The sequence below is a fragment of the Papio anubis genome, chromosome 10 (genome assembly GCF_008728515.1).
Source record: "Papio anubis isolate 15944 chromosome 10, Panubis1.0, whole genome shotgun sequence".
NCBI classification, from domain to species: Eukaryota; Metazoa; Chordata; class Mammalia; order Primates; family Cercopithecidae; genus Papio; species Papio anubis.
Window position 1 is genome coordinate 94325315 of NC_044985.1, and position 144179 is coordinate 94469493.

Below are 144179 nucleotides of genomic sequence, written 5' to 3' on the forward strand. Positions count from 1 at the left end.
CGTCCTTTAATATAACACAGCTCAACATAATTCTATGCTAAAACTTAACTGAACGTGCACAAGGAACTTGATCTTTCTTTCTTATTTTCCCCATTTTATTTTCCTGTTGCATTTGGGCAACTTTCATGGCACTAGTTATTTTATTAATTATTTGTATAAACTAGTATGAGCCTATTTTGTTTAGCTTTCTATCACCAAGAGCCGTGAAACACTTTGAAATCAAATAATGTTCATACGTGAATATATTAAGTAAGCGTGAAGATTTAAATAAAACTTTGTTCCTAAAAAAAATCCTTACCCCAACTCTAGCACTAATTCTGTGTGATTGAATTAGTCAATTCAATCATTTTATGTCATCTTTTCTGTTATGGGAAGCCCTAGGAATGAGTCTATTGCCTTTATTCCTTGGCCTGCTTTGCAAGGGTGTGAAAGAACAATGCTGCAGTACTTCCTGTTCTACATAGTCATGTGACTTAAGCTAGAGCATGTGCCAGCCAATGAGGTCCCTTGACGGCCTGGTTAAACATGAGACTGAACAATGAAGTGAATCACTTTTTATTCGTGTTGAAATATGAATGCTGAAGTTTTGAAAATTTTATATATAACATTTTAATAACTAAAAAAAAACTTGACTTAGGAATAGTGCTTATATTAAAATGAGTGTTTGTCATTTCATGAAGTTTTTACAAATTTAAGAGGCATAAGAGGGATATAATAGTCCACTTTGCTCTAGTTGTGTTTTACTTGATATTACTGATTGCTTTAGCTTTGAAACACAGAACAATGCTATAGTAAGAATGTAGTATACTACTATATTAACCCAAAACATATTGTATATTTGTGGAGAAAAGTTTCTAACATTCTTTTTATAAATAGTAAAAATGCTACTTGTAGGATGCTCTGATTTTTACTTTTTGTAAAAAGAACCTTGTCTTTTTACTCCAGCAGAAAATGGCAAGGGTTCAGCTTTATTTGGGAATCTAAAATCTCTTATGAGGCATATTAGGTATCACATGTGACACAAGTAAAATCCTATGACCCTCAGCATCTTGAAAGTTGCTGCTCTTTAGGATAAGGTTGTCCATGATGTCTATGTCATTCCATTCAGCTGCATAAGCAATTCCTTTGATGGATGGCTGGTTTTCTACAACCCCAGCATTATTTTAGCTGGAGAAGGTAGTATTTGATGTGTTGCAATTTGTGCTACATGCCCATGGAACATCTCTGGACATTACCTCAGGAGGAGGGGTTAAGAGAAGGAGGAGCTGTGGCTGAAGACATTTAATGGCAGAATGAATGGAAATTCAAAGATCGCTGTGCAGTCAGCCTTAAACACTGACTGTACCCCCTCCCAGATTTCTTTTACATTAACTAAAAAAAGTCTTATCACACAATCTCATAAAATATATGTAATTTCATTTAATTTTAGTCACAAATCATCTTCAAAATGACGAGGATTTTGACAGCTTGCAAAGTGGTGAGGACAGTGAAGACTGGTTTTGGCTTTACCAATGTGACAGCACACCAAAAATGGAAATTTTCAAGACCTGGCATCAGGCTTCTTTCTGTCAAGGTAATACCCATATTGATTGTTTCTGATAAAATAGTATGGGGTAGAGTTTAGCTGTGAAGCAAAGGTGTCCCTTACAAAGCAAATACAGTTTTGAATATAGCTCCGAAGTACTAATGTATTAATATTTCCTTTACTATGGAACCTACTGAGTTAGCAAATGCTAGTTTTTATCTTATCTGAGTAAAATGACAGTAATTTTTACCCAACATAAAGAATGATGACAATTCCTGTGAACATGTAAAATGTAAGTTCACTGCTTGGAAAAGAAACATCTATTCTTTCACAGATAGCTTTCTGTGCCTAGATACTATTGCTTACAGTTTGGATTTTAAAAAATGGGGCTGCTCATATGTGTGTGAGCCACATTATGGTATATAGTGTGTTAAGCTCTGTTCTGTAAAAAGGGCTTACTGAAAAGTTCTCTTTTGAAATATCATTAAAAAAATTTTAAATATAATTAGAAAATATGTGGTTTTGATATTTGCAGGTCATCATGTAGACACTGCTTCAGCTTTTTCCTTTTCCTTCTGGCTGTTTTTTTGGACAGGCCAAATTTATTATTTTCATTTTGTAGAGTAATACATGGAGGCAGATAGAAGCTGATAATTCTGTCCCTCCAGAGGTATCTATAATTGAGGGGGCAAGCCCAGGAAAGAAACATTAATTGCCCTTCTTCCTGCCCCCCAGCATTGAATTATGAAATTCCTGTAGGAACCTCTGCTCCTTCCTATAACTTTATGAAGACGTTCATTATCAGAGAAACCTGAAATTACTCCATAGGAACTTTGCCAATGAAAATAATCTTTAGTGACTATAAGTTTAAGCAATCATATTATCTTTAGATATATTGCTTCTTTAGTAGTAAAAGCTGTAAAATTTGAAATAGAAAAAACAAAAGAAAACCTCTGTTGATATGAAAATGGGATCTCATAGTTTGGAGTGTTGTGCTTATACTTTGTATGCTCATTGAGTTGACTAAGCTTCTATTGTTTCAGTTGCTCAAGTCAGGATTCAGTGGGGTTTTGGTTCTGACACCTGCAAGGCCAAGGAATACTCATAGATTCTTGTGGACACCAGGGATAGGAATGGGAAAGGAATGGGAGTAAAAGAAAAGGAAGAGAGATGGAGACAGGGAGAGGGGGAGGGGAGAAGTGTGAGGGATGGTGGGGGAGAGGGGAGGAGAGGGAGGGAGGGAGGGGGAGAGAGAGAGAGAGAGAGAGAGAGAGAGAGAGAGAGAGAGAGAAACAAGCTCAAGATCCCAGGAAAAAGGAGGAAATACATATAGTAGCCTTAGTGGTGTGTTAACAACGTCAGCCTTTAACATTGAGAAGATGCTAACAAGAGGGTAGGAAATTACCATTTTAAATTAACAAAACCAGAAAAGAAAATGTCTTTTATGTAGTTATATATTCAAATATATCCAAATTTACTCTTTTTAGATGGATATCATGTTTTAAAGAGAGTTGAAATCATTAGGATGTAGTTACATGTGGCCATAAAGGGCACTGAGAACAGTCACTAAAGGTTAGTGGCATTATGTCTAGTTATAGACATTTCCTTGAATTTAGTTTCATTATAGAAAAAGATGGGAAAGCCTAACTAACATCAAAGACATTGTAACTAGATGTAAACTATGAGAATTTATTGTTAGTAATACCTCAAGTGTACTCACGTATCAGCTCAGAGAAAATCAATAGTAATGAAAGTTATCCCGTATGATTATATGTGCCATCTAATACTTCAAAGTTAGGTGACTTGGAATATCTTCTTCTCACTCTATGAGAAGGTAGATATGTAGGTAAGGATAGGCGCATCTTCATCAGACACCAGAAACCGTGAAATTGAGTGAGTACTGACTTAAAATGGCGGAGATATGATTGAGATTAGAATCCAATTCTCCAAGATCACAATAAGTCCATACAACCACCACCACAATCACAACCACGACAAAATGGTCTAATTATGTGGATGGATTACTGTGAAAGCAGTTCTAGCTCGTGGTGACAGATCTGTTTCAAGGGTCTGTCACAGTGCACAGCTAAGAATGACAAATTTGTAGGAGGACTAAGCCATCATTTCATGGTGTAAAAGCCATTACTCACATTCAATCATTACTGGCCAGAGTTTTGGAGGAATGCCAAGCACAAAAAATAGAAGTTCTTGAACTTCACAATAGTGAATTAAAATTCCATAGAGCAGCCCAAGGGGACTTGTGTTATTATTCACTTATTTTAAATAGTCCTCTACCTACTTTTCTTCCTGCCTTCACTTTAAAAACTCAACTGTCTTAGAAAAATATAGCCAAATTTACTATTTTTAGATCGACATCATATTTTAAAGACAGTTAAAATCATTAGGATGTAGTTACATAATGGTCAGTGAAGGGCACTGAGAACAGTCACTTTAAAGGTTAGTAGCATTATGTCTAGTTATAGACGGTAAATGGATTGTGAAAGACACCCTGTGGTCACATCTATAATCATTGCCCTGTAAATTGGGTTGCTTTTTCGACGTATTTAGAGATCGCTTTTCCTCTCTCTTTGATGACAGACAGAGAGGGTGGGTTTGGCAACAGCAATGACGCACTTATAATTTTATGTGGCCCTTCCCTGGGTATTTGTCGGTGGCTAATATTTATAGAGTGCCTTGTCAATTGACACAGTTGCATTTTACTTACAGGAAAGAGGAAAGAATTTCAAGGTTCTCTGTATTTTAAAGAAAGTTGATATCAAGGGTGTAAATGATCAACAACCATAAAATTGTAAATACTAAGAAGTTTTAGAGACCATAATCTTTTTCCATTAGTATTGAAAAGGTTCAGCGCTCATTATTACAAGTTGCAACAGTATAGTGGGATATACCCTGGATGGGGCACTAAAAGATCTGGATTCTAACCCCTGTTATGCATTTCCTAATGCTCTGATCTTGGACAAGTCACATGTTCTCTGAACCTAAGTTTTGTCATCTGTATAGTGGAAATGATGACTGATTTACTCGAAAAAGTATGTGATTGTCACACATGAACAATTTTTTAAAATCTTTAAAGTTTTAAATTTAAATCATTAAACTGAATGTTTTTAAGCAAAAACTGGATGTTTTTAAGCAAAAACTGGATATTTAACAAAAATTCCATTCTATACAGTAGGAGGAGTTAGTGGAGGGTTATGTCAAAGAGTCCTTATGTTTTTCAAGTTGTTGCAATGACAAGGTATTTGATAAGAATTCTCAAATATTTATAATAATGATTTGTTCACCTTTGCCTTATATTAAACATCTCTAAGAAGATATTTCTTATAATAAATCAGACTCAAGGAAAATGAAGCAAATAATCTTTTTTTTTCAGTATGGCAAATTTAATTCCAAAAGGCAGAATAGACACCATAATAACCTATTTCATTCATTCATTCATTCATTCTTTTATTCATTCATTTATTCTTTAGTAAACATGAAACCTCTACCATGGGAGTATACAGGAAGAATGATAAATAGAAGTAAGTGGGAAGAGGATAGTCTCTGATTTCAAGAAACTTACAGACTTAAGAATTCTGAGTTCTCAAATCTGGGAAAGTCATCAAGACTAAATAGTTTTATTTTTACTTGTAAATGAATTTGGAAATCAAAGGTATTAAATTGTAAAGGTTAAGTTCCCTATGAATAGAAAAGTGTTCAATAAGTACTCCTTCTAACATTAATCCATTCATTTTTTAACAATGGTGACCTGTGTTATAATTAAGCTAGGAACCTAACAATCTAAGTGTCCTCTCTGATACTTCAGCTATGAATAAGCACTGGGAGTCATTATTTCTTTTGAAAGGCATTCATTTTGTAAGATTTTATATTCTGATTTTGACATAGAAGTATCTATTCAGTTCAGTCTTAAGGAGCTATTGTCATTTGATTAGAAATTGGCAACTATAAAAACTCCTACAATTAGAATCATTTACTTATATTGTAGTAGCTTTATAGATATTCACAGGAAATATAACTCATTATTATATTGGAGCTTCTGTACACATTAGATGTAAGAGTGGGGATAGGGTTATCACACACTTTTAAAAATAACTATTTTATTGGACTTTTACTACATATAGACACATTTTTAGGACTGGATTTCATCTATGGCAATCTACATTTTTGAAATATTAATTGGGTTCAGTCCCAAATAAGCTGTTGCAGAATTAGTTTGCCTGATGGACAACTTTACATATTTTTGGCGTGCAATATTTCTCTAATTGGGAGATGGCCTTTCTTTTGAATATTTTTATTTTCTCCATTTTTTATATCCCCAATTTTCTAAAATATAGATTCATTTATTTGTTACCAACAATGCCTCAAAATTATGTGCTTCTTGACATAAAACCCTTGAAAAAACTATAGGTTAAATGTCATAGACTAGGTTAAGTGAGTGAGATAGACACCTGAGATGCAAAATTTAAGGAGGCTGTCACTGTTAGTGTCATGGAGTGCCTCTTTGGGTGTTAGGCCCTAAGCACATCACTCAGTACCCCAGTCCCAGCTTTGGGTCAGAAGCTAAGCATTCTGGCTGTAGAACTGCCTAAGGGACTAGTACTAATCTTGACCTATGCTTTCCTCTCCCTCATTCCAATTTGCTCATGTCTAGCCAGACTTTCTGATGATCTAGAGGTGACATTAGGTCTTATTGCTATGGAAATGGAGACTATTCCTCTGCCTTTACATCTCTATTAGATTTTCTTCGTATTTCCAACTTGTTCCAAAAATTGAGGGGTGCTGTAGAAAGTTTTCAATATCTCTTATGCAATGGTCATGCTAGAATTTACTTTGAGCCTTCAGGAGGAGTTTGGTATGCTATACTGACTGCCCTTGATGTGACTCGTAGTTCCTGGGGCATTTGCAATGAACGGAGGCCCGAAGAAAGCTGCACGGGCCAAGGTCAAAGTTTGCGTTAGGCTCCTCAGCCCTAGGGATCTTTAGCTTCCATTTGATTTTCTTCATGTGATCTAAATGAGTTTAACTTATAAAAATATTTTCAAGGCTACTCTGTTTTCTTTTTATTTTTTTCAACTTGTTAAATGCTATACATTGATCTTTTAAATTTCACAGGGAGGTAATTGACTAATTTGAAGTTCTCGTAAATGAATCAGTAGGGTTGCTACATTACTAAAGAATTTTTCTAAGTTTCTTCTATAATGCAGAATGAAATATAAGACCATTTTAATTTATCACCATAGAGTAAAAATTAGCTTATGATATGTAGGTTCCTCCAGGATTCTGAACAACTTGCCACATAGCAGATGCTCAGTAAGGCATATTAATAACCCTACACTTTATGAACATACTTTGTAATGAAGTTTTTATAAGTGCTATATTTCATTTACAATGAGAAATCTTATTAGAATAAAATGATTCATGAATCTAAATATTTTGTTTATTAATGTTCAAACATAAAATACTCAAGTAAATTAACCTTGTGATTTTGTCCCCCTAATGTTGGCTTATGTTTAACCAAAGACCGATGACTTAATATTAACTTAGAATGCTTGTAAGATTATTAACTTAGAATGTGGTAAGACCTAATTGATTACTGATGTTACAGTGCTTCAAAATTTTGAAGTGTTAGGCCTTGTAACTGCAGAGAAGTCTCATGAAATATTTCAAAGACAAATTGTGCTGAAATTCTAAATTTCAAATATCCGTATCTTAATAGTATAACTCCAACAATAAAAAAATAAGATTTCATTTACTTGATTGTAACTTTTTACCATATTATCTACACAATAATTACCCGAAATAAATTCTGGCTTTAGGCTTTCTACTTTCCAGCGCTTAGTTCAGATTTATTTTTTAAGAGGATGAGTACTGAGGCATACTAATAGCTAAGAAACATCAGGTAAGCCAGAAGGCAAGTATGTTATATAGCTTTAGGCCTTGGTGAAAATGGAAAAAAAAAACATGTGGGGCCTCTACTTTTTCTGATGTGCAAATAATTTACGTAGATGAATGATTCAACAGCAATACAGCAATCCCAGAGTAAATTATTTTCATTTTTACTACTAGCTTAAGGGGATTATTGACTTTATAATGGTGTTTTTTTTTTTTTTTCCAAACCTTTTATGAAATCTGTTGCTGAATTAGCTTAAGGCTTTACATCCAGAACATTTTAGTGGTGGAGTCTCTTATCCAGGAGAAGAAACATTTCTGTTCTTCCTATTTTACAGACATGTAAGTGCTGCAGTTAAAACAAGGACACATGGTTGCCTGCTTTTGTACATAAAACAAAATAAACATTAGCAAATCTGGTTAGAATTTTAATTAGGCTTCAAACAACAGATGGGTCTTTTTAATTTGAAGTTTTGTTATTGTACTTATATATCTGATGCCATAGTTGTTGTTTAACCTGGCTTCAGAATGTTCTAAGTCATTTCTTCTGCTGTTATTTTATTGCTTACTCACGAGCTCATTTACATACTGAACGTTATCGCAATACAACACAAATTTAATTTTTCCTTTCCTTTCTTTTTTTGAGAATAGGTTGTTTAAATCAAAGAATAAGTAAGGATTCTTGCTTTATATGGCTGTCAACAATTCTACAAATAGGACATTTTAGGGCAATGCTGTTTATAGTTGACATATTTCTTCCACTTCAACCTAAATATTGTCATGTGTTTGTAACATAACATGCTGTTTTTCAGTTTCAATGTGTTTCTTTCTCTTATAGTCCTGTAAGTTCCACATATACAAAAACCTAATGCAATTTTAGGCTGCAAGAAAAGTCTCATTTTGACTTGTTTTCCGTCTTGATATAAAAGACCCAAAGAAAACTGGTTCAAAGTAAAGGATCGATATCCTTAGAGTTAGTTCAGAATGCTGATGGGTTGGAAACAATACATGAACAATGAGTAGATGATTTTTAATAGCATAATACTGAATGCAAAGGAAAACCTAACAATAATGATAAACACTAGGCTGCTTCAAAAACTTTTATAGATTAAATTATAAATTATGTTTGAGTTTTGGCTGTTACGTCCTAAGACTAAGCCCTCTAAATCAGTTTAGCATAGCACCAGGGACACATGTTCAAACCCTTTTCAAGGGGAATGTAGCTGTGTGACTCTCATTAATAGATGTTGCATTATTCCTATTCTGGAAAAGACTTTGAAACATCTACCCTTTTAAACTGAATCTCAAACTGAGAGTATTAAAGTGAGAAATTGGAGTCACTTCTTTGTGGTCCCATAAAGTTAATCAATCATCTTACTAAGAAAGGAAAATAGACCCATAAATGTAGGCTAACGGTGAATTTTAATTGTGAGGAAATTTAAAACCCCTAAAAGAGATGAGATGTTTAGAGAAATTTCAGATCTTGAAGTATTCTCTTTGGTAATATCATTAGAAAATTGAAATATTGTATGACAATGGTGAAACAATAATACCAACATCCACAGCAGATAAACAAACAAATAGCCATTGAGAGTTTATTGGAATTTCTACTTATATGTAACCCCCCCTCACAAAAATGTATTTTCATTAAAAATGACTTATAACTTGTGAAAGAATCCTCAGACTTTACAAATATTAAGAATTGCAGCATTAAATTTAGTTTAGAATGCTCATTGTAAAAGTAATTTAAGAATGGGGACCGGGCATGGTGGCTCACACCTGTAATTCCAGCACTTTGGGAAGCCAAAGCAGGCGGATCTCTTGAGGTCAGGTGTTTAAGACCAGCACAGCCAACATGGTGAAACCCCACCTCTACTACAAATACAAAATTAGCTGGGTGTGGTGGCACAAGTACCTGTAATCTCAGCTACTGGGGTGGCTGAAACAGGAGAATTGCTTGAACCTAGGAGGCAGAGGTTGCAGTGAGCCAAGATTGTGCCACTGCACTCCAGCTTGGGCGACAGAGAGATTTCATCTCAATAAATAAATAAAGAAATAAAAAATAAAAGTAATATAAGAATGGAGATCATATAGTTATTTTTGTAATTCAGTTTAATTTAGAAATAGGAGTACTAAATACAATTATAAAGTAAGATTAAACATGGAGCAATTACATATACACAGGAAAATTCAGTTTTAGTCCTAAATATTGTGTGTGAAAAAATCTACAGTGTTACGAATCTTCCTCCAATAAATTTGCAGACGAAAGAAACATTTAGTATTACTAGGCCGTAGAGACTAGTAATTTAATCTTTAATTTTTAAATTCATATGAAGTAACAAGAGAACACAATTTTTCACTACTTATTTTATAACCTGATTGACTCGCAGATTCACAATACCTGTAGGCTCCAGACTAAAAAATGCCAGACTGTTAGTGGAAACTAGCCTTAAGGCATTTTTCTTGATATCCATATTAGCTACAATCCCTGGCCTATTTCTTTGGGGTATGTTTACATGTTTTATGAATATAACTACATGGGTGGGAGAAGAAAAACATACAAACATAATTCCAAAAAGGTGGAGATAATGTTATTAACTGTAGCCACAATTTAAACATATTGGTTCAAAAATTTAAACATATTTGTGTGTTTTATGAGATTCAAACAAAATCTCATAAAAACGTAAGATTTTTAGAAAGTACAGAAAAATCTCTCTTTCTCTCTGTATGAATTTTATTTTAGGCAGTTGCATGCTAAACTTGTGCTTAGTTGTTCAAATTAAGTGAATGTTCACATGCGGCCTCCACTCTTGAACATCAGGTAACTTGGAAGTAACATTAACTTTGGCATAAAGACTTTGATCATTTGGTTTAAGTACCTAGCATGAGTTAGGTTCTCTGTAAACAAATGCTGAGATGATGTTTGGGGAGCATGCTGTCTAATAGGGATCAGCCTCTGTGAAGCTTCAGAAAGTAGAACTGGACAGAGAACTAAACTGTAATGCAGTTTTGATAAAGCCATGACCAACTGGATAGGAAGCTGTTGCCCACCAGACTTCCCTGGACGGGACCTGAGCCTTTATATCTGGGCCTGACTCGGTCACTGGCCATGGGGTATTCCAGGAAGGTCATGGGGCAATGCAGCCCTCTACAGCTGAGACAGACCCTGAACAATTTGACAGCAGGAGATGGTTTGCTGACCTCACTCCTCACAGCAGGGCAGCAAGTCTTTCCATTATTAATATGAATAATTATCTATGTTATCTAGAAATTGAATCCTCTATCACTGGGGAAAATGGAGGGGGGACGGAGAGGTAGATCTCCTTATTCATCACAGCATCTAGGGTTCTAACAATCTTCAAAGCTTGAGAACTCAAGGGCCTAGGATCAGTGCAAATTGTTCTCAAAACCTGCTGGTTCTCATCAGACTTTAATGACTCAAATAATTAATGACTTGACATTTCACTCTGACAATTTACAGATTTGTAGATAGGTAGTTCTTGGTTGACCTGGGCCTGTTGTGGCTTATCCATGGCAATTTTGAATTAAGGCTCTTATAATAAATTTAAATAGAATTCATGCTTAAATTTCTTTTCTTCTTTTTTCTTTTTGAGACAGAGTCTCACTCTATCACCCAGGCTGGAGTGCAGTGGCGGGATCTCGGCTCACTGCAAGCTCCGCCTCCCAGGTTCACACCATTCTCCTGCCTCAGCCTCCCGAGTAGCTGGGACTACAGGCGCCCACCACCATGCCTGGCTAATTTTTTTGGATTTTTTAGTAGAGACAGGGTTTCACCGTGTTAGCCAGGATGGTCTCCATCTCCTGACCTCGTGATCCACCCGTCTCAGACTCCCAAAGTGTTGGGATTACTGGCGTGAGTCACCGCGTCAGGCCGCTTAAATTTCTTTTTATCCTCACTTAAGAAATTGGAAAGCAGAAATAAAAGTAAGCTTAGAAAAAGAAAAAGAGGTTATAAGTCAGACTGGATTCAGAAACTGCTGCTCCTCCAATTGCTAGTAGAATGATCTTTACTTCTCTGAGGCTCAGTTAGCTCGTGTAAAATGGAGATTTCGATGTTACCTACATCTTTTTTATGTGTGTGTGAAGATTAGATAAGAAAACCCACTAATGGCTTTAAAGATAGTATTCAGTACATTCATGTTAACTATTATTAAGGATGTCATAGGGAATTGATCAGGATGGAGTTCTTGGTGACACAACATGCTTCCAAACCCTACTTTTTCAACATAGCTTCATAATTCTATTTGAAGTAAGATACATTTCCCAGAACAGTATAAATTTATTATTCAAATCCAAATTCTCAACTTATTTGTACAACTGCATATAGACTTTAATAAACATAGATAAGTATTTATGCAACCCAGTTTATGTCTTAATAGGTTATCAGTAAAGTAATGGCAGAAGGTAGAAATAGGATAGTGACAGGACAATCTACTTCTACCAGACATGCTTAAGAAATGTTAATGCTTTACTTTATCCAAATATCAGTATTACAGTTTTTATTAAGGGAGGCATTTTAACATTTGAACTCACACTAGAGAAAGCTTAAAGTATACATTATCTTTAGTTACTATTTCCAAAATTAATTATACCTACATTTATTGAATGCCAAAGATGTACCAGGATTATACATAGACCTCAACAACAAAAACAATAAAAATATAATAGATTTGGTATTTTTAATAGAGGGAGAAAATGGGATAATTATTAGTTATAACATAGTTGGGGAGTTGGTATAGAAATGTAATGTTGTCAGCGTGAAACAACATCAGTGAATTAAAACAAATTTATTGCTGACATACAGTAAAATTTGGCAAGCATTTTAGATGAAAAGTAAAGGAAGAAAAAGAGAATGCTTGGGTTATATATACTTAATGCAGCTTTATTCTTTTCCCTAGTGATGGAAGATTAGATTTCTACGTAACATAGATAATTAATATTAATGATAGAAACAATTCATGAGGAAACCTAAAGAATGACGTTTAGAAATCACCTTTTAGGGTCTTCTTCTGAAGACATTACTTATATGACACCTGACTGGTAGATGAAAGCCTAAGGGTACCATTTGGGCAGTAATTGCCACCCAGCCTTAACTCATTCCTTACTTTCATCATCTATCTTTTAGCATGATCTATACCTGTGTGAAATATTTGTCTTTGCTTTCAAGAGGAGAAGATGAAAATTGGTAAAATAACCAGAAGTCAGTGAGCATCAAAGAATTATTTTGAAAACACCATAGTGTCAGCACTGTCACATGCTAATGTCACATAATGAAGTACGTTTCTATGCATTCACCAACTGTGTAGTGAGAATATTACTGTGTAGACAACAGTGGGGTATTTCAGTGGGGATACAACATGGAATTAGGCATTGTGCTTTCTAGATGCAACACTGAGAAGTTAGAATCTAGTATGGTAGAAAAATACCTTTAGCAATTAAAAGGTAACACACAACAGTATACACCAAATGCAGTCAGTGGAAGCACAAGAAAATCGGTGATTAATTCTGACTTAGTACATACCATGGGTACTAGGAAGCATTGCCAGGATATAAAAAGGCAACAAGGAAGACATTTATGCACAAAGGACTGACAAAGAGAGGTAGGGAATCTAAGGTATTCCATATAGAGAGGGGGCCAGATGAAAGGACTTTGAATGTGAATTGAGGAATTTGGGGATTAGTGTCATCCAATTAATGTTTAAGAAAACCTTGACTATACTTCATAGGATGGATAGAAGCAGGGAGAGATTGGAGGCAGCCAGAACAATTAGGAGGCAATAGTAGGTGATGATGGGATTTTTGTCTTGGGTGGTCATGCAATTTCATATAGTGTGAAGTTAATTCTAAAAGCAAATAGGTGACTATTTATTAGTTATAGCCATTATCATTATTAGATACTATGTGATGAGGTAGAACTATTTTTAATTGGAGTATTATTTAAGTAACTAGCCTGTAGGACCAGGTGTGACTTGACAGTTGTAACTCCAAGATATACTGGGAAAATATGACAGAGAGAGATTGAGACTCCAAGAAACTTAATGTTTCAGGTTTTAAAATATTTGTAAGACTAACTACTGCTAGAAAAAACATTGCATTAGATATCTACATTTTAGATAACAATCCCACCAATAATAAGAAAAGTGAATTAAGAATTTGAAACATGGTTAAAATAAAAAATTCTATGCAGTGTAAGATGAAAAAATAAGTGTTTAATATTTTCAGCATTGAAAGAAATAATCAGGACGATGGGTGTGGGTAGGAGAGCATATGCTTGTATATTTTTTCTATTATAACTTTTCCTCTCTTATCAAAGTCGTTATTTAATCATTTAGAAATATTCTGCTAAATAGTCAGTAGATTATCTGACTAAAATAATTTCACTAAAGTGTGAACAAAGCTTAGTTACTTGTCTACTCTGTGCTGGCCACCGATATAGGCTGGAGGTGCAATAGTGAATGAAGCAGACCCAATACTCTGCCCACATGAGGTTCACTTTCTAATGTGATGAAATAGATAATAAATAAATCACTAGATGGTATGTTAAAAGGTAATGAGTGCTATGAAGAAAGAGCAGACCAAGGAGAAAGAGGGCTGGGGAACATATTGTAATTTTAAATGAGGGCGTCAAGGTAGACCTCTCCGAGAAAATGACATCTAAGCCAAGAGGAAGGAATCTTTAAATTTTGGATTTTAAATTCAAAATTTGGCAAGCTTTTGTATTGAAATTTTTATTTTTATTGCTTAAAACATCAGTGGAAAAGAAAGGGCAAATTCTTGTGTTAAAGCTTAATCTCTCAAGGGAAAAATATTTATCTTTGCATTTCCATGTGTTTTAGTGATGCCTCAGTGATATCCTTACTGAAGTTTTCTCTGTTTTGTAATCCATTCCCTTATCTAGCCTTTTACTAAACGAGAAGACTGGAGACATTCATCCATTTATCTACAGAGCCTAGCAAGGTGCTTGACACCTGGTAGGAGTTCACTGTCTGAGACTTGAATGTCTAAATGCTCTTATTGGCATATACATTTTTATTAAACACATAGGGATCATGTCATGATAAGGTCTTTTATTTTATAGAACTCACATTTATATAATCCTTTGGTTACTTTTCCTGACATTCTACAAGAATATACACTTCTTTTCATTAAGATTTCCTTTGTATTTCCCCTTTTCAAAGTGTGAACTGCTCTGGCAGTAGGCACTTAAATTATAATTTAATGTTATAATCTAATTCCTCGCCTGCAGACCTCTGTCAACTAGGACTGAGAATACTAAAATATCTTATGATGGTAACAAGGTGATTTCTTTTATACTCCTTGGAATGAAATAGCATTTGGGGAACTGTTAGTTAGAAGAAAGGATTCCAAATAATAGCTCTTTGTTCAGAGTTCGTCCATCAATTCATAGATAAGTCAACTGGCACTCATCATTTTAAATTCATCAGGGGCCAGTGTAGTTAAGAGGAATATAAAGAGTACTTTAGCAATAAACAGAGGCCTTGTTACAATATAATGTGTAGTAGGAAAGAGGATTGGAAGATCTATAAAAACTGCCCAAAGAACCAAAAATATAATTAAAGCAACAAAAAGACATATTGAACACAATCTCAGGGACTATTTCAGGCAATAGCAAATGTCTCTTCAAATATAGAGACGGAAAGTAAAATAGAAAACTAGTTTCATGAAGGGAGTGAGAAAAATCCCAAACAGAATTATAGGAATAGGCTCACAAGTGTTGATTTTCTTATGTTATTTTTTACCTTTCTTTAAAATGATTAGAAAGTGTCTAACCCAGATATCGCATAATTTGAAATTCTCAGATGAGAATAGAGACAAGCAAAATAAAAATATAAACCAAGGTAATATCTTAAGCAAGCATAGTTCAGAGTAGCATAGATAAACTGATACACAGAAAACAAGTGAAATTTACAATTTATGCCCAAATTTTGCCAACTAAATACAGTTGTTTTAGGTTCTATCAAAGTTACATCTTATCTAAAATTTTTTTCTTTTTCTTTTCGTTTTGTAAAAGCATGTAGGTTTACACATGATTTCCTTAAGAACTAAAAAACAGTATTTCCAGTAGAAAATATATTTCGATGGTAAATTTTCATTACTTAGACCAAGGGTTTCACCTAATAAAACACATCAGAGTTACCTGGGGAGTTTTCCTAACAAACACACTTCTACTCAGACCCATTAGCAGAGATATTTGAATAGCTTATAATAATATTTGGAAATACACCGAATACTATCACTCTTACTTTCTAAAATCTTCAACTTCTGTCTTGAATTATAATTAGACAAAAATTGGCAAATTAAAACAAAATTTAGAATCAGAATAGCATGTTATCAGAAGTGACATGTAAGTTGATTTCCTGGGTACAGAAGCAGAATTCAGACTTCTGTATAAGATCATCTCTTCTGTAGAAGTCTGGTCATCACTCATAGTAAATAAATAAATAATTGTGGTTTCCTTTGTGCTGAGTAATTCTAAAATGTTTTTAAATTTAATAAAGACAAACTCCAACTATTTAAAGTGTCAAGCTTGAGATTTCAAACACTGGGTCGAAGGAGATAGATAAAACTTTAACTCAAAGATAATTTGATAAGTCAAGTAAAGGACAAGATATTTTTGGTTAATGTTGCCCAGGAACACACATATATGCTCACTCACACATATACAAACATACATAAAATGTGCAGTACAGTACATTGTTCAATCTTTCTCAGAAATACAAACTTGAAATTCACATATTGTACCTCTGATTTAAAAAAGAAACTAATAAAATTATCTGTTGAGAGGAACATCTTAAACATATCCCATCAATTTATGTTAATGGAAAACATTAACATAGTTTTGTGTGTAAATGTAAGTTAATATGTATACACACTCACACATAAACAAGATGTTGGAACATAAGTATATTGGTTTAAAGGTAATCAAGACATTATTTTACATTGCAGAACACAATCATTCTAATAACAAGAGACTTGGGTGCTTCGGATCTAAAAGAGGCATCTTATTTCTACAGAGAGAATTATTATAGAAAAATAACGGGCTTTCTTCATTTTAACATTTGAAAAGTTTAGTGCATGTTATAAAGCAAAAGGAGCATAGAAACAAAGGTCTAGAAATCATTTATGGAGTTCCTGCTGCCTACTAAAGTGTGTGTGTGTGTGTGTGTGTTTGTATGTATGTATGTGTATGTGTATGTGTAATGGGAGTGGAGGTGGGGTGGCAAGATTTAAAAGGATTAGGCACTTTGGCCTCAGTCCTAAAACTGTGAGGGAAGTAAAATGAAGAATTAGTATTATTTATTTATTTATTTTTGTCTTCGATGATTACACTTAAACCTTCCAGAAAGAATAGCCCAATGATCTTCCTTACTTCAGGAAATTCGACTCATGGCCAGACTTCTTTTCTCTATGTCCCTGTCCATCCCCTTGACTGCTGATTACTTTGAAGCAAATCTCAGATATCATACTATTTTATCCTTGAATATTACAGTGTATATCTTTTAAAGGCAATGACTAAAAATATAACTGCAATCCTAAGATCAATCTTAAAAAATTACACTTCATATAATCAAATATCAATTTATGATTCTAATTTCCTCAATTATTTCAGATATGTTTTTCTTTATAGTTTAATTTTTAAAAATCACATTCTAATTAGCTTGTCCTATAGAGTTTCTTAGGGAGTCTGTATTTTGTCTCCCAAGGTGTAGTTGAAAACATTTCTTTCTCCCCTGAATTTTATGGAAATTGAGAGTTAGATTTAAATGGTTTCAACAACAGAATTTAGGGTATTTATAAGGAGTAAATGATGTCTGCTTCTTAGATGTTTTTCCAGTTGTTCCTCTTCTTAGCTAAGAATTTGGTAGACCCTGGCTCAAAGATTATTATGGCAAAGTTATCCAATTCTGAACGCCATAGTATAGAGAAGGAAGTAGACATGGATATAATTAACTCTAATAAAAAGCAAAATACAATATACTTCTAGAATGTTCCACAGTGCTTGGTTTTGTGTCAGTATTAAGAGAGTGATAAAGTTTCAGTTTCTTCATGAACATAATTCTGGCATGTAGAGGGCAACCCTTAGGACAACTCCATCAAACACAAGAGCTCTGCAGAACACAATTTGATAGATAATCTTGAAGATTCCTTCTGGCTCTAAATCTCAGAGTGATGCTGAGCTGTATGGTACAATTCACAATGTTTTTGCAAACTCATGAACTTTCCTTAAAGCTGTTCTTGAGCAAAGCTAGAGAATGATAAAGGGGAAAAGATAGACATATAACATTTCAGCTAAAGTGAAGTATTTCTGGCTTGTCAACAACTCTACAAGTAAACTTAGAATAGACAATGTATCTGCATGCTTCAGTTCCTCTTCCAAGAAAACAAAACAAAACATCTGCCAGTTACAGGAGCCATATATCTGAAGAAAAGTGACAAGCAATAGGAAAGCAACTGGAAATCTGGGCATTGTGGTTTCATTAAATATACTATGCCTTTATTTAATATATCTGTGTATTTTACCTTTGGAATATTTTTGTGTGTTTTGTATTGTGTATTCTGCTAAGATTCATGCAACTGTTTCTTCAGGCACAGACAGCACACATTGTCCTGGAAGATGGAACTAAGATGAAAGGTTACTCCTTTGGCCATCCATCCTCTGTTGCTGGTGAAGTGGTTTTTAATACTGGCCTGGGAGGGTGAGTAATGCTTCTTTTCCAAGGCTTTATTCTTCCTCTATGTAGAGAAATAACCAGATGATCTCACTCGTGGTGGCAAGTTGAAATCACTGCATCATAATTAGACTTCATATTGTCCTGAAGTTGCACCGTGCCTTGTGCATAGCCTACTGCAGCCGTCCTTGAAAGAAAGTTAGACATGAACTTCCTGCTACTGTAAATGAAAGACAACATGGGCATGCTGGTGGTCCCCTGGATAAAGAGAACAAAATGAATTCTAGAAACTTAGATTGTGAGGACACAGGTTATGTGAGATTACCAAATGGTTTATCTAAGGGGAGGTATGGGTCTAATTAAGGTGAAAATTGGAGCAAGGAAAAGAATGGATAGTACATTCTAGTGTCATTTCATTAGGAAAGAATCAATTTTGCACATCTAATATGAAATACTATAAGGAGATAAGAAAGTCCTTGGGTATTTTATGTAATTTTGCACTCTAGTAAGAAAGTTGAAATAACAGATACATTTATTATCTTTAATCAATGAGAGAGCAGCTGTGTAGATCTAATATTTTCAGTAATTATCAACTATTACCTGCCTTAGTATTTAAGACCTGCTAACATGTACAGCAATGAAAATGAGAGTTGCTACAGAAATTAAGTGACTGGTTTTACCTAGTTAATAAATGTTTGTTCACCTGGGAATCAGGAGGCTAAAGTTCTAGTCTCAGTTCTAAGGATAACTATATAATATTGGGAACATCACTTAAGCTTTTTGAGTTCTAGTTTCTTCATATAAAAAGTGGGGGGCTGGATTAGACACTAATTTAAACTGGGGATTTAAACATGTCTTAAAAACATGACTAGATTGATTGAAGGGGTTTCCAATAGAGATTCAATCCAACTAGTATTCTATGAAATATTTGATAAATTCTTTAGAGAAATTTCAGTTAGCCTCATAAAGACAAGGGGGCATTAGGTTCACCGATACTAATTGACCAAACTTCCATTATATTATTAATTTATATTCTTTCTTAAAGTCTTGCCTCCCTGTGTGAAATGAAGAATATTAGGTGGGTTTTTAAATAGTTCCACTGGTGAGAACATTAAATTACAGTGTATTGAAACCTGTTTGCAAAGTTTTGCTTCACCAGGCAATTATTTAAGCTTTTCGACAGCACTAATTACTAGCTGTGTTAATATACCTGCCAACAAACAACTGTTTAATATAGATCAGAATGATGGAGGGCACTAGAGTTTTCTTCTCTGTGATAGATTACAGGTAATAAATCTTGTCACATCACACAAGTCAAACAGGAGCTGATGGATTAATTTGCTCCCAACATTGTAGTTCTCTAAAACAAAGTGTATTTATTCATTTACTGAAGAGTATTGTAAGCATATGTTTAAAGGGAATGGTCAGTTCTTTTATGGAAAGAAAGAAGAAAGAGAAGTAAAATCAAATTAATTAAAGTTCTTTTGATGTAGGAAAAGGCATTCATTTATAAGATTAGTCCATAGACCCTATTTTTCCATTGAGACATGCTGCTTTCATTCATTACGTGCCTCACTCAGTAAGGTGGTTGATAATTAAAGGGGTTATTTTGTTTTTCATCTTCAAGCAATGCATTTATATTGTGGGCAGATCTTGGTTAAAAAATTATCAGTTCCTGACAGATAAGAGACAGCTGAGAAATTAACTGATGGAAGCTGTGGATAAACACCACAGCCCTCGAGTCACCTTAGGGATTGCAGAGCTGGAAGAGTAAGTATGTTGTTGACAAAGTTAGTTCTGGTAGGCGCTAGTCTGGATGGTGTTAGAGAATTTATGTTGACTACTGCCTGTGTTAAACTTCATTGCTTTCAAAATCATTGATTCTGTCCCCCTGAGCACCTAAATTCACTTTCAGTTGTAATCCACAAAAAAGATTTGGCTTAACTCATTTTGCAGAAAGTGAACATGGAAGAGAGCAGAAAAAAAAACCCCTGAATTGCAATGTATTCCAGTGCATAGAAAAAGTGTAGATAGCTCCTGGCATTTATGGGAATAGTGTTTCTTCTTCTTAAGAATAAGAAATGTGTGTGTGTGTGCATATATACACATATGATATGTATATGCACACACATACACACACATGATATATTTGTATTTTTCCTCTCACTCAAACTTTAAAATATAGCCCTCCTGCATTCCTCCCTAATTACATATCAGCATCTTTTAACTTAGAAGTCAGAAAGGCCTCAAGTCAGGTCTGTCAGATGAATTTTTTTTCTTAGCAGATAATAACTCCCAAACTTATATGCTTCTTTCTAAAATTAAAATATTTTAAAAATCAACTTTATTGAGTTATTCTTTCATATAAATTAACTTACTTATTTTAAATATTCATTGAATTTTAATAATCATATATACTCATGCAACCACCACTAACACAATCAGGATACTATTCAGTATCCTAAAAAATATCAAGAAAAGCTTTTCAATTTTTTGATGGTTACTATCTTGGTGAAACTGGCAGCCCTCAACAGTAAATATCAGTTTGTGCTCAATGATATCTGGTAGGCCAGGGAAGTCTTTAGAGTATCTGCAAACTTTAAATAGAGCAGCAATATTTTAAAAATTAAGATGCTAGAAAGGGATTTTTAAAGGAATTTAAAAATATAAAGAAATTGAGGGGATAAAACTTATATGAAAATATACCTTGGTATTCATGAGTTGGTTTTTTTTAATATCAATTATATCATGGTATAAATTTTTATATTCTGTCGTAAAATTTTCCTAGGTTTGCTAAAATCTAGAGACATTCTTGTTGGATTCTTCTCATTTTCAAGGGTTACATAATTCAGAGCATGTATGCAGATTATAGCTTTGTAGTTACATACATTACTTGTTGATACTTTTTTGGCATGTTTACCCAGGTACCCAGAAGCTATTACTGACCCTGCCTACAAGGGACAGATTCTCACAATGGCCAACCCTATTATTGGGAATGGTGGAGCTCCTGATACTACTGCTCTGGATGAACTGGGACTTAGCAAATATTTGGAGTCTAATGGAATCAAGGTAGTACCAATGATGGTCATTTAAAAAGTCTCAATTTGAGGGAGTATAGTTAACTTATTCTTAAGAATTAGGATGGCCAAAGTTTCTTCCTCAATATGGTAGTACAAATCATTAAGCTCAAGTATTCAATCTTATTCCTAGGTATATGAGAATAATCTTTAACTTGACAGTATTTTGAGTTTCATTTCTTAGGGCACTTTGAATTTTAATGCATTGGATGAAACTTGGCTTAACTTGAAAAAAAATGTTGCTATAAGTTCAAATAACAACTGTGCTATAAAATAATTGGGGAAGAATCACCTTTTAAAAGGAGTTTAGTAATCAATTCTGTATCAATTATTTGCTTTTTAAGCTTAATCTCTAGGGGATGATTTAAAGATAGCTTTTATGCCAGTCTAAAAGTAAACATATTAAGATTTCCTAAACAAGGTAACTTTGAATACCATCTTAGGAATATATATCATATGAGCAATTCAAAAATTTATATTCCAAATTCAATCCTATTTTTTCACCATTCCATTTTTGAATGACTTCAACTGATCATTTAACTTAGTTTTCACTATTTCTCACAATTTCCCATCAATTTTTTTCTCTCCCTTAAATGTAAATTAAAAATGATTTTGTTCATCATGTGCATTAAACCAGTAATTGTTAATTAAATTCTTGATTTTTTTTGCCATGCATGTGAGAAGGGGGACCTAGTTTAGCCTCAGGATTTACCAAGCCAGGTAAGCCTGCTCCCTCTCATAATGGTGAATGCAACAATTACGTATTTTAAAAAAAGGGCTTTTTTTTTTTTTTTGCCCCTTCTTGTTTTCAAAAATCCTAAGTCTCATGTCAGTGGATATCATAAAACTTAAAAACAAATGCAAATTGACTCACAAGAGTTAGATAATAATTTGTGATAACCTCTTTAAAATGACTGCCTGTCTTTCTAGGTTGCAGGTTTGCTGGTGCTGGATTATAGTAAAGACTACAACCATTGGCTGGCTGCCAAGAGTTTAGGGCAATGGCTACAGGAAGAAAAGGTGAGAAATGTAATAGGGCATCCATCATCACCTAAGGAAGATTGAGAAGGTGCCTGTAGATTCAGAAGTGACAAGCAGACAGAGGAAGATCATGTAGTTTGGGATCTTTGCATTTCAGAGAGGGATTCCTTCTCTTACTATATAAAGGCTGAAATGTCTGGATTCCTCCTGAAGTGCTGATGAGCACGTATTTTCAGTTTATCCACTAGGTGGCACTCATACATGCTTGGTAGCATTTCACATTTGGGAGAAAGGGGGTAAGATAAAATTTCAGCATTTTCTCTTTTTAGCAATTGAGTCTTTACTCTCCTTCACCGTTTTATCTAGAATGTAGTTATGGAACTTGCTTCATGGGTTCTAGTGTTCTAGTACCAGCTCTACTGTTAACTGGTTGTGTAACTTTGTGCAGGTCACATAATCATTCTATGCAATACTTGTGTCATCTCTAATTCTTTTTTTTTTTTTTTTTTTTTTTTTTTTTTTTTTTTGAGGCCCGGGTCTGGCTCCTGTCATGAGCTGGAGTGCAGTGGCCGGATCTCAGCTCACTGCAAGCTCCGCCTCCCGGGTTCCACACCATTCTCCTGCCTCAGCCTCTGGTAGCTGGGACTACAGGCGCCCGCCACCTGTGACTGGTTTTGAGTATTTTTTTAGTGAGGCGGGGTTCCCGTGTTAGCCAGGATAGTCTCGATCTCCTGACCATTGATCCAGCCGATCCTGGCCTCTAAAAATACTGGGATTACAGGCTTGAGCCACCGCACCCGGCCAATGTCATAAGCAGATTACCATCAAGTTTCGTTGGGCTTCAACATTATGACATGTAATTATATATAATTTCATTTGAAGTATTAATAATATCAGAAAAGGGTTATAAAACTTTATCTTACACTTTTAGTTTAAATATTAATTTCTATTTTTTTTTTTTTTTTTGAGGCGGTCTTTCACTCTTGTTGCCCAGGCTGGTGTGCAATGGGGCAATCTCAGCTCACTGCAACCTCTGCCTCCTGGGTTCAAGTGATTCACCTGCTTCAGCTCCCCCAGCAGCTGGGAGTACAGGAGCCTGCCACCATGCCTGGCTAATTTTTTGTATTTCTAGTAGAGAGGGGGTTTCACCATGTCGGCCAGGCTGGTCTCGAACTCCTGACCTCAGGTGATCCACCGCCTCGGCCTCCCAAAGTGCGGGGATTACAGGCGTGAGCCACTGCGCCCAGCCGTAAATATTAATTTCTAATGAAATAACAGCATTTGCCTTGTTTGGATGTTAGAAGTATACTTCATCTCCAGTTTTGCTGTAGCTGCTTTTTGTTCAACTGCTGGGCCTGATATTGACAGAATTTTATTCTAAGAAAGTGCTGCCTCTCCAATGAGTGTCTATCTATGGGGTCTAAACATTGCTTCTTTCTGACAAATAAAAAAAAATCTCGATCCTGGCTTTTTAGATCTCATTCTTTCTAAATTTTAAAAGGGAGAAGAAGGCATCCATATCATATCCTGGGCCATCGTCATTTTCTTCTCAACTATTATCTGAATTTATCTTCCTTATACAGGCAGCTAATTTCTGTAATCGTCATTTGGGAGACACACTTTTCTCCCCCCAGCCCCCACAACCCAAGGTTTCCTTTTCCTTTTTTGTTATTTGACCCTTGTTCTCATAGCTTTTCCATGTCAGAACTAATAGTTTTAGTGTAAGTCTAACCAATGGCTTGTAAGTTTGTTTTTTAAATGTGCTTTGGATCTTCTTCCATGATCACCGACATGTAGAGTAGAAAAGAATCCAAAATAATAACCAGTTCAACTCCTTCAATTTACAGGTGAGAACAAATACATTGCTTAAACATTTCTCAGATAATTAGTGGAAGAAAAAAAAACCTAAAACATGTTTTCATTTTTCTAACTTCTTTAAAAATTGTTGTTTTAATAAAAAGCCTCCAGGGGAATAGAGCCTGTTTTCTTGATTCCTAACTCATTACTCTTTTTTTATACTACATGTGTCTCTATCCAACCTAGTCAAAGAAACAAAACAAATGGTGGTCTTACGTGATGGACTAATAGGATGATCATGTTTTAGAACAACATGACTACTCAACATGGTCCTTCAGAAAAATGTGTTGAGGGCCTACTCTGTGCCAGGAACATTTGGTTCAAAACATAGATTTGCATATTATTGCTTATGAAGTTCACCAGTGTGATTTAACTTACTTAACATCCTGGGTTAAAAGCAACTGAAGTGTAGCAGAAGATTGATGTTCAGAATTTCTCATTTTTTACTCTGAGAAAGAACCTGGGTATTAAGAGTCCTATGCCTAACTGTAGCAACAATTTACCGTGTTCTGACAACACAGTCACCCTGGGTCAGAGAAAAGAAAGAGTGGAGAAATTATTTACTGCCCAAAAGATAGATGAGGCCAAGTTTGTAACTTGGAAACAATATGCTGGATTTAATTTCCTCCAATTTCACTGTCACTACAATTTTTTTCTTATAGGTTCCTGCAATTTATGGAGTGGACACAAGAATGCTGACTAAAATAATTCGGGATAAGGTATAATCATCATCTTTAGCCAAATCTATGTTTCTGTGTGTGTGTGTGTGTGTGTGTGTGTATGTATGTATGTATGTTTCCCTCAATGCCTAAGGGATCCATTAATATGTAAAGGAGTGAATCTGGCCAGCTTCTGCTATTTGGGTCTCTGTTATTTTGCTTTACTATTTTCAGTGTAATTTTCAAGACTGAATATTTGATTGGTATGTTTTTAACTAAATGGACTTGATATTCATTCACCTGGCAGTTTATTGAGTATCCACTATGTGTTTATTATACCAACAAGTCAAGGCATTTATAATTCAGCTCATGTGATAGAACTTTAGTGAAACAAGTGGAAAAGGTAACAAATTGCATGACAACGTTGCCTGAAATGAAAACCTACATGCTGAAAAATACACTCCAGGAAGTGTACAGCATTGTTACTATTATTTGTTTCGTCCTTGTGAAAGAGTTATCTGTTAAATTAATGCATTATCTTTCGTGAATGTGCCAAATAAGCCCTGCATGCGTTACTTCAATTATATAGTCTTTGTTGAGATCATATCAATGACCAAGGTGATAAAAGGGAAGGTTATCTTTTGCTTTCATGTCTGATTGCTACAACATCTGACCCCTTCTCTGAGAATATCTCATCACCATCTGCTTGTTGAGTTTATTATTATTTTACTTGAAATTTCCACATTCCAAATCAGAAAGAAACATTACTTCACTAATGTTAACTAAATTCCCCAAATGCAACTAAAGTTTTCTTGCTAAATATAATTACATAAAAATAAAAAGATAAATGATACAATTTGAAACTACGCATGTGGGCTGAGTGCAGTGGCTCACGCCTGTAATCCCAGCACTTTGGGAGGCTGAGGCAAACGGATCACTTGAGGTCAGGAGTTCGAGACCAGCCTGACCAACATGGTGAAACCCATCTCTACTAAATATACAAAAATTAGCCAGGTATAGTGGCACATACCTGTAATCCCAGCTACTCAGGAGGCTGAGGCAGAAGGATCACTTGAACCCAGGAGGCAGAGGTTGCAAGGAGCTGAGATCATGCCACTGCACTCCAACCCGGGCAACAAGAGCCTGTCTCAAAAAAAAAAAAAAAAAAAAAGTACATATGGGAAAAGGAATCTTCAAAAAAATCTTTTGTAGATTTCTTGTTAGGATACAGGCTCTCTGTAAACAGAAGGAAAAACAGCTTTGAAAATAAAAAACATGTCCAAATACCCATGACGAGAAGGAAGACAGCGAGCGTTTACGCCATCATTCTATCCCACCTCTGATTTTATTCACTCTACCATGATTTTCCTGAGAATAGGTGTTAGTGAAATTATATATCCCAGGGAGATTCTTGTGTTCTCTCAGCCTAATGATGTGTGTGAGCAGTAAACAATGACGAGACTATAAAGGTGGGAAAGGAATACAGTTGAAAAAATCAATTCAGATGGCAGAATTGGTAGGTTGAATAAAATATAGTCAGGCCTAATGATTCAGGAAAACTTTACAAGACCATACTTGTCTTTCACGTGATATGTTAGGTTAAAATGAGCCCTCCTTTTATCATAGGCAGTTAGGTTTTCAAAATTGGCTGAATAGATTGGCACAGACAAAATAGTATTGCCTCATAATTGTTTATCAGTGATGGTGGTTCGTATTAAAATGTATATTATGGCTTTCACTTCTATTAATCTTAGTTTGAAAAATAAGATCGTATTTCATTCAGAATGTTTTAAGAAAAGGGGAAGGATAACTGAAAACCAAATTTCAAAATTAGGGATCCATAAATATAGACAAGAGATTATGTGACTTGGATTCTAAAAGTAAATACAGGCCACCATGAAATTTAGTAATTTACTATGGAAGTGAAAGGTGTTTTTGAGGTAATGTTCCCAGACTTAGAGGCAGCACTCTGAATTTAATAATAGCACTGAAATAACCATCATGCTTGCATGACACATAGGTACTTTCTACTCTCACTTACCCCCAAGTGACTTCTCCCCCAAGAAATACATTTAAAAGGGAAATGAAGGCTTCCTTCTATTTCCTTCAATGCAATAATTTCGTCAGAGAAGGGCAAATCAATTAATTATTTTGAATTTTTACCCCTCAATAAAATCTTGACTACTAAATATAGCATATCATTTTTCTAAAAGCAGACTTACTAACAAATAAGTAAATCTCAAGATATAGCTGAAAAAAAGATGACATTGTCATGTTCAAGCTAGCAAGAGTAGTTTGCGAAAACTTTACAAAGGGTTGAACATTCTTTAAATTCAAGCCCTTGGGAACACTTGGACATGAACATGTCTAAAATAGTGAATATTTTCGTTGCAAATTCTAGAAGTTTATGACTTATGTTGCATTTCCTCTTTGTGAATTAATATTACTATCACAATAAATGAATTCTCATTCTTTTTATTTTTTTGGTATTTTTAGATTCCTTATTGTCTCAATAGATTTTTTTTGTCCACTTCTCTCATGAAATGTCTTTAGGTCATAGACACCGAGGAGTGTAAGTTTACTAAATATCCCAATTTGCATCAGCCCAGAGCCTGGAGACCTGAATTCTGATGCCTTTTGACTTTGCCTACATCAGGCAATGGTGTCAGCCCTAGAAGAACTAATTATATTTCCAAGAGTATTTCCCAAAATGCATGTGCAAATTACTTAATCTTTTCAGTTTGAGAAGACGAAGATCTTCCACTGATGATTATGAGTAGTTATAAAGACATCTAAATCTTGGAGCAGCTGTTTAAAGTCCCTTTGAGTTTATCTTGTCAACACCTTCATCGTTGCTTCCTTTTAACTAAATTTTTTAATTTGATAGGGTACCATGCTTGGGAAGATTGAATTTGAAGGTCAGCCTGTGGATTTTGTGGATCCAAATAAACAGAATTTGATTGCTGAGGTTTCAACCAAGGTGAGGGGCTTTCCTTTATATTTTTAAGTTTTATTTGATCCTGTTTAGACCTTTCTTGAAATATCAAAATCTTCATTTAGGCAGAATTTATCTTCCAGAAGCACCAGTGTTGAGGGAAAAAAGGGATCTCATAGTGGCTAAAATACACGTTACAAAATCAGTGCATTTAAAGCTGGTAAGTTTTATTTACAGGCTTACATGGGAAACTTCATGCCCCGATTTAGAGGATTTTTACTATTATTTTAGTGTTCCCTCCACCCTTTCTGATTCTTCAGCTTAGGATTTTAACAATGTCAAATAAAGGGAGCACTGAATTGCCAAAGATAGGTACAGTGATGATGAGGAGTCAGAGCTAGTAACCTGCCAGAGAGCCAAGAGAATTTTACAGAAGTCAGGTACAGTAATCAGAGTCTGGGGCATTTTGTGCAGGAAAAATATTTATTCATACACTAAAGATTTATTGTGTTATAGCTTTGTTTCAAAATTAATGTTCATAATGATGACCGAGTCACCCTAAAGTGAAATTCCTTTAGTATACATTTATAAAAAGGTACAGAATACATTTTAGAAAGAAGTTCATTGGTTTTGATCGAAACCAATGTTTCGAATGTAGGTGTGAGTGAGTTTCTTGAGCTGCAGTCTCTGTCCTTGGGGAACATAGAGCCTTGTGGAACAAGCAAGCAAGTAAATCACCATGTGCAGAATCCTGTGATAAATGCTGTCCTTGGAGTGTGCATAGCATGCTGCAAGGGCATGCATGGGGCAGCATTGAAACGGGATAGGTGGATCAGAGAAGGCTCTGTGGAAGAGTGAGCCTCGTTCCGAGACACAAAGAGCAGATAGTAACAGTTGGGTCGATGGAGAAGCAGAAGAACTTTGTTTCAGGCAGAAGGAATGGTTTGCCAAGAGGCATAGAGTACAGAATAACATAGTATGTTTGAAGAGTTACGCACAGTTTGGGATGGCTGAACAAACGGGTTCACACCTATTGGTTTACACACTTGGGCAAGGATGAGTGGAGATGGACTGAATAAAGCTAGGTCTAGAAGGTTTCATATCATTGGCTAATCAGCACTTCCAGAAACTATTGCCAACTCATTCAGTGTCATTTTGAAGCAAAGTAAAACTGAATAAAAGAGCAAGCAACTAGAAGGTTATTGTAACTTATTGGAACAAAACTCATGAGACCCTGAACCGAGCAGTAATAGCAAGAACAGATATAGCAACCTAGGCGGCTTATACAAATGGGAGAAGGAGGCACTGAATGTGGCCAGGTAAAAGATCATCCTATTTTCTCCCCTAAGGATTTCAACTAGTTTGGTTGAGCATAGTGATTATGTCATTCGATATCTGAGATGTTTATGGGATACTGCTATGACTTTTTTTTTAAAGAAAAGTTTTTGATCCACTTTGAAACTTAAAGGAAGAATTGCTACCTTCTGTTTTTACTACATACAATGGGAGATAAAAATAGAGCTTCTCTTTCCAAGGACTATGTATTTGGTTACCACGGGGCTTTACATGTGGAGAATTTAGCCCTGTGGAAGCCTGTGTGGCATCATTGTTATTGGCTGGTTCTACCTTGGGGTTTATTTATACCATAGCAGAGATGGCTGCAAACTTCTGTTCCATCACCAGTGTGGCAATGGAGTCTCTCAGAGAAACTCTACTTTATCCAAGTAGAAAGTGAGTGTTATTTCAACAAAGGCAATTGAAATTCTTTGACAGGAAGGAATAGAAAAAGTACATGTGGACACAAAGTTTGATTTTAAATAGGTTTATTCACTACAACATTTTATTCCTAGATATAGCAAACATACACTTTTTTGCCTATGATATTTCATAATCATCATGGTCTATTCAATGTGGTAGCTCTGGTCTTTGACGAAAATAATAACAACCAAGTTTTTTTGAACACTCAGTTAATTTTCGTAAAAACTCCATGTCATAGATGAAGAAATAAGCTTAGCAAGTAAGTCTATATAAAATCAAATGTAACTTGCCCAAATTTAGCATCAATTTGAATTCAAGTGACTCCAGAGTCTCTGTGGCTAACCTCATGCTATTTTTCTTTGCATTTTGATGGGGGTTTGATGGAAAAGCCTTAAAAAGCTCAATTTCTAGATTTCTGCTGCATGAATTCAAGAAACCTCTTCAAGACTCCCTGTGAACCTATTTTCTATTTGGCCTGCATCTTACAAGGTCTGAATATGTTTGCTTCTCTACCTACGAACCTTTTCTCATGCTTTCTTCTTCCCCTTCTTGTCTGAAGAAGTCAGTTTCAAGAGTCAGCTCATTGTTCCTGTGTGAAGCTTCCATGACTCAGCTAACCTTTGGATTCCATGTCATTTAATAAATAGCTTCAGTATAACCAGGATCATATTGAATTTAACTCTCTGGAAAGATTGTCTCTCTCACTTGTCTTGGTTGGCTTTTTGAGAGGAGAGGCCATGGTTTACTTACTTGAATCCCCAGCACTGCCCATAGTACCTTTCACATAGTACCTGGTCAACAAATAGTGAATAGATAAAGGAATATACAAAGCCAGTAAATGGTAGTTAGAGTTGGTGGTAAAGAAATTGCACATTCTTATTTTCCTTCAAATCCTTTAATCAGTGTTTCTTATGGTTCTATGATCTCCATTATTCATATAATAAAATTATCATTATTAATAACTATGTCTTATTAATAAAAAATAGGCATGATCTGTTGAGTACTTATTATCTGCTAGGTTTCTTCTAAATGCTTTACACTGATTAACTTATTCCATCTTCAGAGCAATTATATGAGATGGATATTATTAGGAACTCATTTACTGATGAAGAAACTGGGGTGTAGAGAGATTAAATACCTTCCTCAGTGTGAATGGCCACAGGATTTATATGTAGGAAGCCTTGGTCTAGTGTCTACCTTTCAGAAAACATCATCTCATACTGCCTTTCAACATACTACAAATAATGGTTATACTACTAACAGTTATACTATTAGTAACCATCATTATACTACCATGTAATCATATTCAAATAAGTTTACATTGTTTCACTCCTACCTTTTACATATGCAGAGTAAGGATTCGATAATTTTAAATCAGAAATGGTAAAATATGTGAATATGTGAATATGCTGGAAACAGACTCTTCTTGTATGGGTATCCTACCCCCTCCTGTGACCAAACTTTGTCACGGAGGGTCTTTAGAAAGGATGTTCCCATGCCCTTCCTGACACCTGTTCATCTGGGAAAATATTCATGCTGTGATATAGCACCAATCAGAAGGAGTATAGAGAACATTTCGTAAGGAAGAGTTCCAGTGTGAGAGTTTTTAAAGGCTTTAAAAAAAAAGTTATTCAAAGAGTCAAATAGTCTGATCAGTAACATGTAAGACTCAGAGGAAACACACATTGATATTATCTGGTATTCAGGCTCCTGTCACATGAAAATGAGAGACAAGGGTTTGGGGTTCCTATAAATTAGTACTGAGTCGTGATGTCCATGTCGGGCAGGGATGTGCATTCAAAACGTGTTGTTAAAGAAAATGAATTTTAAGTTAGATATGTAATTACTTATATGTATGGAATTTGATCATGGTGTTTGCAATATTCACTTCTGATTTTTAACTTTAAAATTGGTCCTATTCATATGACTTCCCTTTGTTTTACATATTTCCCTGTGAAATGATTTAGTTTGAAACAGCATGATAGAGGGTGATGATAGATGATAGAATGTTAGAATTGAGAACTGCCTTGGTGGTTTAGTCTACCATTTCCTAAATTGGAAAACAGTGGTGTGGAGCAGTTCATCTGAAAAAATTCTGTGGTCAAGGAAGGTTGAAAAATGCTGCATAATATATTCCTCTCTTGTAAGTCCAAACACAAATCCATATATGCAAGTATTCATGAGGTCTTGTGTAAATTCTGTTATTCTAATGGATAGTATTTAATGTATTTGTGTAGAGACCAGCAAAAATGAGCATATCTGTGTTTTTATCTATGTCAAATCAAGGGAGATGCTGCAATGGTGAAAGCTGGCTCTGTTGTTTCTTAATGCCAGTGCAATTAAATAATGTTACTATAGCTATGATAAAATGTGCATTTGTATCAGGAGATTACATATATTTTGTGAGTTTTGTTTGGCTACATGCCTTGGAAATGTTGATAACTTCATTCATTGTCTTGTAATTACAATTTTCTGTAGCTACAACTAGATGGTAATATTACTTTATTTTACAGCAGAAGCCTAAGGTTAAGAATAGATCTAAACTTTTTCAAATTATTTGGTGAGAAAGAATACCTGTGGCATTCAATTCAGCAATAACTCCCCCAGATCATGAAAGGATGGGGGTATGTTTTTTCCTTCAGAATAGTCAGTGGGAGGAAAAAAACACATATAGTTTATATATTTTTTCCTCAACTACAGTCTAAGGATTATAATTTCACATTCTATCTAGACTTAATGGAGAGGTAGATATTTCAGTCAAAATAAACTGTTCTTTCCAATATTCAGTTTGCACTTTTCATCTGAAATTTTTCACAAATGATGAAATCATCCTAAATTCACAGTGTGCTAGCTAACAACTCTCAAAGCAGGAACCAGTGTGTGTGCCCAGCCTTCTAGGCTTTCTCTCTATTTCTATTATTTCTCCTTTTATGACTTTGGGGAGCTGCTTCTTGGGTTAATGCCTGTGAAAATAGATCTGCCTCCCAGCCGTGCTTTAGACATAGATAATGATTATGATATGCTCTGGGGTCTTTTCATGAAATCTACCATTTAAATGCAAACAATTGCACAGCAACCTAAAGGAACTGGTGGTCTATACCTGCCTAGCAATTCCTGTGACTCTCATACTGATTTTATCCGTTAGGCCCCACTGAAGAAGCCTAATGTACAGTAATTCAGCTTTACCCCATTCAATCTTTAGTGCAAGTTGAGGATCAAGTGGTATTTAAAGCACAATGTATCTATTGCCGCATCTGTCTAGTGCTGAATCAGGCAATAATACTTAAAAATTTCATTGCTAGTAGTTGTTAATGAGGCAAAACATGGGAAAGATGGTTAACTATGGACGCAACCAGTTTCTTAGAGATCATTGTTACTACTGTAATCAACAGTTTATATAAAACAGTAGTGTCTTTTTTTCCTCATAAAAAAGATACAGTCTGTGGCACTTGCTGTGCCTTTCTTACAAATTGTTTGTTAACTGCCAGTCACTCCCTAGTAGTTAACAGTCAATCTGTTACCAATCTAAGTGCAAAGCATTGTCAGATGTGTTTATGGTTTTGGTCTGTTGCCCATAGCTGGGACTTCCCTCTCATTCTCTGGTTTTTAAAATGGCAGGATGTCAAGGTGTACGGCAAAGGAAACCCCACAAAAGTGGTAGCTGTAGACTGTGGGATTAAAAACAATGTAATCCGCCTGCTAGTAAAGGTAAGTAATTTGTTCATCTCAAAGGTGAGGGTTTGCCATATTGACCATTAGTGTTCAGCCAATTTCCTCTGTCACAGAGGAACTTAGGCATTCTTTCAGAATGTCAGGGGTCTACACTCTTCTTGTTGCTTTTGATTTACAAAATAACAGATTTATCCCTGTTCAAATTAAAGATATAGACTGCTATGGTTTTTCTTAAAAAAAAAAAAAAAAAAACCTCAAGGGCCACTAAAACGTGGAAGAAAATGATGACTTTTCTTGTCATTAATTGACTGACAGTCTAAGATGCATCATGTTCACTTTCTTTGTGGTATAGAGATGACCAAAAAGCTAGAGCCTGTCTGATAGCATCTTCTTTGGGCCTACATTTATTATGCACCACATGTTTGTAGGAATCATGCCCTGACACAGTGTGAACTGTCACAGTGCTTTTATATCAACTGTTAGACAACCAGTTAAAATTAAATCTTAACAATTCTCAAGGAGAACTTAACCATCATAATAATGTTTCTTAAACAAAGTTTGGTTAGGATTTTTCCTTCTCCTCACTCCTGTCTCAGTCTGTCTCTATCTACACATCTCCCCTCCATACACACACATACACACACACACACACATTTGCATAACACCAAATTAGCATGCATATTGGGAGATTCTTCATTGTACCTCCTTATTAGAAAATATCAGCAATATTCAAATCATGATTTCAAATTCTTTTCAATTTTATTAACAAACATTTGCATGGATAGCATGCATGGTAGCAGATGCTGTGGATGACCTTAGACAGGTCACTCTAAGGTCACTCTAAGACCTTAGACAGGTCACTCTAAGAGTGAAATGGTATCTCACTCTCAAGTTACCATTTTAATTCATGTTGCCCATCTTCCAATTTCTAATATCTATATCTCTTTGCCTGATGGCTGGAGCCTACTGGCAGGCAGTAAATGGCATAGAATTAATGATCTCTGGAGTAGCCCCCAACCAAAACTCAGAAAGAGCCAGTGTTTAACTACCGTGGCTCCTTTGTCCCATGGATAGACAGTCTCTAAGGTAACTATTCCACATGGGCTCTCAGAGTGCCCTAGTGGGCTTAAACTTCACTTATCCCTAGTGGTAACTGCTTGCTAATGCATACTTTATTGGGGTGTTTCATGATGTCACTTCCTCTCTGATTAGAAGGAAGTACCTTCCAAATAAGCTTTTATTCTCTCAAATCCTTGTTTCGGGAAATGCTTCATGGGAAACCCTCAAAGACACCTTCCTATGTGCTTTTATATTAAAACAAATTTCTAATTTTCCATTCGAATATAAATTTTACAGATAATGAGAAAACCCTAGGAAAGAAGGCTGGTTAAAATTTGATAAGACAAAAAGGCAAGACTGAAAAAGTTCTGATGTGGGCCAACTTAACATTTTCAGAAAATGGATTTGTACTTTTTTGCAATTGGTAGTGTGAAGGTAACCTACTCTCCTGTCAGTCCAATCATGGCATTTATAGGCACTGAAACTTCTCTTGAGTGCAGGACAATGCATTATCTATTTTTTCAGGATCAAAACTTTTAATGGTGATTGTTTTCCCTTTTTTCCTTTCTTTCTTTCTTTCTTTTTTTTTTTTTTCCGAGACAGGGTCTCACTTTGTTGTCCAGCCTAGAGTGCAATGGTGTGATCTTGGCTCGCTGGGACCTGTGACTCCTGGGCTCAGGTGATCCTTCCATCTCAGTTTTCTGGGTAGCTGGGACCATACCTGGCTAATTTTTGTTTTATCTTTTTTGGTAGAGATAGGGTTTTTGCCCTGCTTCCCAGGCTAGTCTCGACCTCCTGGGCTCAAGCAATTCCCTCATACCTTGAGCTTCCCTATGTGCTAGGATCACCAGCATGAGCCACCAAGCCCGGCCCCAAAGAAATTTTTGTACAGCATTGTTTGAAATGTTTACAAATTTTTCCTTCTCTTTAAGGAATGGTTAGTCAAGAGAAAGTCTAACAAAATTATACTTTGGCAAAGAAACATGTTATTAAATTCGTCATTCTTGTGTCTCTTTTCCAGCGAGGAGCTGAAGTGCACTTAGTTCCTTGGAATCACGATTTCACCAAGATGGAGTATGATGGGATTTTGATCGCAGGAGGACCGGGGAACCCAGCTCTTGCAGAACCACTAATTCAGAATGTCAGAAAGGTGCAGTGAACCTGGAATTAATGTGTATCTGTGTGGGTGGTGGGGGCTTCCGCTCTGTACCCTGAAAGGGCTGTGATACATTTTATTTATTTAGGCATTTTTCAATGCTGGTATTTGTGACTTCTGAGGCAGTGTCAGTAGAGGCATTCTATAGGGGAACCAATGAGGAGAGAATATCAGAGAAAATAGGGTTTTTCTTCAGGCAAAGTAACTTTGGGATCATGTCCTTGAGTTAAAAGAACTGGAGTCCAATGGCCAAATGTATTTTGCCCTACAGTTGTGAACTGGCAACTCATGGTTCCTCATCATGACCTTGGGACCCATAAGACCTGCAGGTCTCTAAAGAAATATTAAATCAGATTTAGTTTAGTCTGAATGTAAAGTACATCTTATTGAATTCTAATGCTACAAGTTTGTCAATCATGTCCTTTTTAATATTCCCCTTTAATTCAGTTACTATTCTCTTTACCTTCTTAAGAAAAAAGGATACCTTGTTTTTATTCATTCAGAAGCAACATTTTTTGGAACTGTACTAATTGGTTAATACAAATTCTCCCTGATTTAGATTTTGGAGAGTGATCGCAAGGAGCCATTGTTTGGAATAAGTACAGGAAACTTAATAACAGGATTGGCTGCTGGTGCCAAAACCTACAAGATGTCCATGGCCAACAGGTGAGGTAGTTTCACTTTTGCTTATAGTAAACCAGTTCTGACATACTAACTAAGTACAAAGAACTTAGAAAACTTACCTGCCATTTCTTTAGAGTACATAAATAGCCATACCTTACGTGGTTGACAGTTGACTACCTGATACCACTTTTATTGCATTTTTGGAAAGCAGGCTTCTCTAATGATAACCTTGCTATAATTTAAAGTTATTTTCCTTCCCTTGGCATAAATTGAGGTTATAATACTCAATCAAATGATACTTCAAGGGAAATTGTTCTGATTTTAAGCCTGATTTCAGAACATTGTAACATTTTCAGAAGGTAAGTGTGACTTTAGAACCGAGAAATCTTTAGATCCTCTCCGTTTCTCATTTTTTTTTTGCCTCAAACAATATTAATTTATTAAACATCAGGCTTTTCCCCACGGTCCACCCTCTACATAAAGTACAATTCAGGTCTAAGCAGTCCTCTATTTGTTATCACCCAATAACTCTCTGGCTTTAAAATTATTGTAGTTCTCTTAAAATAAGTCACTCGTATTTCTTAGTTTCTGTTAAGCTGGTGAACAACCCTTTTTGTTATGAGCGCAATGTCCCCTTTTCTAAAACTGATTATAGAATTTAATAGACCTGTGTATTTAACACTCAACAAAGCTTCCTGAATTGATTTTTGTTGGGAAAATTATTGGGATTAACAATCTGTGACTTTTCTCACAGACTGATTTTCACTAAGCAATTGAAATTTTAAATTTTAATAGGCTTTACTTTTTCACTACTTTATAAGGAATACGTTTATATTATCCTCTTCACTTTTCCTTTTCCCTATTGTTTTTCTCCTTTTCTTTCCAGAGGGCAGAATCAGCCTGTTCTGAATATCACAAACAGACAGGCTTTCATTACTGCTCAGAATCATGGCTATGCCTTGGACAACGCCCTCCCTGCTGGCTGGAAACCACTTTTTGTGAATGTCAACGATCAAACAAATGAGGTAAATGATGTCAATAAACCTGTTCAGTTGGTGATGAGAAATGCAGGGTTTTTAAAAATAATTGATACATAAGCATAGTATATATTTATGAGATACATGTGATATTTTGATACATGCATATCATATGTAATCAAATCAGACTAGGATGACCATCACCTCAAACATTTTTTTAATTTAGTTGTACTGAGGACATTTAAAATCTTCTCTTCTAGCTGTTTTGAAATGTGCAATAAATTATTCACTCAGAATATTCACCCAGAATTTTTAAGTACACTGTGATGCAAATACCTTTCTACTGTTTGTTGGTGATTTGGTTGAGTGTTGAAAAACAGTTATAGGTTTTCTCCCATAGCCCTCTGTGTTTTAAAAAGTCATTTCTCTCTCTTATTCTCTCATCAGTTGACTTGTTAAGATTCACTATTTGAGTCATTAATCAACAACTATCTTATACGTTCAATGTTAGTGGGCTGTTGATCCAAATCTGTTTGAGCCCAGTCTAGGTGGGTCTCTGGGACTTACTTGGGACTGGTGTAGTCTTTAAGAAGACCCTTGGAAAAGTAATTTAGGACCTGGGGATAAGATGAGGACTTGGGTTTATTCTGAATAGAACCCAGAAGGGTCCCAAAGGCTATAGACCAAATTTGTTATTTATTTATTTTAAAGGAAAATACTTTCAGTTGAGTCTTCATTGACCCATTTTCCATACTTATCAAAATGGTCAGATATGTAAGTCCTTAAGATATCAGGCCATGTTACTTAATAGTACTGTTAGTTACAAAAATTTTATTAAGTATCTAACTCAGTTTTTAAATTTGAGCTTTATTGTCCCCTGAATAATACATAGCCACACTTGACGTTCACTATTACAGAAGGAATTTCTTCCCATTTCTTATTTCTTTAGGGGATTATGCATGAGAGCAAACCCTTCTTCGCTGTGCAGTTCCACCCAGAGGTCACCCCAGGGCCAACAGACACTGAGGTATGTTAGAAAGATGAGGCCTATTATGTATGTAAAAAAAAAAAATGTGGAAATTCAAAAAAACCAAAATAATCACCCCAGATGATCTTGAGCAGAACATTCTCAAGAAGAGTGCTTTGGTAACACACATTTTGTATTAAAATCTCCCCATGAATGTCACAGAGGAAATTTTTATCTTTTTTAAAATTTAAAGTGGGAAAGCCCTTAAGAAACCCGAAGCGATGCTATTTTTATTTAAACCCATTATCATTCTAATATATTTAGTTCTGAAATTTACAATTGTTGTACTATGCAAATGAATTCCCTATTGCTCTCTCTCGGTCTCATGACTGAAATGAAATTTTAATCCCCCATCTGTGACTTCACCAAAATCCCTATGGCAACTGGTTGTTTAGCCACTAAGGGAGAATAAACAGCAGCAGGAGAAGGAGGGGAAGGGGTGTGCAGGGGAGAGAGGGCATGCATGCACATACATAGATAATTCAGACAGCTTCAGAAAAGAACCACAAAGAATGCTTAGAGGAGTTTTGTATTTAATCTAAATATTTTCACTTTTTTTGTGTGAGCTCTTAGTTCATTTTTCAAGCACATCTTTCCAAATAAATTCTTCGGGTGACTTCCAGAAAAATCTGAAGTCTATTATGACTTCCCCACACCCAGGGACCTCCAGTAGCAAATCTTCATTGTCAGAACTCTCAGAAATGACTTCTAGGTAAAATGGGGAAGAGAATAAGAGCTTTCTTTCTGCAAGCTCTGCTCTACTCTCTCATGTCTGAATTGCCTTTTTAGATATCTGTATTTTGTTCTTGTTTTAATATTATTAGGAAATACTGATTCTTAATAGCCAAAATCAGTATTATATTACCAACCCATGATGAAACTCATAAATCAAATTTAGTTATGCATATCATCTAACACATGCTAAGTAGTTTTTTAATTTAAAATTTAAATTAGCATATATTAGTACTTTGGATTAGGAACATTGCAATTAAGATATGTAATAATATCCGCTATCACATAATTCTTCTTTTTTGTCTTTCCAATAATTGCAAAATGAATATTCTTTGCTGTAATTTGTCATATCTAGTGAAACAACAGAAGTAAATCCTTTGGCAAAGTTTAAGAATAATCTCAGAAATTGTTTCTTAGAGCTGATGGAAATTTAAATTTAAATTAGTATTTCTAATTTTCTATATCTTAAGTGATATAGCTTCAATTGTTATATCCACCTAGAATTTGATTTAGAAGAAGCAAATGATATACAAGTTGCCGTAAACTTAGCATTCTCAGAAGGCATCTGATATGTTTATTGCTTGTTGGAAACTTCTTTTTTATAACACTGGAGGTGAACAGAAGTGTTTATTCGATTAAATTCTTATACTAGTAAGATATGTAGCTATTGACAAAAAAGCAAAAAAATACATATGCTATACTAAAAATTATTTGTTGCTTATCTGAAACTCAAATTTAACTGGGCATCTTGTGTTTTATCTGGTGAACTTAAGAATTTTGAAGCTTCTAACTAGTTAGTTATATTTTCTTCTAGTACCTGTTTGATTCCTTTTTCTCACTGATGAAGAAAGGAAAAGGTACCACCATTACGTCAGTCTTACCAAAGCCAGCACTAGTTGCATCTCGAGTTGAGGTCAGTATGTGGGCTTGTCTTTGGTTTATGAATTTTGGATTGTCCCTATCATGTGATGATTTTTAAAAATTGAATGATATAAGGTACACTAGTGTTTAATAAAAGATGACTGAAAGATTGTAATAGTCTGTCATTTTGTAACTAATTATTTGGTTTCTTCTTGATGATGTTTTGTGGAACTTTCATGGTTTAAGTTAAAATAATGTCTTTTCTAAAGTTTACTTCTTCCAGAGTAGTTGTAATAACATAACAAAGAATAGAGTTTAGTTTAGAATTTATTTCCCATTATCCACAAAGCCATAGCTCTATGTAAACATGAGATACATTTCAGACTACAGAAGCATTATAGATGATAGAGTTCTTTTTGTTTCAACCAGAATACCTGTTATTCAAGGATTAACACTTGAATCCTTAAGTTGAATATGTATATTAGTGTGATAAGGTTTTTACCCATTTCCTTTGTAAACTGTACACTTACATCATTATTTAAAATTTAGAAGGATGTATGTGTATTTGAAAAAATACCACACATAGATGTATTTATATATATGTACATATTTTTGGATATTTATATATGTTTAATAAAATGTAAACCTCTTCCAAAAATTTTTTACTTAAGTGAAAAACCTTAATAAACTTTGGAAATCACATTGAAATTAGAGATGTTTTAAATTATTAGTCTTTTTCCCTATCTATTACAAATGTTTCATAACATTAGACCTTAAATGACCACATAAACTCAGACAATGTGGTTTGTCTTCTCCACTCTTGAAAATGCCTTATTTTCCCCATTTTAGCAGTAATAACAATGTCATTTTCTTATTGCTTATAGGTTTCCAAAGTCCTTATCCTAGGATCAGGAGGTCTGTCCATTGGTCAGGCTGGAGAATTTGATTACTCAGGATCTCAAGCTGTAAAAGCCATGAAGGTGAGAGAATATGATCTTCGTTAGAATTAATATGCTTCCTTTAATGAGTCTAATTAGTATTTTGTAATTTAGATTTATGACACTACCTCTTTTCAAAGTTGCTGTAATTGTTTTCCTTAACTGTGCCTTTATAAATCTTGTATTAAAGAAGCTTGATCACGAGCAAGAATTTCAACTTTCTCAAATGTGCACATCTGTAAATTGAGGTTAGATTAATCTCCAAAGTTATTTAGGTTACTGCCTACTTATAGTGAAAATATATATAAAGCCACATTTATTGATGCTGTTTATTTCTTTTGAGGCAGTGAGCTTTTCAAATATACTTGTCTTTTATGTGAAAGAGAAATTTTGGACATCTTTGTTGCTTTAATATCCTTCAAGTGCTCTACAGGATGCTGTGGGCATCTCTGTGGTTGAAATGGGAAACACTGGTTGGAGGAGCAAGGGCAACAGTACATTTTGTTCAGGTTTTAGAAATTATTATCTGTCACTAGGGGACACAGTTCTCCCATCAGTGCCTGGGAAATGGGATGATACAGCAACACTTTCAAGTAGAAAAGAGGATTTGATATACAGGTGTGGAAGGACATCCTCCCTGTTTCTTTAAATCCTCTGGAGATCTCCCAACACTTACTGTAGTAAAATAAAACTTCAGAAAAATTCTATTGTATATTTAAGGTATTTCTCTTGAGGAGTTCAGTTGGTAACCCTCATCGTGCTAATCAGGCCATTCAGAGGCAATGTGAGCTCTTGGTGACATTGCCTCAGGCTTTGCAGTGTGAAGCCATTCACCAGAGACCAGGCTAGTAGAGGGCAGCATAGAATGGCAGCAGAAGACTGGGACAGCAAACATGGGACAAACAGTTGGCCAAAGGTTTTCTTTTTGTTAATATTCTATAGTCAAAGATTTTCACCTGATGGGTGTCTGTTGAAGGGGTAGAACACAGTCTCAATGACTTTACTCTTTTTCTCATTTGTTTTCTTTTTTTTTTTTAATACTCTCCTCCATTCATGTACATGCACACTCACATATTTTTTGGAATACATTTTCAAAATGATGTTTCACTTCTTTGTATTATGCTTTAATTTCTCATTAGATAATTGGAGACTGTCCAGTGGTTTAGATTAGTTAGAACACAATCTAAGTGTATTCAGAGTTTAGAATACATTTAACTAGTATACAGTTTTTATTCTATTTGGGAGTTTTACAAATAATTAGAATTTTTATAGTTTGTATTTTAATGTGTTTTACATCAACTGGGTAAAGTTATACATTTTTAACTAAAGAACAGGAATTATTAGATCATATTGTGATCACTTAGAAAGTTAATAACTAGAGATGAATTTTTAAACTAAAAATATTATAATTGGCGCATATATAGTAACAAGAATTAGAAAAATAAAACAAAATGATTTAAAATTAAGATGGCTTGAAATAAGTTTTAAAATAAATGAACACTCATGTGTATGTATAGGATCTTTTCCTGTATAATTTGACTTATAAAAAAATCACCATATTCATTGTATAGCACATTCAGAAAAATACTTAAATATACTAACATTTGTCACTTTTCTTTAGTAGTGAGGCTTTCTATAACTTCTGTTGCTGACGTGTTGTCAGTTGGGACTCAATTATTAAAATTCATCCCATATTATAAAAGCATTTGCTTATCTGTTTGTATCTTCCTGACATTTTATTAATAATATTACTCTTAAAATCTTGAGAGATGACTCATATTGAGGAAAGAACATAGGATTTGAATCATAACACTTGAATTAGAGCCCTAATATTGCCACTTATTAGCTATATGACCTTTAGCAAGCCATTTAACCTTACTGAATCTCAGTTTCTTCATCCAAAAGGTTGAAATCTCTTTCATAGTCTTGGTATAAAAATCAAATACATTACTAGAAGTACATTACAAGCATTAAGTTACTATTTGAATTTAAAGCAGCATAAAATATATTTAATGTTTTATTCAGATCCTCCCCAAAGATATGTAGGGTTTTCAATAATAATTTCTATACCTTTATCTGAATATGTTGTTGACATTTAAGGAGAACTTAAAATTGATCTGCTAATGTATGAAATGATTAGAACCATCTGGCTGTATTGTATAATAATTATTTTGCTAAGTGTCACCCTCATACTGGTTTATAATGCAATTATCCTTAGTAAGCTACAAAAATAAGTATTTTGAAGGTCTCTCCTGATGTAAGGAATAAGATCGAGCTATGAATACCTTCATATAGATATATGCATACATACACACACACAGACACACACACAGACACACACACATGCATGCATGCACATACATAGTTTTATTTCTTTTGCCATATGGTTTTTAAAATATAATATGTACAAACAGTTGTATAATGTTCTTTGTTAAAGCACTACAGCAAGCATGAAAATCTGGAAAATAAATGGAAACCAGCAGAAGGCTCTCAGTGCGTCCAGCAAGAAGGGAGCACATTATTCTGCATTTTAAATGTACATTCAATGTTCTTCTTAGACAAATAAATAGAAGGGGGAGCAGCTTTATTTAACTTTTATTTTAGGTTTGGGGGTAACATGTGAAGGTGAAATAAGATCCTTTTTGAATAAGCAAATATTGAGGGAATTCATTACCACCAGGCTTGCCTTACAAAAGATCTTGAAAGGAACACTAAGTATAGAAAGGAAAGACCGCTACCAGCTGATACAAAAAGGCACTTAGACACACAGACCAGTGTCACTATAAAGCAACCACACAAACAAACCAACATAATAACCAGCTAATAGCACAATGGCAGGATCAAATCCACATATCAATACTAACCTTGAATATAAACTGGCTAAATGCCCCCACTTAAAAGGAATGGAGTGGCAAGCTGGATATAGAAGCAAAACCCAATGGTATGCTGTCTTCAAGATACCCATCTCACATGTAGTGACACCCCTATGCTCAAAATAAAGGGATAGAGGAAAATCTACCAAGCAAATGGAAAACAGAAAAAAAAACAAAAAACAAAAAAAAACAAAACAAGGGATACAATCCTAATTTCAGAAAAAACAGATTTCAAATGAACAAAGATTTAAAAAAAGACAAAGAAGGGCATTACATAATGGTAATGGGTTCAATTCAAGAAGATCTATCTATCCTAAATATATTTGCACCCAACACAGGAGTACCCAGTTTCATAAAGCAAGTTCTTAGAGACCTGCAAAGAGACTCAGACTCCCACACATTAATAGTGGGAGACATCAACACTCCACTGTATTAGACAGAACATTGAGGCAGAAATTTAACAAAGATATTCAGGACCTAAATTTGACATTGGACCAAATGGATCTGATAGACCTTTGTAAGAACTCTCCACCCCAAAACAGAATATACATTCTTCTCATCACCACATGACACATACTCTAAATTGTAAGCAGCTTTCATATTGCCTCTAGTTCTATTTTACATTTACTAATTTAAAATTTTTGGAATATGTTATTCTTTTAAGGTTGATTGAACTACAGAGTTCAGTAATATTTGTGGATCTCTAGACAAATTGTATAGAAATGGTCTCCAGCTTTGCCAACAGTGGCAAAGATCACCTCGTGGTGATCTTCATGAGGCAGTCAATTCTTTTGTATAGTTTCATTTTCAAGAATGTCTTCATTTCTTTCACCAAATGGTTGTCTTCCTTTAACTTCTATTTACATGTCGTATTATGGATCTCTACAGCCCACAGATAACCTAAAAGCTTAGTTACCCCATGTTTCTTTATTTAAGTGTTGCCATTCTCTTCTTTAGAACATATATTCATGTACTGGATTCTTTTGCTTCTTTCAGGAAGAAAATGTCAAAACTGTTCTGATGAACCCAAACATTGCATCAGTCCAGACCAATGAGGTGGGCTTAAAGCAAGCTGATACTGTTTACTTTCTTCCCATCACCCCTCAGTTTGTCACAGAGGTCATCAAGGCAGAACGGCCAGATGGGTTAATTCTGGGCATGGGTGGCCAAACAGCTCTGAACTGTGGTGAGTTCTTATCAGCTTAATTGCAGAGTTTTGACATATGCACTGCTGTGTAACATATTTTATTTGAACTCATCTAACAATTGTGCTTTGTGTGTTCATAAAACCTTTCCTCTAATGTGTGAGGAAGCAGTTAGCAAACAGCCACTTAAAATAGTCATATGATGAATATTACTAGTTAATTTCACGAAATAGCTGAGAGACAAAGAAACCTTTCACTTTAATGCTCCAGAGTAGCCAGTAGGTTTCTTAACTTTCTCTACTCTATCCCAGGATATTGTTTTTCTCTGTTGCTATTGAGGTGTTGAGAACTATTATGAATGAAAAATGAGAATTAACGTTAGTTAAGTGCTCTTAGGTATCAGCCCTGTAGCATTTGCCTCTCAAACATGTTTTCATAATAACATAGATCAGTCTTTCTACTATTACTACATACATCTTCTGAGTCTACTGCTTTGTTCTCTTTAAAATTCTTCAGATACCATCTCACACCAGTTAGAATGCGATCATTAAAAAGTCAGGAAACAACAGGTGCTGGAGAGGATGTGGAGAAATAGGAACACTTTTACACTGTTGGTGGGACTGTAAACTAGTTCAACCATTGTGGAAGACAGTGTGGCGATTCCTCAAGGATCTAGAACTAGAAATACCATTTGACCCAGCCATCCCATTACTGGGTATATACCCAAAGGATTATAAATCATGCTGCTATAAAGACACATGCACACGTATGTTTACTGCGGCACTATTCACAATAGCAAAGACTTGGAACCAACCCAGATGTCCATCAATGACAGACTGGATTAAGAAAATGTGGCACATATACACCATGGAATACTATGCAGCCATAAAAAAGGATGAGTCCACATCCTTTGTAAGGACATGTATGCAGCTGGAAACCATCATTCTCAGCAAACTATCGCGAGAACAGGAAACCAAACACTGCATGTTCTCACTCATAGGTGGGAATTGATCAATGAGAATACTTGGACATGGGAAGGGGAACATCACACACTGGGGCCTGTTGTGGGGTGGGGGGACGGGGGAAGGATAGCATTATGAGATATACCTAATGTGAATGACGAGTTAATGGGTGCAGCACACCAACATGGCACATGTATACATATGTAACGAACCTGCACGTTGTGCACATGCACCCTAGAACATAAAGTATAATAATCAAAAAAATTCTTCAAATCTTTGGAACTAGATCATGAATAAGAATCTCTTTAGCTAGTTTGGGTAAGCAATTGGTTATATAATTTGTATGTCAAAAAAAAAAAAAAAAGATAGGCAAAATTAGATAGCTAGATAGTGAAAACACAAACCATTTTGATGATAATTTTTTAACCCAGGTAGGTACTCATATATTTAGGATTTTTTAAATTATAGAATCTCATTATAGAACTGGACTTTAGGAGGAAAGGGAATATATTGAAATCTTAAGACTCAGTATAATATTATGACATTTATTAATAAGGATATAAATGATTTTCAGAAGATGGTAATATAAGTAATAGTAGCATCAGTAACATATTTTGTCAGACTATCTTCAGAATTTTTATTTCAATTTTTTTCCCTAAGTGCAATTCTATTGTAGACAGTGGTAACTTCTTGGATTTTAAGATTAAAAAAAAAAAAATAGTTGTATAGTTGTATTCAGTTGTCTGCTAAAAAAGGCATAAAATTTCGAGATTTTAAAAACTAATCCTATTTGGTTCTTGTTTAGGAGTGGAACTATTCAAGAGAGGTGTGCTCAAGGAATACGGTGTGAAAGTCCTGGGAACTTCAGTTGAGTCCATTATGGCCACGGAGGACAGGCAGCTGTTTTCAGATAAACTAAATGAGATCAATGAAAAGATTGCTCCAAGTTTTGCAGTGGAATCGGTAAGGATTCTTTGCTTTGGAGAAACGAGGGCATTATTTGTCTTGGGTTGTAGGGAGAATGATTTTTCATGCCTAATAATAATAGTTAAGATGATTATAGTTGTATGCATTTTCTTCTAGAAAAGTGTTAATAGTTTAGAAATATTGCATATTAATTACAGCACTCAATGCTGAAATGATAGGTATTAACATTTTACTTTATGAAAAGAAAAACCTAAGTCCAGAGATGAAGTGGTTTATCAAGGCTTGAAGTGCCAATGAATCTCCGATCTCCTGAACCGAAACTCAGAACCATATCAACTTGCAATACCAAAGCAAGTTTTACCTTGTTTCTGGGATCAGTCACACATTTTGCATGTGTGAATGCCCTGCAAATGGGAAATTGGCTTTAAATTTTTTTTGAAATAAAATAAACATTTTAGAATAAAATAGATCCAGTCAGTAAAATGACTGGAAAACCTGTAGTTTCGATATTTAAGAAAGATAGATTTACTTTTCTATTATTTATTTCCATTGCCTCTTATGCCTATCAATAAGCTATTACCAATTATCAGGAAAAAGAATCAACTCACTTTATATCTGTTTTTGCCCCTGACTTTATTTTTGACTTCAGGCTTATAGTTGGTGAAGTGAGGGTGCTAAGGGCAGTGTTAAATGCAACTTCTCCATGGTAGAAACAGGCACGCCCTTAGGAATAAAGCAGGTACTGCTGGGACAACTAAAAATGGGCTCTGTATGTTTCAGAAAACAATGCTACCAAGTATCTTTTGTGTTACAAACTTGTCAATCAAATAATCCCAGGATAACTCTGCTGCACAATTTGGGAAGCTCTTGCCATACATTTATTCTTTCATTGCCAGATTTAATTATGTCCTTGCTTCCCCAGGATAAGAAACAGGCATATGGGAAAGGTGTAATTACATTCCCATTGGTAGTGTAATAATATTCCATGACAGAAAAATATAGCCACCATATGTTGTATTCTGTAAGTTAAAAAAAGAATTCCAAGCTTCTGGGACTATTCTCAGACTGAGCCTGAAAATGAAAAATCTCTTTATACACAGTGTTCCTAATGGTTTATTGCGGTAACATCAAGTTAGCTTCAGCAGCAGAGAACCTGGTTTCATTAAGACAGAGACTTTTAAGCTACATGTAAAAATCCAACCATTCAATATGACTCCCATTCTCAAATGAATGATGATTATTTCTGCTTTGACCATGGTTCTGTTTCAATAGGACAGGACAAAATTTACCACAAAAGTATATTTCTTAAAAGCTATATATATATATATATGTATGTGTGTGTGTATATGTGTGTGTGTGTGTATATATATATCTCCTCTCTTCTAGAATTTTACTTAACATTTGAATAACAGCATTTGCTTTTTTTTTTTTTTTTTTTTTTTGAGACGGAGTCTTGCTCTGTCACCCAGGCTGGAGTGCAGTGGCCGGATCTCAGCTCACTGCAAGCTCCGCCTCCCAGGTTTACGCCATTCTCCTGTCTCAGCCTCCCGAGTAGCTGGGACTACAGGCGCCCGCCACCTCGCCCGGCTAGTTTTTTTTGTATTTTTTAGTAGAGACGGGGTTTCACCGTGCTAGCCAGGATGGTCTCGATCTCCTGACCTCGTGATCCGCCCATCTCGGCCTCCCAAAGTGCTGGGATTACAGGCTTGAGCCACCGCGCCCGGCCTAGCATTTGCTTTTCATAATGTGAGGGAATAATAGAACATTTCCATACTCACTCTCCCCAGATAAGTTGGTTTACCAGATTGCCAGACTCCCTTGGTGTGGTCTATTCTGCCAGTGTGCTCAGTTTTTAAAATGTTGAGTCCTTGTTCTTGTTGACAGATTGAGGACGCACTGAAGGCAGCAGACACCATTGGCTACCCAGTGATGATCCGTTCCGCCTATGCGCTGGGTGGGTTAGGCTCAGGCATCTGTCCTAACAGAGAGACTTTGATGGACCTCAGCACAAAGGTGTGTATTTTTGTAGACAATATTCTTACCAACCAAAAAAACTGACTTGATATATCTTTTCAACTAGAGAGAGTTATGTAGATGAGAAATTACATTTTCTTTACTTATTAAATCATGATCATGTTCTCCAAAAGTGTCTTCCAAAAGATGATACTTTTTTTTTTTTTGAGACGGAGTCTCGCTCTGTCTCCCAGGCTGGAGTGCAGTGGCACGATCTCGGCTCACTGCAAGCTCCGCCTCCCGGGTTCATGCCATTCTCCTCCCTCAGCCTCCCAAGTAGCTGGCACTACAGGCGCCCGCCACCACACCTGGCTATTTTTTTGTATTGTTAGTAGAGATAGTAGAGATGGGGTTTCACCGTTTTAGCCAGGATGGTCTCGATCTTCTGACCTCGTGAACTGCCTGCCTCGATCTCCCAACGTGCTGGGATTACAGGCATGAGCCACCGCACCCGGCCAAGATGACACTTTTGAGAGAGTAGTGCAGTGCAACTGTTCATGCCAGGATGCAATGATAAACCACATGGTTCCAGGTAAACCAGTGGTCACTTCACCTCAAATTCCACCTTTATAGTACAATCTATCGACTTCAGTAAGATGAACTTAATTCAACTCCTTCTTCCTTTGTTTCACAATCTACTCCCAAATATTTAAAATGCTAAAATATGTTTTAGTGGTTAAGGAAAAATAGGACATACTGTCTCATTTTTAATTTTTTTTTGAAATAATGTGGCTGGCATGGATGATATCCAGAAAGTGAAACAAAGCCCATTGAGTAGTTTGACTTTACTCAAAATTAAGGTGTCTAAAATATACATGGTATAAACCTCTCAGTACAGTAAATGACTGAACTCCACCAACTGCCATATATTCATAAAAACATGAGAGATTTGAGGGTTTATAATTTATTTTCTTTTTCTTTTTTTTTTTTTGAGACGGAGTCTCGCTCTGTCGCCCAGGCTGGAGTGCAGTGGCCGGATCTCGCCTCACTGCAAGCTCCGCCTCCCGAGTTTACGCCATTCTCTTGCCTCAGCCTCCCGAGTAGCTGGGACTACAGGCACCTGCCACCTCGCCCGGCTAGTTTTTTGTATTTTTTAGTAGAGACGGGTTTCACCATGTTAGCCAGGATAGTCTCGATCTCCTGACCTTGTGATCCTCCCGTCTCGGCCTCCCAAAGTGCTGGGATTACAGGCTTGAGCCACCGCGCCCGGCTATGATTTATTTTCTATCACAATCACTTTAACATATTAGGAACTACTTCTTTTTTTGCATATTAGAGGAAAACCCTTGAGAAAAGTAAGATATGCTACAAAAAGTAAATTAGAGACTAACACAGAAAAATATGCTCCAGGAAAACAGAGACTTTCATCTATACTCTATTTCCACAAAACAGAACAGTGCGTGGAAATACCAGGAGCTCAATAATACCTTTGAAGAATGAGTACATGTGCAGCCAAGAAACCTGTGTAACCTACATGGCAGTCATAGAAGTGAATTTGACAGAATTACTGTGAGGGCTATTTTGGGGATTATTTAGGAAATAGCTCAAGGACAGCTTATTGCTTTATCTTTACTTACTTTTTGAACTGAAGTGAAATGAGACCCTTGAATTGTTGACATAGAATTTTGAAAACAGGTAAGTACAATTCAGCATATTTAAATAACTACAATGGCCGACTTACATATAAATAACTTGGGTTTCATTTTTCTAAAGTCGTGAAAATTACAAAAAGGGAAACATACCTAACATAAATGTTTCTTTTTTCCATCCTGGACATATGAATCACGTATTTAAAGCAAAAACATGCTTTTGAGGATGAAAAGCTTATTTCCTCTAGCATGTTAGATGCTCCAAATATTTTCAGTATTAACAACTTCATAACTGCCAATAGTGGCAATGCATACTTTTTCTCTATTATTTTTTTTTACTCTATAAAAAAACCAATCTGAATACTGAACTTTTCATGTAAGAAAGTTTATAATGAAGAGAATTTTGGAATGAGATAGTTTTCAAGTATTTACGTTGTGCTCAAATAATCAATAGTCCTTTAAATGGTTTTTCTTGTTGAAAAAAAACCCTCACTCTTCCCTTGAGAATAATTAGTTGTATCATTATGTCCTAAACAATCCCCTTATTCTCTTGAGGTTATAGTTAGCACCATTAAAAGCTGCATTAACTTACCCAGGTCCCTAAGTTAACTTTTTGTATAAAATCAAAGACTTTAAAACATAAAAATAAAAACAAGCTGAGAAAACAGGTGAAGATAATTTCAATTTTCCCTGTATCTAAATACCCGTTTCACTTCTTTATAATGCAAAATACTTTTCCAAATTTATACCCTTTGTTTCCTAGATTTCTTCTTTTAGCAGGCAACCGGAATGACAAATTAATCATTATTAAACTGTTAACATTGGCTACTGATTTTTCTAACCACTTTGACAACCTCATCGTGGGCAGCTGTGGGGACAAATGTGTCACATTTTCAGTTGCACGTGCTGGAGCCTGTAGTGATGACTGAAGTTAAAAAAATCATATTAAGGCACATTACAGAAAAACTTACATTGTTATTATTTTAATGCCTATTAATAATTTCAAAAAATTCAAACAACTTTCCCTTTCACTGCCATTCCACATCAAATATATTATAAGACAATGAGACATTTCTCTCCTGGATTATCAGCCACTGCATGTCCTAAGGTCAGAGATTACCACTTTCCTATTTTGGGTTCAGTATTCTACCCATTGTGGGTGTGCCATAAATATGAAACGATAATTATGCTAATTCATGTATGCTAATTCATATCTGTCTAATCAGGCATACATGATATATGACTCAGAGTATTTAAGCATTTAGGCAGTGATTAACCATAATAATAGTCCCATATGATTCTTCTAATTCTCAAGTTTTACATGCCATCTTGGCTAACTGTTTACAACCATCATCATCTCCTTTCTCCTCCTCATCAACAGCAACTAACTTTTATTGTGTGTGTCACTGCACAAAGCACCCTCAGCTATTTTAGAGAGAGCCAGAGTCTTTAGACTTATTTTTCCATATTTATTCACACTTATCACATTTTCTGGTTTCACAGAAGCCTAGCTGCTGAAATAATTTCATTTCCCTCTGCCTGATTGCTCAATTATTTTCTCTTTTTCCTAAATTAGTTTGATTTAATGTCATATCAGCACTTTGAATGGCAAGCCTCAATAATGTAAATCAAGCATATTCACTGCAGGATGCTATTCCTAGTACCTCACTGATTTTCTGACACATTGTGCCTTCTGTGCAGGAGAGAATGGAGATGGGGTTTGAGAGTTCAGTGCTGACCAGGATTTATGCCAGGATATTTTGCCAAAGATCCTTGTTGAAGCCAGAGATTTTTCTTACTCTCTGATATCTTTTGTCACTAATTTCTAGGCCTTTGCTATGACCAACCAAATTCTGGTGGAGAAGTCAGTGACAGGTTGGAAAGAAATAGAATATGAAGTGGTTCGAGATGCTGATGACAACTGTGTCACTGTCTGTAACATGGAAAATGTTGACGCCATGGGTGTTCACACAGGTAGGCAAAGCATATTCAAGAACTATAGCAATGCTTTCAGCTCATTTTAGCAATGTCTTTGATGGCCATGGCAGTCTTTAGAAAGTTGTTGTCTTTAAATTACTATTTCTAGTAGACAGACTAGTGATAACATTTTGGACAAGTATAGTATTTTACAGTATTGAAAATATTCTCACATTTAATTTGATCTTTACACAAACCCTGTGAAGTAAGGAAGATATTATTATACTGATTTAATTGAGGAAAAGCCAAAGCAATATGGTAGAAATAAGATCCATAAAACCTGATGTTGAAAAATAAGAAGGGAAGTTGAGAAGGTTTAAAGCAGACTGAGATGTTAGTCACCCAGTAAATGAGAAAATAGGCACAATAATAGAAATAAGTTTTTCAGGGAAGTACGCTAGTTAGATAAGAGGGCAAAGATGATAACTTAGGATTCAAAAGTGCTAAATTTGAGGTGTGAGCAGAACTGTCAAAAAAGGGAGTTGAGAATGTGGAGATGGAATTTAAGAAATAAAATAGAAATAAAGAAATTGATACAAAGACATTGGAAACTGTTGGCATAAAGGGGATAATTGAAGTCATAGGCATAGACAAAGTATTCAAGGGCATAGGTATAGAAAGAGGAGAGAATAGGGTTGAACTTTGAACTCTGGGAAACATTTAGATTTGTAGGGCAGGGGAAAGAGGAAGTATTACTGTTGAAGATAGAAGGGGAGAATAAAGAGTTAAGAGGAAAATCAGGGTAGAACTGTAACAACTAAGCCAATGCAAGAACTATTTTATCAAAGAGCTTTGTTTTTGGCAGTTTCAAATGCTATGCAAGACCAAGGCTGATTAACTAATTTGGCTCTTTTGGATGTCCAAGAGAACAATTTCATTGCAAAGTCAGTTCTGGGAGCTCTGTTGAAAGGAATTATATGGTATCGAGTGGTAAGCAGAATTGGCAAACTTTCAAGAAGCTCATTTATGTAAAGAATGAGAGAGAAGCTTTGTATGGTCCTCTGACAACGTTGGGAGAAGACTTCTGGAGGCAATGAAGATCTGACCGTGTTTGAAGGCAGAAGGGATGGAGACTAAGATTGCAGATATAAGGGGCTATGATGAGAGAAGTGAGGATGGAAAGGGATGAGATACAGAAAGCCAACTGATGAGCCAGTCTGAGTGATAATATTCTATGAAAGGAAGAACTTGAGAAATAATTTGAGACGAACAGCAGGGAAGTTGAAGTCATTCTAGTAAGTAGATGATTGAAGCCTTGATAGCTACTTATTAGATAGATGAACTTGGGAAAAGTTAGAGAGGTTTCTAAAAGTACTGTATCAGAATAACACGGGGAAACAGGAATTGGGGGAATACTTGATTTCACATATATATCCCAACAAAACCTCAGACTGTTCTGTGTCTTACATCATGCAAGTAGAGGTTAAGTCGCTGAAGTTGGCTGTTTCAATATGCCACCAAGTAATGAGTGATTCTTGGATATACAGGTGACTCAGTTGTTGTGGCTCCTGCCCAGACACTCTCCAATGCTGAGTTTCAGATGTTGAGACGCACTTCAATCAATGTTGTTCGCCACTTGGGCATTGTGGGTGAATGCAACATTCAGTTTGCCCTTCATCCTACCTCAATGGAATACTGCATCATTGAAGTGAATGCCAGACTGTCCCGAAGCTCTGCTCTGGCCTCAAAAGCCACTGGGTAAGACCAGAATAATTCACCATGAGTTTTCAGATTCTTTGCAGACAGAAATGAAAAATTGACAGATAGTGGAAGACTGTGCTGCATTTACAAACTATGTTCCCCTTTTCTGTATGTTAGCTCCAAATCATTTATAGGACCCTGAGGACATGATTATTAATGAGCTTGTTGCCAGATTGAGGTAAATGATACTGCTAGCTGGCTTTGTTTGCTAGCTAATCATAAATGAATCAAAATCTAGGTGGCCAAAGCAAGCTGTGAAAAATCTGCTTCTTAATTGCACTTTGCAGATGTTGTTAAAAGTGCAGATTAATCCTTAATTTTAGTTTTCAACTGTTTTCTTCAGGTATATAGCCCTATAGCAAATAGTTGACAGAAAATATAGTTCACTTGATTCAAGCATGCAATACACATTACTTTTATTTTATCAAAACTCCACAAGACTGAACAGTGTGGAATTTTTTCACAAGTAAATGTTACAACCAAACAAATCTGCTGTCTATGTAACAGCCACTAGCAGGCATGATTGGAGGGAAAGTTAATCAAAACCTTTTGTTTCTAATAATATATTTAGCATCTTACACTTAAATTATGGCATTTAAATGAACAAAATATTTACTTCTTTAGATTTTTTTACGTAGTTCCACAGCACTGCATGGAGTGGCGAAAGGCATGTTGCCCTCTGTGTAGCAGTCACAATTCTGCATTCTCATTTGGTTCTTCTATTGACCACGTGATTTGGGGCACATCACTCATTGTCTTTATCACTTTCCTCATTTGTTAGATGGAAGTTGTACTAAAGAACTCATTTTTAATTCTATAGTTCTATGAATTTTTTTTTCAAACAAAATAACCCAAACTGACATTCTGGATAAAGACAGCCAAGTTCTCAAAGTGTTAGTTTTGTAAGGAGTCCAAAGTTCAAAGGCTACGATTGAGGTAAATGATATAGCTAGCTGGCTTTGTTTGCTGGCTAATCACAAACGAATCAAAATCTAGGTGGACAAAGCAGGCTGTGAAAAATCTGCTTCTTAATTACACTTTGCAGATGTTGTTAAAAGTGCAGATTAATCCTTAATTTTAGTCTTCAACTGTTTTCTGATTGAGGTAAATGATATTGCTATCATTTATAATTTGGAGACAGAGCAAGGACCCAAACTTGAAATGCCTGCTCCCTTGTACTAGCTAACTCACTGTCTTCTTAGGTACAGATATGTATATATTTTCTCAAAAAATATTTTGCAGATTCTCATCTTAGTGGAGGTTAAACACAAATGGAGGTTAAACTTTATTTATCAACAAAGCTATTGATTTTAGGTTGAAGAGGTGAAGGTTGAGATTTGTAGCAATGCATGTAGAGTAAATTCTCCTGTGACCTGTGCTTCTATACTTTGTATCATGACTCCTATTTTTCCGCAAGTGGCTACTAAATATTGATGCAGAACAGAGAGTCAAGTGTCTTATACCCTGAAGTAGAATAATACCAGAAATTTTAAGAAAGACCAATTTATGTTTTGTTCTGTTTTCAATAATTGCTCAAATAAAAAAAAATTGTCTTCTTTTCATAGCTACCCATTGGCATTCATTGCTGCAAAGATTGCCCTAGGAATCCCACTTCCAGAAATTAAGAACGTTGTATCTGGGAAGACATCGGCCTGCTTTGAACCTAGCCTGGATTACATGGTCACCAAGATTCCCCGCTGGGATCTTGACCGTTTTCATGGAACATCTAGCCGAATTGGTAGCTCTATGAAAAGTGTAGGAGAGGTGAGTCCTTGGTTTATTAATCTATTTTCTTCTTGTTCTCAGTTATTTTGTCAAATTTGTGACACCATTGACAGTGTTAAAGTTGCCTGGATACTGTCAACACATGGACAGTGTTAAAGGTGCAATTGACAGTGTTAAAGTTGCCTGAATATTAGCATACTAATATGCCAACAGTCTTTATTTGACTGTTAACGTATTACATATGTTACATGGCCATTTTGCTGGATTTGAAGGCCTTCCTGTTCAAAAGGTGAGACCATATGTCTGGGTATATAATATAGATACATATATGAAAACACATTCATATATATATAACTGAGTTGTAATATATTTTGTAAACAAATCCAGAAAGTAATATAGAATATAATATATTAAAAAAGACCACTGAACTGAGTTTAAGAATTCAACTTTAGTCCATTCATGCAAACTGTGGCTTTAACTTCCTGAGACCTCATTTTCCACATCTATAAAAGAATAGGCTGGACTAGATCATCTCTCAGGGTCCTTCTAGCTCTAAAATTCTAAATTGATATGAGCATAGTGGATTATTAAGCCCCATTTAATTATACTAAAAAGTTCTAAGCTTTTAACATCTTTAGAAGATTTTTTAGAATGTGCTGTGTTATACTATTTGAAATTGAAGTTAGCCTTTGATTATTGCATCTTCAAAGATGCAGTATTCTTCTGTGTGGGAGGAAAGAAAGGAATTCATATCTTTGTGAGATTCACTCCCTTGCCTCCTTCCACCAAGTCCTAATCATTTTATGCATCCAGAAGGTTTGGGATAGTGGAGAAAACGTGAACCTCGGAACCAGCTGGACTTGGATATTACTCTTGGCATTGCCACTTATTAGCTACAGACTCTCAGGCAAGACACTGAGTTTCAGGATCCATACCTACAAAATAGAAATAATAATACCTACCTTGCAGGATTCTTATAATACCCCCCTTAATAAATGTAATCCATCATTATTGTTATTATTAAATTAGTATTCATAAATGTTGCATAGGGGTAGAGGTTTTAAGTGCGGAAGTATGAACAAATCTCAGTCTTTCTCTATCATTTGTCTATCTACTATTTATCTTAGTTTATCTGTATCTCATCTCTGTTTCTGTTGTGGCCAGTGTGGGAGCTTTTAGTCTATGTATCTAAGCTGGTTAGAGTACAGAGTAAAAGGCTTATGACATATTGTTCCATATTGTTCTTTATTTGTCCCATAACACAGATGATAGGCTAAACCCAGGCCAGCCATTTCAGAAATGCATGTCACTAATCACAGAAAATATAGATTAAATCTGTCACCAATACAGGGAAAAAGAAAAAGAAATGTTTTACTGGTCAATCATATTCACACATGAAAGGCAGAATTATTACATTTTGTCTTCCTTAATTTGTAAGATACTAATGAAAGATTTTAAAATAATTTTGTTGTCAAACAAAAAATAAAAGGTCAGGTGGAGTTTTGTTGTCTAACACCTTACATTTAGTTCAAAAAGTGAGCAAACATTTCCTGAATTCTTACTACATGCAAGACACTGAGGATAAAGAAAGAATAGATTATAGGTAATTGAGATACATTGTCTGCAATTGGTAAATTCAGAATATCTAAACTAACACAAATATATGATGAATTATTAATCTCTGGTAAATATTAAAAGATAGTATTTATATATAGGTGCTATGAGAATATAGTAGAATAGGGTTGAGGAAGCCCATTACAGTCATTCCACTGAAAAATGTGAAATAGTCACTGAAGGAAGGTGCATTTTAATAGTTTAGGGCAAATGTGGTGGGAGGATGACTTGAGCCCAGGGGGTCCAGCCTATAGTGAGCTCTATGGTGCCACTACACTCCAGCCTGGGTAACAGAGTGAGAACCTGTTTCAAAAAGCAAAAATATATATAGAGAGTATTGAAAAGCACAATTTTTGAGCAAACATTTATAGTTATATATTCCTTTATTATATAAGTATCTTTTTTTAATGGATCCCATGTATCATTATATAGAGTTGCTTAAGAATAATAAAAATATATGGAGAGTTACTTATAGAACTAATTTCAGCCAAATTTTAAATATGTAATACCTCAAATTTTCTTAAATATACCCAAAATATTTCCTTAATTTTACAGAACCATAAAATGTCTGATTTCTGGCAGTCTTTTCCATGCCCAGGCTAGACAATCTATAAACATATTGTCTAACTCTTCAAGATACCACTATGACTTGCAAATTGCATATCTGAATTGCGTTAACAGGTTGTTTATTCCTGCTCTTGTGAATTTTCCCTTATTTCTAATTAAATTTGGAACAGTGTGAAAAGGTTATCTGTTTGGCTTTAGTGATCACTGAATATGTATCTTGTCACATAATTGACATGAAGATTTCCTAAACTGACATTAGTGGTAATGTGAGTCTATTTGAGGAATCACAAAAGTTTACCGAAGATAGCATTATGACTGCTATTATTTTAAATTGGAGACCAAAAATGCATAGCATCTATTATTCTATGAAAAGATTCAAAGACAATATTTATCCAGTGAAAATAACTGGGTAGGTTGCAAGATCAATTTAAGTTTAGTTCTGACATGCAACTTGTCCAAACTAAATCACCACATAATTTTTCTAATTGATTAGTGTAAGATGAGCTGTAAAGATTGCGGAAAGACACATTGAATTTGTCATAGGAAGTTTAGTCTCCTCCTATGTTCAAAATCATAATCATCAGTATTTGTTATGACTCTCAAGGTTCTATTAATATTAATGCTTAGCTATAAGGAAAGCCAACCTGTCTTGAATACTGACTGATACTCATTTACAAATAGTTCTGTTTTTGTGTTAATATATTTCTGGTTTCTCTTTATTTGCCTTCCATTCTAAAGAACATTTGCATAAAGCAAGATCTTACTAAGAAAAGGTCTCTATCTTCAACTTTGAATTTCTTATTTTAATACTATGGTCCAGAGCAGATACAGGTGATTTCCTCATCAATCTCAGCAAATACAGCTGAACTCCCTGAGTGGTAAAAGACTGACCTAATGAAGATGCATTATACCAAAACCGTGGAGAAAGTGAACGAGGAAGAAAAAAAGGATCACCTTTTTTTGAGAGGCTTTGTGATATATTTTTTGTTCTTGTCTTATGAAACATATTTTACATCCAGTTCAGTTACAAATTAAATAAGCTCTTTCTTTCAGTATGAGATCTTAAATATGTGTTACAGGTCATGGCTATTGGTCGTACCTTTGAGGAGAGTTTCCAGAAAGCTTTACGGATGTGCCACCCATCTATAGAAGGTTTCACTCCCCGTCTCCCAATGAACAAAGAATGGCCATCTAACTTAGATGTTAGAAAAGAGTTGTCTGAACCAAGCAGCACCCGTATCTATGCCATTGCCAAGGTAAGATGTTACAAGGGGCCCAGAGCTACTAGTTGTTTTTCCAGAATGTAGTCAGTCTGGACATGGAAATAAAACTGAATCACAAAGTGGTTTTAAATCAGGGATTTTTGGAAAAATTTTAATTCTTTTATATTATTAAACTGGAAATGTCTATAGATTTCATTAGAGTCTTCTACAATTAATTATAAATTATCATTTTTTATTTGACTTTAAGCCTGGATTTAAGGGCACGTTGCAGTTTTAAAGGATGATTAAATAGATAAAATGTCCCCCTTTTTAAGTATACTTAGTATTATTACTCTTAAATAGATTTGGCAATGTTGACTTGTCCTTTCCTATTAACTTTATTACACGTTCCTTGAATGTGTAAAGTTGTATTGTAGAAAGGAAGGTGCATACAATAATGTCCCTTAGTATGTGCTACTTGAGTCTAGAATAATCTTAATTTATTTGCTTCTCTTTCTGTGTTTAAAAAACAGCAACAGACTATAAAGGGCCCCGTGATTATAGGGTTTTCCATGTAATTATTTTATTGGTCTTACTTTCAGGAAAAAAGGCTCTACATTTCTCACTTCCCTCCACTACTTGCTTCTCATGTAAATTAAATGCCATGTTAATCTCCTTTCATATTTACTGTGCTTAGAGTTTTGAAGTTTCAGCTCATCTGATTTTATAAAAGGTGACTTGGGCAGCTGGAATCTGTCTGGTCAGAAATCCCTGAAAGGCTTTTTGACATTTAAAGAAGCACAAGCATTAATCCTCCAACAGTATCAAACTGCACTGGTTCTACAAAGCTCCACTGACCATTGTGTGTGTGTGTGTGTGTGTGTGTGTGTGTGTGTGTGTGTATGTCAGTATGTGTGTGCGTGCATGTGGAATGAGTAGATGAAAACATGAACTTTCTCTTTAAAGGGATTCCCATCTTTGTAATTTGCCTGTGGAGAAACAGAAAAATGCTGTTAGTGATTTTCAACTGATTGCAACTTTTATGTCCATATTTTGAGTCCTTAAGAGACCAGAAGGAGAGGAAGGGATATTTCCTTCATTGCCTCCAATGCATATTCTCCTCACTCTTATGGTTTCTAAATGGAAAATATTTAAACCCTACTGAAATTCTGGGAGTTGCTATTATCTCTTGATGGGCATTTTCCCATGTTGAGTTTCAAGGTAATTAGAATTTTTCTCTGGTGCTGGTGGGTGGCATAGCAGTGATAAGAAGTTATTTTAGAAAACCATTTCACCTTCATCATTTATTGCCCCTATTTCAGTCTTTTACTTAAGAAGCAGCTCATGACATTTATATGTGTGTGTGTTTGTGTGTGTGTGTGTGTGTGTGTACATATGCATATAATTTTTTCTCAAAGGACAGTAAATAGATTTTTTCCTTAAGTCTAGCAATCATGTTTCTGCCACTTTGAAGGAGATGAAAAAGGAAAGCATTTCCAAGTTCCCAGCTAATCTGTAAAACTCAAGCAAATCTCTCATTCTTTTCTAACAGACTTATAAAGGATGAGAATCTGGGAAAAATGTGTGGAGGTTCTTTCGTTCACAGGGTACCCTATGTATGAACAAGAAGTACAGGGTCTGCGTATAAATTATGATCTGTTCAAGTGCTGGGAGAAGGAACTGATTTCTGTTTGTTAGAGGTCATCATTACTGTTCATTTCCACAGCAACCAGGAACTTGGTGATTTTGACAAAGAGTGTAAGGACCGTGGAGGGCTGAAGGGGAAGAAGAATGAAGGGAGTGTGTAAATCTTTGCTTGCTTTCATGATTCTTAGAAAAGAGCAACTTGCTCTGAGGTCTGATTTTTACAGCAGTCTTATTTCAGGATGACTGGATCATCACCTTTTTTGATTTGGGCAGAATGCAGGGCATTATTTTTGATTTTTGGAACATTAAAGTAACCTTAAACTTGTTTGGGGTCATTATAGACTTCATTACAGCGGTGTTATATAGCAAAGCTGCAGTGCTTGGAGATGAGGTCTTAGGACTGGCAGGCTCTTGCTTGCTGTTAGAAATCATGGATTTTTTTTTATCCAGTCTATCATTGATGGGCATCTGGGTTGGTTCTAAGTCTTTGCTATCACGAATAGTGCTGTAATAAACATATGTGTGTATTTGTTTCTATAGTAGAATGATTTATAATCCTTTGGGTATATACCCAGTAATGGGATTGCTGGGTCAAATGGTATTTCTGGTTCTAGATCCTTGAGGAATTGCCACACAGTCTTTCACAATGGTTGAACTAATTTACACTCCCACCAGCAGTGTAAAAGTATTCCTATTTCTCAACATCCTCTCCAGTATCTGTTGTTTACTGAGTTTTTAATGATTGCCATTCTCACTGGCATTACATGGTATCTCATTGTGGTTTTGATTTGCATTTCTCTAATGACCAGTGATGATGAACTTTTAAATGTGGCACATATACACCATGGAATACTATGCAGCCATACAAAGGATGAGTTCATGTCCTTTACAGGGACATGGATGAAGCTGGAAACCATCATTCACAGCAAATTAACACAGGAACAGAAAACCAAACACTGCATGTTCTCACTCATAAGTGGGAGTGGAACAATGAAAACATATGAGCACAGGAGGGGAACATCACACACTGGGGCCTGTTGGCAAGTGTGGAGGTAGGGGAGGGATAGCATTAGGAGAAACACCTAATGTAGATGATGGGTTGATGGGTGCAGTAAACCATCATGGCACATGTAAACCTATGTAACAAACCTGCACCTCCTGCACATGTATCCCAGATCTCTCTCTCTCTCTCTCTCTCTCTCTCTCTCTCTATATATATATATATATATATATATATATATATATGTTCATGAAAGAAATCATGAATTTGACTGTAGTTGTCCTTTCCTTCCTTCCAGTGAAATGACTACAGGATTCTAGGCCCTCCCTCACTGTATGTGCTTGTGTGAAAATCTCCTTTGATCTGTTAAAAGTTTCAGTAACTTAAGGTTCTCTCTACCTCACAGTGTTGATGGCCAACAGCTAATTGTGCCTTTAATCGCTTAGAAAGTAAGACGGAATGTTAAGTCTTTGGGAACCTGACTGTAATTACAGGGAGAATTAAACAAAAGAAACATCAATTGACTTAGGAAATGAACATGGCTTTGAGTATTTCTGTTAAATGTCATCTTACTCTAGTCAACAAAATTATGAGCCATGCCATAGCTCAACAATTATAATCATGGTCTCTCTGATACTACAATTATGTAAAAGCTGTAAGAAAAGTAAGCTCCCTGGGCTGAAATATAATGGCAGAGTTACTAGTTACATAATATTAATGGATCTTAAAAACGCAGTGTGCTATTCTAAAATATGTTTTCCTGGAATATTTTCTGATTTTTTTCGCTGGGTATATGTACATATACACATACATACATACAAGAATAAAAATAGACATCTTTTAGTACAAAGATTTTGGTTTTGAGAGTTTATCTCTTCTTTCAGTTGAAATTTCTACTCAGCGTAATGACCCATAGTTGTAGTTTTACTTTTGAGAAATTGCTAAAGTGAGCTTGAGGAAGAGGCTGAGCTGCCTATCAGAACAGAAGTTATTACTACATTGTTTTGGAATATATTAGGATTTTAAAAAATGCTTGCCTTAGCACAAAAATCATGGTGACTGATTCAAAACAATTTTTTTGTTTGAAGCCATCCGTGAGGAAATATTCAGGAGGAATAATGCCAAGCCAGATCTGACCCATAAATTCTCACTGACTGTTGTATGTTTGTGTGAATGTGGAGTGAGGTGATAAAATTATGCTATCTCCTACAGGGTAACTATCAACAATACAAGTTAAGTGATCATTATAGTAATTCTAGATTTTCTTACCAATTTGGCTTAACTGAGTTTCAAGAGACTTTTTAGTTCTAAAGAGATGTACCAAATTTAGGGTATAATGGGTAACATGATCAAATAAAGAGGAGCGAGTCAAAACCTGTGAGGAGATTTTTCTGAGAACACACCGCTCTGATAACTCAAGGCAGGCACCTCCTCTGTATACCATTTGTGGATACAGTTGGCACCATCTTTATGTTTATTGGAAGGAATGTCAATGATGTCAGTTTCATGTTTCGTAACTCAGTCTGTAGTCTCAGGCTCTCTAAATAACACACTGAGGCATGACTGCTATGTGTTTTCAACCAAATAAGACATTTAGAAAAATGTTTGCCAAAGAAAGTATCTCTTCTCCTCTTGGCAGGCCATTGATGACAACATGTCCCTTGATGAGATTGAGAAGCTCACATACATTGACAAGTGGTTTTTGTATAAGATGCGTGACATTTTAAACATGGAAAAGACACTGAAAGGGCTCAACAGGTAAGGCAGTGTTGCTCTCATTCATGCCAGACACCTTCAGTGCAATTTTTGAAGAGTATTCTTCCTACTCTTAAGCATTTGGTCAACATTGTGATTCAATGAGGTAGATAGTGCCAATGTTGGAAAATAGTACCTGCAGCCAGGAAACAAATGGCAGGTTTTTTTTTTTTTAGATGTTTATCTTTAGAAATGTATCCATTAATCTTTTTAATCATCTTCTATTCCCACCCTTGTCGTCAGACATAGTAAGAAGGTCTCTTGAATGCACAAAATTGGTATACATTTATGAACGAGTATTATTTAATTATGAAATACTTTCTAGATTTAAATTTTATTAATCAATTAAATGAATATTTCTGTTTTCTAAAAATTTTCTTCTACATTCTGAAGTCTGTTTTCCCCTTTTAATATCAATCTATACATTGCTGTATATTGAGGAGAAAATGTATTCCTTTTGCGTTCTACTATTTTTAAATTAGGACATTCAGTTCAGCATACAAAGAAGCCACATTCAGGTTTCTCTCAACAGACACTTTACTTCTGACTAATTTACATTTTTACCTCCATCAGGGCCAATTATTTTTAAACTTCACTTTATGTTGAGAATATTTTGATAATGTAGGTGCCTTAAAATCTGCTTTTAAATTTTTCATGGGAAAACTGTTTGCTGGGGCACCTTAGGCTGATGAAATCATGGATCAGTTTTAAACATCTATCTTCGATAAGAGGAGCATTTATTAGCAGATTAAGAAAGACAATATAGTCCTCTTGAACTTCTTCCCTCTAAAAGCACTCTGAAATACACTACTATTGAAAAGCCATCTCACCTGCAAACTAGGGATGTGCTTAGAGAAGGAAAAATTTTGTTTGTATAAAAATTGTTCTCAAATGATTTGACAAAATGTAGACACTTTAATCACTTTAAAATATCTTTGAGGACAGTGGAAGATCTCAAAACCTGGATTGCTCAACTATTCAGCAATTGCAACATATAATTGGGTTGCTGTATTTGCCTGATCAATACGTGGACAAATTGGGCAATAAAGCACTTGCTTTTCTTCTTGAGAAAAATTAGGTTCTTTTTCATCTATTTAATTATTGCCCATGTCAAATGCTTGGTTTTGAAAACTGAGGAATTCTACCTGACGAAGATGAAACTAGCTATTGTTGCTTGTAAATCATCCTTTCTAGTCATCACATAAAATGAACAGTAGATAGCACATAAGTTAGGAATTGAGCCTATACATTTATCTTATAATTTTGCTGACTTAAGTTTTCTTTCTTGGTTTATGATGCCAGCAGAACTTCTGTCTTGAATTATAGTCTCTTCTACTGTTCTCAGTTGCAAGCAACTGAGTTCAAATGCTTATGAAACCACTCCAGTTAAGCCACATGGGGGTGCTAGAAACTTACAGTATGCCAGTCACAGCAGTGGAAAAGACCTGGGGTGGAAAATAACAGATGTTATTGTGATTTAAATTTCCACTTGATATACGTTCTGATTTTTGGACAAATTCAGTGTTTTAATTGAATAGTTTTCGTTACAACCAGAAGGCAGGTTGCGATTCTAACTAAGCATAAATAAGGGTATATTGATAGTGAAAAAGGTCCTTGGAGGATTAAAACAACACACTGTTACAGATCACTTACAATATTTTTCTGACTTCCACATTCTGTTGCATTTATTTGCCTGCAATTTGACATTTTCAATCTTCATTTTTCTGGCATAAATATATTTGTAAATAGAGATATTTTCTATTGTTCATAGTGATCTACATTTAAAACTCTATGAAAAGCTTTATATCATTTCAAAAATTAAAAAAAAACCCATATACTTAAAACCATCTCTACTGTATAAATTTGTTTTTGATCCAGGGAGGTTGAAGTGTCTATTATATAGCAAAAGCTAAAGTAAACCTGGAGTGGACCTCACAGATGATCCGTGGCATTAGCAAACCTAAAACCTGAGCTCATTATCTGAGTGTCACTTTATGGTTTAATTCCTTTCTTTTTGAAGTGTCATTGATTCACACATAGCAATTTGATAATGATTGTTATTTAGTGGTATTAGATAAATAACAAGAATAGATGGCCACTAAAGCTACCTGTCTCAATCATTTTGTGGCACATAGGGGTCTGAAGTTGAAAGGATATGACAGCTGATGGAATGTTAAATATGTAGGTCTTGATTTCCTTGCCGTATTTTAATTATACTCACCATTAGTCTGGGTCATAAGTGCTCTGCTTTTTCTCAGCCCCTCAATATCCAGGGAGGCTTAGTCATCAAGGTATGTACTGCTCCAACAGTAATAAGAGCTCCCTATTAATGATCTACAGCTGACTTACATATTGCCAGTTTGGAGAAGGGCCGAGAAGATTAGTTGTTCTTTTTCATTTGTATTTATTTATGGTTTACTTTGAAGATCTCAACTGCTTCTGTGTTAGAATAGCTGTCTTTAGCTGTAGGCCTAGGAGCTAGCGATTTATTTGTTGTGTGTTGAGAGAACTCAAGAATTCTCCTGCCTCATCATCCATTTCTGGTGCCAATGTGCTGCACTCCCTTTGTACTTTTCATATAGATCCTTGGGAAGACAGGCAGTGGGCATCTCACTTGGGAAAAGAGAAGTAACTTAAGAGAAAAGTAAGAATGCTAGACGTGGGTTTTCTGGTTCCATCCTTGTGCACTGGAAGGAGCAGACTACAGAACCAGAGAGATTGGTGCGCAGTCCTCCCCACTATAGAATCAGAAGTACATTACCTCTTTCGTTTCTCCAGCTTCATGTTCTTTCTCTTAATCTCTGCTTCTAGTTTTTTTTGTTAAGCTTAATTTATATAAGTATAAATGACATCTGACATATTGTGAGGGCCCAAGAAAATTTTTCTTTTCCCCTGAAAATAAAAAGTACTATTTGTTATAATAAAGGTAACTTTATGATTTTAGATATGTATTATGTATTATGATTTTAGATATGTAGATATGATAGATATTTAAAGATTCATTTTCAGACTCACAATTTTCATTTGCTTATATATTTTGCAATGTATCATTTCTTAATTTCCTTTATGATGCATCACTTATTTTAATATCAGACCTATTTTTTAAAGGAAGCAATTAATGATAGCTACTGATGCAAATGCTATTCTTATCAAAAGATAAATAGCACTCCTTTATGCTAATGAATAAAAATTCCTACTCTACGGTTGTTAATCAAGCTCAAATTCTAAAGTCTGATAAACACATTTAGTAGCAGAGGATGAGCATATTGCTAAATTGATGGTCAGTCTCTGACTTGTGTTTACATATAGTCATCTGAAATGAAGTTCAGAATTTGAGTCCAAAATAGAATATACCCACACATGGACATAGGGAGGGGAACATCACACACCGGGGCCTGTCGGGGGTTGGGGGTCTAGGGGAGGGATAGCATTAGGAGAAATACCTAATGTAGATGACGGGTTGATGGGTGCAGCAAACCACCATGTCACGTGTATACCTATGTAACAAGCCTGCACGTTCTGTACATGTATCCCAAAACTTAAAATATAATAATATAAAAAAAGAAATATAAAAACAAGAACATAGGTTTTTATGTTTGAAATGTAAACAATAAATGTACTTATTTAAGCAGTAACTTCAAACAATATATTTTAAAATAAAATACAAGGGAAAATAGTAAAAATGAATATACTCACATATTTAGTATATATAAATATTCACAGATTGAGATGGGGAAAACAAAAGAATGATTGTAACTAGGTAGGCATCATGGAAATAACTGATGAGTTTTCTATGCCTGTGAGATAGTAGAAATCACAATGAGAAATCCCCTCCTTGAAGGGGAGAGATAAACATGATTCATGCTGATGATGATGTGTGAAGTCTCATCTTTCTGCAGCGTGATGAGACAAGAGGGATAGGTATATTAGGCCATTCTTGCATTGCTATAAAGAAATATCTGAGACTGGGTAGTTTATGAAGAGGTTTAATCAGCTCATGGTTCTGTAAACTTTACAGGAAGCATGGTGCTAGCATCTGCTTGGCTTCTAGGGAGGCCTCAGAAATCTTACATTCATCGTGGAAGGCAAAAGGAAAGCAGCTGTGTCCTATGGAAAAAGCAGGAGCCAGCCAGAGAGAGAGAGTCGGTGGGGGAGATGCCACATACTTTTATATAACCAGATTATGCAAGAATTCACTCACTATTGCCAGGAGAGCACCAAGGGGATGGTGCTAAATCATTCATGAGAAATCTGCTCCCATAATCCAGTCACCTCCCACCAGTCCCCATCTCCAACACTGGGGATTAAATATCAATCTGAGATTTGGGGCGGGGACAAACATAAAATCTATAACAGGTATCAGAATAATCAACTCAGCATCCTAGCTTTGAGCGCTGGCCCCCTCAGAACTCAGCATGCTGTCTTTAATACCCGAATATAGTAGCAATGGCAACCCTCGCAAGACTTCTGAAGCAATATCTATTCTTACCAGCTTAGGTAATAACCATTATTTAGCCAGCTTTAGCCAAAAAAAAATCTCTTTCCCACTTACGCTCACTGACTTTCTCCTTTTCCACTTAAACTGCTTATTGCTACCCAAGGGTATGCTAGGGAAGCTGACTGTTGTAGGCAGTTCCCCAGATTTATAGGCTGGTGTAGTAGCATTCACTGACCTAGGGTGATAACATATTTACAGTGGATTTCTTTAGGATTTGAGAAGTTTCTTTTTACTCAATGTGATATAAGTTGTATCATGTAGGATTCGAATACTTGTTTTGTGTATGCTTTGGAATTTAGATGTTTAATGGTCACCAAAGGTCTTTTAACTTCACATTGTCAGATCACCCTGCAAGGAGTTTGAGGAAAGTTAAGTCTATATAAATTTTTAGTGGAACCACAACATGTGCATAATCTCTGTCCATTAACCTTCACTGTTAAGCTACTCAGATTTTAGTCTAATTTTCCCATACTCGCTCTCCCACTGCCAACTCTTTCACTCATTGTGCCCTTCCCATGTAGCATTTTAATAAATACTAAAAGAAAAATATCTTTGATCTGTTAGAAATTATAAAAATCTCACCTCTAGTTCTTTTTTTCCATTAGTGCATAGATTCAGTTTTGGTCGTATAAAGATCTCCTGCCTGGAGAGAGGAAGTGCAGCTATGATAAATCAAATAAAGATGTCAAATGTCTTCACCAACTAGGTTCTTCTAATATAGCTAATTCCCTACTGTAACCAAACAATGAATTTATAACTCTTAATACTGAAACTTGAATTTTGATTTAATAATTCTGAATGCCTTCCAAGTAAAGATAATAATCACCAAATTTTTGGACTACATATTAAACACTGTTCTAAGCACATTAGTTTGTTTAATTCCTAACACAACATTAAGAAATCCGTGATCATCCTAATTTTATTGATAGTAAACTGAGGCACTGAGAGATTCAGCAGTTTCCTCTACATCACGTACTAATAAGTATCAGAATTGGGATCAAGCCTAGGCAGGACTCCAGAGCCCAGGATACTTACTATTTAACCCCTTGTATTTGATATCTAAGTACATACTTATATACTTTTAACTTTTTTTATTAAAAAGGAAACATTGTTTTTATGTACAATGTTGCTATTTATGTGAGCAATGTTGTAGATGATGCTTAAAAAGAATACTTACTTACATGTAAGTATATACTTACATACTTACATATCAAATACAATATATTTGTATTTCTATATACAATAGATGACTGCTTAAAAATAATACTTATATATGTATCTGCTTATATACTTACATATGAAATATATGGTATGTAAAAATGCATGTAAATATATTAAATACATGTAAACGTAAGCATATATATACACACAGGAACAGGTTTGCTTAGGGGTATAGAAACAGATTTGTTTCTAAAAAACAGATTTGTTTAGGGGTGTAGATGACATCTAGAGGAAATAAGAAATAAGACAACCTAAAACAGACACCTTCAGTATAGAAACAGTAGCCAATAAAGGGGTAATAGTCCTATCTTGGTAGAACTAGCATATATAATGAAGGTTTCTACTATATTATTAATAAATAAGCACAGGTACAAACATCCTTCCGTTGGACCCCTCTTGCTATAAGTATGTAAGGAATTCAACTATAATAGAGCCTGTGAGAAAGAACTATTTCAGGACTTTACACCCCAAAATTATTATTTATAATACCAATCTGGATTGGCAATTTTATATTGAAAGACAATCATGATACTTTAAAAAAAAAGACACATGAACAGGCAAGAAAAAAAAAGTGAGAGTACTAATTACCAGCTTTAAGCATCTGCTTCTCCCTCTGGCTGCAACTCTTTTTAAATTTTTTATTTCCTTATTTTTTTCGGGGGGGTTCTTTAGCTATTTCTGACTGACATATCCAGCTTGGGGATTTTATTATACCTGCCTAAATTGTATAATTTTGTTCTTTTACTGGTTAAAACTAAGCTGAATTAAGTTTTGAATCCTTGCTTCAAGTGATGAGCTTAAAGAAGACGGCCAGCCTCTGCTTGTGCTATATACTATGTTAAATTATCAAAGTGAAGGTTTTCCACCATTTATGATGATTGTTTGTCCTTGTGCATTCCATTCATTTTGGGCAATCTTCCTGGAATGGTCCATTTTGCTCTCTTGTTTTTATGTACAATGCTGCTATTTATGTTAGCAATGTTGTAGATGACTACTTAAAAAACATCTATTTTCATTCATTTCACATGTTCAAAAGTAGGAGATATAACCATTGTGATACAATTTATACCATATAAGTATTGGAAGCTAAGATTTGTATTTGTTTCCCTATTGTTGACATAAACTTTCCTACGGATTTATTTACAAATTATCCAGATATTGCTTTTGTGTAATATTCCATAGGTTTCATGTTTTTGGTTTTTTTTTTTGCTATCCTCACTCTAATAACTTTAGTATTCTCTTTCCTCTTTACCGCTTATAGTCAATGTAGTTAAAGAAAAAAGAGTAAAGTGCGCTTTTGAAGGGTCCTATTTCCATCCGAAATCACTACGTTCAGTGTGATAAACTATGTCCATTGGTGAGTGGTGAAAAATCATAGGTGTGCCTATTGCTTAGGAAAACAATCTAGGACAACCCTGGTGAGTTCCACTTGGGCATTCAAGTGATAAATTGAGCTCAGTAAAGTTGGCCATTTCCCTGCAGCCACAAACTTCTGGCAGATATAATAATGCAGGTGTCACCTTAGCTGGAACACTCCCTTTGAATGTCCTCTCCTACACATGCTAGCTTCTATTGACTTTTTATTTAACTTGCTCACGAGGCATGGCAAAAATCGGGCAAGAACGTTTTGTGCTTATGCTTGATTGAAGCTTCTGGGGGAGAAGTGTCACCTAAGAGTTGTTAGAACTTAGATATAAGGAACAGAAGGGTCAGCACTTTCTGATGACAATGTATATTTTCTGGTAGAAAAAAAAATCAACAATTTTCATCTTAAACTACTAAATATACAAGTAATTTAAAGAAAGATAATATAACATATAATTACATTATAATGTTTGTGGTACTTTACTGTGACCTATTTTTGTGGTAGCATCTATTATTTTGGATATAGAAATGAGAATGGAGATGATTGAACACTTTAATGGAACCCATTAATTTGACTTGCAGAAAATGGTCTTATGTCTTCTCATGTTACTACTAACTCATACGATAGTCTAAGCCTCAGTTTCACCCTAGTAAAAACAAAACAAAAGGAAACAACAAAAACTCCCTTCTTATTTTACTGGTCAGTCATGCAGCTAGCTGAATATATACTATATGTAAAGTAATAAACTTTAAAGAAAAACAATCTTACCAGTTACTACATATTACCATTCTATGCTTTCAGTCTTCATACTGCAAGCCATTTATATAATAAACCTCTTCAGGAATGCTAAAAATTGGGGCGTACATATACAAGTACTTATTTATTTGTAAGAGAAGAGTATTACCATGGGAAATTTTATAACTCTGTGAACTAATGCCAAAAATACATTTTATTTTTAATTTGCTTTTATGTTCCATGTGATAAAAGGATATTTTAGGTGATGTCATAGGTTTGATAGGACTCCATTAATTTTTAAAGTAATAATTTATTGAGATAGATAAAACATTTTACCTCAAATATTTAATGTTCTGAGAGTCTTCATTTGTTATTTAAATAGTGTTTTCATAGTTTTGGCAAATAATTGTGCATTTTTGAATGTGTGAGAGAGTACTTACGAGTCTGGCATGGACAAGATGAATGTTTTGCTTAAAAGGTTTTCAGAGTAATATTCAGATGACTCATAAAGTGCCTATTATGTTTCTGTATATTAATTATTGTATGTTTGATAGTTCATAAGAGTATAGAACTTAAAAATTTTAAGTTGATTTAAAATAACACATACTCAGAATATGTGTGTATATATCTATAGTCAATAATTAATACATTATTCCTATGTTAATGTCTCTGAACTAAGCATCATGGGATATATATTTACTTGATGCCATTTATTTTTATTAGGAACTGTTATTAGACAGTTCTTCTATTCAGTCATTAAGTACTGGGTACCTACTATGTGTAAGGTTTTGTGCTAGTTCCAAAGCCATTTGTTGATGAATAATCACTAGTTATTAGACCAAATGGTATTTGTTCTTTTATTCAGTCATTATTTATTGAGTACCTACTATGTGCTAGTTCCAAAGCCATTTGTTGATGAATAATCACTAGTCATTGAGCCTATAATATAGGTTTATAACCTATGCAAATAGCTATACATAAACAGGACACATTAATGGACATGTGAGAAGCAGAAATATGAATTCATGAAAGTTTAGTGGAGGTTAGAAACAAAAGCTCTGAGCTAACTTACACATGTTATCTCATACAAGTCTCAATGTATAGTTTTTAGAAGGTATGTGTCTCTATCCCATATTTTATGAAAGAAATGATGACTCAGAATGTTCAAGTAAATTCTCCAAAGTTTTAGAGGTAGTACATGTTGGAGCCAGATTTTAAGATCAGAAATTTCTCAATCCAAGGACAATATTCTTTCCTTCAATATATCCCACTGTCATAGGAGGCAAAGGAAGAGAGAATTTAAAATAAATGAAATAGGAAGACAGTTTCAAGAGGATTGCATGGTTTAGAGAGAGAAGAGAGAAACAGAATTAAGTCCTCGTTTGATGTTGGGTAGGTAGGAGTGGAAGCTAGACTATCAGGACCAAATATATAGTGAGAAAGAAGAAGTAGGTAAAGGTATGAATTCTACTCAGGAACTGACAATTTGTGTTTGCTCTTTATCTTATTTATGCTATTTTTCATAACAGTGAAAATCTGACTATGAGGAAATTAAGATAATATAAGAAGAAAAATTAAATTGGATATTAGCTGCCTGTTTGTTCATTGGGTGAAACAGTGGGTGCCACACAGTCTTACTTCATTGTTCTGTAAATATTGCATATATACTAACATCATCCCCCAATTAAGTTGTAATTTTCATTAGGGAAAGTACCCAATACCATAATATCTTAATATACTTTTATTATAGGTCTTTCTTAGCAAGAAATTTTGTTAATTTGTATGAGTGCAGAATAGAGTTCACTGTGGCATAAGGTATAAGTCATAATTTCTGAAACAGATACAAATGGTTTCCAAATCATTATTTACCATATATTTTCTTGGGAATTGATATATGGTGTTTTGTATAAACATCAAAAATATTTGTATGATAATATAACAAATATTCTTGATAGAAAGTGAAAATCATCATTTCTTCGTGATGGGAAAGGAGGGAGAATTGTAGTGGAGCAAAATGCAGATGATTCCTGGTTGTTCAAAGGGATTGAATTCACAAAATTCACAAAATTATTAATTAGAAAATACATAGCCCAATATATAAACTGACTGTTTTGGGAAATATTGTAGACAAACATCTCTAGGTTTTAATTTTTTAAAGTAGTTATGTATCTACTAATTAGCTAGGATGGCTCTGAATAAACTGTTTTTTAATAAAAGTAGATTTATCTAATTGTTTTATATTGTCAAAGATTATATACATGTAGGCATTATAAGTATATTGTGAAATCTCTAATTCTTGGTGAGAACTAACCAGTGTTTGTGTACTCTTGATCTTCAAAAATTATCCACGTTTTCAAATTTTTGCATTTTCTGAGAAGTTTTTGTGAGAAATATTCACAGACATTTTCAACTATACGAAAGGATATTATTTTATTAACCAGTGAAGAAGGTTAAGACAAAAATAAATACTTATTTAAAATACAGATATCTACTGTATTTCTCTGGTGATGTTAAAGTACATTTCTATTATAATAAAGGTGAAAAATATCACTATCCTATTTTTCTGGATGGTGAAACTGAATCACACGAGGTGTGTGTCATACTTTATGTCTCACCAGTCAGAAGAAAGCAAGGAATCTAGCCCAGGGCTCCCACTTTCAGTTTTAGTCACTAACCCTTTTCAAAAGCTTCTTTTTCAAGATATGACTTTTAAATCAGACAGCTGGAGATCAGTTCCTCCTTAGCTGTCAAGTTGTGAGCTGCCTGCATTGTTGACCCCACTTAGAGGGGAAACATTGTGAGGAATTTGCCCTTTTCCAAAACTCTTGGGGGAAAACCCAGGAAGTCTGGCAGGGAGAAAGCCCCAGCAAGTCACCTTTGAAAAATGTAAACAGGATTTTCAAGGGTACAAAGACCCAGGATGAGAATTTTCTTTTTAAGTTTTACTTTATTTGTAATAAAAGATTGCATATATTTATACACAATATATGTCTATAGATAGATTTTCTTTAAAATACAAGTACCTTGTCTTCCATGTTTAGGCAGGTATGAGTAAAACAACTCTTGAGCATAGAATGGAAATTAAATTTACACAAAATAGGCTGCCAGAGCTATAATTACAGAAGCTGGATAATTAGTTGCTGACCCCAGAATTTCTTCACCTGGTAATTTATACTTGAGATGCCTTTATGGGGCATAAAACCTTCGAGTCTGACCTTCAGATAGTCACCCATTTCGTACCCAAAGAGTATAAGGCAGCGACCACGCCTCCCGACAGTGGAGTAAATGCCTGAGAGCGCTCTCTCTCCAGAAGATCAATTTTGATTTGCAGGGAGTCAAAAGTGTGGTGGCCCTTACCACCTCAAGGTGTGAGTACAGAAATACTCCACAGGAGAGGAAAGAAAACAAAGAGAGCTGAGGTGCTGGGTCAAATGTAGGTGACTTGCTAGTTTTGCTCTGCTAAACTTCTCCTGCTTCTTCTCTTCTTCCTCTTCCTCTTTCTCCTCCCTGTTGGTCTGTTTCTTTCCCTTCTTCCTTTTCCTCCAGCAATTGCATCTATTAAGCACTTATAACCTTCTTGGTGTTGTGCTGAATACGTACCACATTTATTATTTTATCTGACTGATGAGTCTTTTTCTCAGGATGGTGGAGTATGACTGCAGGTTTTGGGCAAAGGTATTTGCCTTTCTGAGGTTGAAGTAGGCATTTTGACACTATTTGCCTATATAACTATACTGATGATAATGTAATGGCCATCACAGCAATATCCACCTGGCAGTATCAAATTGCAGCTACTTCTTCTACCCCTCCCCTTCTACCCACTCTTCAGCTGATAAATTGATGAGTATACAGTTGTAGTGTCAAGTGGATAATTTTTGCTTTCATGGATATTAATGTGCATTTTATATGTTTTCTTATAAAAAACCCCAGATAATAAAGATATCTGCTTTCCATGTAGGTAGTAAGCCTCATATCAACATAGATTGAATATGACATGTCACTGGGAATTTAATTCTAGAATTTTCCCACATCCTCCTAAAAAAAACTTCTCCTTTTCCTCCTTTCTAAAAATGGCTTACATTTTTTCCTTCAAGAACTAGAAAAATGTAGTCAAAAATTATTCTTATATATCTTACATTTTTCTAGGAAAAAAATATGCAGTAGTTATTAGTAGATAGGCTTCTGTTAAGTTTTTGGGAGGCCAAAACAGGCGGATCACGAGGTCAGGAGTTTGAGACCAGCCTGGCCAACATAGTGAAACCCTGTCTCTACTAAAAATACAAAAATTAGCTGGGCATGGTGGCGGGTGCCTGTAGTCCCAGCCACTTGGGAGGCTGAGGCAGGAGAATCGACTGAACTGGGGAGGTGGAGGTTGCAGTGAGCTGAGATCATACCACTGCCCTCCAACCTGGGCAACAGAACGAGATTCTATCTCAAAAAAAAAAAAAAGTTATTTATTTTAACAAGGCTCTACGTAATTCTTTCTAGAAGTCAAAGAAAGCTATATTCAAAGTTATATTTATGTATTTGTTGCTTGGTACAACCTACGTGATGTTTGGAAAATTGCTCTGTGGAAACATGATGATTTAAACAAAGATGATAGAGATGTTTTAAAATATAGGACTTTCAAATAAATGTATTTGCAATAACAAATTATAAAACATCAAAGAGTGCCCATTCAATCCCTATTTTCTATGAGGCCTTATAAAGTGTTTCTTTTTATCTGTTAGATTTAAATTCTGTACACATAAAAATCTTATATTCAGGGGAAAATCAAGAGTTTTGCTTACTGAATACATCTTTATTTTGGGTAAGGCATACATTGAATAGATTTAAAATTATAAATAAATGTATTCATCAGAAATAACAGAAACAATATTTCATAGTATGGACTTAACCCTTTAGTGCAATTGGCTCAAGCAAAAGCTATTTGATTGGTATCAGCATGCTTTTTTTGAATATAACAGAACACTTTCTTATCTATGAATTGACATAACTTACTGCTTTGGTTAGGCGGTTTCCATTTGTTTTTCATCTTGGTAAAGACGAAAGGTAAAATTCAAATTTGGTAAAATCAAGGGCAGAGAGAGAGTCACTGCATCTTAAATTAAGAACCATGGCCCGGGGGCGGTGGTTCACGCCTGTAATCCAGCACTTTGGGAGGCCAAGGCGGGTGGATCCTGAGGTCAGGAGATTGAGACCATCCTGGCTAACGCGGTGAAACCCCATCTCTACTAAATACACACACACACACACAAAAAATTAGCCAGGCATGGTGGCGGGCGCCTGTAGTCCCAGCTACTGGGGAGGTTGAGACGGGAGAATGGCATGAACCCAGGAGGCGGAGCTTGCAGTGAGCAGAGATCGCGCCACTGCACTTCAGCCTGGGCAACAGAGCGAGACACTGTCTCAAAAAAAAAACAAAAACAAAAACAAAAAACCATGAAAAAACAAAATGTGGTTTATTAAGGCTCAAAAATTGCAATTAGCCCACATTAAGCTTTTTTTTTCATCATCATTCCTTGTATTCATAGAGCATAATTATGACATTATATTCAATACTAAATGAGTGGCTTTACCAGATTAAAAGTAATATCATGATATTTCTGGATTATTAGGGTCATTAAAGATTAGCAAAAAAGAAGATGAAATTCAGAAAATTAAAACTTGCCTATTTAAAGATGTCTACTTTATCAGTTTCTCATAAGGTTTCCTTCTTAATGTTGATTTTGCTGTTATTATTACTAGCCTTTAAGGTGAAATATAGTTTTACGTATGCCATTTTTTGAAAACGATTACTTGTAACATTTTAGCCTTATTGTGATAGAATCTGGGTCCACTTAGCACTATTAGATAATTTTCTTGATGCCATATTTTCATGTGAACATTGGATCTAGGTATTATTTGCTCTGTACGAGAAATTTAAAGATTCAGGTCTTCTTAAATTCCTTCAAAGACCTCATTCCTGTATAGAAACAGCCGTGGTACTCAAAAACTAAGACAAAATAGTAGTGTCTACCCAATTGCCTGGGTTTTTATACTTTGCTTTTCTAAATGCCCCTCCTATTTTTGAAAATTGTCTTTTGCATTTCTCTTAAGGAAATACATAGTAACTTGTCTCTCTGAATGAAGAGAGGTGGCAAATAATTTCTCCACTGATAGCATTATTGTGATTGTGGCATGGTCTTGAACCTATGAAATGCCAAAAATAATAAGTGAAGCAGTAAAAAACTCAAGAGAGAGGCTAGTGAGGGTTCATGAGGCAGAGAACATATATCTTACTCAATTCTCTTATTAAAGCAGATGTCATTACTGAACATCAGGCTTAGTTTTTTTCTGCCATTTTGGAGTGTTTGTTTTTTTCCTTTTTAAAGAGGATAATAATAAAATTGCAAACCCATCCCATAATTGTAGGCCAGGTGGAGTGCTCATTTTCACATTAGAGCTTGTGCAATCTGGAGGGGAAATTTGGTTTAGTATTACTTGTGAGTTGGTGGATCAGATAAAAGCCAGTCAAGTGGAAGAGAGGACTGTGTGAAGTGCGCCGGCTCCTCTGATAATTAGAATGCTGCAGGCGTTCCTCCAGTCAGCTAATAGATTTCCCCAGCTCCTCGGTGCCAGGTGAAAATTTCCTCATTAAGGGGAATTTATTCCATTTCCTTTTATCATTTATTATTGAAGACTAAGTGTGAGTGGAGGAAGTTTCAGAGATGACAGGGAGGAATTTTAAACAACAACAACAACAATATCTACATTGGAAGTCTTAGAGAGCGAAGAGAAAGACTTGTATTGTTTGTAAACCAGAGAACACACCAGAGACTTCTTGCTGTAGAAGCCGAACCATGCTGTCTCACCGTTTGAAGATTATGGCAGAGTGTGTAAAAGTCTGATGGTCTGGGTTTAAGACATTTTTTTCCCCTTCTAAAATTTCAAACTGTCATTTTGTGCTGCTAAGTAGAAAGAAACTGAAGATTATGGAAAGGCCGGCATCACAGCCATTTGGTGTGTTGTTTTATTGTATAGATTCTATTATGCAATGATGAAAGTCTAACCTTTTGTAAAGTTTGCCCTTGAACTCTCAAAGCAAAGCAAACTGGCAAGGGAAAGAAAAGTTGTGTATATAATAGCATATTTTAGAGGACATTGTTCTGAAATACAGATTTAATGTGTACATGTTCAAAAGAGTAAAAATAAACATAAAATACTAGTACATACAAACACATATAAAATAACAGAAGGATAATTTATTATGCATATTTTAAAATTGTGTGCTTTTGTGCAATATGCTTTCTTCAGCTGATCACATTTCTAGCTGGGCATAAAGCTGTCTTGATTTACAACATAATATAAACGGAGTATTCCCTATTGAGGTTTCAAAAAGCAGTGTTGAATTAGAAATTCAGTATTTATAATTCCTTTAGTAATTATTCTGTTTTGAGTTTGTTTCAAATTAAGGTTTTTATTTTTCCTTCAGAAAAATAAAAATGTTATAGCCTTGTTTCAAAAATAAGCTTTTACCTAGTTTAATTTAAAAAACAAAACCAAAAACCCACCGTGATAGAAATTCTTTTTGGCAAAGAAAATGGAGGGAGCACAATGTGGGCAGATAAAGATGAGGAGCATCTATCTGAGTCTCCACATTATTAAATGAGCTTTATGTTTGCTTAAGATTATTCATCTTGTATCTGACTCTGAGGAGATTTTACCTGATCTAAATCACTGCCCCACAACTAATGAATTGTGTCTTTGAACTGTCTTTTCTTTTTCTTTGATTATAATGGGACACAAAATAAAATTTTGTATCAGAACAAGCTGGGACTAAAGTGAATTTTCTTCTGTGTGTAATGACATATCAGCCAGCCTGGTGTTACACAGAAGAGAGAAAACAGAGGAGAGGAAAGGTGAGGACAATACAGAGAATTGACCGGCTTCCTGTCTTGGCCTTAGGAGTACCTTGTGGAATTAGGCCGCACAGACTGTGGGAAGGGATCTAACTTGTCTGTGCCTCTCTAATGGCCGTGGTGGGTTAGGATCAACAATGATTTCTCAGTGAGGAGGATTGCTAAGTACTTTGCACTATTTCATGATCATGTCTAAAGAGCAGAAATAACCAGAGAGACCATGAATACTATAGAAATTATATCACTTTGAACATCCAATGATCACACATACCCAATATCTGTATTCAAATTAAGGCAGATGAACATGAATGTACTAATATACAATTTCAATTTAATAATTCTAATTTTCAAGACATTTTAAAATATCGTATTATGTTATTGATCTAGTTATTTGAAAATTGGGCAGACGTTAAAGCAGTTTTTGGCTCGCCAAGAAAATGTCCTAAGAATCAACTTAGTGAGATTAAAATATGCAATGTGCAGGTCTAGCTTGGTACATCTGTTTCAAAATTCCCACCTGGTATGATTTAAGGGGATGGCTATGTAGAAAGTTTTCACTCCCATTCTGAAGTATCATTCACAATCATTATTTTGTGTTACTGTTATTCTTCTCAGACTTTTCCTTTAAATTATGAAAACTCTCTGGTGTGGGAAATGCTACGGACTGGGGAGCAGTAACAATTGAGTTAGTCTGATTTACAGATGACTTTTTTTCCGTCACCAGAGCTGAGTACAAAATTAACTCACTTCACTTTTTAATGCACAAGGCCAATTCTTATCAATCAAACTTTTCTTTCTTCTTTCTCGTTGTCCCTTCTTTCTTATTATTTTTATTTCTTTGCTGGTAAGTGTGTCCAGTTTTATTTAGTAGGTAGAGGAGGAAGACTTTGTATATTTTCTAGAGATATCTACATATAATCTGTTAGACTCTTGTGGTGAAAAAGAACAAGATAAATTATGTGTATTCCAGAAATGAAAATACTACATTCCTGCATGAAAATACTGCATTGCTGAATGTAGATGAAACAAATGCAAATTTATTGCATCCCTAATAGAAATGTGAAGAATCTAAATTTTTCTTATTTAATACCATTACTTGTAATTTTCATTTTAAACAACATAGCGACCTTTGAAGAACTGACTGGTATTCCATGTAAGAAGGAATGCAAACAAATAATTAAAGACCCCCTAAAAATTATCACAACAAACAAATAGAAAAACCTGACTGAAAAAGCTAAAGATAACTACATGACTTCTGGTTATCTTAGCACTTGAAGAACCTGCACTTGTGGTGCTGCTGTGTTCGCCCATGGTCACAATTATAGATGTGATGGTTCTTTTCAAGGCATGTGTCTTACGTGTATCTGGATGACTGTTCTTCAGAGTTAGGATTTTAGTCATTTAAGTAAAAGTGGTTATTGTTCTAACTTAGAAAAATAGCTTATTTGTCAAGCATTTCCACTGAAACGCTGAGTGCATACTTGCACATAAACAAATGAGTAATTGGTTTGGGAGCATATTCTTGGCAAGGGAAGTAGAAACATACGTTTCTAAAACAAATAGCAACAATAACAAAAAAAAGGAAATCTTTCCTCTACTTTTAAAATTAATTTCTCTCTCTCTTTTTTTTCCCCGAAACTAAAAGTAACCACAAACTTTGGTTTTTCTAAGGCTCTCTGAAGCTCAAAAGTCCCTTCTTGGGTAAAGCCTTTCCAGACTTCCCCATTGGAAGCTGGGGGCCCCTGCCATAAGCCACGGCATCAACTTGTGCACACTTCTCTCATGGCACCTCTCATGATGTAGACATATCAATGGCTATTCGTGCTTCCTAACATCCTCTGACCTCCTAAATGTAAGAATACAATATTTCATCTTCCATCATTAATATAGGCAGCACAGGTCTGATACAGAGCACATATTCACTAAATGTTAAAGCACTAATGAAAGAATGATAATGAATGTGGCTCTACCCTCACCATCCACTTTCCTGTACACTCTTTCCAACTACAAATCCTCAGTATGTTTCCCTTACGTGCCATGTCCACTGTTGCTCTCAAACAATAGCCAATACTATTGCCATTGTCTATTGTACATCTGTCAACTCTTTTATCTATATATAGTTGAACTTTCTTTTTTCTTTTTCTTTTGAGGTGGAGTCTCACTCCATTGTCTGGGTTGCAGTGCAGTGGCGTGATCTCAGCTCACTGCAACCCCCACCTCCTGGGTTCAAGTGATTCTTTTGCCTCAGCCTCTCAAGTAGCTGGGATTAACAGACACCTGCCACTATGCCCAGCTAATTTTTTGTATTTTTAGTAGGGATGGGGTTTCACCATGTTGGCCAGGCTGGTCTCAAACTCCTGACCTTGTGATTTGCCCGCCTCGGCCTCCCAAAGTGCTGGGATTACAGGTGTGAGCCACTGCCCCCGGCCAAATTGAACTTTCTTTATAGATCTGTTCTCATCCCTCCACTGCCATAGTATTTCTCAAGTACAGTCTTTCACACTATTATCTTTCTCTGGGCTCACGTAGCACCACGTAGCTTATCCCTCCATAAAGTGTTTTGAATCACTATCATTTCATTGTCTCAAATATTGCTTCCATATCTTCTCGGGCAGCACTGTTCAGCAGAAATTTCTGTGATGATGAAATATTCTATAATCTGCACTTTCTGACACTGGAGCCACTGACCATGTGTGGCTATTGAGCACTTGAAACCTGGCTTTGGTGACTGTAGATCTAAATTTTTAGTTGTAAAAGATTTAATTAACTTTTCAATTTAAATAACCACATGTGGCTAGGGGCTGCTATGTTGGATGGCACAGTTCCAAAGCACAGGGCTTGGCACACATACTAAGTCAGCAATAATACTTAATATTGGATCGCATTCAAGAATTTAACAGGAAAATGCATTGCTCTGAGAGAATGCTTAACAAATACTTGGGAAAACTAAATTCAAAATAAGAATAAAAAGAGAAGAAATTAAATTCAATGGGAGATTTAACACACTGATTTGAGACAGAAGGGAGTTTAGGTGCAATAGGAAAAGCAAATTGACTAGGAAGAACTGTAGCTGCAAAAATTTAAACTAATACTGACATTGGAAAGTCAGAGAAATAGCCATTATATACGCCAGCTTGATTTTTCTTCTCCAAACTCACAATATGAATTAATTAAAGCAGATTAATGATTAGAATGAACAAAATGCAATAGATTTAATCCAATTACATTTTATTAACAGCATTTCATGAAAATGTTTTCTTAATGCAAGTTAGTTCTTCTGGCAATACACTATTTTAATTTCATTGTATTGACTATCAAACTATTATAATTGAATTGTATTGTATTAACTATTACATGAAATAGCTGGCCCACAGGTATCTGGTTAAAGATGCTTTTACAGTAGTATTTTATTTTTCTTTCCCTTAGTTCTTTACAAATTATTTTTGCGTGCATTTTGAAATCTAGTTATGAGCTAATTTCAATCATTTCTTTGTCTTTTCTATAAAATAAAAACCTAGGGAATTGAAGTTTTTATATTTATCCTTCATTTATTTATATTCATAAATTATATTTATAATTAATTTATAAAATATATGCATTTTATTTGTGTTTACATTACTTATATTTATCCTTCATTTATTTATTTTCATCAATGTTTATTGAATGCTCTCTGTGGGCCAGATAATGTGGTCGATTTGGGGAGTAATCTGGTAAATAAGCCAAATGTCTTCTTTACCTTTATGGAACTTAAATCTAGCAGGAAAAAGCCTGATTGATGAATAAAAGTTAAGAGACATTAAAAGTATCAGGTGATAATGGACATGCTAAACTGTATGGTTCTATGTCCATCGCTTCAAGCAAAAGAGGCAGTCAAAAGCACAAGAAGTTCAGCATGGATGAGAGCAAACCAAAAGGCTTCATAAATGAAGCTTGGCTTTAGTTGGACTTTGAAGGGCTGCTGAGGGTTGGGTAGAAGTTGAGAAGGTAAAAGGAATGTCAAAGGTGTTACAGATGAGAGAAACAATACAAATAAAGTCTACACTATGGACAGGAGCAGGGGGAAAATAAGACAAATCTAGTTTGAGCAGAAAACAATTATAAAATGACAAAACTGTCTTCTCAACGTAGACTGATGGGTGATATTAGTAAGTAGAGGTGATTTATGGAGAGGATATCCAACCTGATGCAATGTTGGGACACCTAGGTGAAGATGATTCTCGAAGCTCATATGCATAAATACCTGGAGCACAGATCAGATGTTGGAGAATAGGCCATGGATTTGGGAATCACCAACCAACCGTGCAACTTGCACCCATGACAGTGGCCGAATTTAGAGAGGGAGAGAGGGAAGACAAAAGCAGGTAACAAAGGGTAGAGCCCTGGCGGGGGAAACCCAAACTAGTAAATGGTAGTTGTGAGTAATAAAGTAGAGTGAGGAGTCACTTTATTGGAAGCCAGAATATCTTTTTAAAAAATAGATAATCAAAAGGGTCTTGTGATGACAGGTTGAGGAAAATGAAAACTGAGAAAGGGCTCCTGGATTTAGAGAGTGAAGTCTCCGATTATTACTAATGAGCACATTTATTAGAACAGTAAATGCACTTGCCATTTTTTATAAAAGCAGCAGGGAAGAGGTCACATAGAGTGTGAAAGCAGGCGATCAGAGATTGTCAGCTTTGCAAATAGAAGACTTCATAGAGGCTGGAAGATTGAGTGGGTTCGTCATTATTTGTGTATTTTTAAAAGACAACAGGACTTAAATATGTTTGAAGGTGGAAAATAAGAAGCCTTGGTGTTTTTGAAATTGAACTTGTCACTGCTTTTTATTGTGTTTGGTCTAAACTTGAATCTCTCTTTTCTATTAAATCCTAGTGAGTCCATTACCGAAGAAACCCTGAAAAGAGCAAAGGAGATTGGATTCTCAGATAAGCAGATTTCCAAGTGCCTTGGGCTAACTGAGGCCCAGACAAGGGAGCTGAGGCTAAAGAAAAACATCCACCCTTGGGTTAAACAGGTAAAAGAGTTTCCTTTTCCCTCCAACCCCTACCAACAGGATTTCTGTGGTAAAATGTAGGCACCCATTCAAAAGGCCATTGTCAATAAAAAAAGGAGTGGGATTAAGAAGTGACACTACTCATCTGGTTGATGCTCATAATGTCACCAATTTTATTGAGCACATGATTAATTTTTACTTAAAAGGGAAAGAAGGAAAGGGCACTAGGTTGTAAAGATAAGAGTGAGTACCTGATTTTCTTGGCCTAACTGAACAAAACAAAACAAAAATTTAAACTCTCTCTCCTCTGCTTTTTGACCTGTGTTCAAATATGTAAGTAGTTAAGAAATCCTTAGTGTAATAGAAGGACTTGAAATTTCCTAGCATGGTGGCTGACCCTCTTGAAAATAATAGTTATCTCCTTTGGCACTAACTTTTTACAGGGTAATACTTTATATTAAGTGCCCCATCATTATGGTTCATTTAGTATTCATTGTGATAGGGCTGGGCATAATGAGCTCATCTAGTATTCATGACAATCACGCATGAACATTCATAGGTGTGCTGTTGTGATTTTTTTTTCCTTTGGCCTTTAATGGAAGGGATGTCTTGGTTTAAAGTACCACCAGCTGGTTTTTGTCCTTTAAAATCATTGACTTTTCTCTGCATGCTCAAGGGGCACATGCATACCCTTAGGTCTCAAGCTTGATGCTAAATATTTTCCACTCAGCGATTATTATCTTTCTTCCTTCTCACCTGCTTTACACCAGCTTGCCCTGTCGGCCCCAAATTCTTGCTCACTAAGCTGAGTTACTGGCCCTTGAGAGTGGAATTGATTTCCAAATATGTTCAATGAGATCTTGTTCTCCCCCCTGTTCATCCCCTATGGCTTTATGGTATTTGTGTCATCCGAACACTCAGTGCCACAGGCAACTTAAATCCTGTGCGTTAATTTGCAAACCAAAGAGATCCTTATATAAAGGTTATTTTACTCAGATTTTAGATTTCATATACAGCTGCTTTTAGAGAGCTGGTGGGGTAAGTCTTCCTAGTAACCAGTTGACTATAGGACCACTTTGCGATGTTCATGGGAGATACTGCTACTACTAGTGATCCAACGCCGTGTTTCTCAAGTGATAACTAGACCATATCACTATTATCTCTCTCTTATTTTCAGAATTAGAAAGCAATTCCATGGGTCATACATTTTCCTGTCTGCATACTTTACAGTAATAGGAATTAAAGGAATATATACATATATAAAGCAAAAAACATTTAGTCTTGAACAAATTATAATAACATTCTTGTTTATTTGTTTTATCCTACAGATTGATACACTGGCTGCAGAATACCCATCAGTAACAAACTATCTCTATGTTACCTACAATGGTCAGGTAGGAATGGGCAAACTGGCATATCCAGAAAGCACTAGATTTGGTAGACAGTTCACACTAGGGAATATATATTTTTTACCTCTTTGGATATCTAGGTAATAAAAAATGGCATCATGTGTGAGATATGATTATATGTTCCTGTACTCAGTCTTTTAAGAACTGCCTTAAGATAATGAAATCAAACAAGTGAAAAATTAAGGACAATGACTATGTGATCATACAATTATGCCATGTTCTCATGACTATTTAAAAATATTGTGCCATATCTATTTTTTATAAATAAGTAGGGCTTGTATAACTTTATATTTATGGGTTTCCAGAGACTAATAGAGAATACACGTTAACAAGAGGAAGAATGAGAAATACATACTTAATGATAGGACAACTAGTTTAATTAAATGGAATAATAACACATAATGATTTCCGCATCTTCCTCTTCTTATTTCCTCAGGAGCATGATATCAATTTTGATGACCATGGAATGATGGTGCTAGGCTGTGGTCCATATCACATTGGTAAAATAATAAATTTTATGTATATAGGACTTTACACAATTTATATAGTTTTATTCATGCATGTTAATTTCATTATTCCAAGAACTGTGTCAAATAAATGCTATAATATATGTTTTGCACATTAGGAAACTGGGGTTCAGAAAAATAAAACCCAAATATATACAGCTATTTAGTAGTAGAGTGGGATTCAAATGCAGGTCTCAACTACAAATTCTATCTCCTCTCATTTCACCGTGTAACTTAATTTTCACCCTTTTTAACTGAATTGAGCCTCTCGCTGGAGTTGGGATTGGATTAGGCATTGACCTTTTATCTTCTAGCATAGTTTTTCATAAGGATCTACATTTACTCAAGGACTTTATACATTAGCCAGAAATTATATCACAGATACCATCTCTGACCTCATCCTATGTAACATATATGACTTTTGTTTACATCAAATGCAAAAATCTTGTTTCTTTGGTGCACGGGTAGAGCATTATATAGGCAAATTAAAACATAATCACCAGAAATTATGACATTTCTCTCCAGCCTATTAAATAACCACTAAAGATGATTACAAATGCAAGTATGTATTTTAATGGACAGTGATATTAGTCAACATATGGATTTAATATTTAATCTCCACAAAGCATTATAATATGGAAATGATAGAATCTATGATTTAAATATATGTAGTCTTACTCTATTACTTTAAGCATAGTTTACTTTAGTTTTTACAATGAACTAAGAGGTTCAGGATATGTTAGTTTACCAATCTTTGGACAAATCTTGAAGTAGGACAAAAATATTTATCTTTACCACCCTAGTCATTGTCTTAGTCCATTTGTGCTGCTGTAACAAAATACCTGAGACTGGGTAATTTATCAATAAATTCTCACAGTTCTAGGGGCTGGGAAGTCCAAAATCGAGTGCCAGGAAGTTCAGTTGTCTGGTAAGACATAGGTTTCTGCTTCTAAGATGGTACCTTAAAACTTGTGCTCCCCACAAGGAATGCTGTCTTTACATGGCAGAAGGTACAGGAGCACAAAGGGAACAAGTTCCCTCCATCAAACCCTCACCCCCAGTTTTTTCTGAGACAAGGTCTTACTGTGTCACCTGGGCTGGAATGCAGTGGTAGGTCATGGTTCACTGTAGCCTTGATGTCCTAGGCTCAAGCACTCCTCCCACCTCAGCCTCCTTAGAAGCTGGGCCTGTAGGCGTGTGCCATCATGCTTGGCTAATTTATTTTTATTTTTTGTAGAGATGGAATTTTTCTGTGTTGACCAGGCTAGTCTCACACTTCTGGACTCATGAGATCCTCCTGCCTCAGCCTCCCAAAGTGCTGGTATTACAGGCAGGAGCCACTATGTCCAGTAAGCTTTCTATAATGGAATTAATCTATTCATGAGGGATCTGCACTTATGAACTAAAACCCTCCTACAAGGCCCCACCTCCCAGCACTGTTGCACTGGTGACTAAGTGTTCCAACACATGGATTTCAGGGGACATGTTTAGACCATGGCAGTTATCTTATGGCTAAATAGCCTGACCATTTCACCAGCATCTACCTGTCTACTCTCTGGAGTACTTTTTCTTCCTTTTCAAATTTTACCTATTTATGCAGTAATTCTTCATTATATCAGGATCCAAAGACTAATCAAGCTAATAATCAAGTGTGTGCTTACTTAGCATTAATATGCCAGTATATTTGAATAACGTATTTTCACAAGAATTTTTAGAAGACAATATCTTAATGCAAAGAATTAGTACAAGTCTGTGGACTTTCAATTCTATGGCATCCCAGTAGACGTGATATTTCGAGGTGTTTAGGCCATTATTACACTTCAGATTTCTTTATAGAAGGTCACTCACTCTGCATGGGTGGCCTTGCCAAGTTTAAAAGGATATGCTTGGAAAGGATAGGACTTTTCTATCAATCAGGATATGTCAGAGCTGCAAGGCACCTCAGGGATCATTAGGTTCAACCCTCAGACAGTAGATTAAATGGAAAGGCTGAAAAAAGAGCTCAAGTATCCTGATCACTGGATTAACTATTTTTGTGTATTGAGGTCAATATATTCACTTTGAATTTCGTTTCAGTAGGTGAGGGTTATTTTTATCATTAAAATTACCTGCCATTAACATTGAAGTTCTAAATATTTCAAATATTGAGATTTTCTATTGCAGAATTTAGCATATATGACAAGCCAATATTTCCCTGCTGTTTAATTTGTACCTGTTTCTCCTACTACTAATATAGCATGCATCATGGATTTGAAATTTATATTTTGGAGTTTAAACATTGAATTGAAAGTCATTAGCTTCCTTAGCCTGGACTGACGGGTGATACATTTCTGCTTCTTTTTGTATTGTAACTTTGTGCTTCTCTTACCCCTTTTGCCAATCTCATTGTCTCTGCAGGCAGCAGTGTGGAATTTGATTGGTGTGCTGTCTCTAGTATCCGCACACTGCGTCAACTTGGCAAGAAGACAGTGGTGGTGAATTGCAATCCTGAGACTGTGAGCACAGACTTTGATGAGTGTGACAAACTGTACTTTGAAGAGTTGTCCTTGGAGAGAATCCTAGACATCTACCATCAGGAGGTAAGAAAAGAAAAACAGAAAAAAAAAGAAAAAAAGAAGATAGCTATATGCAGTATACACTTTATATATATGCATTCAGGTATGTAGATATATATTATAATTCCCCTTAGAAGAAAGACCTGCCAGTGGCATCCATTGTCTTATCTTGTAGTAAAACTCTAAAAAAAAAAAAAAAAAAATCACTCCATTCTTATATTTTTGAGCCCCTGGCACAGAGTGATTATTTTTCACATAAAGTTTACTTTTTCTTTCTAAGGGTTTCAGCTAGATTGAAAACTCTACTTGGTAACATGTGCCAGATACATATTAACTAATGCAAGATGATCCCTCATAAATATCTTGCAGAGTGATTTAATTGGTCATCTACACATACAATAAACAGCCTCTTTCTAGTTTGTGTGATGTGGTTTAATGATGAACAGTTCACTGAAAATAGTCAATTGTTCAAAAAAGACCAGTTAATTCCTTGTTCCATCAGATGAAGCCATTAGTCTTCAGTTTAAGATCAATGAGTTCATTGTGAATAATTTTGCTTCTTTTATAGCTTTCATTTACAGTTGCTCGTCCATTCCCATCCCAATATTACTGAGTATCTTCACTGTGAATTCATGGGATTGCAGATTACTATAAGACTGTAGCACAAATTAAATTATCTTATAATTAAAACAAAAACTACTGGAAAATTTTAGAGTGATGTCCAGTAGTTAGGCCTTTGATATTATTACAGTTACTATTATTACTTTTTAACAGAAAATCATCTCTGTATTGAAAATATGGTCAATTAGAGGGAAAAAAGTACTAAATGGGAGCCAAAATACTTAAATTTTAGTTTTGACTGACAACCTCATTGATTTCTTTAAGTTACATAAATTCTCTGTGTTTTATCTTTATTTTAAATGAATCCTATGAGTATAAACACATGCCACTTGCAAATACTGTGAAGTTAACGTAGAGTTTATGGCTGAAGTCAGATTGTAAAGTATGAGGTATAGTGCTAGAATAATGTTATTATTTTACTATTACAAAAGAAAGTAGACAAGTTTAGGAAGGATGTATAATTATAGTTGTCTACTTGGGCCTGGCCTACTAATCCTTTCATAAAATTGATCCATTAAATAGAATATATAGCATTTTTTTAGACCTATCTCTGACATGGTTGTTTTTAAATCACTCCTTAATATTCATTTCAGAGACAGGTGGGCATCAAAATAAGTGTACCCTACAAATATTTCTTGAATATTTTGTAAATCCAGGTTCAGTATGATAGACAGCTAGAAAAACAGGTTCAAGACATTAACAATAAAACTAGTATCTGTGATATAAATGTGAAAAATCAAATACTAATTTAAAAATATTAAAAAACATTACAGATGATAGCAGCAGGCATTTTTGCATATAATTAATTATGTCCTCATGAAATGGTTTAAAGAAAGATGAAAAACCTCTGTGACTGCTTTTGGATACAATTATACATGGCTCTTAATGAGATTTGTTTACTAAAACTGAAGTCAGTGTTACAGAAAGAATTAAGTTGGGCCTTCTTTGAAACTAATTTGTATGTAAAATATAGTATTACTATATATTAGGAGGTAATTTAAAATATGCTAGAGGACATAATATGATGTACATATGTAAATGTAGACAATGGTACTTCTGTCACAAAACAAGTTAAATGAATGGATTAATGACAGACATTAATTAGTGATAGGCAAAACCCATTAGAGAATGCATGACTCAAGACAGAATTGAGGCTCATTTATAGCATTTGGTTTAATTGTAATTAAATGTAATCCTAAAATACTGCCTAAACTATAAAACATCTTTTACTAAAATGTAAATTAGTAAAATACATCATCCTTCTCATTGGCAGGTGTACAGATAGAATTTTATAAATTGGAGATAATTCATAAAATTCCAAAAACCAGGGCCATTTGTAATGAGGCAAATACTATTTCTGTTAGAAAGATAAATTTTCTCACGTTACATTCTTTCTATAATACATCTAATTTGTGCATAAAAATAAGGACTAACCAAAGTGATTAGTGGCCGGGATAAGTTAAGATATTCTCAAATAAACTTGAAGCATTTCCTTTTAATGTTTTTCTATTGAAAATATGTTTCTGGTATGATTGCAACTTGGATATTGTTTCAGAAATATTCTTGTGCTGTGGTAGGTTAGTGCTATCAGGTTTAAAAAAACAGAAAACTAACATGGGTAAAAAGGATGCAAACAGATCTAGGTATGATTAATGGAATTTTGGGAGCTTAATGGAATTTTGGGCCTAAATATTTTAGAAATCTACTAAACAATATTCAAAAGTTAGAAGATTTTATTTCAGTAGGTTTCTTGAAACTATTCAGGCATAATGGCTAGGATAAGGATGATGATTTACCTGTGTGGGTTACCAGGTTCTCATCCCTATGTTCCTACAGGTCCCGTGATATTTGGTGTTGGATCAATTTAAGATTGGATTATTCCATAAAACTATATTATATTAACATCTTACAAATATGTTCTCATACTGAATTCCTTTTGCTGTGTGGGCAAGACCTGCACGACACCATCACACAGCTAATAGGACCTTTGGGCTTATGTAAGAAAATCTTACACAAATCAACATCTGAAATAAGGCTAAAGATTCTGGCACTGTTTGTAAAGCAAGTAGTAAGGCAGTAGGAACTAAAATCAGTTACTAGGTATTGTCGACAGGTACCAAGGCTGCAGCAAAGGAGAGGGGAAGGTGGAAGATCATCAAAGCGGAAGGTCATCAAAGTGGGACCTGAGATCTAGACTGGACCTAAGGGGTAGCTAAAGGTTAGATAAGATGGAAGAGAAGAGAAAGGAAACAACAGCCAGGGAAGTTTCAGTGGTGCAAAGAATTTGCTAGTGGGAAAGTAGGTAGTTGGGGCTAATGAGTAGTCTTTTTGAGGCTAAGAGGGGTGATAATAGATAAGATTGGAAAGTCTTAAGTGCCCTGGGGGTCAAAAGTTTATACTTGATTCTCTAGGCAACGGAAACCTTTGGAGAACTCTGAGTGTAGGAGCAATTTGATGAAGCAGTCTTGCTTAATCTTAATGTGAAGTGCTGGGGTGCAGGTGTGCAGGAGAAGGGAGTGTTAAAGGGAGAAATCTGTATTCAGTTAGGAAATTCCAGCAGTAGTCCGGGAATTAATTGATTATAGCATGGAGTACATGGCAAACATTTATTGGCTTGATTTTCCTTTCCATTTGCCACACATGTGAATGTCACAAATGATATTCATGTGTACTTGTATGGAAATCTTGCACAGATTTTAGCATCTAAGTGCCTGGGAAGTCAAAACTTTGTGGCATCATTTAACAGTATTCATTGGTAGGAGAGATGTAAATATCACAATCAGGTTAAGAATTATCAGTAAGGAAATAGATGCAATATTAGCATAGTTGTCCATTCATAATGAAGTTACTCCAATGGCTGATATTGTGCGTGTCTTTTTCAGGCATGTGGTGGCTGCATCATATCAGTTGGAGGCCAGATTCCAAACAACTTGGCAGTTCCTCTATACAAGAATGGTGTCAAGATCATGGGCACAAGCCCCCTGCAGATTGACAGGGCTGAGGATCGCTCCATCTTCTCAGCCGTCTTGGATGAGCTGAAGGTAGCTCAGGCACCTTGGAAAGCTGTTAATACTTTGGTAAGGAGAGAAACAAGTATCTGTTTTTAACATTCTATTTTGAAGAGCTGTAACCTGAATGTTGACTATTGGATATGTTAACTACAGGGCAGATAGAATGCATACACTTAGTGAATTTTCTTTAAAGTTGTTGTATATCCATGATTGCAGTTAAATGCTGATTATGAATTGATAGCAGTATTCTCATTAAGATTCAGACAATGAAAATAATTTCAAACCAGTTTTGAACAAGATTTGATATTTAGAATCAAAAGCTAGGAATTTTATGTATTTCAGTGTCCAATTTACATTTTAATGGTGTCTTTTAGAGAATAAAGAAGCTGGGTTACCACTTGAGCTAATGATACATTCTGTAATTTTATTGCATATTTTAAACTATTCATACATTTTTGTTGTTGCTTCTATTAATTAGAATGAAGCACTGGAATTTGCAAAGTCTGTGGACTACCCCTGCTTGTTGAGGCCTTCCTATGTTTTGAGGTAACACTGTATATTTTTTTTCAAAACAATGATTCAAAAATTGGGAGATACAGAAATGCATGCTGTATGCTAATAACACTAGGGTTCTATATGTAGTAATTTATAAATCCATTGACAATTTCCAAACCATCACAGCCAGTTGAAGGACCAATGTGTGGTCTTCTAGTTTAATGCTTTCCCTTCAGGGAGTGGCCATAGGAAGAGACTACAGTTCTTCATCTAGAAGTGTAGTGGAAGGCATCTCCTTACCAGAGAGCGTAGCTTTGTATTAGAGAACAGGACAATTAAAAAAAGACACACACAAATTGAGGTATCTCTCACCAGCATGTTTTCTGATACCCAGTAATGACAGCTTATCTTTGACTATTGTCAGCACCTTCTGATAGTGCCTTTGTTTTAAAATTTTAAGTTTTTGAGATAAGAGTGTTTAATAGATAAATTATAATGGTGAGGAACAGGGACAGTCGGGATCTTTTATATTAAACTTTAAAACAAAGTTTTATCATGAAAGGAGAAGTTGTGAATTATCACTTACTTTCTTCAGATGTTAACACATGTAAGGAATGACTTCCCTAAACAGGGGATAATAAAAGAAACACAATTTGCTCTGCACAATTTGAAAGTGTAAATGGAATTTGATATGGGTTCCTTCAAAATGATGAAAATGAAAAATTTCAAATGAGGTGGAAATCTTGTTATTTAAATATCATTATGTGTAAACCATAGTCTAATAATACTACTTCTTTGAGGAGTTAATGTAAATTAATTTAAACATGCACACATTTAAGGAAGGATAAAAAAAAAACAGCTTTGACTATCACACTTCTTTTCCCTTTTTGCAATCTATATTTTTGTTCTAGTTTCATATACTCTGAATGATAAGCATTATTGCTCTAGCCTTCCTCTCTTAAACAAATGAAGCAATTGAAAGCCCTTTAGGCAGAAATTTGTAATAGGATGATAAACTGGTGAGGTGATGGATATATAAATAACTTGATTGACTTTCGATAATGTCAAAACATAGATCAAGACATCACATAATACCTCATAAATATATGCAATTACTATTTGCCAACTAAAACTATATTTTAACTTTAAAAGAGAAATTTGTAGTAGTGTAAAAGAGGTAAATGCTTCTGTTTAAAAGCAGAGTAATATTTTTCTTTTTTTTTTTTTTTTTTGCTTTCTGTTACTCCTCCTCTCCTCCCCTCTCAACCCATTTTGAAAATGTTGAAATTCAGAGTAAATTGATTTCAGATGGCATTTTTTCTCAAGTATTTAAAAAGAAAGGATATAATTGAAAAGATTTTATTCAGATACTGTACATTATGTTAGCAAATATTACTTTAAAAATTGATTCATCCGCAATCTGGTTGAGGGAGTAGCATAACCTGCTTTGACAACAGAGCAGTGGGCTAAGATCAGCTGTTGATACTGAACTCTGAAGAAACAGGTTGGGGAAATCAGGTTCTGGGCTGAATCCTGCTAAGGCTTAAGAATTACCTGGAACCAGCAGAGTGTTAATATAGTAAATCAGAAAGGGCAAACCTTGGAGAAGTATAATTACTGGAGCTACCAGGATTCCCTTTGGGAATTAATATAGGTTTACCGACCCCCAACACTTTACCTTCTTCTATCCTCAACTTTGTCAGTTTTATACTTTGGTTGATTGTCCTGGTGATTAAATGGAGAAAAGTCTCAATTTAGCAAGAGGCACCTTGTTATTCTGCCCGGACTGGACCTAAAAGTTGTCTGGAACTGTTCTGACAACCAGTTAAGTCTAACATTAGCATAAACCTGACCTGCTTTTTTTTCCCCCTCCTCTTCCAGTGGGTCTGCTATGAATGTGGTATTCTCTGAGGATGAGATGAAAAAATTCCTAGAAGAGGCCACTAGAGTTTCTCAGGTAGTGTCCAATTTCTTTGTAGTGACTTTTGTCTCTTAAATGCAACCTTACTTTGTATGTTTTCTTTTCACACAATGTGTTAGAATGAGTTTTCTTTTCTTCCTCTTCTACCCTCTAGTCTCCTATATATAAGAATGAGAAAACTTGAAGGTATTAAATTATAACTAGATTTTTAAGGTTGGTGGAAAAAGAGGAATACCTGTGCATATTTTATCAAAACAGATTTTAGACTTCAGGAGTCTAAAAGGACAATGATTTTTATTCTTCTCATGAATTAGATGCTGCTGGTCAGGGTATTTCTAGAATTCCCAGTCTCAAGGGCTGCTCAACCCTGCTCACCATTAACAAGTGAAAGCTTTCCTGATTTTTAATTTTCACATCTGGGAACTTTGCCTTAGTCAAACATGCAACTTTAATAGTCCCTCACTCAACTATTTTTTATTTTTTCATGTTGGCACATTCAATTTGTGAGTTAATACAAATATTTCTTATTTTGTGGCAACTCAACCGCCTTCCTCCACTTCCCCCCAGCCTTTACTTTCTCCTTCAGTATTACCTCAGCATGATCCATTTAAGATTTACCCAGTGGGGTTATTGATCTTGTATTGTAGAGGATAAAAGTAATGTTTTCCTTTTAAAAGCTTTCAAAAGCTTGTTGGGGCTTTTTTTTTTTTTAAGGCGGGGAACAATTCATAGAGAAGAGTTTGATGTTAGGCAAGTGGAATTTGGAGGGAGGAAGAGTGAAATCAGGAGCACTTCAAAGAGGAATAAAGTGCATGGACTGTTTCTGCACACATGATGCTGGATCCCTCTTCTGTGTATGATAGCTGCTCCCAAGGATGTTTGGGTGGTAAGAGAGTAGATAAGAATAAAGAGTGAGAAAAGGCAAAGAGTGTAAAAAAAGAAAACCAGGTAGATTTTGAATTCATGTTTGTGTGCAAATCAGATAGCTGAGAAGGGAATCTTTCCAATGGGCCAGTTTTCATTAATGGAGTGAGACATCAATTGTCTTCTCCTCTATTTTATTCCTGGCCAGGGGTCCTGCCATGTGGCCCTTTTCAGGGACTGACTACTGTACTCAGCTGGTCTCACATGAGTGATGAGGCAGGTGTCCCGTCTTGTCTGCCTCGAACACTCCTCATAGGATCTCAGTACAATATTTTTAAAGTATTTTTCCATTAGCATATGGATAGAATCCACAGGGGACCAAAGTTTAATAATAGAGATGTTGTGATTGAATACTTTATAGTTCAATGTTCCCTGTCAAACTACAGCAGCATCTGGGATACTAAATTCAATGACTCTAGAGTAAAACCAGCCCCAATCAATCACTAATCTATGTATGCATTCATTTATTTATAACACCTGTTATATGGTGGCATTGATCTCAGTATCAGGAATTATACTTATGTAAAGAAAGATATGATCTCTATTGTCACATAGGACTTCTTTTTGCTAGGCTCAACAGACGTCAAATAATTACAATTAAATATGATGAGCAATGAACATTGCAATAGAAAAAATACAGGATGTTGAGGGAGAGTGTGAAAGTCTTGGGCTCTAGTCCCTGAGGAAGGGACTTTTAATTGATACCTAATGGTTGATTCAGAATTAACTGGGCAAATGGCTTATATTGTGGGAGTAGGAGGAAGAAAGGAACAGCATGTTTGAAGGCCTGAAGGGGGGAAACAGTAGGGAGTTTCTCAAAACTGATAAAGCATTCTTTATATGGCTAGGACATCAAACGTGATGCTGATTATTAATGATGGTGTAGAAGTAGTCAGGGACCAGATAAAGTAGACTTTATTGGTCATTATAATGAGTTTGAATTTTAGTCATATTTTTAATTTTAAAAAGATTAGTGTGCTGTAGTACACAGAGTGAATTATGGGGAAGACCAAATTCATGGAAAGAGGTGAGTGAGTTATTGGTATAGCTCAGGGTAGAGATGACAGTGCTTGGGATAAGAGTAATGACACTAAAGATGGAGAGAAATGATAAGAATGTGCATTGAAAAGAATTAGTGAATGAATGGAGGAGGAGGGTGAAAGGAGATAAAGGATAACTCCTGAGTCTTCTGCCTTGAATAACGGGGTAGACAGTGATGCCATTTATTGAGATAGGGAACACTGAGGAAGGAGAAAAGTCTAAAGGGAGGAATTATATATTTATTTTTTAACCTTTTGAATATGAACTGCCTGTGAGGAATCCAAGTGGAGATGATTTAAAGGCAAGGGTTATTATAATAGGTTTGGAATTGAGTACCAAGATCACGGCTAGAGATAGAGAAGTAAATATAGATTTTGAAATAAATAGCATATCATTTTAATTGAAGATTAGAAAATGAAAGCAATCACTGAGGGAGAGAGTATAGAAGAAAAGGAACAGCTAAGACAGACACCAGAGGAATATTGGCATTTAAGGCAGAGAGGAGAAGAAAGAACCACGAATGAGCTGAAGAAAGAAGCCCGAAAATGTAGTTTACAGATACCAAAGGAAGAAAGTGTTTTTTCAGAAGGCCAGCCTTATATAATGCTGTATTTCATGATAGTGGTCAGAAGGGGTTTGTGTTCAGAGGAAAAAGGGATATTCAGAGAAGGATTCAGGGAGGAGATGGCGTATGACCTAGGCCTTGAAGGGTGAGTTGAGATTTGAAAGATGAAGCTGAGGAGAAAAGATAGAATGCATGTGGGGAAGAGACTCATGGAAGCAAATGAATACAGGGCCTGGTAAGAAGACAGTGGCCCAGGTTGTTTTAGCCTATGGCACAGAGGAGAAGATATGTAAATCCTGGAGATCTTCCCTCAACCTCTTCATTTAGTCTGGAGAAAAGCAAGTGCAGGTTAGGTTATGGAGGGCATCCCAACCCTAACGTGGAGGAACTGAGTGTGGGAAGTACTTCAGGATGAGAAGGGTCTGAAACAGCCAAGAAAGGAAGGATGTTTTAAGATTAATAAATAAAAATACTTGGTTTTACAGTTCCAAATGTCATACTCTAGAAGTGGCATAAGACAAATCAACTCGAGGTAAAGGATGAGTAAGACCAAAAGGAAACTCTCATTCTGAGTTCTCCCACAATTCTCAAAGAGAGATCTGATTTAGGGAGTTGTAGTGCTCAGAAAAGATAAGGGTAGAAAGAAAGAAATATTCTGAACCAATAATACTATATAATAATAAAGTAGAGAAATATTCATGATTCTGGTAGCAGAGAAAGAAGCCATATTCTGCTTCCTCCTTAGTCCCCTCTTTTCTCTAATTGGCCTGGATGCCTATACTTGAGGATTCATGGTCAGATTGCTGAGCGCTCAAAGTCGGAGAAAGACCCTCTGCCTCACTGTAAGCAGAGAACAACCTTGTTCTTACAGCACAGATTAGGTAATGAGTTTATGTAGTATGTTCAACCTTGAGTGTTTTGCAAGTATTGCCCTGATACTTATAATACTTAAGATACATGGTTTATTGACACTATATACATACTGTTAGCTAAATATTCTGCTCCTCTGTTTTCCTTCGTGACAGGAGCACCCAGTGGTGCTGACGAAATTTATTGAAGGGGCCCGAGAAGTAGAAATGGATGCTGTTGGCAAAGACGGAAGGGTAAGTGCTTTATTCTCATCTCCTTCATTCCCGCCTTCTCATCATTTTTTTTTTTCTTTAACAGTCTTGAAATATTGACAGGTTAGAATTCACGATATCTATAAAATAGGTCTCCAGTAATAGTGGAGAAGCTGTTAAAAAAATCAAATTCTGTGACAATTCAGTTGAGGTGTCATGGGTATAACATTTCTATGTTTCATACTGTTAGAATTTCTCTGATGATACTCAAAAGTAATTATCATCCTGTACTCATCATTCCTTTTGAATAGATTTTCTCTCTCATTTTCTTTTGTCTGTAGCTTTCCTTTTATGTTTCAATGGATATTATGAAAACATCTAATACTTTTCTTTCTGAAGTTCCCAATTGAATCCTGTTTTTTCTTCTTTCTTTATTTCCCACCCTCCTCCCTTTTTATTGGGTTAATAAAGGCAAAGTCAAACAAAGTGGATAAGGATAATAATATGAAATTGGCTTACCATATCACATCTTGTATTTCTAATACAATGAATACCTCCAACTTCAAGGAGAAATGAAAGTATGAAAAATGTTTTACTTTAGTTTTATGGTTGTATTAATAATGTATTTGCGACTTCTCTTAAAATGTAGTAAGTTATGTTGTAGGGAGTCTATGCCATTTTACTTGCTTTAAGGAAAAATACGAAGTTGGCGTTCATCTTTTGCTTTGCAAATACTTCAAAACACTACTGAAGATGTTAAATCTTTTCTTCTTTTCCTTCCAGATTAGCAGTTCAGAGTAGATCTTGTTAATAAAAATGGTAATGGTATGTACTTACAACAGAATCACATAATCTTGAGTTGAAACACCCTTAGAGAGAATTTATTCCAGCCCTCCACCCTCCAAGTCCGAAATTTTCTTTACAGCATCCCTGGAAGGTGGTCATATGTTTTCTTTTAAGCACTTTGGTGATACAAAGCACAACACATTGTAGGATTACATATTGTGGTCACTTTTTTTTTTGACATCTCAGGTATTCTTTATCTTGAACTAAGTCCTGTTTCCTTGGGACTCTTATCCCTGGTTTTCTGAGTTTCAGAGCAAAAACTTTATCTCTTTCCTTTTCAACATCTTAAGTATTTGAAGGCTGAGATATAAAATAAGAGGAATGTGATACCTATATATGGAAGTGGAGAATGTAAGACTGGCCTGGAGACATTTGTACTTTTTCAAATACTGTACTAGTAAAATAAGGCTGGTCTGTTGTCTTTATTTGGCTCTAGGTTGCCAGGATACATACTTTCCCTAAGGTTTTCTCAGATATCAACTATTGCACATCGTCCTGTACTCCCTGTTTTGGAAATGTTCCAGGTTATTCACATAGTTTTTAAATTGCCATGCTAAGAAATGGACATAGAACTGCAGGTATATTATGATTGTTGCTGAGCTCGGTGGGGTGAATGCCTCCCCTTTTCTAGACACCTCACCAAAAATGAGCGCTTATTATTTTATAAGTAAGCTCTTGTAAAAAATGAGCTCTTACTTATATGTGGTCTCTTTTATCCTTACCAACATGCTATGAGCAGGTTATTCCTATCTTATCATAAACCAAGGCTAAGCAAGTAAAGCACTTTGCCCAGGTCACAGAATAGAAGGATAGAAACTCAAATGTCACTCTGTTTTAAGACGTTTATAAATCTGATAAATAAATTACATAAGAGATTTGCTTAAGTCTTTTATACCCACCCAATTATTTTCCCTTACTCTCAGCTTCGCCATTTCCCAAGGACACACATATTATTAACACATGGGTTATAGTGATTGAGACCATAGACTTTGGAATCTGACAGATAAGATTCAAAATCCTAACGCAGTCACATACCAGTCACATGAACCTGGGTTATTTATTATTACATTGCTTTTGTTTCCTTACTTCTAAAAAAGGACTAAAATATTTTCCTTTCGACTCCTTCCTCTTTCAAACTTCCATTTAATGATCTTTTGATGAGATCTTTGAGACTTATTTTTAGTCCACCTAAGTTGTGCCATTTACCTAGATAGATATTGAGCTCTCCCACCTTCTTTTCTTTCCCAGTGCCTAAAAGATGAAGATATTTTCAGTGCTTTTCAAATGCTTTAGTTTCCTATCCCATTCTTAAACGTCAATATGAATTTGTTTAGTTTTACTCTTTTCCTATTACTTATACCAATGCTAATCAGTGGATGAGGGAGGTAGGCTCTCAGCCACTCTTAGCTGCCTCTAGAGGCAATCTGTTACTGCACAAGGAGGCAGCACTTTCTACTGCTCTCATCAGGAATGCAGCAGGGGAACTGGTCCATGCTCAGTGCATCTGTTAGGACCAAAGGGGAGGATGAGGGTGTAGCATTCTTGAAGGAGGTACCTGAAAACTCTTTCTAAAATACTTTTCTTTTTTTTGGCCAGGTTATCTCTCATGCCATCTCCGAACATGTTGAAGATGCAGGTGTCCACTCGGGAGATGCCACTCTGATGCTGCCCACACAAACCATCAGCCAAGGGGCCATTGAAAAGGTCACTTATAAATAAAAGTGGAAGGGAAAAGGCAACAGTGAGGGAAAAAAAACACCTAATTTTTTTTTTTAAAAAGCTAGATAGCAATGTAAGATATGCTGCAGGTTAAATTTAATGATGAGGCTAACTTCCTTGCTCTGAGTCACCTGGGTATTCTAAAGATAACAATTTTCTTCACTGTCCTTTTGAGCCCCTTTGGTTGTATGCGAGTACGGGGTGGTCAAACTTGAATGTGCATCACAGACACCTGGAGAGCTTGTTAAACACACTGCTGGACTCCATCCCCCAGTTTCTGATTTCATATTTCTAGATCAGGCCCCAGAATTTGCATTTTTCACAAGTCCTAAGGTGACGCTATCGCTGCTAGTCTGGGGATGATAGAGAACTGCTCCCGGCGATTCTAATGTTTCAGGGCCACACACAGGTGAGCAGCATCTGAAGCAATGCTTCTCAGTTAGGAGTGGGGAAATAGGTGTGGACCAGTCACTTGAGAACTTTCTGGAATCTGTGTTTTCCCTCCTCACCCTTGATTTTACCTCCAAAAAGCACTTTCTGATATCTCATTTGAGCTCTCTTTGAGAGCCAGTCTTATAAAGAACATCCCAAAAATAATGACTCTGCCTTAGTTCTCAATATGCACTACTAGGTGTACATTTAGAGCCTATCATCTTAAATAACCTTTGAGGTGGTCCCATTAGTCTTTAGGTATATTAGATCAGGCTCAGCTCCTTTTAGTGAGCTTTTCCAGTGACCCTGCCATCAGAATCCAGGCAGACTCGTCTCTCTGGTTGTACATTGGGCTGGATTCTGAAGGTCTTTGTTCTAGAAGGTAGAGGTAGCAGGATACTTTGTAATAGCAGAAGCATAAAAGAAAAGAAGTCCTTGGATCTCAAATGTACGGCAGTTTCTCATGTCAGGATAAATGATCCTCAGAACTCAGGATTTTCGAAATCTCTCAGAGCTCAATGTGTCGTAGACTCTACTTCCTTTTATACCCAATTACATTGCTGAACCACTCTTGTGAGCATAATGAGAGAGGAACTCTTGCTTTTTGTAATCAATGCCCCCTTCTTGGCATAGGGACATTCTGGCTCTGGTTGAATACAGGGATTCCTGTATGTGACATGCAGCGCCTCCCTGCAGGGAAACACTGTTTCCTTCCGAACATAATATCTAACCTTGTAGAGTCCAGGGCAACAGAAAAGCAACATAAAAGAAATCTCTCTGGTCTCTTTGCAGTACCATGTAATTTCAGGGCCTGTACCTCCCAGCAGGTAGGTCATTACATTGATATAGAGGTTGGACTGCAGTTTCTGGTGCTAAAGCAATGAGACTGAAAGGATTCCATTTAACCCTCAATGTAAAACCAGGTTATATAATTGTAGGCAGATAGGGGAATTTGGCAGAGAGATAATCGTGTAAAATTATTTGTTCTTTTCCTTCCTATTATTTGGTGTGTATTTATTGCATATTATTTTGTAAATAGAAGCCTAATAGTGCCCTCCATTATAATTATTAATGTAGATATATAGCTCTCTGTAAAGAGAAATTAAAGACATCCAAATTTAAGGTACTGTGCCTTTTAGAAAGTTTTCAAAAACTAAGATATACTCTTTAGCACACTATATGATTATCCTTTTTAATTTAGGTGAAGGATGCTACCCGGAAGATTGCAAAGGCTTTTGCCATCTCTGGTCCATTCAACGTCCAATTTCTTGTCAAAGGAAATGATGTCTTGGTAAGAAATGCCAAGATGCCTGAGAGGACACCACCACTATGTTACTCATGTTGGTTTGCATCTATCTGGTAATCTTCTCTGTGAGCACCAAAGAGCAACTGAGACCCCTGGATCTGTTTGTGTCTGAGTGTGGAATGATGCATAGCATATAACGTCTACCTTATTTGAAGGCCCAGGCTCTTGGTGGCGCTGATAAGTCAGTTACAGCTTTGTAAAGCACACTGATCCATTGGGAAGGTCACCGTATGGCACCTACAGTATAGTATAGATGGATACGGTGAGACAGACTATCATAAATATACTGAATGTGTAGAGTAGTCATAAATTACATGTACTGAAATTCTCCTTTACTCCTTACCCAGAGATGATACCATTTGCAAAAAAAAGATAAATGAACTAGATTAGTCCTAATTAATTTCATCTACTTAGTTTAGCTAATCAGTAACTGCCTTCGTCTGTTTTGTGTTGCTATAACAGAATACCTGAGTCTGGGTATAACTTACAGAGAAAAGGGGTTTACTTGGCTTATGATTCTGGTGGCTAGAAAGTCTAAGATTGGAAAGCTGCATCTGGTAAGGGTCTCAGGCTGCTTCCATTCATGGTGGAGAGTGGAAAGGGAGTGGAAAGGGAAATCAGATGGTGAGGGAGAGAAACTGAAGAAACCATACTTTTTAACAGCCCACTGTTACGAGAATTAATTTACTCCTACCAGACTGAGAACTCACTCCAACACGAGAGCATTAATTTATTCATGAAAAATCCACCCCTGTGACCCAAAAACCTCCCACTAGGCTCCAGTTTCCATCACGGCCACATTGGCGACCAAATTTCAATACGAGTTTTGATGGGGACCAAACCACATCCAAACCATAGTAGTAACCAACATTGATTTACCTCCTACTCGCAGTCATATGGTGGCTGCAAAACCACCAGAGTATTAGGCAAGCCTCTGCTCTCAAAAATCCTGTAATTTAGTGAAGGTTTGGAAGAAGATAAATTTGTAGAAAACTATAAAGTACAGTATCATAGTTGCTAGAGGGGATGTACAAATAAAATGGTATTGGACTTATAGAGCAGAGAGGGCATATTCACCAGTGTGTGTGTGCACGAACATGTATTTGAGCATCCTATGCTTGGTTAGGAGTAGATCATAAAAGACTTCAGGGTAGATTTTGTATTGTGAACTGGATCTTGCAAAATGGTTGGAATTTTGACAAGTTAAGGATGGTAGAGAGATTATTACATATAGATAGAACATCATCTGTAAAGGTGAAAAAAGAGCATATTTGGAGATAGTAAATAGTTCAGTTGAATCAGATGATTTTACTGAGTAAAACGAATGAACTGGGAAAGTAAGATTGAGTCCAGGAGAGTAGTATAAGATAAAGATAGTGAGGTGCATTGAAGCAAGAGGACAGAAGCCCTTCAGGGATTAGACTTTAATCTGATGCCAGTGGACATCCAGCGAAGGTTTTCAGGAGGGGTATGGCATTATTTGAGCTCTGCATTAAACGAAACCCATCAGCAGTGCATGGGAATGCAATTTGGAAAAAGGCATGAAAAAAGTCAGAGTTCAGAGATACTGACTGAAAGTATCAGGAAAAATCCAAGCCGTGAGGATAAAAGAGATAAGATTAGCAAAACAAGAGCTGGTCCCCAGTTAATAACAGCTGGAAACCAGTGGTAGAGAGAATATTAATATTGTTGTTACTGGCTCTCAATGTCCTCTTTCTCATTTTGAATTTTATCTCTTCAGGTGATTGAGTGTAACTTGAGAGCTTCTCGATCCTTCCCCTTTGTTTCCAAGACTCTCGGGGTTGACTTCATTGATGTGGCCACCAAGGTGATGATTGGAGAGAATGTTGATGAGAAACCTCTTCCAACATTGGACCATCCCATAATTCCTGCTGACTATGTTGCAATTAAGGTAACATTTTCAAAAATGTTAGTCATTTTTGAAATGTATTAGTCATTTTATGAGTTCTAGTGAAATTAAAGGAACAATTTGTCATCAAAAATCTTGTTACTTTTAAAACCTTCTAACTAAAGGGTTGGACTAGAGATTTATGTTTCCTTTTGATAATGTACTGCAGTTGTACTATAGGCAACTTTATGTGAACTATTGTACATTTCAAAAATTTTTTAAAAACCATCTAGAATTCCATAACTTCAAAACCAAGTAACTGAGTGAATTATCAGCTTTTTATGCAGCTGACACATGATGATGCTAGTTTAGCTGGTAAATAGAAATCCAGGACATACTTTGTTAGGATAAAGCTTGAATTGTGCCCAGTCTTACATGACCTTTGTAAAGAGGGTTACCCTGTGGGGGTTGGCTAAATTCCTACCACATTGACCACCTTTGCTTAGTACATATTTTCTTCAGTGGCATGATTTTTCCATTTGAAAAACTGAGACAGCTGTTGCTGTATATGGTGCTGTGAGGTTGTTGAAATTGATGACACCTTTATAAAGAGTAACCAGGAAAATTTAAAGTTTGTTCACAAATTTCCAGTACGTATGTGTATTTTAAGTAATACCTTAATAATGCCATTGTGATCTTCTAGCTGCACCATTATGATTGTGCACAGAACTATGACCTTTAACTACTTGGCTGGACAGGAATAAGGATTGGTGATATATAAACGTATTTGAATTACGTAGATGAAGAGCACAATGAAATTAATATTTATGTAACATTAATATTGATATATTTATGTAAAATTGACAAATTTCTGATGTTTTCAAAAGGTTTCTGTTCCTATATGTGCTAGTGACCTCAGCCATAATTGTGTTACAGCTCAGACTTGGACTTTTGATTTTTATGATGGGAACTTTAAGTTGAAGCTGTGCATTTAAAAATCTGTATTAATCTTGCTTAAGCTGATAATGTAGGATGCCTTGAATTTTATAGTGCATTGAGATAGAATATGACTTTTTATGTTGGGAGGAGGGGTGGCATTTTATTCCTGGAGACTATGACACAAATATATCATTAAATCTTTTAGTAGAAAAATAGAGAAAATTTTTTTTTTCACTGGAGATTCTATATATGGATTTTAAGTTCATGTTTCTTTATTCATAGTTATAGGAGTATGCTTATTTCTTTTAGTAAATTGATAAATGAATTTTTAACTAAAAATAATATTGATGGATAGATACGCATTTTTTTTTTGGTTTTGTTTTGAGATGGAGTCTCACTCTGTCACCCTGGCTGGAGTGCAGTGCCATGATCTCAGCTCACTGCAACCTCTACCTTCCAGGTTCAAGTGATTCTCCCTCCTCAGCCCCCTAAGTAACTGGGATTACAGGCACATGCCACCACAACAAGCTAATTTTTATATTTTTAGTAGAGATGGGGTTTTGCCATTTTGGCAAGGCTGGTCTTAAACTCCTGAACTCTGGTAATCCACCTGCCTCGGCCTCCCAAAGTACTGGGATTACAGGTAGATACGCATTTTTTAAATGCACTGTGTCTTCCAGCTTACTCATTCCCTAGTTAGCATTGTATATAAATCTTAAGTTTTTTCAAATTACTTATTCATTGTCAATCTTAATAGCCTAGTGAGGCTAGTGGGTATCAACAGATGGGGAAATAGGGAAGCTGAAGTGCAGAAATATGTAACTTGAGCAAGATGATCCAGTGAAATGACTCCCAAGCTAGAATTCCCATCATAATTTAGATTGGGTGCCAGAATCGATGGAGAAATTGATAAAATTCCTCCATGTACCAGATAAGTGGACATATAGCAAGAAACGGAAACTTGGTTCTTCATGAATTGCATCAGCAAAATAAATGAAAAGGAGGCGCTCCTATATTCTAGTTCATATGAATGTTCTGAACAAAAGTGTTTCCAAGCAGAATGTTTTTCAAAGCTTTTAAGAGGTGTCAACAACAGTTTAATGTCTCAGAAGCTGGCTTACAGACAGCCATTGCTGGCAAGGTGGCTTGTTGCAAGTTCAAATGATCAGAACAAGAAGAGGAATGTTTCCAAAGCCCATCAAAGAGAAAAAATGTGTTTGAACTCTGTCTGGAGAGACCAATGCCCAGTGGACTTTGAAATCATTCCAATAGGAATATGCACGGGCCAGATTAGAAACCCTGGTCCCGACTGGTCTCAGGGGCCCTATTTACAGAATTAATTTGTGATTATTTAACCTAAAGTTTTGGCCAAGAGCTCAAGAAATTCTTGGAATGGAGTTTTAAAGCTATTTTTCAAGTCAGATGCTTGGACCCAAGAGATTTTTTACATGTCTACTGTAGCCTAAGTGAACCCTGTGAGAGATGATTCGCTAAATATATTTATCCTCTCTTATTCATTTTCTGCTTTTCCCTCACATAATTTTTCTCCCTGTTTTTTTTCCGACAGGCTCCCATGTTTTCCTGGCCCCGGTTGAGGGATGCTGACCCCATTCTGAGATGTGAAATGGCTTCCACTGGAGAGGTAACTAGTTAATTATCCATGGAAGCGTTCATTAAATCTACTTTGAAATCTAAGGTTTTACGATTTGAATACAGTAAAATAAAGGGAATAAAAACTTCTGCCATCAGAGTAAGACTCAAAGGGCTTATGAATTTTGAATTTGAAAAATATTTTACTTCTATTTGGAATAGGGTCTAAGTTCTTATTTATATTTTAACATGGGAATATAATACACGTGTTCCTAATTCATTTTCACATGAGAACATCTTCCAAGTATTTATCTAGACATCCAAGTAAGTATCTTCTATGTCTTTTTATTAAAGGTTCTCAGGTCTCTCTGTAACAGCACCTCATTCCCTGCCTCGCTGCCATTAAATTAGATCATTTGATTTTTACTAGTAATATGGAGAATTACAGCATTGTAAAGATCATAGACCTAAACATTGTGGAATCTGCAGATACATACAAAATTTCAGGACTACTTTTAACCTCCTGGGGATTATCTAAAAACTATAATGGAATTGGCCACTGGATGTCCCTCTTCACTTGTGTTGAGGCTGTGTCAGCTGAAGGTTTCTTTAGGATTGTGAAATGTGTTTCTTATAAAGAGCTGTCAGATTCTAGAAAGTTCTCTCCATGTCAGTGTCAGGACATTTTGTGAATCACCTAGCCCTTGACAGACTTACTAGATACAACCTTCAGATTCTCATCAGTGCACATCCGAGTGGCAATATCAGACTGGAAGCAATCATTGTTTCCTCTTGGTATTAAGGAAAACCTAAAAGGAGAAGATACTTAATTGCAACAGAGTATGTGATGTTTTATATGGTTGCCTGGTTACAAGCAAGATTTGTGGTGAGAAACCAAGTGAAACAAGAAGGCAGGCAGTCAGGAATAAATGGCTGTCCGGTTTGTATTTCGACTCTTAGAAAGGGAACTATTTGCCTCTTTGTTGCTTCTTTTAATTTAAGGGCAAAACCCCCTTACTTTTAAATGAAGGCGCTGTGAATGTTATATCTCCAGTCGGTTTAAGGAGACAGTCTTCAGGTTCTTCTTGATCCCATGGTCACTACTACTAGTAATGCTGATTTAGCTGGCCCACTGTTCAGATCAGAGAGAAAGATGTATTTTCCCTAATACTGTTTTCTTTCTTCCCTTTTTTTTGAAATAGAGTTTCGCTCTTGTTGCCCAGGCTGGAGTGCAGTGGCGCGATCTCGGTTCACTGCAACCTCCGCCTCCTGGGTTCAAGCGATTCTCCTGCCTCGCCTCCCGAGTAGCTGGGATTACAGGCATGTGCCACTATGCCTGGCTAATTTTGTATTTTTAGTAGAGACGAGGTTTCTCCATGTGGGTCAGGCTGGTCTCAAACTCCCGACCTAAGGTGATCCGCCCGCGACAGACATGAGCCACCGCGCCCGGCCCATGCTGTTTTCTTTAGCATGGCAAATTTGTTTTCAGTGCTTATGTTCATTCTGCATCCACACATACATTATGGGAGTTATTGAAATATAAAAATAGGAAAAGAATGAGAAATTCAGCTCCCCTTCGTTATATGTGTTTCTCAAGTATAAAGAGAATTCTTCCATTATTTGAAAGGGTCATATTTCCAAGTGTGATAAAGTAAAATATTTACGAGGTCTGTTTTATTACTGAAATCAGAATTCTAGCTTAGTAAAATCTCAATTATGCTTCAAAGAGACATTTTCAGTGTCCAAATGGCTTGTTGTAGGATTAAACATCTAACTACTGATATAAGTAAGGGACATTTTATGTTCCTAGTGGTAAAGTGGGGATGTTAGTCCTAATCTTTAATGGCACATTTAAATATTTTCTATGGTTCTGTAGACAATTTTTAAAACCTTGTCTGTGTTGAAGCATCTGCACTTATGATGGGATTACCCAATTCTTTTCAGTAGAATTTGAGACTCATTAACTTAGGTTGACCTTATTTAAGTTAGTTGCCCAGTACTTGACTGAGTAAAATGTTCACTGTGGAGAGAAAAGCAGCAGTTGCACGTACTGGTGACCGACTGAAGGTTATAGTCATAAGAACTTTTCTTGCACAGAAATGGTAATTTGCTTAAGAAATGAATTTAGCCATCAGTGGTATTTACTCTAATGGTGGTTCCGTACCTGTGCCAAATGATGATATACATGGCAGAACTGACTCCTATCAGGTTCAAATATACCACTTGTTCTATAATTACATTGGCTATTTGACTTGTAGTTATATTGTAGCACAATTACCGTAAACCTAAATGAAACTTCTGTGTACTCTAACATTACTATATATATTAGTTTGTTTGGAATTGTTTTTTCCTCATATGACTGTGGTATTCAGGACTAGTAGCAGGATATTTTGGTTCATTTTATAAAAATGATTTTTTTTAAAAAAAAAAACAGGTTCCTTTGAGGTTTTCATGGAGTTATTAAATTTCTCAGAAGGCTGTCTCATAAGCTCTATGAAATGACTCCAAACCAATTCAGCAGTTATGCATTTCAGCTACTGACCAGTAAATTCATGCACGGCTGCATAGTATATATGACACATACTGTTATTTAAACAGTAAGTCATATTAACATTCGGAAACTTACCACGTTATGGACCAGAAGCTGTGATTTGTATCCAAATAACTCACAGTAGAATCCAGTGATGTTGCTCCATTGAGTGTTGTTGGATAGAGAAAGAATTGCTTATTCATTCATTATGCTTAATTAAAAACATAAGATACATCTGCCCTGGCCAGCCTTTTAATCCCTGGATTCAGATTGCATGGTCTTTGGGCAACATTAATAAAATCTACAGAAAGCGTCTATGAGTAAAGTACTTTCCATTTGTGTGTGTGTGTGTGTGTGTGTGTGTTTTAATTTTAATTTTTGGTAGGAGGGGTTGACTATTCTTTGCATACTCTATTTTAATTTTTTATTTATTCTAAACAGGTGGCTTGCTTTGGTGAAGGTATTCATACAGCCTTCCTAAAGGCAATGCTTTCCACAGGATTTAAGATACCCCAGAAAGGCATCCTGATTGGCATCCAGGTAAGTGGTTTGTGGCTGTGTGCTTGCCCATGGTCATACACGGTAAGTGGGGAAGAGCAGGGTAGAATGTTAATTGTGGTATAGAAAAAGGGAGATTTGTTTTACGTTTCCATTTATGGCAACTTACAGGAAGAAGAGACATTTGTTCTCTATTTGCTTCTTGATTTTGCCTTCTGTTGCATCAGTCCATGCAAAAATAAAATACAGACAGAAAATGTTTCTAGCGAAGGGATATTTGTTCTAAATGGGATGCAGGGTACCTTAAAAAATGAACCTCTTATTCTTTGGTTTTGTCTTTTCTATATGTTTTCCTCTTAGCTCTTCATCCTTAGTTCCTGAACATAGGCATTATAATGAGGTTGGGTCTCACTTCCTCTGTTTGTTTCTCTTGATATTTCTCTGTCTCTTGATTTTCCCCCTTGCCAACTTATCCACGTCTATAGTACCTACTCTTCTATCTATAACTACCACCTGTAAATTTACATCCTCAGCCATCCCATATTTCCAACAATCTGCTGCATACCTCCACTTGAATATCTCAAATCCAAAATTTCTCAAACTGAAATCATGTCTGTTCTCTCCTGACCATCTCCCCTTCCTTCCTTTCATTCATTCAGTCCTTCACATTTCAATCACTATCAAATGCCAAGGATTTGAAGTTGAATATATGGACGTTATTTAATAAAATTTCTCAACTTAACACTCCAGATTGAAAATTTTTGAAGGGTAGTGATTTACTGGGCCTAATACAGTCAGCTTATTTCATAGTATACTGTGGAAGTTCTTGAAATATTATTCATTGGTAAGCCTTCTAGGTCAAAGTAGGGTGAAATGGATATCTTTATGCAATAAAAAAAGGCATTATCAATTTACTGATGTAAGTTAAATATAAATCTTAGGGCAAAATGATAGGAAACTTCTATTACTATTTGGAATGCTTTTTATTACTATTTGGAACTACTTCTGTTACTATTACTAATTGCAAGTGTGTACAAACTGTCCTGTTTATAAATTTCCTGAAAAAATACTAGAGGCTTCCCAACTGGTCATTCATTTTTATTTGAGATTAGTAATTCTTGGCTCCTATAAAAAAAACAACAAATGGTCTTATATAATATCCCCGCTGTGCTTTTAATAAGCTCAAACTCTGCATGGCTACATAAAAATCAATAAAAATATAATTAGAACAGTACCAGGTATTCTCAAGCCAGTGGGTGATTATTTTAGATTCCATCTCATTAGGGTGTCTTAATATTAGCAAATTAGACTCTGGAGACTATACAGGTAGTGGCTTTGGAGAAGTTTCTGCAAAGAGTAACTTGGGATTTTGCTTTATGAAGGTACCAGAAGGACAATGGTGAATAGTTAGAGCAGAGGCTAACAAGATGACTTGCAATTGTGAAGCTTAATGGCAGTTTAGAGACAAATCACACCATATGATAGACTCATCACGTTATAAATGGATATTAAGTATTATTAAGTCCCAAGTAAGAGAATATTTGCCCAACTTCCAGTTATGGCTTAAAGTTTAATGTGAGACCTGGGGGCATTCAGAGGAGACCATGCCCTTAGTCCACATCTTCACATCTAATCATAATAGTGCTAACATCTTAAAATGCCAGCTTAAGAAGGCAGTGATGTATAAAATTGTGCCTTGTTTGGTTCTAGTGCTGCAGGGAAATGTGAAGCAAAAATTAATTTGATCCCTATGAAGTATTTGCATAATTTTGGCATTAGTGGACAGAATTTTGCTTTGTAGGGGAAAAAAGGGTTTGTTAGAAAAAATAAAGTTTTCTTAAAGAAGTGAGTGCTGTCTATTGAAAGTCTACCTTTCAATGCTTTCCTTTTTAAATAAATAAATGTTCTAGCAGCTACATGAGTTGTTGAGAAGAACTTTCTGTACATGAGAGCATACGGACACAGATTTAAAAATATATTAAAAAGTATTTAAAGAATACTTAAAATTATACTTATGAAAATATTTACAGCCATGGTAAAATTGATCAGCTAATGCATAGTTTCTTCATTACTACATGAAGAATTTTCATTAATGATGTTTTTAAAAATGCTTAGTCTAATAAACTGAAAAAGCATGACAGAATATACTAAATAGAGAGTTAATAGCTATAAAACTTACTGTACTACTTCTTAGAATGGGGCCAAATCTAATCTCAACTTTTTACTGCAGCTTTATAGAAATTGCAGATAAAGTAATTAGGGTTCCATATTTTAGGATACATTGTACTTTTAAAAAACATTTTATTTAACATGATCCCACTTGGTCAGAAGAACTCGTATAAACACTTTGGATATTTGAAGTTAGAACTGAAAGTAGCACAAAAAAGGACTGCTAATATATAAATGGGGGTTAGGGATAGTAAATCCAATGGAAGGCATCTAGTTGAAGGTGAGTTATCTTATGAAGTTCCAAGAGAACTTTTTATATGGCAGTCTTTCTAACTTTTAAATTTCTTTTCTATTTCCCACCCTCCTCCTTAACACATACCGACTCTCCGTTTCTGGTCTTCCAAAGTTAAATCCGATAGGTCAAAGTACCTGGGAAGTTTGAAATATTCATAACATCAATCTTGTAACTAGGACTTAGAATAAAAGAATCAAGATGTAGATTTTGTCAAAGGATTCTTGTAAATCTATTACATGCCCTATGTCTCTACCAAGGCATTTCTAACATAAGACAGGCATAATAGAGGTTTATGTGGCAACAAAAATCATCTTTGATTTTCCTGTAATATTTCTAGCCACCTTTCATTGCATTAGGATTTATTTTTAGTGGCCGTGAATAGGCAATCTGCCTTGTTTTGAAGTTTTCTGGAAGACCCTTTAACAATAAATGATTTACTCTAGAGTAGATCAAGAGCACTCAGTGTTTTCCTCTCTGATTGGGCTATTCAGTGATGCTTGTGGAGTGGCAAGCACCAATCTGACATCTGCGCTTCAGCATCGCTCCGAAACACAAAGCAAGCATTTTATCTGAAAAGACAACTCCAAGTGGCATGAATAACCTTTTATCTTTAATGTGGAATCATTAGGAACAACCATAGAGTTGCCAATCCCGAAGTCCCCGGAGAATCCACAGGCATCACATAGTATCAGCTTGGCTTTCTTTTCTGTAGCCAGGCATTGGATAAATGTGAAAATGATCATTGGAGGAAATATATATATACATTTTTCCCTTTTAAAGGACTGTCTTCTTTATAAACATTTCCAAGAAAATAAATCAGCTTGTACTTTTCACCTTTAGTAACAAATGGTTTCTTACACAGGTATTTTCAATCAGCCTTTAAATCTGAGGCTACTCAGATGCAAGCTGACAGCTGTAATTTCTTTTTGTAGAGAGGCTGTTTTATGTGTCGCAAGTGTTCAATACATGTTTGATAGAAGTTTATAATGTGCCTATGGAAGCCAACACCCAGACCAGAAGGTAGAGTGGTTCCCTGGCTGGGAACTGTCAATACTGTCATGTTGGATATTTATCTTTTCCACCTGGGGGACAACACTGAAACAGCTCCATAATGAGGTTCTGCCTGGTGTCTGCAGGTCTTAGAGGACTTGCTGACTTATTTTACTTTAAAATGGCAAAAAAAAAAAAAAAAAAAAAAATTACATTCTAGTACTGCTCCCTTAATGTTTTTCGTGGTGATTTTAGCCAAGGTTCATGCAATCTTGACCTCATATTACACAATGAGTGGAGGATAGTCTTCCTATCTCCTATTCTCCCCTTTCTTAAACTTAAGTATGCATCAAAATCACCTGGAGGGTTTGTAAAACAACAAATGGCTAGGATGCACTCCCAGAGTTCCTGATTCAATAGGTCTGGGGTGGGGTTCAAATTTTCATATTTTTAATAAATTCCCAGGTAATGCTGATGCTGCTCTCCCAGGGACCACAAATTGAGAACCACTCTACTTGAGCAATGGTACTTTAGAAACCTAGATAAAAGTTATGTTAGCACTTATTATTGTCAAACATGTTATCAGGGAATTTTTGCTAGGGGAAAGTATAAAAGATTGAGAAAAGTTGAGTGCATGATTAATGTATCAAGTAGTAAGTGTTGGAGATCATTATGCTAAGCCTTCTAATGTGATTTGGTACTTACTGAAGTCTATTCTGTGTTTAGCAGAGGGTCACAATGTAATGTTCCATATTAGGGGAATTTAACAACATTCAGAAGTTCATTTTGGACATTTCATATATAGACATTTCATATATATATTTGTTATATACCAAGGAATCTTAAAACATGAAAAAAATCTTATATGCCATCAAATTTAGCCCTTTGACTTTTCTGAGGAGAATCAAACTTGAATTATCTTATTCTTCTGTCTAACCAATTGTCTTGATGTCACTAAGAGTTATTTAATTTTTTACTTTTTTTTTTTTATGTCTAACCATGAGCTTCTTGCATCTAAGCTCATTTTTTCTGTTTGGCCCTAAGTGGAAATGAAAAGCTACCGTCCTGGGCATGGTTACAATTCATGTTCTATAAGGCAGTCATGAATAACCCCTGAGCCTGCCTCAGCTGAAATTCATCCAGTTGCATTTATCTTTTCTATTTGCCAATAGTTTCCTCTTGTAAAACTGCAGTTCTGGGATTGAGAGGGCCAGAATCTGAAAGAATTTTATATTTGAACATAGTCTTTGGGGTCTTTTCTTAGGATTTAGATCTGTGCTCAGAAAGCCTCTGCAAGTAAATATTAGAGGGTGTTATGGGCTAAACATTATCAAAATTGTGCAAGGATCATATGTGTTTTATTGTCACAGTTCTTGGTTTCTGACTCTGAAATAAGATCATTTGATTTTTTCCAGCCATCGCTAATATGGTTTATAAACAGATTACAAGACATTTGCTGAAGTAACCAGCTTATGTCATCTGTTTAAAACCTTTTTACAAGGGAAACCAACAAGAATGTTCCTATTTAAAGAAGAATGGATATGTTTTTAACAGTATATGATTTTAAATATGCCAGCTCAGTTACTCAGACACTCATGTTAATGAAGTCAAGGTCAGGGTTTGATTTTTGGGTAGGTCACCTGGTGTTGTTTTCTTTCATTCTGACCACTATCTTGCAAGCACTAGCTCTTGATCACAGAAAGTATATTCAGAACTAGGGAACCCCTGATGGTAATGGTCAGGAATCCAGGGAAGGTAGGGTTGGACACTAGACAGGTCCACCTGGATTCCTAGGAAGGACACAGCAATGGACTGTAGGAAAATACCTGAACAGTGAGATGGAGCATTAGAGAAGCCTGTGTGGAAATGAAATGCATATAAATGAGGGGGCAGTCGGTTTGGGTTGTAAGTGTAATCGTCGGTAGAGGAACCCATGCTTGGAAACTTGGATGTAAGGGCAGGAATCTAGTCTTTAGGGGGGCTGAAAAAACAATTATTTTAATTATATTAATATTTATTAAGAACTATTAATAGGCAAATAACTGAGAAATTATAGTACTAACACTTATGTAGTGCTTACTTCTAAATTAGTTTATTGAACACTCATACTAATGTAAGAACTGTCACTATTCCTGTGTAACAGATGAGGAAACTGCATCGTAGAGTTGTTAAGTAAGATGTTCAAGGTCACACAGTTTAATAAGGTGTGGAGCCTCAAAAAGTAGAAATACTACTATTATCATCACTGTTTTAGAAATGAAGAAATGAAGGCCAAAGTCATTAACATTTTGAAGCACACACCACTAGTGAATGGTGAAAGCCAAGATTTGAAATGCAGCTAACTGACTTTAGAGCTCATACTTTAGCTACAACTTTTTATTGCCTCCTAGTAAATGAAAAAATAAGTTCCAATGATTGAATTATTGCAGGGACTTGTACATGAGCTAGTAGGAAAATGGCCTAGTTATTGAAGAGCAGTACACAATTAGAATTTAGAAATAAGAGCAGGTTGAGGCCGGGCGCAGTGGCTCATGCCTGTAATCCCAGCACTTTGGGAGGCCAAGGCAGGCGGATCACGTGAGGTCGAGCATTTGAGAGCAGCTTGACCAACATGGAAACACCCCATCTACTAAAAATACAAAATTAGCTGGGCCTGGTGGTGGATGCCTGTAATCCCAGCTACTCGGGAGTCTGAGGCAGGAGAATCGCTTGAACCCGGGAGGCGGAGGTTGCAGTGAGCCGAGATCATGCCATTGCACTCCAGCCTGGGCGAAAGAGCAAACAACGCCATCTCAAAAAAAAAAAAAAAAAAAAAAAAAAAAAGAAGAAGAAGAAGAAGAGCAGGTCGAATAGGTAAAACAGCTAGCCTGACTTGGTACTAGCTCCTAACCCACGTGTCTTTTAAGTCCTCCCTGACCAGGAAAAGGGTCCTTGTAGAACTGGGGTGGATCTGAACTTACAAAGACCAAGTGGATTAAATAGAGAATAAAGGGAGTTAAAAACAAGGTGAAAAGTGGAGATCAAGATAATGTGGATGGAATTTCACTGACATTGGGATATAGCTAAAACTCATACTCACCATAGAAGGATAAAAGGATAAAACGTGTCAGTTTTGAATATAAAGCATCTGGAAGCAGGTGGCATTGTCTTTTAAGATGTTGTAAGGAAATACCATGTTGTATATGACTAAATGAAGAACATGTATATCCAGAAAGTGAATTTTGTGAAATTCCTTTTCAGCAATCATTCCGGCCAAGATTCCTTGGTGTGGCTGAACAATTACACAATGAAGGTTTCAAGGTACGTTCATTAGTTTTAAGTTGTTTTCTGTCAGCATGAAATCAGTCCACAAAAGAAAATATTGCAGGATATTGGAAAAGAAATAGCCCAAAATATGTCCTTTTGATATGAAAGCTGTAACTAACTTGGTAGTTTCAAAACTTAGAGTAAAATCATTAAAAAGACTGGTTTTAACTTTTAACAAAATTACCACAAATTCAATAGACGTTGCCAGCTAAAAACGGAGGAAGTTTAGCTTAAGCACAATTGAGACAAAGTTCCAATACATTTCTATATGTTTTTCCTTTTTTGTTTTCATATGAGGTTATAGATTCTAGCTGTGACATTTACAGGCAAAACTTCTTGGCAGTGAATACCTCCGCACAAAGCCTGGTTGAGTAAAACAAATTATTTCCAAGGCTTATGATGGGCCTGTGGCCATGGGGATTTGTTGACCTGATAACAAGGAATTAGCCATGAATAATTGAGAAATTATTAAATTTATGAGAAATTGTCATTGAATTATTAAATTCAAATTAAATATATAATTATTAAAATGCAAAAGCAAATAAAATTGAGGTTACGTTTTTTAAATCACTGCAAATATATAAAAAAATATTTAAAGTGCCCATGCCTCTGGACTCTGAGTCCAAGTCTTTATCCATGGCATTATACTACTTCTCATGTTCAGTAATTTCTTCTTCTGTTGTAAATTACATGTTCTATAAAAATAAGAAATCACTGTGATACAGTAATTGATTTTTTCATTTTAAATGCAGCTCTTTGCCACGGAAGCCACATCAGACTGGCTCAACGCCAACAATGTCCCCGCCACCCCAGTGGCATGGCCGTCTCAAGACGGACAGAATCCCAGCCTCTCTTCCATCAGAAAGTAAGAACTAGGCATACTGTTTTCTGAAATAATTTAGAGGATTTCAGAACCAGTACATGAATATTTCACCTTACTTGATTGCAAGTCTTTTAAAACAAATTTAAAAATGAACACATTTGTGGATGATTGTAAAGCTTCACTCTCCATTACTATGGAATATATAACATCATGCGTACATGGTTATATGAAACGTGTTTCAAAATACTTCTTAGTAAGGATGCTTCCTTGATGGAAACAAGTGAGAGCATGAAGAATGTAATGCAGCACTTTATATTTCATGTCAAACTTATATTGTGTATAGATGTGCATATCAAGTATAAGATGACCTGCTATATTTCACTAAGGTTGTGCATAATAAATCAATTTGTTGAGCACTTACTACATACAGGAACCTATGTTGAGTGTTATGATGATGTCATCCATTGGATTACCTAATTGGTCATTCCTTGACCAGGTTTTTATGCCTTAGACCATGTCATCACTATAGATTTTATAAGACACTTTATTTCAGTGGATTGTGTGAATCTGCAGGAATACCATTGCATCAGCCCTTAAAGATCTAGTGGCATAAGTGCATGGGAGATAATTCTCGACTATTTTAAGATATTACAGTCTACAGAATGGCTGTGCCATTCTATGCAATATATTATCTGTTAGCGTTCTTGAGAAGCCAACACATAAATTACTATCACTTTAATAAAATAATGGCATTGTGTTCAAACCTTAGCAGGCTTCCAAGGATGTAATAGCTCCTTGTTTGGGGCATTGTAAAACAATAATTAGCACTACTTAGGAGGCAATAGACTTAATGTGGGAGTGGGAGCATGGGGGTGAAAGGGCATTCAATGGTGGGGGGATCACCTCTTTTTAAAAAATAAGTAAATATCTATCAAATTACCAATTCTTAATGAGTGAACAGATAGCATTTTAAACAGAAACAAACATCTGCATTCCATTAGACTTGCACCAGAATTCCTTCAAGAACACAATAAAAATTATAATCCCTGTATAAGTGTAATTTAAACATTGACTTAGCAATAGAGGAGGGCAGATGGCAGTCAACTCAGAATGGCATTGACTTGAATGGCTAAGACAGCAATTTATGTTGGTATTTTATAAACTATAAAATATGGCTTGTCGTCTATAAGTTTTTATTTGTTTATTTTTCCAGATTGATTAGAGATGGCAGCATTGACCTAGTGATTAACCTTCCTAACAACAACACTAAATTTGTCCATGATAATTATGTGATTCGGAGGACAGCTGTTGATAGTGGAATCCCTCTCCTCACTAATTTTCAGGTATAATCTTTTCCTTGGATATAGACTGGATGGGAATTTTATTTCTGTGCCTCCCTTAAGAGTGTAATCAGTAGATGCACATCTCTCTTTTCCCCTCTTTGTAATTTTCAGAGTAGAGAGGAATTTTTAGTAATCTAAAATAATGATGCTAACATGGTAGGTCCTGGCTTAAATGGGACAGTTGGTAATCAAGCAATTGAGATAATCAAAGGCCATGAATGGCCATGGCTCTCTCCTTACAATTATCCTTTGAATAAAAAGTGACAGCATGACATGGAATAAAGATATAGACTTTTATTTCATTGTTTCTAAATGAAAGCCACCACATAAAAGCAACAGGTTAATGGTGGTCCAGATGTAGCACAAGTGCTTGTTCAATTCACAAAAAATGATTGCATGAGGTATGTTCAGTTTCACTTGGACATGACCCATCAAATTTATCACAGGGAGAAACAGAGTGGAGACCCATTAACTTTCTGCCTATCATATTTATTTTTTATCCAAAATCAGTTTTAATCCCTACGGGAGGAGAAACAAGCTTATTCACAGTGACGTCCGAGATACGAAAGAGATTTCCCATGGTGAGGTCTGAGATGCGGGAGAAAGTCTCCATCAAATAAGAAACTTTTATGCCTTTTATCCCATACCCTTTGAAAACTGGGGACAGACACTTGTGACTTATCAGTCTTGATTCATTAAAAATTCACTTTCATCTCATGGAGGTTGCTGATTCCTACCATTATATTTTCAGGTGACCAAACTTTTTGCTGAAGCTGTGCAGAAATCTCGCAAGGTGGACTCCAAGAGTCTTTTCCACTACAGGCAGTACAGTGCTGGAAAAGCAGCATAGAGATGCAGACATCACAGCCCCATTATTAAATCAACCTGAGCCACATGTTATCTAAAGGAACTGATTCACAATTTGGTTTCCCAGAGATGAATATTGATACCTAAACTTTATTTCAGTTTACTTTGTTATGCCTTAATATTCTGTATCTTTTGCAATTAAAGTGTCAGTCACTTCTTCAAAACCTTACAGTCCTTCGTAAGTTACCTACTCTTCATGAGATTTCATCCATTTACTAATACCGTATTTTTGGTGGACTAGGCTTGCCTATGTGCTTATTTGTAGCTTTTTACATTTTATGGTGCTGATTAATGGTGATCAAAGCAGGAAAAGTTGCTGTCCTACCTTCTGAATTCTTTCTATACTTTAAGATACTCTATTTTTAAAACAGTATCTGCAAACTCAGGACACTTTAACAGAGCAGAATACTCTAAAAACTTGATAAAATGAAATATAGATTTAACTTATGAACCTTCCATCATGATGTTTGTGTATTGCTTCTTTTTTGATCCTCATTCTCACCCATTTGGCTAACCAGGAATATTATTATCCCTTCCCATGATATTGAAGTTGAGAAATGTGACAGAGGTGTTTAGAGTATGGATTTCTTTTCTTTTCTTTTTTCTTTTCTTTTTTTTTTTTTTTTTTGAGATGGAAGTCTCGCTCTGTCTCCAGGCTGGAGTACAGTGGCATGATCTCGGCTCACTGCAATCTCTGTCTCCCAGGTTCAAGCGATTCTCCTGCTTTAGAGTACGGATTTCTTTAAGGAATATTGGTTTTGTTTTCTGGACTGTATCAGCAGATGGTAGACAGTGTTTATGTAGATTTGTTGTTGTTTTTATCATTGGATTTCAACTTGGCCCAAGTGAAACAATCAGATTTCTATCATTCACACTCTCCCCCGGTTTTGGAATAACTTGGAAGTAAGATTCATTCCCTTAAGATGATGGATTCTGTTAACTATGGGGTCCCACACTGCACTATGAATTCTACCCACTGTAAGGGCAAAAACACCATTCCTTCTACATATAAGAAAAAAGTCTTTCCCGAAGGGCAGCCTTTGTTACCTTTAAATGTTTTCTGTTATTACAAGTGCGCTAATTGTGAACTTTTAAATAAAATACTATTAAGAGGTAATGCAGTTGTATTTGTTTTTATTTTACATTAATGTACAAAAATCAGTTTACTTCTATGATAAAACAGAGTTTTGGGCCAGGATTGCATTGCTTATTTATTTTTTCCGTGCAAACCCATATAGGGTATGAGAAAATTAACATTAAAAATAAGTTTCAGCTGCTACATGTTTCATTTTTTCTTGTCCCCCCCCTTACTTTTAAGTCTCATCATAACATTATGTGGTTATATGGCTATAAACCATCTTTGACCCGGATCCTTTCTAATGTGTAAGTACAACCACATACTGATTAAAGATTGCCACAAATATATAGTAAACTTTCAAACAAATGTCTTACATAACTCAGAAAAGTAACTTAACCCCATCAGAGGCTGACCAACATTGTCTAATGGAAATAGTGCCAATGAGCACATTGATGCCATATCTCCAATTTACCACCGAAACCATGGCTTTGTGAAGGTCCTAAGATAATTATGCTATAACAGCTTTTATTTCTTCCTTGTTACCTCACAGTCAATTGATTACCACTTTTTATAGCTCTATATGAATGTTTTAAGTATTCATCTTCTCTTTCTCTCTCTTCCTTGTTCTTCCTGTGGTCAAGACTTTCATTACTTCTTCCCTGTAATCTTTTTTTTTTTTTTTTTGGATGGAGTTTCCCTCTTGTCACCCAGGCTGGAGTGCAGTGGTGCGATCTCAGCTCGCTGCAACTTCCACCTCCTGGGTTCAAGCGATTCTCCTGCCTCAGCCTCCTGAGTAGCTGAGATTACAGGCACCAGCCAACATGCCTGGCTAATATTTTGTATTTTTTATAGAGACGGGGTTTCGCCATGTTGGGCAGGCTGGTCCCCTGTAATCTTATAATTGTGTAATCCCTGATCACTTTGATTCATTCACCTGAAAATATTTAATGAGTTTCTTCCATGTTTCATGTAGAATATATCACAGTCTCTCCTACTCCTGTTATTCTAGCATGTTTCTGTTACATATCACCAGCACCACAACCACCATCACCATAATAATTAACATTATGGAGTCCATACTATTTTTCAGGCATTTGTAAGTACTTTACATGAGTTAACCTGGTTAATCCACAAAATATCCCTATGAGTAGGTGCTGTTATCTCCATATTATAAATAAGAAAACATAGGCATACCGAAGTTAAGTAATATGCTCAAGGTCACACGAAATGCAGTCTCACTTTTTTGTATCATATTCTGGTGAAGGTAGACATGTAAAAAGAAATCATTCCTCACAGTGAAGAAAATACTAAATTTACCGGCAGAGATCAGGGAAGGGCATTTTAAGGAGATGAATTCATGTGTTGTCTTGAATAATGTCTTGTCGTTCCCAAGGAAGACTAGAAGGTAAGGACATTTAAGAAAATGACAAGGACGTTGTTATGACTGGAACTCAGGGTATGTGTGCAGGGAAAGAGCTAGTAGCTTTAGCTGAGACTGGACTCTTAATGATGGATGTTTAAACTAGGTAGAAGTTTTAAAACTTTTTATTTGGAAATAATTTTGGATTTAAATTTTAAAAGTAAAAAAGAAATCCCCAGATTTACCTATTGGTAGTATTTTACTTCATTTGCTTTATTCTACTCTATCAATCATCTATTTCTCTATCTAAACACACTTGCACACATGTATATATTCACAGAGGAAGATAAAAATTACATGTTGACTAAAAATGAGCAGGCTGTTAGTGACCAATTTAGATATCTAACTCAATGTCTTAAATAAACAATTGTTTGCTGAAACTATCAAAAACTCAATGAGTTAATTATTGTGTTGTGAGAATTTAATAAAGGGTCCTAATTTTTATATTAATGTGAGTTGGATATTTGTAAGATATGGTAAAATTTGAAGATTAATAATAATTAATTTAACATTGTGTCTATATAAACTCTGTTTTTGGTTGACAAAAGGCCTTTGGAAAACCAGAAGACAGGATAGACCTCATGATGCTAAAAATGGAATTACATTAATTTTTGTTTTAGTTGCCTTTCTGTTTTCCAACATTTCAAACTTTAAAAAGACTTAACTGCAGGTAAATAACACATTTAAGAGCTTTGATTGGAGGAGAGAAATGCAAAAATTGGAAACATTTGTGTTCAGATTTGGCAAGGCTCTGTCCTTTTGGAACATATTATTTCATATAAACATGTTAACACAGTTTTAAATATCCAAATCTATTATATATCACAAGTTCAGACAACACAGGGTCTATGTCTGTAGAGCTGAATAGCAAATCTAACTTTTTCCATACTGATAATTTAATAGCATGTAAGAAGGATGGGTTCTATGGAGAAAAGGAGCTCAGCCAGCTTTTGAAATTAAGAGGAATAAAGAATGATCCATTTATAGATTTAGGATTTTATAGCTTTGGAAAGGTAAGTATAATACTTTAACTTTACTTCTGTCAAACTTTCCTCTTAAACAGAATTCCTACTGGAAACTTTTAAAAACAACTATAACAGTCATTTATCTCAACAGCTGCAGGTACTTGAACCTCAGCTTCCACAATGTCCACAGCCTCTTGAACAATGAACGTGGAAATTATCAGAGAAACAAACCATGGCTGAATGCAGTTAAGTGCTCTGTAATTACACGCCAGTGTTGCCATTTGGCGGCTGGTGTAGTCTCCTGTGGGCACAGGTGCCATAAATGCTCACACACACCCAATCAAATCCACAAAGACCTTTCATTACATATCATTTGAGACACCCTGAACTTAAAAAAGACTAGCTCAAGTTTAGTTCTCTTTGTTCTTATATATAAAAATTCCATTTTTCCTAATTAATATTACTGTGCTATTTCATGAGAAGCTGTTACAATTGGCGAGTGTGAAGGTAATGTGGTAGTAGGAAGAATGTCTTTCCTCCCTGAGTGGCTCCCTGGGCTCTGGGAAAAATTGGTAATAATCGTTCCTACTTCTTTTCTTGTGCATAATGTAGGGTGCAAGGGTTCCAGAAAGAGAATTTAAGTACCTACAGCTGTTGAGATCAATGCAGCGATGAAAAAAAGACTCAGCAAGTCAAAATTAGCACCATTTGTGTCTGCTTCTTGTTGCTTAAAGATCATTTTTGAGTCTTTACAACTTTCATTTTATAAAGGACTTACATCCACAAAGAAAACCATTGATTGTTGACCAAAACAAACAAACAAAATAGGGTTTTCCAGTAGGACTAAAGGTCTACTTTTTCCTGAAACGACCAGCCTACCTAATGATTTTGCTAACGTGTTCCCTATTAGAATCACACACACCACAGTGAGGAGCTTTTGTTCAGAAGAAGCAACACCAGCAGCCTCACAAAAAAAGTAGGAAAGATGTGTGTGTGTCCCCAAATGATAATTTTGCACACAAAGCTCAGTATTGTCGGGCAGCCATAGTGAGGACAGACAAAATATGATCAACATTTAGAAAGGAGTGAGAATTCAACAAGATCAAAATGTTATTAAAGGACATAAATCACTTGAAAATGTGTTTTACTAATAAAGGATACATTCTAATATCCAGGGCCCAGACAACTATGTTTTCCTGTCTGAAATTTAAAGGCACTCAGTAATCTCTTTAGTGATCTTTCTTCTCTCTGCCTATGCAAGGCCTCGAAGGTTGAAATATGGCAGGAGTTTGAGGACTTTGTCATAAAAGAAGTATCTTGCTAAGTGTTTTCCATAACTCTTTAGAAATTTCCTCATAGAATACTGCAAATGAAATGTATATGGAATAATATAATCAGACTGTAAAATTCGCTGAACTCCCCATTCAAGACGAATTACATAAGGATCCTTTTTAAAAAATGTTTTCTAATTAAACTGAGGACACAATATTATTTTCCAGGTTCGATATACTTCCTTTCCCACTCATAACTAAAATATATAGGGAGCTGGAGGGGAAAAATAGTATTGTTGTAGTTAAAAAGTGAGTAGGAGTTTGTAGAGTTTTTTTTTTTTTTTTTTTTTTTTTTTGAGATGGAGTCTCGCTCAGTCACCCAGGCTGGGGTACAGTGGCGCAATCTCGGCTCACTGCAAGCTCTGCCTCCCAGGTTCACGCCATTCTCCTGCCTCAGACTCCCGAGTAGCTGGGACTACAGGCCCCCGCCACCACGCCCGGCTAGTTTGCGCCTGGCTAACTTTTTGTATTTTTAGTAGAGAGGAGGTTTCACCATGTTATCCAGGATTGTCTCGATTTCCTGACCTCGTGATCCACCGGCCTCAGCCTCCTAAAGTGCTGGGATTACAGGCGTGAGCCACCACGCACGGCCCTGTAGAGATTTTTAATAACTATGAGGCCTAAGCATTTGATGTGAATTAGGCTCACATTTTATTAATTGGGTTGGAATAAGATAAGGCAACACGGAGTTAACTTTCTCAACATTGAGGATGCCTCCAGGGCAAATAATTATTTGTGCCAAATCTATCATTACGTGCGTTAGAATCCTGAGCACAGCCCTGCTTGCTTCGGAGGTACCTCACTAACTCTAGTGCCCTGGTGCTGCTGAAATCTGTGGATCTGTGGAGCCCCAGGGACTTCTTAACGCAAAGGGATGGTACTTGGCCGACTGACTCCTCCTCGTATGGTCCCTGGCTTATTCACCTTATCGGATTTTGCTATGCTAACCTCTGGAAGGCTGATATTCTCAAGAATAAAAGAAATGCAAAGCTGCTTTGGTTGTTGTACTCATTGTACTAACATTGATGTGATGAGGTGGTTTTAATCAATGGTGGTTTTCTTTGGTCCATTAAGGTTGCCACTATAAATCATTCCACATCATTTGAGCATCTCTTCAGCCTGATACTTACAAGCTAAGAGATAATCATGAGTCTCTGGTACATAATTCAAATCTATAGAAGGTAAGGACATATTTATTTTATTGACTGTTGTGTTCCCAGAACTTAAATATAGTTGATGTCAAAAACTATTGAATCTACAAAATTTTGATACTAGAAAATGATTGTAGGGAGATGTGTTTGGCCCTCTCTTTTGGTTCCAAGTTCTTATCTCCTCTCTTGACTGTAGGGATCTCAAACCACAGTTTGTGTTAAGCCTTCAGCCTCAGCCTTGCTCTGTAGGTACGCAAGAAACTAGCGCAGTTTATGTGCCCTTGTGTAGGAAACATTGATAAACATTAATTGTTGCAAATATTTAATCTATTTGATACTACAAATAGATCTGTTGTCTTCAATCTTAGTTATTGTTCCAGTCATTTAATGAAGACTTATATATATATCTCTATGCCCATAGTATTAAATATGGACTTACGATCTCTAAAAATGTATTTATATTTTCCCTTATTCTTTCTCCATTATGGTTTGCTCATGACCACTTACTGTTCCTTTTACTTTTTAATTTCAATTTATAGAATATTTCATACAGTATATTCACCTAAATCTATATTTTTATAGAAAATAGACAATTTAGGAGTGTGTCATTTCATGCATCACTTTTCTAAGCTTCTTTGTGTCTTAACCTTCATTCATTAAGTTCACAAATACTTATTGAGTACCTTTAATAAAATAGAATATTTTTGGACTTACAAAGCTTATAGCCTAGTGATGAATACAGAGAGAAAAAAAACCTATTACAATAGAGCTTGGTTTTAAGGGATTTTAGAGATTGTAAGGGAAGTTTAGGGGGCTATGTTAATAAATGATGGGGCAGATCAAGGCAGGCTTCCATGAGAAAGTAACATCTAAGCTGAAACCCAAGGGATAAATAAAAATTTGCCAGGCCAAGAAGTGTGGATGTGTTCTATACAGTGACAACAATGCGGATGAAGACCCAAGGCAAGAAAAACATCCTGTGTTTGAAGAATTGAAGGAAGCTGTGCATAACTGGAGCATTGTGCATACAGGTTTGATGATGAGGGTAGGGAAATCATAGAGCCTTGTAAACCATGTTAAGGAGTGTGAACACTTTGCTAAGGGTAAGAAGAAGCTGTTGAAGCGTTTTAAGTTAGAAGGTGACAATTACTTTTGCATTTTGGGAAAATGCAATTTGACTACAGAATGAAGAATGAATGAAATAAACTAGGATTGGAGGCAGAGAGACTAGTTAGGAAGCCATTATCATGATACAGGAGGAAGAAAGAAGGGGAGAAAGAGAGAGGGAGAGAAAGAGAGAAAGAGAGGAGAGGATAGAGAGAGATTGCTTGGACTAGAGTAGGAAAGAGAAACCAATTTGAGGAATGATATTTTTGGGAGAAAGAACTGTTGTAATGTATTTGGATGAGTGAGAGGAGGTACTCAGATTCAGAGTTACACATTTCTGGCTTGGGAAAACAGTGAAAAGTCACCTGATTTTATTGGCCCCAGAGAACCTGGGAGTGAGAAAAGGCTGAAAATGGTGAGTTCTGTTTCCAACATGTGAACTTCAGGTGTCTATGAGAGGTAGAATGAAAATAGTATCCAGTCAGTGATTAAAAGCCAGACATTAGAGCCAGTCTTCTTGAGTTGTCCAGGCTCTGACAGTAGCTGCATACTGTCCAGCTTCTTGTCCAGGCTCTGACAGTAGCTACATGATCTTAAGTAGGTTGCTTAAATTTCCCATATCTCAGCTTCCCCTCTCTCATGTGGGAATAATAATACCTGCCCATAATGTTATTATGAGGGTTGGATTGAGAAAATGTGAGTTAGGCACTTTGAATATTACTGGGTACAGAGCAAGTGCTATGGTAAGTGTTAGCCATTATTATTGTTATTATTTCTATGGAATGTCCAAACGGAGATATCTAGTAGTCAGTTGTATACTTAGTTTTAAAAATTGGAAAGCTTTTGGTTATAAGTACGTATCTTACCAAATATTATATTTTGAGAAACTTTGACCCCTAAAACAGAAAGTCCTAATAGTCATCACTGACTCCTTAACAATGTAAAAGTGAAATTGATTCAATGTTAAGATGTTTAGAGATTCTTGAATTTAAAAAACTTCTAGAAATACAAAACTAAAAATTATTACTTTTGGTTGAACATTAAATATATATGTCAGTACCATAGCAAGTTTTAATATTCTAAAATAGACCCAATTTTAAATAACTTTAATGTGTTCATCAGAAGTAATATAGCTTTATTGAGCATAATCATAAAATTATAAAGCATAATTTAGTTGGCACAAATTTGGATTTCTGGAATGGCTTCAGTGACAGTTTGGTAGACAGTGTCTCTGTGTGATGGGGCTGGACATTCTTCTTCACAGCATGTCATGCTGTGATTTTCTGGGCAATGTGGTTACTTTTACTGAGACATTCTGATTATGGTAGAGGTAGACTTGAATGAGCTCAAGGAAATTCAGATTTTGATGGAAAAGTGCTGAAGTATAATAGTGATATTAATAATGAACATGCTTTCAGTACTTACTCTATTATGAGCTATGCTAATGCTTTAATTATGTGATCTCATTTTAATGCTTACAGCATCCCTAAATTTATAGATGTGAAGCTGAGGTTTAGAGAGGTGAAGCAGCCACCTGAGGTCACACAGAAGGTGAAGGGAGGAAGTGTAGAAAAGCAATGAGTCTGCGGCAGCAGGGGAAAGAGTAAACAAGAGCAGGAGGGAGATCAAAGGAGTAGAGAGAAGTGGGAAGGAGGGATGGACAAATCAGGAAGGAATGGATGATGTCTGAATACTCATTCAGTCACACAAACTGAATTTTGGATCCTTTTGAAGATGTCAATGAAAATGTGAGCTACACTCAGAAGCGTTGGGAGCTAGAGGCCTTTCAGTGGACCCAGAGGATAGAGAAATGTTCCCAGAGAGTAGCCAGCTTGTCCAGACTCATTCCTGAATGCAGTATTTGTCCATTCTCACGTTGCTATAAAGAACTACCTGAGACTGGGTAATTTATGAAGAAAAGAGGTTTAATTGACTCATGGTTCTGCAGGCTGTACAGGAAGCATGGTTGGGCAGGCCTCAGGAAACTTACAATCATGGCAGAAGGGCAAAGGGGAAGCTAGCATGTTCTTCACCTGGCAGAGCGGGAGAGGGAGACAGTGAAGGGTCAAGTGCCAGACACTTTTAAAGCATCAGATCTCATGAGACCTCACTCATTATCATGAGAACAGCACGAAGGAAATCTAACCCCATAATTCAATCACCTCCTACCAGGTCCCTCCCCCAACCCTAGGAATTATAATTCAACATGATATTTGGGTGGGGACACAGAGCTAAACCATCTCACACTGGAAACACTGATGGCCCAGTTACAAGGGAGAGTCAGAGCCCTATGTTTCTTTAGATGGATCCAAATATGAAAGTGAAATCTGGTTATAAATGTGAAGTGACTCCTTTGGGGCCCAAGGGCTTTGGGGTTGTGATGATAGAATCACAATGTCAGGTGTGATTTCCTTGTGGCAGAGTCACATATGATACTCTTTTGGTTACCATTGCTGTATAACAAGCTACCCTAAAACTTAGTGAGTTAAAATAACCCTTGAAATATATAATTATGAAATATAATTATTAAATATAAATATAAATATAAAATAATTATATTTCATAATTATGTAGGTTAGAAATTTGGACCAGACTTGTATAATTCCTCTGCTCTTGTGACATTGGCTGATATCATTTGGTGTACTCAGCTGGTATTTTGGGTAGTCTTGAAGGTCCAAGACAACTTCACTCACATGTATAGTGCCTTGGGCAGAATGATTGGAGGCATGGGCCTCGGTGAGGCTTTGACCAGGGTGCCTTCACTTGACCTCTCTAATGTGGAAGTCTCAAGCTAGTGGCTCCTCCTAAAGTGAGCATTTGGAGAGACCTTAGTAGAAGTGGGAAGTCTTATTATGACCTAGCCTTAGACCTTCCAGAATGTCACTTTCCCTGCACTCTGTTGGTCAAACACAACCCTAAGTCAGCTCATATTCAAGGAGAGGAAAATTAAACTCTATTTATCAATGGAAGGAGTAGCAAAGAATTTATAGCCATATATACTTAATCATATATTTTAACTCCAATTAGACAACTTGCAAATAATTTAATTGATTCAAAACTCTGAAGTTTTCTGTGCACAGGTCACCATGACAGCTGTAAGCACTATTCAGCGCACAAATCTTATCAGTGTATGGACAGCATTTCTTTTTCATTTGAAGACATATCTATCTCCCAATAGCAGAAAATAATATTTTGTTGTTGAAGGCTAGGTGATACTTTAAAGTCAATTCAGGTCAAGGTCTATAATGATAGTAATTTTGACTGACTCTAAAGCAAAACAGAATCATTGCCTGAAAGATTTGGATGAGGTTTAGAAGAGTTATAGGCACACATTTTTGACATAGTAGCATAGCTAGAAATAGATAACAGATAACGTCTGCTTGGCTCTTAACCATTACTTTGGACAGACTTTTCTAACAAGGCACCCATACATAGCATGCACACATGTGGGATTTTTTTTTGGTATCAATTAAAATGCTTTGCAACTTAGTAAGCACATGACAGGTTTTAAAGAAATTAGTGCATGTGTATGTATACACATCCTTTTACCCCCTAGCCAACAAAGAGTAGTAGAGTATAATGGTTAAAATCAAGCCTTCTTGGGTTTAAAGTCTGTCTCCACCGCTGACTTGCTGCCTAACTTTGGGCAAGCTATCTCAGCTCCCTGTGCTTCAGTCTACTCATTGATGAAGTGACAGAAGTAATAGTAGCTAGTTTATAGAATTGTAAAGTAGGTAAATAAAATGATCCATGAAGACTGCAATAGAAAAGTACATGCCACATAGCAAAAGCTCAATAAATACTAGTTCTTAAAAAGTCCCTTTTAAAAATAAATTACTGATGGCTGGGGACAGCTTAACCCTTTGTAGATAAAAGGATCATTACATCTGTAATGTCTTTGTTACTAAACATTCAAGGGATGCAACAATTGACCCACCATAGGATCCGATAAAATAATAATGAACTTTTAAATATTTTCCATGTTTTCACTCCTGAACACAAAGGTACTTGAAAATCAATGTAGAGATAGATATCCAGCTGCCTGGAAATGCTTCTTTTAACAGATAATAAAGATGGAAAGTTTCTAAGGTACAATAAATGCCAAACATATAAAAACACATCCAGGAATTTAGTTCTTAAATAATTATTTTCTAAAATACAAAAACTAAACTGAGGTCAGCGGAGTATTTTGTCTACCACTACAAGGCAATGTTACATCATCGCTACTTAGCTAAAAATATAGTGATTTTATTTTAAAAAAATTAACTGTTGGAAAAATAGCCTCAACAAATTTGACTCACTAGCTACAATTAAGAAAAAGCCTATTAACAATAATTGGTGGGTTATTAGTTTCTAAGAACCCATAATTAAATTTTATTGTCTTATAAGTGATTTGGATTAATTACGCCCATAATAGACTGATGCTCATTCCCCACTTTAGGGGAGGAGATAACAGTTTCATAGAATTCAGTCATTTACTACAATCCTAGAGTATTTTGTTTCCTGCCAAGGCAAATCTGCCACAAAGCCCAGTTCCTCTTAGGATTTACTGAAAAGTGACAGGTGTTGATTTGCTGGTATCTTTCTCAATAGATCCGAATGAGCTAAACAAAATGACTTCTCTACCCATTTAGGCAGAAAAATAAATGGGGACACCAGTTAATGAGGGAATGTAGAGTTAGCTGGACTCAAACTATTCCAAGCTGTTGGCAGCTGGAATCAAAAGAGGAATCGTGCAGACAGTTGCTCATGTTTATTGCTGAACATGAAATTAGAATGATGCTTCATCTTCTCCACAGGTGCAAGAACATATCATTATTAATTATAGCAAAACATATTTATTGACAATCCCAAGCCTGCAAAATCTCACACTCAGCAAATGGCTTTTACATTTCATCTAAAAACCACTTTAGAATCAATACAAAGGCATGGCATAGTTGATGAATCTATGTCTAGGAAAATTTTGCATCCTGAAAACATGGCTTAGACTGTTAATATTTATATAGTTAAACATCATCAATTCTTTGTTCTTGTAAGAAACCTGTTAAACCAAATTTCCCCAATTTTCCATTGCTTTGATAGGTATAATTCCAAAATGTTTCAGCGATTGAACTTATTTTGTTTTTCCCTAGAGGTTTTAAAAGTAGTTGTATCCCTTCATTGAGTAACACAGCATATTAAGCCATTTGCACATTCATTCACCGAACAAATGTCTGTTGAACACCTGTTATGTGGCAGGCACTAGTCTAGGTGCTATGAAGAACATATGAATACACAAGAACTTGAACATCTTATGGCCTCTAAGTTATGAAATGACAAAAACATACTATAAAAGAGCATTTAATCAAATATTGAGTTGTAACCAATGAACTTGAAAGGCCATCTTAGTTCCGAGAGGGATAGGCACTTGAAGGATTTGCAGAGAGGGGGTCCAGAGTTGCCCACAGGTATTAAATGGACATGCATAATTTATGTGTTTTGGTTTTCAGCTCATCTCATTCTAAATAGGATTTGAGACAACTTACAGAAATGTACACAGTACATTGTGATCAAAAATAAAGAGATAGATAAATGTAACACTATGCAATAACTCCAGGGGTGAGCTCAGGATTCCAAATATGCACTATAAGTTTCTGTCTGATTTTTGGAGATGGGTCTCAGATTTAGCCCTGAGTTTCTTGGCAGCCAGGAATAGAAACAAGATTGGGTGTAAGAGAAATACTATCTTAGCTAGCACTTGAGTTGCTAGTTAGTCCTGTATATAAATACCCAAGATAAATATCTCTTATAAATCCTGAAGAGGAACACTGAAGGATATAATGTATTAAATCTCAAAGCTGTTTATGTAACATCAAAGCTAGATTTCATGGCTGTGTGTTCCTCAGTGTAGGTTGCTCCTTTCATAACACAGTTTTGTTTATTCATTCAACTAAGAAATATTTAAAAGATGTATTGAGAACTTGCAATTTACTGGACACTGTTCTGAGCACTGAAGATAAAGTGGTGAACAAGACAGATAAGGTATCAGAGATGACATACTGTTGGGAGAATAGGCGAATCATTAAACTCAGTTCAAATGATGATAAGTGTTATGAAGATGATACAACAGGATTATGTGATGGGGAGTAACTAGGAGGATAAGAAAGACCTCTCTGAAAGATGATACTTGAGGACATTTAAATGACAAGAAACCAATCATGACAAGGTTAGAAGGAAAGATATTGCAAGTATAGAGAACAGCAATTGTGAGACCTCAGAAGAGGAAACAATATTGGCGAGTCGGAAAAATAACAGGGAAGCTGGTGTGGCTAGAGCATAGTGAGTGAGATGAAGAGAAGTTGAGATGCGATTACAAGAAGTCATAGTAACTGATGGTGAAACATGTTGATTTTATTCTAAGGGCAATGGGAAACAGGTCAAACAATTTAGAATATCTGGAAAAATGGGTAACTGAAATCCTCTTTGAGTTCCACCACTTGTCAAACACTTTTAAAAATTGGACATTAGATAATTTGAAAATATATTTTCTGGCAGGAACCTGAAAGTAAGAAAATCAGTGAATGTCAGGTTCCTCACCTCTCATTGCAATTGCCATCTGAATTTGAGTACAATGTTTGACAAGCCATATGATTCCAGAGCATTTTTAAGTGTCAGGTCTATTCCAACAGATTAATAAAAGGACACTCAAGTTCCCAAAATTGTGTGCCAAAGTGGAATTTGGCATAAAACTTACACAATATGGTCATAATAATTTTCTTCTGAAAAAAACAAAAAAGTCAAAGCGGGTGTTTCAAATCATTCGTGGTAGCCATAAACGTATCAATAAGGTAACATCAGATGCCTAATATTAATCAAAGACATTTTCCTGGTACATCTCCAAGATAAAGTGGTTATAAAAATATACCCCTAGGTAACTAAATGAATTGACCTGTGATATAAAGTTGTTAACTATAAGCCAATTAATCTTTGGAGGTCTGCCAAAATGATTATTAAAGCTTTAGAGTGGGTGTCATTAAGCCATACTTTCTGACAGTAATTAGGTGACAGGATCAGTTATCCACTGAGGCCACTCTTAGTTGATGACAGTGAAATACGTGATTAGCTCATACAGCCATTCTTCCCCTCCCTTTGGGTCTTTTGCTTGGGGTAGAGACAAGGAATTTTCTCATCAGTCAATTCAGCCAATAGAAAGTCTGCTTTCTCTAACCTGGGTTCTTGGGACTTCTAGGTAGTGGGCTGCCTTGGGAGTAAGAATTTGATAATTATTCTAGTCTTGCTAAGGTTTTTCAACAGATGAGAGAATTTGAGCTACTGGACAACCTCACCAAACCAGTTGAGAAGATGAAAAATATTCACTACATAGGCCCAAAGACATAGTCTAAAATGGTCCATGTCTGGCTTTTATGTTTATTTTGTGAAGAGGCAGCCACATTTCTGAGAGAGTCAATAATACAACGTATTCCTGGTCTAGATTCGGCCACTCATCTCAGTCTGATTTGAGGAAGCAACATACCATCTTATAGTATTTTTTAGACTGATAAAATTTTGAAGCAGAGAGAAGAGGTACTTTGGAGAGGTCTCTCAAAAAACTTTTAGAAATGGGAAAATTAAGACTTATGTGAATTATACAACTTGCTCAAGGGTAAGCTTTTTAGTGATTGGCCTGTAAGGGTGTGTGCCATTATTAATTTATTACCTCAATAAGTTCTTATTGAGTGCCTACCTTTTTCAAACATTATGATTGACGATTCAATGATAAAAATGATTTTTTTAACTGTCCTTATGGAGTTTATAGTCCACCAGAGACAACATATACCAAATAAGTTTTATAATTCATTGTTAGAAAATGACTAGAATGTAACAATATGAGCATGCTAAAAAATACATATGGAGGGGTTAGGCTGATTTGAGGAATCCAAAAATACTTTCATGAGAAAGTAATATTAATGTTGATACCCAAAATAGAGTTAATCAGGAAATGATAAGGAGTGAATGATGGAGTTTATAAGAGGAAGAAGAAGAAAGAAAACAAAGTCAAGAGTCATGGGTAAAAGTCGTGAGGCAGGTAGAAGCAAGGCCCGTACAAAGGTATTAATAAAGGCCAGTGTGATTGACATACAGGAAGTAAAAAGGAACTTACAAGGAGGCTGGAGAATTTGTTGGAGGACAGATCAGGCAGGGTCATAATAGAATTTTAGATCATATCCCAAGAGCAATGGGAAAATATTGAATTGTTTTAAAAGATCATGAGTTTAAAAAATTTTAAAGTAATTTGTGCACATGGTTCAAAATTCAAAATGTAAACAGAGTATACAATGAAAACAAATCTCATCCTTTCAAAACTGTCCCCCAGGTAGTCATTTCTCTTCTCCAGAGCAGCTACTTTTATGAAAATATTCAAAAGTACACACATACCACAATACACTTTTTAAACTCTAATTAGAACATACTGTCCCACTCATTACTTTTTTCACTTAAGAATACATTTCAGAGATTTTCCCACATCATTACACTGAGAGTTGCCCCATTCTTTTAAATTATTTCATAAAATATCATTGTATAAACAAGTCAGATAGATCATATTTAATTATTCCTATAGTGATGAACTTGTAGGTCATTTTTAATATTTTGCTATTATAAACAATGTAGAAATAACTATTTGTACACAGATGGGTGTACCCCACCCACATGTAAAAAATAATTTCCCATAAATGATATTACTGGATCAAAGTAAATGTACATTTTTATTTTTGATAGCTATTGAAAATTTCCCTTTCTAACAGTTCTCCATTTGTATCAATTAGCCTTTGTGGTGTAACAAGCCACCTCCCCAATTATTGGCAAAAAACAATAGTCTTTTATTAACTCACATTCTGTAGACTGGCAGTCAGGATGGGCTCAACTGGGCAGTTTTGATGGTCTTTTGAGCATTCCTCCATGTGGCTGCTGTCAGCTGGTGGCTGATTAGTCCTAGATGTGCTCATTTCCATGTCTGGAGGTTGCTAGATTAAAGGAAGTGATAGTGTTCTAAGTTCTTAGCAGCTTACAGGCTAGCCTGTGTTGTGCCACATGGTGGCTGGTTTCCAAAAGCAAGAAAAATGGAAGCCCTGATGAGTAAGCACATGTTGAGCCTTTGCATGCATTATGTTTGCTAGAATCCCATTGGGCAAACCAGCCACACAGCTAAACTCTGCTTAAGGTGCGGAAAGAGACCTCACCTCTCAATGGGAATGTTTACATGCCATTTTCCTTCCTGATGTACAGTTTCATGTACTTTGAAAAATTAACTTGCAGAAGCTTTAATATATAGAGGAAATTGGGCCTTTGTTCATTATTTATATCTCAATTATTTTTTTCCATTTTGATTTTTGCTGTTTTTTCACTTGACGACATCTATGGTAGGTTTTTATTTTATTTATTTCTCTGACTAGAAAGAACAGCTACTTTTAAGTTGTCAAATTCATATAATAAGGGTTTTACGTACAGTTCAGATTTTGTCTGTCTGAGATTACTACTTACGGAAAAACATTTTTTAAAAATGTATTTGATCCACTTGGCGATTTAGGAGAGAGAAGCAGCCATTATTAGTTCTCTTTTTAAATTTGGAAGTTTATCTAGATACCCTGACACTATTTAGTGAATAATTCTTATTTCCTCTACTTATATGTTTGTCACATTTACCATATACTACATTCCTGTATGTTTCTGAGCATCTTTATCTGTACCAATAATCTATTTGTCTATTTATAAGAGCAATGTTTCTAGTATATGTTAGGGCTCTTATAGGAGATCAGTGGCACATTTAAAGGGTTATTTGAAGAGAATGAAACATACTGTATACACAGGAGTGGGCAAAGTTAAGGGAATTAACAAGGATATTGAGTAGCAGGGAGTAGCAATGATAGGAAGACATTAACACCTGCACCCCATACACAGGAGTGGGCAAAGTTAAGGGAATTAACAAGGATATTGAGTAGCAGGGAGTAGCAATGATAGGAAGACATTAACACCTGCACCCCTGGAGAACCACAAGAGGAATCACTGTTGCCATAACGCAGGAAGGCCTGCAGCCATTGAAAAGGCTGGACCAAAAGGGGCTGTGGCCATAGAAGATTCCAACCACTTTCACAATTACAGCCCCAGCATAAAAGGAGCATGAGCCAAGACTCCTTTTATGACTTCCTTCTCTTCCCTTCCCTCTAAGTCTCTCCTGCTAGTGCCTGTCATTGTAGAATCCAACCATTAGCATGTCTGATGATAAATCCACAGAGGTTCAGTCCCCCAGGGGCTCAAATCAGGGTAGAGAAAGGCAGATGATGGTTCTAGAGAAGAAAATAGACAATGACCAGTTTATTCTATGATTTTAACTATCATAATTTTAAAATATGATTTGTTAAAAGGCTGGTACCTTGTCATTATTACTCAACTTTCATAAGCTCCCACTTAATTCACGCTATTAATTTTTCTATATGAAGTTTAGCTTATTTTGTTCCAAAAATTTGCTTTAGTAAACTTTGTTTTCGAAATAATTCTATGCAGAAAAGTGCACATATCATAAATACACAGCTTGATATTTATGTATAGTGAACACACCCATGTAATTACCACCCAGATCAAAGAACAGAATAGAACCAGTTCCCTAGAAGCCCCTTTTCATCTCTACTTCCTCACAAAGGTAACCATTATTCTGTTTCTAACACCATAAATTAGTTGTGCCTGCTTTGATTATATAAACAGAAATTTTTTGTACCTATTCAAATGTCATGATGTGCTCATCTATGTTTTTAATTTGATTACAGTTTTCCCTTTCACATTTACATTTGCAATCCATCTAGAGGTGTGAAGTAAGAGGTAAGATTCATTGCTTTCCCAGTCTTGTTCATTGAAAAGACTATACTTTCTCCACTATACTGCTTGTTTTTAGTGTATTGGGGTCACTTTAAATTTATACATTAATTTATGGAGCATTGACATTCAAGAACAGAGATTGCTTTTCCATTTATTCTAGTCTTACTTGGGTTTTTCAGTAACACTTTAATGTTTTCTACATAAATATATACATTTCCCAGGCTTATTCCTAGTTATGTTATTTTTCAAAATTATGTCTATAAATGACATATTTTCTTCCATTATATCCTCTAACAGGTTTTTATTTGTATATATTAAGGCTATTATTTTTGTATATTGATTTTGTACCCAGCAATTTTACTGAAGTCTTTTAGTGTTTGTTATTATTTTCAATGGTTTCTCTTGGGTTCTCTAAGATTTAATCTGCAAATAGTGATTTTTCTTTTTTTTGTAGAAATTTTTACTTCCTCTACTTTTCACTCAACTTTCAGCTGATTCTTCTGAAAGAATTATAAATATTAATATTAGTCATAGGTGATGTATTTGTTGTGTTTCTAATCTTAAGCAGATACTTCTAGGTGTGTTTCCATAAAGCATAATCATGTTAAGGAAATATCCATCAGTTTCTCTTATTGTATTTAGAATATGTATGTCCATATTCATAAATGAAAAATCAGTCTGTTTTGCTCTTTTTTGGTTTATTTCAGTCTGGTTTCACACCTGTGGTATATTAGGACTTTAAAAATTAAAGCCATGATATCAATCCCTTTGAAGTCTCTAGGATTAGTGCTTTTTGTTGAGAAGATGACTTTTGAAAATTATTTAACTCATCATCATTCTGTTTAGATTCTGTTTTAATTTTAATATGAGTTTGTATTTCTATGAAATTGTCTTCATGATTAGATGAGATTATGTGTTATGGGGAGGAAGACCACAAAGGTGAAGTGTCATTTTCATCACATCTCCCTTAGAAAATTACTTATTTTCCCTATTCTGTGCTATCTTCTTTGGAAGAAAACCAGGATGTGCAGCCCGCACTTGAGCGTGGAGTTAAGTTCCATTCCCTTTGAGTACAGAGGGTCTGCACTGAAGATGTACCTCTTCTCCAAAATTTATTTGTCATTTATTTATATCAGTATGGGCTCATGGATATCTGTTTTTTACAATAGTTTTTAATTCAATACAACTTTCTTTCGTTGCTCAAATCACTCCAGCATTGACCATCGGGCACTCTCTCATTTGATTCCTTTCTCTTTGACCTATTCCTATTGTTGTGATTTTTCCTTTTCTAAGCACTTCTTACCTTCTGACTCTACAAGATTAGAAGATGCTCCATGTTCAGCTGGTATATTTCTTGACAAAATCCTAGAATCAGCCATTTCTCCAAGGGGCCCTGATTACTTTTTGTGGACAGTAGTATTAGAAACCAACATCTAAGTGCTATGTAATCACTACTAATGGGGTGTCATTGTTTCTTGGCCCTTTCAGCTGAGAGAGCAAGGGAATATCTGTGTGCATGCTAATGTATGCATATACACAAATGTATAAATATTGTTATATATAGCCATCTGTATCTATATTAAGCTATATTAATGGAGCTATATTAACAGCCATATTAAGCCCTAACCAACAGTAACTCAGAATGTGATTATGTGGATATAAGTCCTTTAAAGGGGGTAATTAAGTTAAAATGAGGCCATTAGGTTGGGCTCTTATCCAATATGACTGGTTTCTTTATAAGAAGATAAAATTTGGACAAGCAGAGAGACACTAGGGATGCATACACAAAGAAGCACCATGTGATGACACAGTGAGAAGGTGGCCATCTGCAAACCAAGGAATGGCTTTTGTTGAAAGACAAATCTACAGACACATCGACCTTGGACTTCCATCCTCCAGAACTATGAGAAAATAAATTTATTTTCTAAGCAACCCAGTTTGTGGCATTTTGTTATAGCAGTCCTAGCAAGCTAACACAGATACTTCATTTCTTTTCGGTCACTGAATAGCCACTATATTAATATAGCACAGTTTTTTTTTTTCCATTTACTTATTGAAATATATCTTGGTTGCTGCCAGTCCTCAGTAGAGAGAATTGGCGGCTATAAATATTGACATGCAAGTTTACTTGTGGGCATACATACTTAAAATAGCTGTATAAGTACCTAGAAGCACAATTGCTAGATTATGTGGTAAGACTGTGTTTAGCTATGTAAGAAACTATTAAAATGGTGGATTTACAATGAAAAGTTTTCAAATGTTGAATCAGTGTTTCATATCAAATGGGTCCAAATTCCACTTGGCTGTGGTATATAATTTTTATACATCATTAGATTTGATTTGGTAATAATTTATTGAGGATTTTGTATCTAGGTTTATGAGGATTATTGGTCTTTAGATTCCTTCTTTATAATTCCTTGATTTGTTCACTATTAGGTTAACACCTATTCGTGACAAAGTCCTTTTAATGTTTGTTTCACAGCATGTCTGGTGGCAATGAGTTCTTTCAGTTTTTGTTTGGAAAGTTTTTTATTTCTCCTACACTTGTGAAGGATATTTTGCTGGATGTACATTTTTAGGTGTTATTTTTTTTTCCTTTCAACATTTCATTATATTTCTTGCTTAAATGATTTTTGATGAGAAGTTTATTGTGATTATTATTTTTTTCTATTGATAAAGGCATTTTTTTCTACATTCTTTCAGAATTTTCTTTTTGTGTTTAAATTTCTGAAATTTGAATATGATATACTTAGGTATAGACTGTGGCACTTATTCTGCCTGCTTGATGTTCTCTGAACTTCCTGGATCTTTGGTTTGTTATCTAACAGAAATTTTGGAAAATTCTAGGCTATAATTATTTTTAAAATTTTCTTTTGTAATTCCAATTTTGCATGAGTTTTACCTTTGAAATTGTTCCACAGGTCTTGAATGTTCTGTTCTCTTCTATATTATTCTGTTTTTCTCCTTGCTTTTCAGTTTGGCAAGTTTCTATTGGTTGGGTTTCCCCCTTTTTCTATTTTTTTCAAAATAATACATCTATATCTACACCTATATTCCTGTACATAGAGGGACATAGATACATTTATATCATGTAAAGTCATAGATATCTTTTATTAATACATCTTTAGTTTTTATCCATCACTTTTCAGAATGGTATATTGGTATATATAATTGGTATATATTTTCTTCTTTTGATCCCCTTCTTATGAAATGATTTCCATGGATAACATTATTTTTATAAGGTTCTCTATTGATTACCTCCTTTAAAAACTTACATCCCTTACTTGATTTACTAAGTTTAAATAATGCATTTTATATTCTGTGTATGAAATTGAGGATATTAGTGTTATATGCCTCTCTCTCCTTTTTACAACTTCTATTATTTCCAATTAATTTTCCCAAACCTCTTTTTTATATCTATTACTGTGTTTTTAGCAGTATTGTCTCCTTTTTGTTTCTTCTCTGATGGATTTTGTTTTTGTGATTCTAATTCACTTTTTTTCCAAGCTGTGTAAGACTATGTTTAATCTCCCTCTGTTCTCTACTTTTTTTCCCTGAGTTCTTGTAGTTCTTCTTTGAAGTCTTTGATTAATTAACTTAGTTATTTTGAATTTATGAAAATCATGGCCAGGCACATTGCCATCTACTTGGTGGCAATATTTTTTTCCAGTTATTGTGTTTTTGGTCTACCATTTGTTTTCCCTGTTCCTTTCTTCTTAAAAGTATTTTTAAATGATTCTGTGCAATATTCTTTTTCTATTATAACACATTTTGATTGAGGTGACTAATCACATTTGAGCCACCCATTTGCGCAAAGTCTATGTGAGGCAGTGCCTGGGCAATATTATAACTGGCAGAGATTTATTTGTATGTGAGTTGTTCAGCCTTTATTTGCCATTCCATCCTCACATCAACAATTGTCTTTTCAGCAACCAAAAATGGCTATAATTCAGCCTCACCCTAGACTCATCTGTGGACTACTTTCTGTAAAGATAGCGTGTCTATGTTCTTATTCTGTGATGCCAAATTTATTCTCGAGAAGGTCCACACCTCCATCCATGTACTCTCTTCCTATTGTTCTAAACAATGTTCCCAAGCAGGATCTCAACAGAAAGCAAGTAGTCTATCTAAATGGAGTAACTGAGGAGAATTTAACATAGAGTTTTCTTGTAAGAGTATAGTCTTACGTAGGGAGACTACTAAGAGATGATAAAGTACCGTAAGACTAACAACAGGGAGCCAGAATCTCTGAAGGACAAGGGTATAGGAGATGGAGTTGGTGGTATGGGGAAAGATCCTGTTGGCCACCTAATTGGATCTGTGTCCTTTTGTAAAGAAACATGGCCACTGCCAAACTTGTGGCTCAACAGGAAAAAAAACTGGTGGATAAATATTTCAACCATACTATCTTCCTACTCTATCATCTTCTGAGATGATTTTTATTAACCAAAGCTAATGGGAAGCTAAAGGCAGAGGCACCTGGCAGTCCACAGAGGTCAGCTAACTACAGGAAAGAACAGTTTGGAATAGGTGTAGAGTGGATCTGCAGGAGCAAACCCAACATCAAGCTTTTAAGTACATTTGGTTTTGAATTTAAGGGGTTAACTTCTATTTTAGACTAGCTGGTTATTTTAGACAAAGCATGGTAAACTGTCTGAAATACTTTTTTTTCCCTTGGTGTACTTTTGCATTCTTGTTTTATCTTCACTGCACTTGGTGACTTCTTCATTGTTTTAATGGATTTTTAAGAATTTCATTAAAGGTAAATTTTGGAATTTTGTTTCTTGCTATATTGGGTGATTGCTAAGAGGTTGAGGTTACTAATTTAATTTATCACTCTGGCTAGAGTATGACAATGATTTACAAAAACAAAGGACTGGACATGAAGAATTCTGGTAGATTGTTGTAGTATTCTAGGTGATAGATGATAATGACTTGTATTTAGGTGGTGATTGTAAAAAAATGGTGACAAGTGTATGAATTCTAAAATATATAACATGTTTAGCAGGACTTGGTTGACTGGTTGAATATGATGAGTGAGGTAGAAAGAAATATGGATAACTTCCACATTTCTGGCATGAGCAACTATATGGATGGTGATTCCATTTACTAAGAAAGTTGTTTCACAAAAATGAACTCATCTTCAGACTCCTTCTTGAGGCTCATGCTCCTCATACTTAAGGAAATAGCAATTTTAAAAATAACATTAAAGTAACATTAAGTAACACTTTTAAAAAAACATAAATTTGATTAGAAAGTAAGTAAATACGATTATAACCTTGAGTAGGATATGGCTAAACATTTTGTATATTTCCCAGGTATAAACAAGTTGATGAAATGCTCCTTCATATCCTCCTACTTTGTGAACTAAATTTCTCTCTCTTTCCCATCTAGCAGTGAAAAGGGGTAGAACAGTGAATGGCTCAATTATGCTAGAGGATGTGATATAAGTGAATGTTGGGACTTTATGGTGAGTAGATATCAAAAGGGCTAATGCCTTAGACAGGAGAGAAGATATGTTCTCCATGCAGATGAAGGGGGTATGACCTTGTTGGCTATCCCTAAAAGTACAGAGGTGAGTACACAGTGCTTGGGTAAGATAAACTAAGTTCACCATTTCTCAGTCCTTACTTCAACCTCAAGAAACACAAACTTATTTGGAATCTGGGAGCCCTGTGTGTGTGTGTGTGTGTGTGTGTGTGTGTGTGTGTGTGTATTTGACAATATGTGGAAGAGAGTAGGCCATACTTCATAAGCCTCCCTGATCCACCAGCAGTAGATACATACATTTTGTCAGTGGGCAAAAGTTACTAGTCCAGTAAAAGTGTTTCTTGTTCATAATTGTCATACCTTCTCCCTATAAGATAAAGAATATAGGGCTCAGGTTACACAGAAAACATTGGATAAGGTGTAGGTTTGGGAATAAAAATCATAAGTTTAGTTTTGGCATATGGAGTTTCATGTACCTAGGAGCTATCCAAGTGCAGACCTCAGTTCAACAGTTAGATAAACAATCTGAGCTTCCTAAGGGAGTTCTGAGTAGGAGACATAATTTTGGGTGTTACTATCATATAGAAGGTAATTGAAGCTGTAGGAGGGGATAAGATGAGTTAGTAACAGTTTCAAGGGAGAAGAAAAGCACTGTGGAGAATCACGGATTTCATTCCCCACCCCCGCCTACATTTAAAGGCTGAGTAAAGGAAGATGAGGGAGACTGAGACAGGCTGGTCATAGTGAAGATGGAAGAAAAGAAGAAAAATCTAGAGCGCTACTGCCCAAGGAAAACTTTTTAAAAAGGACTGATAGTTCAATATTGTCAGATGCTGTTAAAAAGTCTTATAAAATGAAGAAGCAAAACTTTGAGTCACAAATGTTATTGACTTTATTGAACATTGTTTTCATGCATGGTGTAGCAGAAGCACACTGGATGGGTTGAAGAGTCAGCTGAAGGTAGAGACAGTGAAGGTAGAGAATTCTTTGTAAGAGTGAAGGGGACAAAAGCCATAGAAGAGTAGCTTAGGAGAATGTGGGGTCTAAGGACTTTATTTCTTATTTTCTAAGGGAATGATTAAGGCATACTTAAGTGCTAAGAGAGAATCTAGTAGAGGAGAGATGCAGCGTAGGAGGCAGGGGAAGATAATCTCCAACCATGAAGTTGATGACAAGCTGGAAGTAAGAAAGACAGGAGGAGGGATACTTCCTCCATTTTCAAAGTAGGAAAATGGGTGAATCTCAGTGCCTGTGTGAGTAGGCATGCATAATTAGTCATAAGAGTTGTAGATGTTTCTAATTTATCAGCA

General features: G+C 35.6%; 1 protein-coding gene across 1 annotated transcript; it reads left to right on the plus strand.

Annotated features, from left to right (window-relative positions):
* The first annotated feature begins 1250 nt into the window (after positions 1-1250).
* Positions 1251-120596, plus strand: CPS1 (carbamoyl-phosphate synthase 1). Its single transcript, XM_021923956.2, has 38 exons — positions 1251-1573; positions 18062-18171; positions 21069-21213; positions 22152-22241; positions 24722-24778; positions 27606-27698; positions 33030-33119; positions 35164-35292; positions 35858-35964; positions 36809-36947; positions 37849-37926; positions 39473-39571; positions 40404-40499; positions 44327-44516; positions 46243-46400; positions 48249-48377; positions 51796-51940; positions 53431-53641; positions 55210-55408; positions 58630-58806; positions 63039-63157; positions 83748-83889; positions 85197-85262; positions 85714-85777; positions 88181-88362; positions 91842-92036; positions 92449-92516; positions 94347-94422; positions 97942-98019; positions 100420-100527; positions 102176-102265; positions 104022-104192; positions 106636-106710; positions 109630-109728; positions 116381-116440; positions 117199-117311; positions 118483-118612; positions 119364-120596. The coding sequence occupies exons 1-38, from the start codon at positions 1448-1450 to the stop codon at positions 119460-119462; spliced, it is 4503 nt and encodes a 1500-aa protein (XP_021779648.1). The 5' UTR covers positions 1251-1447; the 3' UTR covers positions 119463-120596.
* The last annotated feature ends 23583 nt before the right edge of the window (positions 120597-144179 follow it).

Excerpts from the sequence above, each read along its gene's own strand:
- CPS1 (XM_021923956.2), top strand. The coding sequence starts at position 1,448 with ATGACGAGGATTTTGACAGCTTGCAAAGTGGTGAGGACAGTGAAGACT. Across the intron at positions 36,948-37,848 it reads TCAACGATCAAACAAATGAG|GGGATTATGCATGAGAGCAA; the intron begins GTAAATGATGTC and ends TTATTTCTTTAG. Across the intron at positions 117,312-118,482 it reads AGCCTCTCTTCCATCAGAAA|ATTGATTAGAGATGGCAGCA; the intron begins GTAAGAACTAGG and ends TTATTTTTCCAG.